Consider the following 115,185-nt stretch of genomic DNA (forward strand, 5'->3'; position numbering starts at 1 on the left):
CAGGCAAGGGGTCGGTGTCTTACTGTAGATGGGCTGGTGTGAGGCCTCACGTGGCTCTAAAATTCTCCCAATACCAAGGGAACCTCCCACCATCGTTCCCATCAGGGAACAGGCCATTCTTGTCCCACTGTGAATGTCCCATCCAAGATGTCTCTCTGTCATTGTGGGTCTTACCACCAGCCAGGATGGGTTTCCACATCCCAGCCTCCCCACTCTACTGGTCAGTCTGGTCTCCTGACTCCTTTCCTTGGTTGCCCAGCCCAAGATGTTTGGGTTTGCTTTTCTCATAGAACTCCAAGAACAAGGGGCTGAGTGGTAGACATGACCCCACACTTTTTGACCGGCACATCGGGAGAGCCGGTCCAAGGTATTTCTACCAAGTGGGCCCCTTCCCCGGAGGAGGGATAAGACATGCCCAAAATGTAGGACGACGCCATTCTCCGGGCTCCCACTCCAGAGGGGGTTGTTTGGGTCTGATGCGGTGGCAGGGAGGGTTGGTAGAAGAGCAGAGGACACCGCTGGGATGGACGTTTCCTGAGCAGAGGAGGACAGCGTGATGCTCGTACTCCCTTCGTGGTGTGACGTGCTCCTGAGCCTGCAGGGCAGCCCCACTGCACCGGGGTTGCTGCAGTACGCTCCCACCTTCACTCCTCCTCGGCTCCACCCAGACCCTAAACCACCCTTAAGGACAGGACCCAGCCAAGAGCAGCTCTTGATTTTCTGCACGCCACGTAGGTGCACGCGCTGGGGAGAGGGAGTCTCCAGAGTCTGTGCTCAGAGGGACCGGACTGGCCGTGCCGCTGCCCCTGCGAGCCATGGGGTGGTGATGACTGGGTGTTATGGTTTGAGGAACCCACAACAATTTATTGTTGTTTAGACAATTATTCTCTCACCCAATGACCCCTCCCCACCCGGGAAGGGGAATTAGGGAGAGAACAAGTAAACCCAAGGGTTGAGATATAAACAGATTTAATAGAATGCTACTAAATAATTAGCCTTAATAATACTAAAGAACCAGTATTGATCCTGATACCAATATAAAATATACAAGAATTATACTCCACCGATTATCTCAGAAGGAAGCTGTGCACCCCCAGCAGTGACAGCAAATGTGGGACACTGTGAGCGCTGCGGCTGCGGGAGGAAGGGAAGGGCTCAGGGCTCTGGCACCGGGCACAAAGTTCTCAGGGTGGCAGCCGTCATGGGAGAGAGAGAACTTTGCAGCAAACTTTCTAACTTAGAGTGAATGTGCTGTTTATGGTATGAAATAATCCTGTTGGCAGTGTGGGTCAAGTGCCCGCGTCCCGCTCCTCCTCATCCCTGCGCCTGGTGATCTTGAAAACACTGAGACCTTGAAACCCCCACACCGTCGCCGGCTAGAAAGGAAATATTTACACAAATTCAGGCACGAGAGTCTTCTAAAAGTGCGGCATTAGAAGAGAAATTAGTCCTGTGTCACTCAAACCAAAACGGGGCAGCATCGGGAAGGGGAGCTCCCGGCTACCCGCGGGCTGCAGCGCTCGGACCCCAGTGCCCAAATGCTGCAGCCCCATTTCGCCGGCCAGTCTCCGTCAGGCAGTGGGGCTTTGGTAGGCGGGATTTGGTGGCTGCGTCTTGTTAAAACTGCTTTTGGACACGGTGGTCATTTTCCGTGACAGTTCCAGGATGCTTATTGTCATTGGGCAGGGGGGTTGGAACTTGATGATCTTCAAGGTCCCTTCCAACCTCAACCATTCTATGATTCTATGATTCTATGATTTTTACCAAATTTTTACCAAAACGTCTCTCTGGAATGGCCAACGCTCTTCACTTACCAAAGCCACACTTGCTTATGGAAAACTGAGCATGATTTTCTCATGGACAGAATGAGATTTTCTTGAGCAGGGAAGTGTTTCACCCCCAGGGCCCTCTTTTCTTCTTTATTCCAAACTATGCAAAAGGGAAACAAACTCCACTTGTTTCACCAAATTGCTTTCAGTCAACTGCCCCCAAAAGCAGACAGCTCTGGGGAAGATCACAGCAGCTCTCCCCATTCCGGAGTAATACAAGGGAAGCTTGAGCAGGACACGTCCAACATGTTGGGCAGCAGGACTGAAATTTCAGGTTAGAGAATTCCCACCAGCCGTGCCCCTGCCCCGGCTCCGTCTCATTGTACATCGACAGTGGATGAGCTCCGGCTTTGTCTGGGCTGGGGAATACATGTTGTAGCCGGTGATGTTAATTAAGCGGTAACTAGACTGATGGAGATTTATTTTCAGGCCGCCTGCTAGAAGGAACTGGTTATACCCATCTGGGAAATTGAAAATTGACCTCCTGCTCATTTCCTGTCTTCTCCAAAGCAACAGTTAATTATTGCCGTAGCCTGCAGAAGCTATGGGGTAGGCTCGCTCCTCCGCACAGCGCTCCCTGGGGGTCGCCCAGACAGGCCTGGCAGGAAGCATCTCTTCAGCCTGGCTGTGGAGCCTGGTCCTCATCACCCTCCATCCCATGCCCTGATGCAGGCCATCAGCCTGAAGCTGGCTGGGGGTGGCCTGGGGTGGTCTCCCAGTGCCCCTTCCTTGCCTTCCTCCCTCTCCCAGCCTGTGCAGCCCCAGGGAGGGGGAGGCTGCTCATGGGTATGGAGATCTTTAAGCCTGGCAAAAGGGGGATGTGGTCAGCACGGGGGTGGGCAGATAGGGCAGCTCTGGGCTCAGCTCAGCGCTCAGGGCATGCAACACTACATCCCTGGAAGGTCTTTCCACGGTGGGGACCACAGGAGATGATAGCACTGACTTCAAAAAAGACCTTCTTTTGAACCTCCAGTTCAGACTGGAAGTCTCTCCCTGTCTCCATGACTGACTGTTCCTATCCTATGCCTCAGTTTCCCCTGAGCGACGGTGATGGTTTGAGTGAGGGGTTTTGCACGTGGTTCATCCTTTTGCTGCAGAAGAGGCCAGCAGCACCCACTCCGGAACCAGTGGCTCCAGTTGGTACAGGATGCTCTGGTTTTCCACCCCTGTGCAACGTGAACTACTCCTTTTCATGTTTGCCTCCATCTGGCTTTGCCGACAGTCTTGCTCTCTGTCCGGGCGTCGCGCAGAAGGCTGGAGCACGGTGCCACTGGAGCCCCGTTTGCCTGCGTGGAGCTGACTGGGATCTGCTGGGCCACCCTGGGGATTGCCCCGTCCCCTGCGCTGGGTGGGCTGGGAGTCCCTGGGCTGGGACCAGCCCCGTGCCCCGCTCCACTCCCTTCTCGCAAGAAGACAGATGATGGCAAAGGGATCCGGGCTTGGGGAGAAGCCGCAGCTGCCCGGAAAAGCACCAAAGGGCTTTACAGCCCGTCTGGCTTAGTGCTGGGGCTACAGGCTCCCTCTGCTCCCCGTCTCAGGGAGGCCTGCGTGGGGACGGGGGAGAACAAGGGGGCACTTCGGGTTTAGGTACTCTTAACCCTTGAGTTTCGGGTGACCTGCACACAAAGCCCACTGCCTACGCACAGTCTCCCGGTTAGCTCCGAAAACCAGCACAGCAGTCGCCCATAATGCTTTTCTAATCTGCTTTCTTTAAGATGACTGTTCCCACAAGAAAGGGAGGGGGAGGCATGATTAATTTTCATTAGCCTGGTAAATAATAAGCTTGTTTCCGCTAGTCTTGCCCTGTAATTAGGGTTCTGGTTCCAGGGCCCTGCAGAAGGAAGCCGAGATTTGCTGATGACTCACGGGAAGCCGGGCCAGCCTGGATATCCCACCCTGGGCCAGGAAAAGGAAAGTGGCCGGGGCCCCCTCGGAGCATCCCCTCACTCCGCTCCGGAAGGGGGAGGGAGCAAGGGACAGCGGTGCTCCGAGGGGAGAGGGAAAAGCCCACCTGAAGGAAGCGTAGGCTGAGGTTTGCATGTCCTTATTATCCAAATGATCATTTTCACGATGAAAAACTTCTGGTTCAGGGCTGGCAGCGTCTGCTACGATAGCTGGATGTTGAATATGGATGGAGGATGGTCTCAGAAGGAGCTCAATGACTTGGAGGTGAGGTGGGGAAGGAGCACCCGGGTATTTGCATCGACTCTGGGGCTGACCTACAGCCACCGGCGCCCAAGCACACGGCTTGTGGTGTCCTCAACACCGTAGAAATAGCCGCTCTCGAGCCACGGAGCGAACAAGCCTCTACAGCCGAGGACACCACTGTGTCTCCGTGAGAGGGACCACACAAGGGTGATGTGCGATCTTTTGGGTAGATATGTGGTTGGGGAGGCTCCAAAGCTCAGGTGAACATGAAGGGAATTCTTGGAGCCTCCGTTTCTATTTCGGTGCCTGCTAAGCAAAAACATTTCTGTTTTTAATCTGAAAATGCCGGTTTGATATCTTTTAAAGAAAGAATGATATTTTACAACAAAAAGATTGAACAGTTTAAAAAACCAAACCCACCCCAAAAAGTATTTTATTATAGATGCCAAAAAAAAAAAAAAAAAGTCATGCTGATACCAAAACATTTATGCCAATTCCTTGGGAAAAACCAAACAAAAATTTAATTGCAGGAAAGCCTAAAAGAAGCAATCCTTTACTAAGTTTAGCCAGAAACTGAAACATTTCTGCGTATGCAGCTCCGCTGCCCTGTCCCTAAGCTGCCTGATCCGTGCCCCTACCCCAGGCACCCGGGGCACGGCAAAGGAGCGTGACCTGGGACACAACGTCCTTTGTCACTCCATCCCGGACTCATCACCTTCTTTTGGACAGGAGGAAGCTTGCCCCCACCCTACTACAAACCCTGTGCCAACCAGTGCTGCCACACTGACCACAAACACTTCTGTTCTCCCCCCCCAGGGAACATATATTTCACTCCCACTCTGATTTTACATTTCCATAGCTTTACCTGGGTGGCATTATACCCTCCCTTGCCGTAGGCTGGATCCTACACCTCCGTGTGCCCCACAATGCCTACTCGCCAGGACATGTTTGGACACAGGGTTTTGGCTTAACCTGAGACGGAAGCGGCAAGTGAACGACTCTCTCGCAGTATTTGGCAGCGAGCGATTCATTCCCTTCGCCCAACATATTGATACTGCTGGGAACCGGACCTGGTGTCTGAGCATCACGTTTCCCAGCTCCCACAGCTCCCCCGGGGGCAGAGGTTACAGGACATTAGGCCAGAGCAGAGGTGACACAGCCACTTTAACAGACGGGTGCAGGGAACTGTGGTTGGAGAATTTAGTGACTTCTAAGGGAGAGGCACTGGTTTTACTGCAAGGGGCTGAGGGACCACCGCTTCCCACCGTGCAGCAGCATTCAGAGAGAGCGTAGGTGGCAGAGGGGGTACCAGTGCCACCAGGAGCGCCACCAGCCGGTCCTGCCCCGCGGTGTGGGACGGTGCACAGCCCGTTGCGCCCAGGGCAGCTGCATGGTGTCAGGAGGCTCGTGGCTGAGCAGCGGCGCTTTGTCCTGGGCCAAAAATTCACATGGGAAGAAACAAAGAAGGACTCATGGGGCTGAGATCGGGAAACAGAGCATGCACCAAAGCAGGGACCTGCTGCTTTGGTTGCTCTTCTCCCTAACAGAAGGACAAAGCATCGCGGAAAGTGAACAAGGTGGGATCCTTTTTCCACAAGCAAAATTCACCTGTGGAACTCGCTGCCGTGAGATATCAGAAGCACAAAGCTAAGGAAGTTTCAAAAGACGAAATAAAAAAAAAAAAAAAGGCTGAAAGGGATGTGGATAAGGAGAATGTCTTTGCCTACAAGAGGGGAAAGACAGTCTTTGGGTCCTCCAGAAAATGCAGTGTCCAGGATACCACCAGCATGGCGCACCTCCAGGAATGCCTCCACGCCAGCAGTATGCACGTAATCCCCCCTTGGGCTTGCAAGGTTCTCCATTACCTCTGCACGCTGCTCAGAGCAGTGGAAGTCATACTGTCCAGCTCAGGGAGCCTCGGAGGTGAACTGCAAAGCCAAGTGGGAACCACTGATGAAGGGCACATCTTCTTCCCCAGTTTCAATGTGCAAGAAGATGCACAGCTTCAGCAAGGCAACAGCCAGCTGGGGCCAAACACTACTGGAGCTGGGAAACCAGTCATCCTGCCTTGGGGTGACCACCTATTTTACAGTCTGAGAGCAGCAAGTGGCTTCTCTGCTGGGTGCGCATCCCTGGTGTGGGCCAGGGACGAGCAGGGCTTATGCCGCGCTCGGCACGTGAGCCCAGTCTACAGCCTCCATGGGAGGAACCTCCTGCCGAAGAACTAAGACACAGCCCCTTCTGGGAACAGCGTTTGCCCAACCTAGCGAGCAGATGCAGCAAAACCCCTTCCTGAAAGAGCTGTTTGCTAAGGAAAAAACGATTGGCACACTAATTAAAAGTGACTGATTAAAGGACTGAAAGGGAATTACTCATCTTGTTAAAAGCAGGCACCTGCAGAGCTCTTCTTGCTATCAGAGCCACAGTATCCTCTGTACCAGAGAGAGGACACGGCTGCTCAGCAGTGGTGGGCGCGCGAAGCAGCGCTGATCGGCATCGCACATCCTCTCACCCAGCACAAACCTGCAGCCACCAGCCCGGCATGTCCCGAGGAGCCGCAGCCAATTGATCCGTCGCGAGGCAGGGCCGGTCGGTGGCTGTCGGGATGACGACAGCACGGCACGGCGCGGCGCCGCGCGCCGCAAAACAGCCAGGCTGGGCAAAGCCCGCCCCGCGACCCGAGCAGCACCGCACGCAGAGGGGTGTATGCGCACACACTCGCCCCCTCTCTTTTTGGCCTGGCTGCTCTCTCCTAGCGCCACTGTGGTCTGCCCTTACTTGGGTTTGCCCCACATGGTTTACTCCACGTGCTTCATCTTCTCCATCCCTTGCAAAGATGCAGCCAGTGGCCACGTCAGAGCAGGGCTCAGGCGAGAAGCGCAGAGCAGGCACCTGCCCCAGGAAGGTCCGAGTGTTTCTGCCCCAGCGGCGCCCAGTTAGGTGATGCAGATGATCCCAGATGTCATGCCAGGAGCTTTGCCAGAGCACTGAATAGGACAGTGAGTCACCAGAGCCACCGAAGGGACAAGGCTAAGGGCTTCCCGGTGGGAGCCATGCAAGCGCAGGGCTTTCTGACACGAGTGGTTGCGTGGCAGACCTGGTTTAGGGATTTTTTGCTGAGATTTTGAGTGGCCGTGTCAGGTTGTGTCCAGCCCTAGAGAGAGATGCTGCTCTTTATCCTTTCTTAGCCTGAGCAGACAAGCGGTGTCAGGGAGGGAGAGCAAGGAGCGGTGGCAAGGACAGGTTGGTCAGGTCTTCTCTGCCACCGGAGGGTAGATCTTCCTCCCATGGGGCTCAGCGAGCGTGGTCAGGATACACAGCAGGAAACCCCTTCAGAGCCCAACCAGGAACAGGGTTCCCGGTTCCCTGGGTGAGGAGAGCAGTGAGAACGGCCACCGCAGAGCCACAGGCTGGCCAGAAGAGGAGGTGGCTCTGAGCCAGCCCCTCTGGCCTTCTCTTTACTCTGTAGCCACATTTCAGCTCTGGCTGGCTATCCCACCTGTGCTATCAAACCCTGTGTCCTCCGGCTTTGCGTGATCGGCCGAAGGTTAAAATAAGAGCCAGCAGAGACAGGGAGCGTGTGCCAGTCCACAGCTGAATGTGAGCGCGGCTGTAGGCACAGGGCAATCTGCTCTTCTTTGGCTTTGGGTCAATGTGCCTCTGTCCTTTTCCACAGTCATGCGTAACCTTCTTGGAAAACCGCTTCCAGGTGCACAGCCACCACGGCAGCCCATGTCCTGCTCCGGCTGTAGCCAACAAGTCTGTGGTGCCCTAAGCCTGCCCCACAGCCCCCAGAAGGGTTCCACCTCACCCTCTCTCCCCTGGCTCAAGCCTGGTCCTGCTGCACGGGTGAGCAGCTGGTGCAGATCCCTTTCTCAGCCCAGTCCATCACCAAGAGGCCAGAGGCAGGTGTTTCTTTGCCTTCCATGCCTGGTGTTACTGCTGGCAGTGTTCACACCTTCCTTCTAGGTCAGTCAGGTGGTAGTTTGGAAGGAACATGGAATTTCTCGGAAGCGGCGACGTCCAGGTGCCAGAGCATCACCAATAATGTCCTCCCATCAGGCCGGAGACTCTCTCCCCTCACCTCAACTCAGGTTTTAGGGGAAGAAAAAACCTGCAGGAAGGGTGGAAACTACCATGGGAAAGCATTCACCACGTGAGAAAGGCTGGGCACCTCCCACGGGCGTTGAGGTGCTGCCTGTAGGGCGGACAGGCCAGCAGGGGTCACCTGGGGCAGTGGCCTGCCTGTGGCCCATGGCAGCTTCTAGGAGAGAGCCAACGGGCTGGGCGAGGGCAGCTCCCTGAGCCCAGCTGTACCTGCAGCCCGGCGTTTCCCAGCCCTTCGCAGACTGTCTCCCGTGCTGCTGGCTGCATCTCAAAGCAGGGAGGCCACTCGGGGACCAAGGAGCAGGACGATCCCAGACCTCCCCACAACATCTCGCTGGAGCACCCCGCTGCCTTACCTGGCCCAACAGAGGGTCTGGCATTTGCCCCCTCCTGCCCATGGGACTGGGTGGTACAGGGATAACCCGTCCATCTGATGCTGTTCCATGTCTGTGGTAGTCCCAGTGCTATTTTTAAGAAAAAAAAAAAAAAAAAAAGCCATAAATCAGGTCTGTCTCCTGGAAGACGTAAGTATGAAATCGGGGACCCTGAATATGTGCAAGTGTTCCATTTATCACAGTGCCCCAAAACGGAAGTAGTCACTTTTGGAAAGGTAGTAGCAACCGAGGAAGAAATCCCTGAGTTTGCTTGTCCTTCAGGTCTCAGAGCTGCGTTTGAACTAAACATCTTGGGAAAACCCTCCCAGGAGACTTGAACTTTTGTGCATGATGGAGAATGCACTGCGACGCTCAAGGGGGCATAGACCTTTTAATGGCCGATTGCTCCTGATTGTTAAAAAGAAAACCTTTCTTTGCTTGTGGTGCAGAGTGAACCATCTTCAGCTGCCTGCCCCTGGCTGCACACGGGGTCCTGGCTGTGGAGCTGAAGAGACCTCTGTTGTCAGCCTGTTAAGGACTGGTGGTCTGCAGTTAAGTTGCTTGTGTTCCTGGTGCCTCCTGGTGTGAGCCATATCACGGAATCATGGAATCACGGAGTTTCAGAGTTGGAAGGGACCTCTAGAGATCATCCAGCCCCACTCCCCTGCTAGAGCAGGATTGCCCAGAGCACATTACCCATGACTGCATCCAGGCGGGTCTTGAAAATCTCCAGAGAAGGGGACTCCACCACCTCCCTGGGCAGCCTGAGCCAGTGCTCTGTCACCCTCACTGTAAAGAAGTGTTTCCGTGTATTTGAACGGAACTTCCTGTGTTCCAACTTGTGCCCATTGCCTCTCGTCCTGTCACTGGGAACCATTGAAAAGAGCCTGGCTCCATCCTCCTTCAACCCACCCTTTAGATACTTCTAAGCCATAATAAGGTCTCCCCTCAGCCTTCTCTTCTCCAGGCTAAAGAGTCCCAGCGCTCTCAGCCTTTCCTCATAAGGGAGATGCTCCAAGCCCTCAATCATCTTTGTTGCCCTTCGCTGGACTCTCTCCAGCAGTTCCCTGTCCCTCTTGAACTGGGGAGCCCAGAACTGGACACAGTATTCCAGTTGTGGCCTCACCAGTGCAGAGTAGAGGGGGAGAATGACCTCCTTCGACCTACTCGCCATATCGTGCAGTCCTTCTGCCTCTTCTCTAAGCCTTCTCCAGTTTTTCAACATCCTCCCAGATATCAAGCTGCCAGAAAAGGACCCTCTTTTCTAGTAAAATACTGCCCGTGCCACAACACAGGCCCTGCTTCTACTGCAGTGTCCTTCACTGATTGAGGCAGTCCCATTTTAATTATCATTTTGTACAGAAGTCTTATGTCCAGCTGTTTAGCCACCATGTCCCTCAAGTCCATCTTGGAATCATACTAGGATACGGTTCTCGGCACAAGTCTCTTCAATTAAGTTCCTCATAACAAGGCAACCTCTTTCCCACGCATATCACAAAGGTGCTTGCCGAGCAGGCTGTCAGGCTCAGCAGGATGAGCTGGTGGGTTGTGGAAGGCCCCATACATTCTCCATCTTCTGCTTCCTCTGCTAGGATGCAGATCTGTAAGCTTTACAGGTAGATGTGACCCAAAAAAACTGACCTTGCCTGCCATGACATTCAACGTCCCTCTTTGCGCCCTCATTCCTCCCTAAAGGTGTTGATTTTAACATTTGCTGATTTTAACACTCCAATTATATGACGCTCCTAGCCAGACTTTGGGAGCACAACTAGGTCGAATTCGTGTCCATCTGTGAGCAGAGTGTATTACCCAGGCTCCCTGGCACCGGTGTGAAGGCAATTAAGGAATTTCTTCTCTTCAAGTCCCTTGCTGTCTGGACCAATTTTATTCTCAACATCGTAATGTCACACTAACGAAGGCTCCTCAGTCCCTCCTACTTACCCTTCTTCTTCACTGTTTCATATCCCGCTGGGTCTGCCCCACACCCTCCTTGCTCCCCACGCCATCAGAGGAAGGTCTTCCACCATGAACATCATCTTGTGGACCACTGCAGCGCACCGGACCCTGTCAGCTCCCACCCTCACGCTGCCAGCGGGGCACTGGCCACTGGAGCCTTCTTCTTGGAGAGGCACACAGCTGCCCCAGCGGAGCCTCCAGCACTCCCTGCCCCACCACTGCCCTCTGCACGCCTGGGAGCTCTTGCCCGTGACGTGCATCCTTAGTGCGGATTAGCGAATCCCTCCTCAGCAATTACAGGCCACCCAGCCTTGTGGACTCCTGGTGTATCTGAGCCCTGGGGAGGGAACATGCCACCCCACTGGTTGGTGGGATCCCTCAGGAAGAGCATCCTAGAGCTTGGCGTCACTGTGGGTGGGATTATCTCACTGCGTGGACCGGAGAGGTTCAGTTCTGCTCCACCCAGCTCCATCTCCCCATCCCTCCACCAGGAACCTCAGAGCTGTTTTCTGCCATTCCCATGCTAAGAATTGCGTCCCCTCCTCTTCTCCCTGGTGCTGCTGGCCTGCCCAAGCGTCAATCTCCAGTCAGGCAGAGCAGACCCTAGTTGTCCGTCTGTTTATTTAGTAAATTAAGGAACCAAAATTTAATGTAAGATCTTCCGGAAGGGAGGGTGGTATTTCTTTCAGATGAAACAGATTTCAGTCACTCCAACTCATTCTCTCTGAAGTCTTTCTCCTTCATGTACTCACAAGCTCCAAGGCTTATGTGCAGGACGTCTTGCCAGGTTCACCTGTGTATAAAACTAAAGAAGAGGAGCGCTGCTGTTGGGTCCCCACCATGTCTCTGAGGTTCCTCTCAATTGACAACGATATGGGTTTTGGATTGGTTTTCTACACCCTCTAGGAGTCAACGGTCAGGATGGGTGAATCTTTTGCCTCAGCCTCTTGCTTACTTCAACTTCCATAAACTTTAGGCAAGGTCAGCGTGCATCGTCTTTGTTCAGGGTACCTTCCTCTTGGGAGGGCAGGAAGAGGAGCAGCACGTGCAATGTGCTGTAACCTTGTTCCCCTCCTCCCGTGACCCAAACAGAACTCTTCTGCTGACAAGTCATCTGTGCGGGGACCTTTGCGGAGCGCCAGCCTTCTGGGCTCGGGGAGAGGAGCACGTTCCTCATGGTTCAGCAGGACTTTGCCATTCTTCCCACCTTCACTAGATTGTTTCCTCTTGTGCTTTCGCACGCGTATTTTTCCATTCATGCCTCCTTCAGAAGAACCTTAATACTGGCTACAAATCTCTTCACTTCTGAACAGCCATATCTCATCTGTGCTCTCCACTCTCTCCACAGCGTCCTTTTTTCCCTTCTTGAATGTGAGGCAGTGATAGCTCTCAAATCAGGCCCCAAGCATCCTTCACATGAAATTTAATTCTTTCTGGGAGACCCAGCGGAGCTAAACGTATTTGTTTTATCCAGAGAAATGGTTATGAGATTAGAGGTACAAGAACACACATATATTTATTTTCATTATTTCTGTTGCTGGATTTGCACAGAGCGATGCTGTGGCCTATTTCATAAAGGAGAGCGGGCCAGAGGTTTGTCATGACTATACCTGAACTTAGAGCCTGTAAATCTAAGTATTCGAAGGCACTCAAGTTGGGGATGATAGCAGCAGGAGGGGAACATTGCACTTGGCAGTGCTTGCCATCACTAGGAGCCTGCATGCCTGGCTGTGCTCTTTACCCGTTTCTTACTGCCCCTGTGCTGGACCTGCTCGTCCCCTCCATCCCTGCGGACATCCCTGCTGCTCCCTGATCTTCGCTGGGGCTCACAGCCTTTTTCCCGTAGCAGAGCTCTGGATCCGACACGGGGCTGGCTGCGAAATAGTGAAGCCCAGGCAGATCGCTTTGCTGGTTCCCTGACACAAGGTCTTTGTTTCTTCTCAGGTTTAACAAGAAGCAGACACGGGCAGTTTGCTGAGGTTCTTTCAAGTTTGGGAGAGAAGCAGAAAGTCCCTGCAGCGGGAGGTGAGGGACCAGCCAGGGAGGGACCTCCCTTTCTCACACAGTCCCAGCCCAAAATGCTGCTTTTTGAGCCTGTAGCATTTCAGGGTATTTTCACTAAAATTAAATCCCAGCACCATGTGCGCCTTCCCAGGAACGCCCACCATGAGAGCTCTGCTTGTCTCGCTCTGCTCAGGTTGTGACCACTACAGTGTGGCCACAGGAGTGGCTGGCTGGAAGGGAAGGACCATCCTGCGCTTCGCGTTGTGCTGCCGTGCGAGCAGGCTGTGCTTTCCACTGCTCAGCCATGACCAAAGCCCTCATCCGCTTCTTCTGAAGGCTCCAGCAGGCAGTAGGATCCTTTACTGAGGGTTAACTCTTTCTGTCACTTAGCTACAGTCATCCCTGCGGTGGCAATACCAGGGATCACAAGTGCCAGATCAGTCTCTTCAAGGTCTTCTCCAGCCACACTTCAAACCCAACAGAACCACATGGGCTACAGAAAGGTAGTCTGTGGCCCTCTTCTAGACCGAGGCTCGGAGGAACAATAATCACGAGCTGATTCTCCAGTGAGGTTTGGCTGCAGAGCATCTGAGGTCCTAGTTCATCAAAAGTGTCTTGAATTATGCAGGGAAGGGACATGAGCTCTTCAGCAGGACATCCCTGAGCATACAGACCACCCTGGAAGGACCCCTGGCTGTTGCCTCCGGCATCCTGTGCCTTCATTGCCTGGAAGCTCAGGGACCACAACTCGTTCTCTGCTCCCCACCATTCCCCTTGGTCTGCAATCCACTTGCCTGAGGTTACACCACCTCTCGTAGCAGCTTCCACATGTCATCTTCAATCCCAGCCCTTCCACACAGCAGCCATGATGTGAGCAAGCTGCTCCTGAGAAAGGGAGAAAGAGGGGGATGACGGAGGTGGATCGCTGGTAGTTAACGTAATGTAATTGTGCTGGTGGCACAATTGTTCATTTGCATTTCCTTGGGGCGTTGATGCTGGTATTAATTAAAGGTAATTATAGCACTGCTTTCTCAGTGCAACAGTAGCATGCAAAGACAAAAGCAGTATTACAGAAAAAAATGTGTTTTTCCACCAGAGCTTCAATGGCATCTTTTATTTTTAGAAATCTGCTGGGTGAGTGGAGGCCTGGATCCCACCCATCAGAGTCACTCTGTGCCGAGGGATGCCAGGATCGGCACCGTTCCTAGATGGGCTCCAGGATACCCTGAGAGCGGTCCCAGGATTGGCACCGTTCTGAGAGGTACTCCAGGATACCTTGAGAGTGCTGGTGAGAGACACAGATGCGATGGATGATGGTGGTACCGAACAGATACTTCCAGCGCAAGTAGCAACTGGTGGTGATACAGGATGCTGGGCACTAGTGTTGGATGCTTGTGCACCCAGGGGGGATGCTGAGAGCATTGCTACCAGATGCTGGTGCCTTTCATGATGGACATTAGTGGCTCTAGTGATACCTAGTCTTATCTTCATAACCGCACTGGTGGCATTAGAGCAGGAGAGCAACAGCTTTGCTGCTGGCACGGATGCTGTGGCTGCCCCATCCCTGGAGGTGTTCAAGGCCAGGTTGGATGGAGATTGGAGCAACCTAGTCTAGTGGGAGGTGTCCCTGCCCAGGGCAGGGGGGTTGGAACGAGATGATCTTCAAGGTCCCTTCCAGCCTAAACCGTTCTATGATTCTATGCTGGTGCTTGGGTGGCTGTAGGTAGCACTAGCCGTGGATACTGGCTGTGCTGATGGCTACTGCAGGCTCTACATGTCTGGATTATTGGCTCAAACCTGACTCAACTCACTAGTAGCTGGAATTCACTTGTCACGTGGAGAGAGCTGTGAAAGGATTGGATGGTGTCAATGCAATCACTGCTGCATGGCCACCAGCCCCATCATACCTGATTTTATCACCTTCACACAGCACTATAGTTAGCGCTGGGAGCAGCGGCCTTTTGGCAGCAACCTGCAACCTCATTGACATCTCTGAGCTCAGGAATGTCTGAGTTTGAGATGTGGAATGATGTCCCTTGTCTTCAAGAGCTGATGCCTCCAAAGCGGAGCAATCCTTGGTTAGGTGGAAGCATGTTTGCAGTACCTCCTGGATAGAGCGTCTGTCTCTGGTTTTCACAGCTGAGTACCCATCAGCAGCAAGAAACTCAAAAAACAAGTGGTTTGGTGTAGAAGAGAGGTGAACTGTGGGGACAGACGTGACTGCCCTGTCTAAACAACAGCTGCCTCCTGCTCGGCTTCCCCAGGGCACGTGCCTTTCCTTTAGCCGTTTCCTCTGCGTTGCTGTTCCAGTGGCACAGAGCTAGTGGGAAGGTGAGGAGGGCTGGTACCGGATTTGGGAGGGTGGTCTTCTGATCTTTCCAGTCTTTCCATTCTTCTGTCTGTTGGGATATCCACTGTGAGAGTCTCTGAATGTCTCTAGAACACCAAGTCCTCTTATTGTCTACCCGCGCTGTATCTGTCCGTATCTGTATCTGGTCTTTGCTTCCTTGGGACAGATTATAAGGAGGGCTGTTGAGTGTGTTTGGAAGGAACCCTCTCATAACCCAGGCATACATCGCACTCGGCATGTCTGTAAAGATCCCCCTCCAGGCATGAGTTAACCTGGTGAGAAAACCCCTCTTGCTGGGTGGTGGCAGGGTGAGAGAGCAGGAGCTCACGGGCACTGCAGCGCCCATCTCTCCTTTCTGGGGACAAAGAGCTGCTGTCTTATCACTGGCACTAGGGCACTGGTTTGGTCGTCTTCTGTTTCACCGGAGAGGGAGTCAAACCCACCACTCAGATTCAGCTTTCCTAGAGAAATTGCCGAGGTTTGTGTCCTTGTTCCAGCCTTCCATATGTCCTCCCAGTCCAGAAACCGGGGTTCACTTATTTTAAAGCCCCCTTTAGCTGTAGGCAGACCCTCTCAAGACCCAGATGACCGCCTCTGTTCAATTAGGAATGAGAAAAAATACCATCATAAGAAGGCTGACTCCCCACTTTGAGTTACCGTGCCATTCCCATCCCTGGCTGCTCAGCAGCGAAAGGCTGAATTCCCCAGATTGTCCCAGCACCGTGCCTGCATCTTCTCGGTGCAGAAGAGAAAGCATGCGTGCATACACACAAGCCTGCCTTGGAAATTAATTGATGTAAACCCCAAATCATATTTAATCTCACCGATAAAATAATTCAGGCTGTGTTCTCTGTTGTGCTGCGTAGGTTTGTTGAGGACGTTAAGAAACACTGGGGGGGGGTCCCCCATATTTATTTACTTTTCATCCAGGGAGCAATTTTTTTCAGTTGTTTGCAGTGTAGCTGATGGTGAACGGCAATGAAGAAAGAAGCACAAAGCTTTAGCTGCGATACGGTAGCACCTAGTGACCAGACGGAAGAGATTTACAGTGCGAGCTTCTCAAACAAAAGTTTAACGAGCAGCACTGGTAGGTGCGAGTAGGACGCAGATTTTGGCAGGTGTGTAGCTTGGACACATCAAAGGTTGCCATCTGCCCCCCCACCCCACCCCAGTCAGTGGGGTTTATCCCCAGGATTGTCCTTCCTGCCTTACCAGACTCTGTTCTCCCACGGCAAAGTGATCAGCCCAGAAGATGAGGCACAGAGGGTTACGGAATCGTCCCTGCTCAGGACAGTAAGCTCTTGGCATGGCCAAAAACTGAAGATACAGCCACAGGCAGCAAGGGGGTTCCTGGCAAAGAAACAAGGGAAGGAAGGTCGAAGAGCACTTTCCGTCAAAGGGGTTTGCCCCAGCCCTGTGCCCCCAGGCGAGGACCCCAGGCATTTTGCACGTTCTCCTCCCCACCTAGCTGATTTCCAGTCCATCCTTTCGGTCCACGTGCAGCACAGAGGGACATGGGACCCAATTCTGTGTCTTCCCCCTCCCGCCATGGGTATTGCCTCTGCCTCTTTACATAGGATGCTTTCTCGCATTTGCTTTGTGCCTTTGTTAGGACTTAATGAAGACAACCTGGGTGTCCATCAGAGTTGTTGTGTCTTTACAGCATCAGGGTTACGGCCTGGGACATATGGCAGGAAGACATCACTCTGCTCTTTGTGACCTGAGGATATTTTTCCTTTTCTCTCTGCCCAGCAGGTCTTCATGAGGGACAGCTCTGGAGCCCAGGAGGACACAAGGCGCACAGGATGCTGAATCTGGCCTAGTGCCCAAGCCTGGCAAGCTGTGAGAGGTACAGTATGGCCCAGGGATGACTTTGGGACTCTTCAGAAACAGCTGGGGGGGGGGGGGGGGGGGGGGGGGGCGGGGATGGACAGACATGGCCGTGAGCTCGTGGTACGAGGGGCAGGTGGGAGAAGGAGGTTGGGAAGGGGAGCTGGAGAGGACGTTTCAATGACAACCCTCCCTCCATCTAGTAGTGAATCTGCAACACGCCCATCACTAAAATAAAGTTATGAAATCTAATACCAATTGCTATAGTAACGTCACGCCTCCGCGCTGACCTAGTTTGAGACAAAGGAAGTGCTCCAGCAGCTTTGAGCACACAGGAGGCTGCAGACGCATCTCGGACTGTTCTCTGGAAAGAATGGCAGAGGGAGCTGCTGGTTTTGCCCCACCTGCTTCCCCTTGCCCCAGGACCCTCAGGCAACATGAGCTGCTTTGTCTCACGCTCTGAGCAAATCCACTGCCAGAGAGTATCTCCATGCTGCATCCCAGATGAAGACAGGGCCCCGCCTGGCTTCATCTGGATCTCCCTAGCTTCATCTAGACCCCTCTACCTTCATCTGGACCCCCTAGCTTCTTCTAGATGCCCCTAGCTTCATCTGGACCCCCTAGCTTCATCTGGACCCCTCAGCTTCATCTGGACCCCTCTACCTTCATCTGGACCACCTAGCTTTTTCTAGACCCCCCTTAGCTTCATCTGGACCCCCTAGCTTCTTCTAGCACCCTGAGCTTCATCTGGATCCACCTAGCTTCATCTGGACCCCGTAGCTTCTTCTAGACCCCCTAGTTTCATCTAGACCACCTAGCTTCATCGGGACCCCTCTACCTTCATCTGGACCCCCTAGCTTCTTCTAGACCCCCTAGCTTCTTCTAGACCTCCCTAGCTTCATCTGGACCACCTAGCTTCTTCTAGACCTCCCCTAGCTTCATCTGTACCCCCTAGCTTCTTCTAGACCTCCCTAGCTTCATCTGGACCCCCTAGCTTCTTCTAGACCCCCCTAGCTTCATCTGGACACCCTAGCTTCATCTAGACCCCTGAGCTGCATCTGGATCCACCTAGCTTCATCTGGACCACCCAGCTTCATCTGAACCCACCTAGCTTCATTTAGACCCCCTAGCTTCATCTGGACGCCCCTAGCTTCATCTGGACCTACCTAGCTTCATCTGGATGTTTAGGCAATGGGAACATCTGCCCTGGAGCAAAGCGACATCCTAGCAAAGCCACAGAGACCTGGTGGTGCTACAGCAACAGCCATCACCATTCGGAGTACCCTGTTACTACTGTGCCACAGACACCTAGGGCCTGTCCCTGCCCTCCCAGCTCTCCTCACCTTCTCCTCCCCATCTGCTCAGTCCTCGGTACCCCCAGTCCTGGGGCTGCACAGCTGAGACAGGAGGATCCGGCTGCTGGTCTGGGGCAGGGTGGTAGCACAGAAGGGGAAGGAGAGTGGCCTTCCACCTTCTGTGTCACCAGTTTTCAGTGCAAGCGTGGACAACCTCCATCCCTGGAAGTCACAGCATAAGCAAGATCAAGGGCAGCCATGTTAAGTGCTTTCCGTCCTCTGCTTGCTCCATGGAGGCTTTGCAAATGCACACGCACCGCTCCGGGCCTCTTGAACAGCACTGACCAGAACACACCAGTTTTGATCCCAAATGGTCTCCATAGCTGCTCTTCCAGATAAGCTGGAGCGTGCAGCATGTTGTCACCAGCATGTGCCGTGAGTGCCCTGTACGAGAGCAGAGGTGGCGGGTAGGTTTTAAAAGACAGTGACCCCCAGTGACCCTGGTCCTTCCACTCCACCTCATCAGCTCTCCTGTTTATTTCCTGAAAACTGTCCCTTTCTTATCTTGCCTTCATTTGTCTCATTTGACCTACTTACTGCTTTGCATCTCCTTCTTCAGAGCAGATCGCATCTTCTGGAGAACTTTGAGAAACTTCTATTTAGGGACAGACAAATAGGTTGTAAAGTTTCCAGGGTTTTGTTCCCTAGAGAGTTGATTATATTACCAGTGATATTTGCATGAAAATAAGTTCTCTGTCTCTTTCAAGAGTTCATCTGCTCCTCCTGCTTAGTCAACACCTGAAGTCAAAAATCTTTGCCATATTGCAGCCATTGATTTTCACAGCATTTGGTTGTGCTGCTACCAAAAAAAAAAAAAAAAAAAAAAAGTAGTATCTAGAACATATAAGTAAGAAAAATTATTCTTTGTCTGTTTTGGGATTGCTCCATTCAGACCCCAACCCTCCCCATCACCCCAGAAGGCGTCAACTGGCAGTCCCGGCAGAGATATCCCTCTGCCCGAAGAACAGGCAGGAGATGCCAAGGCTCCCAGGGCTGCGGGGCACTGTTCAGCTACCTTCAGGCCTCAGGACTCGTATGCAGATTCGTCATTAAAAAGGCATAAACCACATATTGACAGGTGAAGTGAGATGTGAGGACATCCTTTCACCACTGACATGGGACTCAGTGGCGTTGAGAAATCAGTGCTGCCCACTTTCTCAAGCTCATACGCCAATGTAGCCTACGCTGGGATTTGCTTCATCCAACGTTAGCTGCCTGGAAGTTGGATTTGTAGATGAGCTGGGTGAGCCCGTCGGGACACCTTTGGGCAACGGGCAGCCTGGCCCCCATAAAGCAATTCACCCGTCCCCTGAGGAGGTGTCCTGGGTAGATGAGACACATGAGTGCCTCGATTCTCCTGGCGATGCTGTCACACGTCTCAGTGGGAAAGGCCAGGTGACATGAACCCCAAGGGTGTTCCTCGGGAGACCTGGCTTAAGGTCTTCTCAGCAGCCCAGGACGGGCAGCGTTGCCTGCTGCTCGGACCTCGGTACCCGCTCTGCCCCTGGGACGAAGCTCCCCGGCGGCAGTGGGAAACTTCCCGGGGAGAAACGAGAGGCAGAAGGAGGCTGGAGGAAGGTCTGTTGTATAATGAATTGTTCTAAGTAGAAGCCGGCTATTTTTATCCCCTGCGATTAGATTCTGAACTCTTTGAATCATCATTAATGCAACGCCCTGGAAGCCGGCGGCCCCCCTCGCTGAATGCCACATGAAGTGTTCCTGCTAATTCAGGGAACATTTGAATTCATGCGTGTAGGCAGACCGACGTCACCTACACCACAGTGTACAATTTTTTAAGCTTCTTGCGGCAGGGTGAGGGGAGTCATTTTTCTTCTGCAGGTTGCGAATCATTTATTCCTTATCTAGCTAGTTATTAGCATGCTGCTGGGTTTCTATATATAAAAGCCACCCATGTGTTTGCAGCCAGCTTGGATGGCTGGGCTGAGGTTTACGTGGGAGATTATGGCATGTGGAGCCCTGGAAGAGCTGATCAGCAGAGGGCAGGACTAGGCGACTCCAAAGCGTGCCTACAGCCCTGTCAGGATGGGGTTTTCTTCCTTTTGGAGGACTTGTGCCCCGAACAGCCCCATTTTACTGGCTGCTGCTTCTCCTGATGCTTCTACCTGCCTCTCCTGAGCAGTGCCTCAATGGCCTTCTGGCCCTTCGTTGCCAGCCCTACCTCAGTAGTACATGTGCCTCCCGGACCAGACCTGTTCAGGTGTACCCTTGCCCAGGGAGGTGGTTGAGTCACCATCCCTGGATGTGTTTAAGAGATGTTTGGATGTGGTGTTGGGGGATATGGTGTAGGGGAGAACTTTGCAGAGTAGGGTAGATGGTTGGACTCGATCCCAGGGGTCTCTTCCAACCTAGACAATACTATGATTCTATGAAAGTTGTGAGCTCAAGAGATGCCTTCCAACCTAAACAAGCCCATGATTGCTGTACAAACACCACCTTCCCGAAGCCTGGAGAGAGGGTCTCTGGCTTCTTGCTGCCACCAGCTGGACCAAGATCCGGCTGTGTGTCTGGTGCCCGGTGTTTTGCACAGGTGCAGTGATTTTTGCGGTGCGTTATGTTCTTCAGATGGGACGTGACAGAGGTTAGGGGGAGAGAGACGGGCTCTCCCAGGAGGTGGTAGGTTCCCCCCTCCATTTCGCAAGGACGAAGACCCCTGGGCTGGCGTGCAGCGTGGGGGCAGCCGCTTTGGTGTTTCCACAGGGAACAAACTGAGAAGCTGCTGGAAAGCTCTGCTGGTGGGAATGGCAGGAAATCTGTGGCTAAGCTGTGAGGGGGAGGCAGAGAGGAGAAAGAAGCGAGGGAAGGGGGGAATGATGCTTTTGGCTGTGATTTTAGGGAGAAAGAAGAGCTCTTCAAGTGCCTGTTTCTGGATCGAGGCACCGCTCAGTCAGGGCAGCTGTGACTGTGTTTGCAGAGGAGGGGGACCAGGAAGAGGACACAGACTTCTTGCATGGGAGAGGTGTGCCAAGGGCACAGTAGAAGGACCATGGGAGGTGAGATGGCCGTGGGAGGTGAGATGCAGCCACCAGGCCAACGCCTGCAGCTCCCCAGTTTCTCCGGGAGCAGAAGCACCCGCACGTAGACTGCGGTTCCCTCGCGCCGTGGAAGCTGCAGAGGTGGGTCTGACCTCCCTCGTGGCCACCTCCAGCGCCTGGCAGGGCAAGCCTGATCCCCGTACCCACATCTCCGCCACGCACACCACTGGCAACAGCACACGAACACAAACACAACCCACAGCCGCACAGCCGTGTCTTTGCCCTCGCGCTGCAGTCCCAGCACGCAGGCACAAGAGGCAGAAATCCGGGTGAACGTTGGGGTGCTCTCGGAGCAACCTGTGCCCTGCCAGGCTTGGTGAGAAGGAGCCAGCCCTGCCCGGTGACCCCCCCCCAACTCCGGCTGGCTCTGCCGCGCATCGGACTTGTGACCATCAGCTAATTGCAAAGTGAAATCCTGGGGAGGGACCGAAGCAGGAGGCAGCGAGGCGAGGCGAGGCTGGCAGGGTCAGGTACTGCGTTTTCGTCCTCTTGTCCCCTTCTCGCTGAGAGAAGGCAGAGGGTTTGCCCTGTCCTCTGCCCTGTCTTCTCCGTGCCCTCAGTATAAGCTGTTTCAAGGTGGGTTTGCGGCATTTAAGTAGGGAATTTGGCCCGCGGGCACCCAGAGGGTAGTTTGTCCTGGGAACCCACCTCCACCCCAAAAGTTAAAAAAGAGGCATGGTGGGCAGTGGCAGCTGGTTTGCCCATGTCGTATGTCCCAGTGCAGAAGCTGACCAAAGCCGGTGGTCCCTAACATGGTTGGCTTGCAGGAGGTGCTCTGCCCTCTCACAAGCACAGGGGCCTCCCAGGCTTCGTTGTTTTATGTCCTGGGGTTCGAGCCTGTTCAGAAGAGGCAAAGAGCAGCCCCTGTGGAGCAGTGGTCCTCTGGCTACTGCCCTCACCATGTCACAGCAGCAGGGGAGGAATTACTGTGGGGAGATGGGGACAGACCCGTGGCCAGTGTCTCCTGGGCAGCCATCCTCTCAAGGACACAGTGCGTAGCCTGGTGGAGCATCTCCACAGGGACATGGAGCTGGTCTTCAAGGGTGGAGCTGGTCTTCAAGGGTGGAAAGGAGGAAGGAGGTCTGTTCTCCACGCGCGGGGTGGACAGGACAAGACATCGCAGGCTGGAGTTGCCACCAGAGAGATCCTGGATGGACAGTAGAAACTTCAGAGCTTTATAGGATGGCAAAGACAGACAGACATCTCCAGGGCAGCTCATTGGACTTCTGCCCTGGTGCTGCCCTGGGTGACATTTTGACAGACTTCTCACTCATACTTTCTGCCAGGAGTTACAAACCATAATTTCAAGGACTCGCCACACGCTGCCCGGCCGGGCGACTGACTGGGTGGACAGCCATAAGCTGAGCAGGAAGGTGAGAGTGAGGACGGGACAGATAGCTCAGAAATCATTGCTTTGCTAGTATCTGCGCTGCATTGCAGCTGTCTCCTCTTCTCCATCCAGTTCCTTTCGGTTACCTCCTGCTCTGCCCAGAATTCGGGCCAGCCTAATCTCTTTGCTGTTAAAAAGAGTCAGAAAAGCAAATATTTGCAGTCATTGAAGTATCTCTTACAACAATGGAGGCTTTTCAGCTCAAAATGAAGATGTGATTCAGTCTTCCTGAAGTGGAGCGAACCATCTCCCACCAGTTTCGGCAGCCCCCGGTCCGGCCCCATCTCCCACTCACAGTAGACCAGCGCAGCAGCTGTGGGTCCTACAGGAGGGGAACGTTGGCAGCGCTCAGCCCGGGAAGGAGAGGAGTTCCTGCTGAGCAGGAAGCTTCTTCAGGCAAAGCTATCATCTCCTGCATGATTCGGGTTCTCGTACACTTCTCGATGTCTGGCGCTGCAGGCGCGTTTTGCGGGAGGCGCTGCCGTAAGTGAATTCGGTGCGGCTGCTCTGAGCCTGCAAACAGGCAGCTCCAGCGCTGCTGCTGCAAACCGTGTCCGAGAGCTCACTCCTACTGCGGTTCAGCACGGTTTGGGATGCACAAAACTGCCCTAAATCAGGTCAGGTCATCCGCTGCATCTCAGAGACCTCCGAGCATCAGCAAAGCCACGGGGAAGAGGAAGGGCGATCCTGAAAAAACCCAAGCTGAGGGGAAGGAAGGTGGTGGGGCCATGCATGATGACCAGCCCCTTCCCCTGGGCTGAGGGGTGCATCCTCTCCATGCCCCGGCAGCCCCTGCTGGGACCATCTGCTAACCATGGTCTTCTCCTGCCCACCACTCCGGGTGCCCTCCCAGTGGTCAGGGGCTGTCCACCTCCTTGCCGTGGTGCCTGACTCGGGGCAGGGGACACAGCAGGGCACTGGGCAGCTGTCCTGGGTGACAGCCCTCGCCCAGTTTGCAAGCTGCAGGATCACGGATTTGGGAGATTTAATTTCAAGCTTTTTCATCCTTCCAAATTAAAAAAGATGGCGGGGAAGAGGCTTGTTGGGTTTTTCCCTTCCCGTCTCAAGAAAGTGCCAAGGATTGCAGAGAGTAATTGAAATGTAATGAAAACAGTTTAATCCGTCTTAAAGGGAAACCAGCTCACAGAGGATGCAGCAACCATAGCACTGGGGGGCACCAGGGGCTGGGGGAGTCCTGACTGCCCCACCAGTCCGACCCGACACGTGCCCAGCAGCAAGGCTGGCGCCCCACGCTGTGGCTGGCCATCAAGGGAAGGGGTGCCAGGGCAAGCAGGACAGACAGGAGGATCGGGACCTGTTGGCAGCCCTGCAAGAGCTCACAGGAGGAAAAAGGAGCCATAAACTATCTGTCATATAGAAGCAAGAGCACAGCAGCCTGGGAGAGAGGGAGCTCCCTTCCCTCCCCTGCTCCCTGCCTTCCCATCCCTTCTGCTCCTGCCCCTCCAGCCCACCCCAAACTCCACTTTTCCTCCCTTCCCGCTTGTCCCCACAGCCCCTCAGTCACTCCTCCCTGCCCCACTGCTTCTTGAGCAGTCTGGCCCCACTCTTCCCGTGCAAGCCAGGCTTTCATTGCATTTCATTTATTTTCATTTCATTTGTTTAATTTCATTTCGTTTCCGTATTTATTTTGAGTCCTAAGGCAGTTTTACTTTATTCTGAGGCTCAGCGAACACAAAAGCAGTGATGCTGATGTGCTTTATGGCAAAGCCGTCACGGGGCTGAAGTCTCTCTCAGGAGTGCCTGGGAGATTTCCACTTCAAATATTGATTGCCCTTTGTAGGAAAAGACGTATTTACTATCAATATCCAGAGATCCCATTATAATCAAATCAGCGCTGTGTTGTCTCCTTAGGGACTGTCTGACTCCTGTAGCGTAATGTGACGGGAGAAGCAGCACAGTGTCCATCAGAGCTGGGATGTCCTCAGGTGGCTGAGCCCGAGCAAAGGACTATGCTGGGAGTCCAGAGCAGGGGCATGGAAGGAAGGGAGAAAGAGGCCACAGTGGGCAGAGCTGAGCCTGGGAGGATCAGGGTGGTATTCGGGGAGGATGTGGGCTCCCCACTACCTGCAGGGCTTCCCCTCCAAGTCGGGCAGGGCTGAGCTTGCCCGTTCATGGCCATCTGGAATTTAAAGGACCAGATGGATAGCTCAGTCTGGAGCCCGTCCTTCTACACCTCATCCTTCTCCTCTGTCCAGAGAGTTTCCTTTGAGAACATCTCCTGGAGCTTTTTGTCACCGCTCTCTAACTGCACAAAGCAGGAGCAGGGCTGCCGGGCACATCCATTGGTCTCTCTTCTGTGGCACTTCTCCAGTCAGCGCCCGCTGCTGCTCCACCAGCTCACATGGGTGCTGTCCTGTGGGCAAGGGACCTCCAAGAGGCTGGTGCACCTAGCTGCTGAAGAGCACAACGGCAAAAGGATGGCACCCACAGGGACCGTGAGCTGCTGGACTAAGCTGGACTAAGTCAAGGCTAATGTTGCATTGGGTTCTTTGGCAAGAAGGGCAGGTTTGGTTCCCCCAGGAACCACCCCAGTTCAGCCCCGGCTGCTTTTGCTGACCAGACCGCGTGTGGGAGGACGAGCTCCCCAGGGAGACCGGGGTCACATTTGTGCCTGAACAGGGAGAACCCAGGAACCCGCCCTACCCGCTCTGCTTCTCACGGGGACACACCATTATCCTACTTGTTCTCTAGGAATAAGCAAACGATGCTTTTCTTCCTCACAAACTCCCTGGAGGCTCTGAGGGTCCAGGCACTATTTCTCCTTCGGGTGCATGTTGGGGAACATTGGATCATCCTAGTGTTGGAAAATGGCTCGTCTGCCCAGAGCCCTGCCATCCCAGCTCCCAGAGCAGCCCCTTCGTCTTACCAAGGAGCAGCCGTTCAGCTACGTGTACATGTTTTGGGGCCCTGGCTTTTGAAAAAGTAGCCTAGGATCTGATTCTCCAGATTTTTACACCCGTAGGATGCTTCAGTGTTTGCTACGTTGCCTTTAAGCAACATTCAAACTAAACCAAAAAGGAAATAAGAGACTAAACTAAAAGGTAAAAGGAAATAAGAATTAGTTGATACACTACGTGATTTCAAATAGGCTTTACGCATGGAAAATCAACTCTCTGACTGACGGCTCAACTCATCTATACGGTCATTGGTTTTCTTTAAGCAGCCCCCAAAAGTTTGACTTTTTTCCCCGTATAACCCAGTGCAGATGAGGATCCCCCCGAGCCGAGCAGGATGGGGTAAGTGCAGCGGAGATGCCTTCAGCCAGGAGCTCTCCTGCCCCAAGGGGGTCCTCTGTGCCCGGCTGCCCCCCCTCCACTGCCCCGCAGGGCTGTCTCTGCCACGGGTGGCCAACCTCAGCCCCTCGCTGCGGCAGAGGAGGGCCGTAGCAAGGGACAGACGGCCAGGCTCGGAGGGTGACACAGCTCCCCCAGGAGCCATGCAGCGAGGCAGGAAAGATCAACCGAGCAGCAAACAGCTTCTCAGGTCCGGCTCCGAGTGTTCAGAAACACCTCTGCTACTGAAACGATTTCCTCGGGGGTAAAACCTGCCGTAAACCGGGGCGCTTGTTGGAGAGGAGACGTTTGACATCATATCGCATTAGCGCAGCTGCACGCAACACACAGAGCAGGGCTGCCAGCCCCCTTCCAAGATCCCGTAACCACAGAAACACGAAGCATAATGCAGAAGACGGGATGCTCGGCTCCAGACTTCCCTTGGCTCCGGCAAAGCCCGTGTGCAGTGTTTGACAGCAGGTTTTTCTCCAGCCCCTTGAACAAATGGGACAGGAGCAGTGATTTGCTGGCAGCACCCCTGCCAGCCTTTGTTACGCTGGCTGGGGAAGGGACTCTATTAAATAAACATGTGCAGAGACCCGAAAAATAGCAGCAGCGTTATTTAAGCAGCCTGTGGTTGAGCACTGAGACGCACAAGCACTTAAACTGCAGCTAGAAAGAATGAACCCTTGCCCTCCTCCTCCCCTGTACCCTGTTCTCTCCAGCCCCTGGTGTCATGCCCCTTCTCCTCCCCTCCTGCCATGTCATCTCCCTCTCACCCCGCTTCTGTCCTTTGACCCTTAACTTTGGTGGCATTTCCTTTTAGAGCTGGGAGAGCCCCCGCGAGGACGCCCCGGTGAGGAGGGGGCTGCCGAAGGGGTTCTCGACATGCTCTGAGCATCTGTCCTCTTCCTCCAGGTGCAGGGAGGTCTGCGGGGGAGCAGGGTCGGCGCTCCTGCAAGGGCTCTGCCGCACCATCCCTGAGCGATGGTCTAGGAAGCACCGGGACCATGAAGGGCTTAGGAGATAACAGAAGCCGCCACCTCTCCGATAACCTGGACTCCCCTCAAGACTCTCTTTATGCCCCCCAGGACAGGAACCCGTATCTTCTCAGCCCCACCGATTCCTTCACCATGGACCCCCGATTCCCAGCCCAGAATACCCTCCACGGCGACTGTCTCCTTCCACTCAACAACCAGATCTCCAACAGCAGTACTTTCCCCCGCATCCATTACAACTCCCACTTCGAGGTCCCAGATGACAACCCTTTCCCGAGCCATGCCCAAGCCACTAAAATCAACCGCCTGCCTGCAAACCTCCTTGACCAGTTTGAGAAGCAGCTGCCCATCCACAGAGACGGCTTCAGCACCCTCCAGTTTCAGAGGAGCGATGCGAAGCACCGGAGCGAGAGCCCTGGGCGCATCCGGCACCTTGTCCACTCTGTCCAGAAGCTATTCGCCAAGTCCCAGTCTCTGGAGGGCCCCACCAAAGGCAACGTGAACGGCAAGAAGGGGGCGGATGACCCCAAGCAAAACCGGAGGAGCAAGAGCAAAGACAGAGCAAAGACCTCCGAGCCCAAGCGCAGGACCAGATCCAACATATCAGGCTGGTGGAGCTCAGATGACAACTTAGACAGTGATACCTGCAGCTACCGCAACCCAATGGGCCTCATGACACTGGGCCGGCAGCCGGACCACAGCCAGCCGAAGTATTTCATGCACGCTTACAATACCATCAGCGAGCACATGCTGAAATCCTCCAAGAGCAATAACGACCTCAAGGTCACCCCTTGCACCAATATCCCCATCAACAATGACTCCAACTACATTAAGAGGGGCTCCTGGTCCACGCTGACACTCAGCCATGCCCGGGAAGTGTGCCAGAAAGCCTCCGCCACCATCGACAAAGCCTTGCTGAAATCCAAGTCCTGCCATCAAGACTTGGCCTACCACTACCTGCAGGTGGGTGCAGCGGGGGGGTCATGGCTTGCTCCGGGCAGGGAGAGCGCAGGAAGACAGGGGACACCTTCTCGGTAGGCGCCCTATTGCCTGGTAGACCTTATCAAACAGCTCCAGATGGTTCAGCTGCCACCTCAAGTCACATTGCCAGGAGGGGGCTGGGGGGGTGGTGGTGGTGCTTAAATTCACCGAGGCCCTGGGGACAGACCGCCACACCTCCTGCGGGGACACTGGTGCTTATGGGGTCCAACTCTCCCAGCTGCAGCGCTGCCCCAGGACCCCCCAGCCTCTGTGCTGGACCATGGCGGCGTGGGGAGGAGGCGATGCGCCCACACCGCAGCCTCGGCACCCTCTGCTGCGATCCCCACCCCAGCACTGCCCACCCAGACCCTGCAGACACTGTGCTGGGGTGGACTCTTGGGCAACTGGGCACACGTCTGCCCACATGTAGTCGTTCCCACTCAGTACCCCGGCAGCTGGGCATGCCGAGGGGCCGCGGCTCATATCCCACCCGGATACAGCTCCCCGGCCCCCGGCCAAGCACCGCCGCCATCCCACGGTCTGAAGGTCACCGGTGATAACTAATGCTTAACCCCTTATATCCACGCATCGCAAGGATGTGCCGGCGTGCCCAGTAAGCCCCGCTCTACAGAGCTTCCCCGGAGCGCTGGTAGGACCTGCAGCTCTGCGGGGCATGGCTGCCTTTGCTGCTCGCCCGCACGCGGGGCAGGGCTGCGGGGCCCGGAGGGCAGCGCCAGCCGCCCCGCTTGCATGGCAGAAGCCTGCATGGCTAATGCTGGTTTGAACCCCACCACCACCCCGTCACCAAGAGCGCCAGGTCACTGTGGCGGTTTCAAAAAGTGACTCTTGAAGAACATGAACCTGGTTGTGCCCTAGAGAGAGGAATGAAGATAAATAAGCCAGGCCTGGAGGGGGGGGAGGAGGGGACTAGTCTACGTATATAAATCTCCAGCATCCTTTTTAACGCAAAGGTGTCACGGGCTCCCCTGGCTGTGGCCAGCGGGCTTAGAAGCTTTAAAGAGCAATGAATTATTGAAGCACACTCTGCTTCCCATACCTTGCTGGCCACGGCTGCAAATCAAATTTCAGAGGGACTTATTGCATCAGGAACGTCATCAGAAAAACCTGTTCTCGGCCTGGTTTCTTTTTCTTTGCCCCCCTCCTTTCAGTTAAGCCTTAGGAGGTTAAAGAGCTGCAGCCAAACCATCCGCTGGCACTGTTCCCCCTCCGGGTGCGGGCGCAGCCCCCGGGCATCGGGGGCCACCCCAAGAGCCCCTCGCCTCCCGGGGTTTGGCCGCAGCCGGGGGTACGAGTCTGCCCTGCTCGTTATTCCCCAGCCATGTAATGAGCCTCCGTTTCTCGACAGCCTGACGGAGGGCTGTGGGCACAGCTGGGTGGCGTGAGCCCGGCCAGCAGCTGGGCAGCCCCACCGCTCGGCTGGGAGGACACGGGTGCCGCCCCGCTGCAGCCGAGCGAGCCCCCGCGGAGGTGGGACCAGCCCCTCAGCCCTGGGCCGACCGACGCAGGCAGCGGTCAGGTAGGGATCTTGTTTTGAGGGGAAGCTTTTGCCCAGCTGCCTCCCTGCCCTGACCCTCCGGGGACCATCGGACGGGGTCGGCAGCCTGCGCCACCAGACTCGGAGAGGGAGCAGCCGGCAGCCCCCCTCGGCATGGCTGGAGGGGCACTGGGGGACGCCGGGGTGTCACCGGCATCCCGAGCAGCTGGGGCAGCCCCCGCAGCCAGCAGCATCTCACCAGCAAAGTCAAGACCCTGGGCTCCCAGTCCAGAAAACATGCTGTTTGGTGCCCCCACAAGCCGCCAGGTCACGGATGCTCAGGCTGACCTTGTCCCCAGGTGGCCGGGGTGAGCCCCGGAGGGCAGGGCACAGGGCTCGGGGACCTCGGGGTAGGATGGGGTGATTGTATCAGACCCCTCCTCAGCACGGGAAGGGGACTAAGCTGGCGATGGAGAAGCCACCTCTGGAGCCCGGTGTGTGGGAAACATCCTTCTGCAAGGTGCCATGTCCCCTGCCACCCGCTCCTCGCTGGAGCAGGACGAGCCCACTCCCTGCTTGCGCCATGGTGAGGGACCACGTGCATCTGCCTGACCGCAGAGCCCAGTGCTTGGGGAGCACAAAGGCCCTGCCCTGCTACGGACGGGGCTGCTGCAAGGCAGAAATGCCCCATGGGTCCCCAAGGTGGAGAAGTGCCCCTCTGACATGAGGGAGGGCAGGAGCAGCGGGATGGGGATAAACGGAAACCCCCAGCCCCCAGGCTGGGGTAAGGCCCCCAAGGCTATTCACCTCCCCTGCCCCATTTGCAGGCTCTGGGTAGTCTTGCAGCTCATCGGGGACTATTGGGGGTCCATGTGATGTTTCCAGGCCCATCCCCAACCCCAGATGTTGTAGCTGAGAGCGGATGACCACCCAGCTCCAGGTCCAGCCCTGTCCCATCAGGGTGGGGGGTTTCTCGGGAGCAGTCCCCCCTCCAAGGTGACACAGCGCTGTCCTTAGAGCACAGTCCCCTAGGAGGGAGGCTGTGCTCCCTGTCCCGTTCTCCCCTCCCCATGGGCCCCACGTGCGGCTGGCGGGGCAAGGGAAGAGGCTGAGGGGTCAGGGTCCCAATGGCCAAGAAGGACCTTGGAGCGAGAGCTGCCCCAGGCCAGGGGGAACCGGAGCAGGCAGGGCTGAGCAGCGCTTCTGTCCCAAACACAGACTCGGACCCATGTCCATGGATACCGAGACCACATCGAAGGGACGGGCAGCATCGGGGCTCCCAGGGGACAGTCATACCACAGGCACCGTTAGCCCCATGCATCATCCAGATGAGCCTCCTCAACCCCACTTACAGTCAGACAGCACCGAAGCTTCCTTAACGCCCAGTAGCCCCAAAGATAAATCCGTAATCCAGAGTGGATGGCCTGTTCAGTGCCAGCCACTCCGCAGATGCTGGCTGCCCTCACACCAGCCCCACAGAGCTCCCATGGGGCAGGAAACCCAACCCAGGTCCTTCCCAGAGGATGCCCTGCCAAGAGGATGGACGGGGCCCGAAGGCAGCCTGGGCTCCAGCTTGCTTTCTTGAGGGTGTGCCTGAGACCACACGTAGCCCTCGAGACACCACGAGGGATCCGGCCCTGGAGGGAGCAGCGGTGTACCCGCATCGGGCTCGGCCTCGTTGCGTTGGAACCGGGCTGCATGGCACGTGCATCCCCGCACGCTGCGTCCGGCCCCGCGGGCGCCTGGGAGGGTGCGTTCATGTGTGGTGCATGTCTGTGTGTGCTGGGGCTGGGCTGCATGTCAGAGCTGGCACACGTGCGGATGGAAACCCCGTTGGCTCTGCGAGTCTCTCTTCCCCCAGACCTCACCGAAGCGATGGGAGCAGTGCAGCTCTTTCGCAGCACCCAGGATCGGAGTTTTCCCCTTCCCTCCTCTCTCCCCTCTCTTAATGCTCCAGGTGACTGGGGAATGCCCCAGGCAGAATTAAGGTAGGGGGAAACCTCCGTGTGGCCCCTTCTTTCCTTTTCCCTCCATGCTCAGGCTATGACACGGAGAGCAGAAGAGCCCGAAGGCGCTGATTCTTTGCCACGGGCAGTATCGTGGCAGGATGGTGTCAGCGGAGCCCAGCTCCCAGGGACGGACACATGCCTGACTCCCACATGCCTGCGCCGTGGCGCACCCCGCGGACCAAGACCAGGCAGAAAGGAAGATCCTGAAGCCTGGCAGAGCATCTCTGCTGCCCACTCCTCCCCTCCTGTGCAGCCGCAGGGCCCTCTGTGCCAGCAGCCACCTACAAAGGCTCTCCACCAGGGCGTCCTCTTGCTCCCACCCCTTTCACACCAACCAAACCACCATGGGCAGAACCAAGTCCACATCTGGGAGAGCAGCGTGAAGCGCAGCAAGGCTCCTGCAGCCTGTGAGGAGCCTCCTGATCTTCTCCGTGCCAGGCCTAGGTGCAAGACAAGGCAACCCTCATTTCCACTTTGTCCTTTCTGGAATACACGGGCTGTGTTCAGCACCCAGGGTCTCAGCTGCCAGGAAAGCTGCTGCCATCGCGGTGCTGCACTGGCCACCATCGAGGTCTGTCCTTTGATGACAGGAGGCGCTCTGGGCTCTTCAGCCCCATCGCAGAGCTTCAGAGACTGTGGGACAGGCTCCTCAGGCGCCTGACAGTGCAGAGAAGCACCCTGGAGGACCCTGAGCAGCACCTCAAGTACCTGCACTGCTTTCAAAGATCCCCAACCAAGGCACCTACTTGTCTTTTCAGGTGTGGCACTTTTGAAACACTTGTCCTGCGCTCCGTCCCATGGGAGCAAGAGCTGTGGGAGTCCCTGTGGACTCTGTGTGCAGACACGCTCCAAACTGGAGCACCAGATTCAAATGATGTCCTGCCAAGCATCTTCCTTCTCCTTGACGCTGCTAAACTGGAAAGTGGAGCACCTTGAGAGCGGCTTTGCTTCTTGCCGCCTTGCCAAGGTGCAAAGTAGAGGAGAAGCAAGGGAAAGGAGAAATAAGGCAGCTCAGTTAGGGCCAGCGGGCTGTCGCAATGCGACGGGGGAGCTGGTGGAGGCTGGAGAGGGACAGGGTCCGGATGGGGCAGGCGGTGCGGTGGGATGCTTGGCTCAGGCTGCTGTGGGTAAGCTGCACCAGCAGAGACATACTGCAAACCCGGTCTTCGTGTCGCTTTGCCTAGAGTGAGAGTGCCCAAGGCCGGGAGGCAGATGCACAAGCCCGTACGGAGCTGAGCAGAGCCTGCTGATGCGAGAGCATCATGGCAACACTGCCCTCAAGCAGCAGCATCACCGCGGCCACAAGACCCTGAGGTCTTAATGCCCACTCTGTCCTTGGGATCACCGGGATGAGCCCAGAACCTCTCACTGCCCCACGAAATACAGCATTTCCCTCTGCACAGGGAATGGCCGCGTGGCCCCCTGGCCCCTGGCTGGCATGCCTGGCTGTTGGCAAGCTCTCGCCTCCGGAGCCAGGGGCTGCAGACTAGTCTCCAGCCCCACGTGCCCCCTTGCCCCAGCCCCTTGCTGGCCCAAGACCCTGCAACTCACTCTGAGGAGAAGGCAGGCAGCAAAATGCAGTCTCAAGTCAGAGCTGACACCAAGGTGACGGGTATAAAAGTGCTCCTCAGGGGGCTTGCCTCCTTTAGGAAAGGCCAGAGCCAGCCACCCCGGTGACCTGTAGGATCTCTCCCACGACAGGACTCAGCTGGAGCCAGCAGGGTCCCTCCTGACTGGCCACAGGGCCACCCAGTGGGGGCAGCCGGGCTGGGGCAGAGGGATGCCCACACCCGGGAGAGAAAGGGCTCTCTGCTCTTACTTTTGTAGGAACCTGGCGGACATCCCCCAGTAGCTCCGGAGCTGGGCAGTCTCGCATGCAGCCAGCCCAGAAGCCACTTCCAAGCACGGAGCTTGCAGGAGGTGGAGTGGAAAGAACCGGGAAAAACTGCAGTGGCAGCGAGTGGGGCCGGGGGGGGCCCGGCCAGGTTTGTGTCTCACCCATGAAACGCACTCATCAGTCCCCACCTGGATCTCACACACAGGCAACAGGATGCCCCTGGCTCTCTGTTCCTTGTCCCTCAGTAATAGGGGGTCCTGGCTCATGGGCCCACATCGTGGCGGGAGCCCCATCACCCAAGCCGTCCCACAGGCTGTTTGGGTTCTGCTCCACACAACACTGGGATCACCTCTTGTCTTCTCCCGAACACACACAGCAAGCAGGACACGGGCTGAACCCAACGCTCCTTTGGGCAGAAGAAAGCCCTCAGAGTGAGCTAAGCTGTTGCGCGTGGAACGAGCCTGCATCTGGCCCACCCCAGGCCCTCTCAGGAGAATGAGAAGCCACCGCCAGCAGATCTGAAGCTCATCTGAAGGTGTCGCACCCCAGCAGCAGCAGACGGTACCCTCAAGCCATCTCTGGCTCCCTGCTGTGAACAAGGAGGGGAACAGGAACCAGGCAGCGCTTAGCGGCTCTGGCTCATCACCGTTAGCTGCAACATGGCTCTGCGCATCCCCAAGGTGCTATATAAACACCGGCTGATTGATCCCACAGCCCCCCGGGGAGCTGGGCAAATCCAGCAGCTCCATCCAGCAGAGTCAACGTGGATGCTCTCAGCAACACGAGCAGACCCTTTGCTGCTCCCCATGGTGGTCCCCAACCAGCAAACTGGGGGTTCTCGGGCTGTCCCGGTGGTTTGCACGTTGCTGCATTCCTTACATCTTCCCTTGCTTCTCCTTTACCACATCTCAGCTCCAGGGCAGGTCAAAGGCCAGCTTCAAACCAAGTCAGCCACGAAACCAAGGCTTGGCCCTGGCAACTCAGATTGCCCCATCTTTCTCCAGGCCTGGCCCGCAGCGTGTGAGGCTCTTGTCCTGATCAGCCCTGGGCTGGTGTCTGGCTCTGCTGCTGGCCGAGCACCGTGGCCGTGCCTCCGATCACCTACACAAACCCTTTGCAGGAGAGGCAGGCAGTGGTGTTGGTTACTTCAGCCGCTCGGTGCTTCAGGCCTCTAGTGGAAACATCAGCTCACCCATCTCTAATGAGGGAACAAGAGACCACGTCTGCCTTAAATTAATTGCAGAGTTGTCATCTCAGTGAAGTCAGAAGCATTTTTCTTGCACAAGGCACAGAGAGGCCCGCACAAGGTCTATGTGGCCAAGCTGCTCTAGAGGGACTTCTGAGGGTCTGGCTTGGCTTCAGAAATGAATTTCAGCCACTGAGAGTCACATTCAACTCAGAAACCTTAAAGGGTGTTGGACCTGGTGAAGGTCTGGGTTCTGATCCACAGGTCCCGGTCTACAACAGCTCTGGATTGCCTTGGCCTGAACAGTATGTGCACTTTACATTACATGAGCGTGGGCTTTGCATTGACCAACCGTGTGCCACTCCTGTCCCAATGCCCAGCGCAAATCTGGTGAGACTCTTCCCTCCCCGTTATGTGTGGCATTGTGCAGCTTGTATCAACTGTGTAAGCATGGGCCAGCGTGAAGGTGGTCTGCAGCTGTGGTGGGGTGAATGGCTGTGGGTGGATGTGCTAAAACAGAGGCGATCAAACGCAGGGCTGCTTGGCATGAACTGGTAAGGGAGGGTTGGAAAGGAATCGTGTTGCCCATTCCCACTCCACTCCAGCTGAGGGTCCAACAGTTGTCCTTGCCACCAATCCTCCCAAGTCCCCGTGATCCCACTGGTCCCAGAGGTGCTGTCCCTCACATCTGCTCATGCTCCCCTTACTCTTGCAGGTGCCTCAGGGGGAGTGGAACAACACGCTGTCTCGGGACAAAGACAGCGAGATCCCGTGCCGGCGCATGCGGAGCGGGAGTTACATCAAAGCCATGGGGGATGATGACAGTGAAGACTCAGAAACCAGCCCCAAACCATCCCCGAAAACTGCAGCTCGGAGGCAGAGTTACCTCAAGGCCACCCAACAGTCCCTGAGTGAGCAGAGCACCACACAAAGGTAACGCTGGAGCTCCTCCAGGAGCTCTGCACAGGTCCCCAGGGGCCACCCCAGAAGCAGCTCTCGGGGTCTAGCCAGCAGCACCCACTCGTGGGGATCAGAGCCCAGCAGGGCTCCTGCGCACCAGCTCAGACTGCCCACAGGGCAGGCAGACGAGGAGACAAGCAGGACAGGAGAAGACGCAGCAGAGGAATGGAGAACCTTTCCATCCTGGTGACTCCAAATATCCCCGGTGTTAGGAACCCGCTCCAGGTCTCTGTCCCCTCAGTGATGGGGAGGGCACTCCTTTGATGGAGCTGTGTGGATATCCTCCCTAAGCGTCTGCTTCTCCGAGGGAGTGCAGAGATCCCATCCCCATGATGATATTCAGATGTGGAAGATGCTCAGCCGGCATGGCTGAGGCCACTTGGCACACAGCCCGCAGGCTGCTGGGACTGTGCCGTCTGCTTTGCTCCACAGGTGTCCCAGGGATTCTGGGACCAGCCAGAAAGTGCCCCGTTGGCACGCTACGCTGGGTAATACCCTGAGGCCAGGAGAGATGGGCTAAGAGGTCTGGGACCAGGCGTTGAGGGAGGAAGACCCACAGTGGCTTAAGCCAGACAGACAGCAGAGCAAGAGGAACACAGCAAAACCTTGCTGGGCAAGAGGCTGGTCCTTGCAGGATGGGGTCTGTGTGGACCTCCTGACCGGAGGTGATGCTGTGCACCATCTTCACCAGCTGCTCCGCTTCCCGGGACAAGGCACCCGGGGGCTGTAACAGGCCGTTGGCGTTCCACGTGCTGCGGCTCGGGAGGAGGTGAGCAGCACAGAAGGGCAGGAGGAGGCAGGCGGCCGCCGCCGCCGCAGAACTGCTGATGTTCAGCAGACAGAGCCAGAAGGAAGGGAGGGTGCAGCAGGCAGTGTGGAGACCCCTCATGGTGGCTTCAGATTGCAGATCAGACGCTGCTTTCTGCTGAGAGATGGTGACAAAATTAACTGAGGGGAGCCCTGAAAATGCCTGCTCTGAATCCAGCCCTGTTCCCTGCCTTCACTTCGGGGGGAGCAGAGTTGGATCCAGGAGTCTCTGATGCAAAATACCCAAGTCGAGAGACTGAGGTTCTTCCTCTCTTGGGTTCGTTGTCCAGTCAGGTCACGTCCATCAGGGTCTGAGCTCACCTGGGCTGCTGGCGTCCAGCCGGAGCCCACGGACAGGTGGTGTTGAGGATGGGGCTAAGTCAGGGCAGGGTGTTTGAGCCGGAGGGGCAGAGCCGGCCGAGCCGTGGGTGCAGCGACCCGGCAGCGGAGGGCTCCGGGCAGGGCTGGGCTGGACGTGGCCATTGCTGCCAGTGCTTGGTCGCCAGCAGGAGATTTGCTGGAGGGAAGGAGGGGGCTCCGCAGCCCTTGGGACATCACACCCTGGCCTGTCCATCCCTTCTGGCCCAGGCCGGCGAGGGCTTGAGCCAGGCAGAGGCCAGGCGGCAGCGGGCAGCCCAGCCGGAGCCGGAGCATGAGCACGGCTGCCATCTGCCGACCACCCCCTCGCCTCTCCCCCCTCGGACAGGAGATTTTTGGATGCTGTGGCCACTTCAGTTGCTGCAGGGACTCCCTGGGGTGCCCCACCAGCATGGCACAGCCTTGGGACAGCAGTGGAGGCACCGTGAAGGTCGCCAAGGTCAACCAAGGGTCGCCTTGGCCAGAGCTGCTGGGGCCATCTCTGAGCTCCACCCGCCGAGGGGCACCGGACCCATGGTTTGGGACAGGAGGGACCGCAGGGAGGACAGCTTCAGCCTTAGCCAGGACAAGGAGCAGAGGAGTAAGACGCGATCTGTCCCTGTGAGAGGGTCTCTGCCCTCCCAAAGTCTGTTGCCTGCTTTGTGACTCGGTTTCCCCATGGGCAGGCTGCGAGGGAAGGTGAGGGTGAAGCCCAGTGGCATGGGCACAGGGAGGCTGGCAGGGACACTGCCCGCCCCAGGACACAACTGACTCACACCATGGGTGTGCAGTGAGCTCACGGACAAAACCCTCTCAGACCGAGGGAAATGAAGCAATAAATGGATAGCCCAGGGCGCCATGTTACCCTTGGCCACTCACCAATGGGTCCCCTGGGGTCCAGGTGTTTCCTCCATCAGCAGAAGACATTACTCCCCGCTCTCATCACACCCCAGGATGGAGACTCAGGAGGTGCCACAGTCCTTCCTGGAGGTCCACACACCGCACAGGGCTCCTGCCCAGCTGGGACGCACCCTGCCCTCAGCTTCGCTGTCCCCCAGGCTGAAGGACAGACCTCTGCACCCGTGGCCCTGCCGGACACGGGGGAAGCGGCACCCTGAGGGTCCTCTGTAGGGAACATGGGCGATTCAAGAGGCAGAATCCCCACAGCTCCCCCAGGCTGGCGTGGCTAACCGTGTCCTCCACCATGCCCCACCTGGTCTGTGACAAGGACTCCTTCACACGTGGTCTCATGGAACAGAAGAACGGGGGAGCGCCATCATTCCCACATCCTTCCTCTTCCTCTCATGTGTCCCTCCCATCCTTCCGCACTCCCCCTGGCTCCTGTGTGCCCGGGGCTCAGCAGGGCCCATAGCTGCGGTCCTGGCTGGGTCGGGCTCAGTGGCAGCCCCGCTCTCCTGCTGCAGAGGTTGCGCTGAGCCCCGGGCCATGGGGACAGTGCTTCTCCCAGAGCCTGCAGCAAAAGCTGCTCTAGAAATACCCCCCCACCCCTGCTGCTGCTGCAGCACTGTCATTCAGGCTTGGCTCCCCTTGATCTTCTTCCAGATAATCTTTTGGGTTCCTCTACACAAATTAAAAAAAAAAAAAAAAAAAATATCCTGCAGATGTTTCAAATTGGAAAGTCCACAAAATACCATTTAAAAGTCATCTTTCACCCCACTTCCCACACCCCCTTCCCACCAGTCCAGGCAAGGAAGAGCCAGCTTCCCTGACCCCCGTCCCCCAGCATCACCCTGTGCAAGAGCTGGTATGTCACCAGGGCTGTGACTCTGGGGGCTGTCACGGGTCCCACGTGCACCCTGGGGTTCAGCTGGGCTAACCTGGCATCTACAGTGCGTTCCTGGGGGCAGCGGGACCCAAGGTCTTGTCCCCTCTCCTTTCCCTGCACCCCACAAACCTTCTCCCGTGTCCCAGACTCGATAGCTCAAGCCGGAGGCCGGCAAGGAGAGAAGGCGCTTCCTTCTCCTCCAGGAGCTGTAACCGAGGCCAAGTGGTGGACTCGGTACCCAGCGTCATCTCCGTGTGCCTGTGCCTGGCTGAGGGTGCTGCGGGCAGGGGTGGTCTGGCTCTCCTGGCAGGGCAGCAGCTCCAGCACAGCCCCAGCGCTGCCCCCTCCATAGGGACACCCCTCACACCCTCTCTCTCTGCTGGCAGGAGCCTGGACCGCCTGGACTCCGTTGAGATCCTCCTACCTCCGAAGTTCCCAACCTGGGAGGAAGAATACAACCAGATCTCCGACAGCGTCAACGAGTCCAGTTGCATCAACCAGGTGAGACGCTGGAGCGCTGAGCCCCGCTGCACCGGCACACCCCGGTGAGAAAGGAGGCATGCCTGGGGCAGAGAGGAACATCTTTTTTCCTCCCTTCAAAATAAGGCACCGGCTGCGCTCCAGAAATTGCACACACAATTCTCTGGCAGCTTTACCAAAGTATCAAGGCCACGTCCTTAATTCTGATTCCTATCAGACCCCCCCTTCCCCTTTGCCTCCTCTCCGCACTGCTGGTGCAGCTGGAGTCGCTCTGCCATGGCCGCAGGTACGGTAGCCCGGAGCGATGCTTCACAGCCGTGGGCGAAGCTCAGGGCTGCTCTGAGCGCAGAGTCCCACCGTGTCACCACCCAGAAGTCACCTCCAAGGCCGCTTGCTCCTGCTACCAGCTCCTCGCGCCCGCTGGGTGGGTCCAAAGCCGGGGCCAACCTTACCTCTGCACAAGGCGGCGTCCAGCCTGGGACCCTGCAGCGGGTCACCGGGGACAGTAACCCTGCTCAGCTCTGAGGACCTCGTCCCTCGTGCAGCAGACCGGAGCCAGGAAGAAGGTGCCCATAATTCGGGAGACCGTCCTGCCAGCTAGCTGGGGATGTCTCCCTTGGATATTCCTGGTCCCTTGGGAAGGGCAAAGCCAAGGATGCCAGCGAGGAGCTGATGGTGGGCGGCAATCCCCTTGCACCAGGTTGCAGGACCGCTGGGATGCAGTGGGTGCAAACCGGGTTTAGCTCCCTGTCTCCACACTACGCCTCCCCTTGGGATTACTCTGGAGCAGCTCGGGGCTTGGGTGGCTATAAGCCATCTGCTTCACAGGCCAGGAAATAATCCTTGTCAGGATGAGGCCTTTGCAGAGGTCCCGTGTGCTTATCTCAGCCCCGGGACGGGGACCCGTCCTTTTGGTATGGAGATGGAGGTCCCCGGGGCAGCAATGGCTCCACGAGCTTCGCCCAGCCATTTCGCTGTCACCCTGGGCCTCTGTCGTGTCGCGTCTCTGTTCACGCGTGTCTGCATGGAACGCGTGCCCACGCGTGCCCCTTCTGTGCTGCTCCGCTCCATCTGTGCGCGGTGATCGAGGGCGGCAGCACGAGGCAGGGGTTAAACAGCGGGATGGGCATCACGAACCAGAGCGTGGAGGTGGGTGAGCGGCGTGTGCCGACGTTCCCCTCCAGGTTGTGTGAAGGCTCTGAGGCCTCCTCCAGCCCAGCGCGGCCTCTCCAGCCCCATGACTGGTTTCTCCTGCTGTCACAGAGGGGTTGGAGCCCTTGGTGGAGAGCTCTGGGGAAGGGCATGGGGCATCGCTCGTGGGTGTACATGTTCCTTGTGGTCAGTCTCGTTCCTTGTACATCAACAGCAATGTGCTGGGTGTCTCATTGCACAGAGACGGGGTCAGGACCGTCGCATTCTTGTCCTTTGCGTGTAAATCCATGTCTGAAGCCAGGTCTCTGCATGAAGACAACGGGTGGGCTGAGTCTGTGCCCTCTCCCTCTCTAAAGCTGCCGTTTAGCAGCTGGGTGCAGCACCCCCGTGAAGACATCAGAAGGGTCTTGGAGCTGGAGGGTCTGAGCAGCCCACAGTGTGCCAGGAGCTGCCCAGGCAAACGCCCCAGCCCCAGACTGGTGGCGCTGTGAGGCTGGGGGCACTCCGACTGCCACGGCACCCGCTCAAGCGTGGGGCTGCTGTCACTGCGTGCACTCTGCCCGCGTTCCTCCGCAGCAGAGACACTTTAGTTGCAGCTGGGTCGGGATTTAGAGGCCTCCCACGAATTGCACATCTGTTGATCCAGGATGGAGCTGGTACAGCCGCCAGTATGTGCTGGTCTCATCCTCTGGTGGGTCTGACCTGCCCTTTCACCCAGTTCCAGAGGCAGTTCCTCCCCTGCCCTCACTTTTATGTGACCTCCGACACCTTCCTTGTGTGTCCAGCAAGACCCTGGTGTCCTCCCATACAGAAGCATCATCAGCTCTGAAAGACAAGTCTGCTCCACTTGGTTTTGTCCCAACTGATGTCTACCTTGCAAACCTCTGGAAGTCCGGGGTACACCGGGTGTGCATGTCAGCATCCACCTGTCACACCAAGGGGACCAGTGGCCAGAGAGAGCCAGCTGGTGGCCCCCAACACTGCTTATCCACACTTTGAACTGTGCCCTGTGTAGCAGACCCAGCCCCCAGAGCCAAGCCTCTGCCCTCGGGTACATTTTGAACCTGGATCCTTCCCACGATGGGTCATCTTGGGCAGCTCGTGCAGGGCAGAGCTCATAGGGTGGATGTTCTCTGCAGAGCAGAGATGGAGAGGAGGAGAAGGCATTCCTCCTCACAGGCAGCACAGTGTCTGTCGGGTGTCTGTCCTTATGCCAAGTGTGTGCCGTGGCTTTGCTATGGAGAGAAGGCAGTATTGCTTCCGTGTGGCTTCTTCTTGGCGCAGGGACAGAGGAGATAGCAGCGAGGTGGCCAGCCTGACCCCATCAGGGTGAAGGACAGTTTCCCCGATGTGGAGCGCTCAGACTGCCCGTCCACCCCAGCTCTGCAGGTTGCGGAGGCCCATCGCTGCTCCTGGCTGCGTTGCGAGTTCTGGGGGCTTCGCAGAGGTGCTAACTGGGAACCACCCCAGCCCTTGTACAGCCGCCACAGGCAACCCATGTGTGCCAAGGGGTGTCCCAGCACTGTGTGTCCCAACTGTGCCCTGTGTGTATATATAGAGAGATATATGGTGCATACCACAGGCTGAATGCATCAGCAGCTTCTTTCCGTCTGGGAGGCGTCCCGTGGAGCTTTGCCGTGCCGTGTTTGTGCCGCTGTCGGAGGGGCCTGTGCGGCATCTCGCTTGGCATCTTATGAGCTCTGAAGTTTGTACTGAAGTGTCAGCAGTGGTGGCCCCAGGGGACGGGCCGTCCGCTCCCCTCGTCCTCGGTCCCTGTGCAATGGTTGTCTGTGTGAGGAGCTCCCCGTTCTTGGCCTTTAACCTTCTCCAACTCTTTCTTCCAGATCTTTGGACCCCCCTCACTTATCCCTCAGATATTTACCCATGGAGAGCAGGTACCGTCCCACTGGCTTTTCCCTCTTTCTTCCTCACGGAGCTTTCTCGGGTCAGCCTGGACACCCACGGCAGGGTGCGAGGCAGGCTGTGGGGTCAGCCCGCACCTGGGGCCAGTGGCAGGAGGAGGAGGAGAAGGAGGAAGAGGAGAAGGAAAAGGAAAAGGAAGCAGTGCTCTCGATCGGACCCAGGCACTGCAGGGCAGCTGGAGCTCTTGGTTCCCCTGGCCCCAGCAGGGGGTCAGGGACCATCAGTTTTAGGGGGAAAGTAGATGAACTTTTTGAACCAAACTTTGTGGAGCTCAGATGCCAATGCTGGATAGAAATATTGTCCTTGAGGCCAAAGAAAGGGCCAGGAGAGATGGAAGTGGCCGACAGGGCCAATCTCAGCACCTCTCACCTGTATTTCAGAACGCGTTGCTCTGGTTTAACCCGAGTGAGCCTTTCCCCAGTACAAGTTTGACCAGCGGCTGCCACTGGAGAGCAGGGCAGGGCTGGGGGCACGGGTGGGAGGGAGGTGGGGGCAGCAGGAGAAGCAGGGAGCGAATCTGCCCCTGCTCGGCTCACACCTCGCCGCAGCCTGCCGCCGAGCCCTCTCCCGGTCCCCCACCGCGCAAGGGGCTAGGACGGGTTCCCGATGGTGCCACCCAGAACCAGTCCGGGCAGCCTGTCCCTGGTCAAACATGGAGGCTGTCCCCCCCAGCCCACACCTCCCCACCTTCTCTCTCGGCGCTGCACCCCGCGGTAGGGCCAGGCCATCTCCCCGCACTGAGGAGGATGCCTGCCCCGGCAGGGTCTCGCGGCTGAGGCTGGGGTCTCCAGCTGTGCTGGTGGGGCAGGGGGACCTCTCAGAGGCTGGACCGGCATTTTAGCCTCACGTGCTCTCAGCCTCTCCATCAGAGACTGGGGGGCGTTTCACGGGCACTGTGGTGGTAAGTCTCTCCTACTCCACAAGCAGGGACCCTCTCGCCTCCGAGGAGAGTCCCCTCTTCCCCCTCTCTCAGCAGAGAGTCCGGGCATCCTGCACCCCACCAGCTCTGACCCGGTCTCGTCTACCGTAAGCGGGACCACGCAGGAGTGGCAGCAGGGCGGCTGCAGGGAGAGGGGCAGGAGGGGACGGGGACGGGCTGCCAGCAGGCAGGGGGTGACTAGCTCTGCCCCTCTTCCCGTGCAGGCACCAGAGCCGGAGCTGGGGGAGCAGTACGAGGCGGTCTGCGACTCTACCTACAGCGAGGCCGAGTCGGCGGCCGCGGAGGTGCTGGACCTGCCTCTGCCCAGCTACTTCCGCTCGCGGAGCCACAGCTACCTCCGAGCCATCCAGGCGGGCTGCTCTCAGGAGGAGGACACGGGCTCCGTCCGCTCCATCTCCCCTCCGCCGACGGGCAGCCTCAGCGGCAGCAGGACCTTACCCACCAACAGCAGTGAGTGCCGGCGGTGTGCGGTGGGGAGGTGGAGGGGAAGGGGTGCGAGGCCAGTGGGGATGGGGGATACTGCTGCCGCCGACCGCCCGGGAGGTGTCGAGCACACGAGGTGCTCAGCTTAGATACCTGTACATCCAGCCATGGTTATCCAAGACTTCTGTGGGCTTCTGGAGGCTTGCTCTGTGGTGGAGCAGCCGGGCGTGCGGCTAGGATGGCTGGGGCTGGATCTCCACCTGCAGGCACTGGAATGGCAGACAGACTCTGGTTGCTGGGATTTGGCCGGCACGGCTGATGTGACCTGTGGAGGTCTGGGAGAGGTCAAAGTCTTCACTCAGTCAAGCCAAACCCAAGGCTGAGTGTTGCAGCTGGGAGCACCCCGCGGGACGCTCACCTTGCCTGGGAGCACTGGCTGCCCTCTCTGCCTGGAGCCCTGCGGGGCTGCGGGAGCAGTGGGGACCTGCAGCACAGGCAAACAGCCCTGCTGCCCTACACTATCAATAGCTTCCATCTTCCTCCTCCTCCTCTGCACTACGCGTCTCTTATCACCCCAATCCAGCCTACAGTTGACAGGTTTGACCTCTCTCTGAAACGCCCAACAAGAAAAAAGGCCAACAAGGATTCTGCACCGGCTTCCCCAGGGTCAGAACGTATCCTGACGGCTGCACCCCTTCGGCCAGAGGCAGGAATTGGGGCTGACAGGAGGAGGGAGGGCAGAAGGCATCTGTCCCCGTCTCTCAGTGATGGAGGTGTGATGAGGCTTTGGGGTTCACCATGAACTTCTTTGGCGGTTCCCGCCCAGGGCAGGACTCCCAGCAACAGGTCTGGGGGATCGGATCATCAGGAAAATGCGAATGGCACAAATTTGTGCCCCTCCAGATCCACAGGGTTTGTGATTTTGCCCAGCAGAGTCACAGGCAGGTCTGTCCCTGAGCCGTGGCCAGTGAGGGCAGAACCCCGGCCAGCCCAGACCTGAGCAGCGCAGCCCAGGCAGAGGCGTGCCGAACGTGGGGCTCCTGCGCCATCCCGGCACCAGCCCAGCTCCGTGCAGAGGCGGAGCGGTGCTGTGTGTTGGGCTCACGGCGCTCGCACCCCGGTCCCGTCCCCTGCAGGCAGGGCAGAAGAGGTAATGGGCAGACAGCATCGCCCTGGTGCACCCAGCCCTCGGGCAGCCGCCTAGAGACAGGTCTTTCCAAAATCTGACGGGGAGATGCTGGGAGTTCATCCTTTGGCTGGACTGGCTCCAACCGCTTTCTCTCCCACAGACAGAATTGCAGCAGCCACGTAGGTGCCTATTCGCCCCTCTCCATCAGGTGTACATAGACCAGAGACCCCAACACCCCTGGTGTGGGGTAAAAACAGGACTTGCTCTGAGTTTCAAGGCACTGACGCACCTTCCCGAGTCCTGGAGCCCAGCACCCTGCGGCCTCGCTGCACTGAGCCATCGGCAGCGTTATACCCAGCTCCAGACACCGCGCCTGGCGCTGCGTGCGGGCATTATTCATTCCAGACCCTTCTCTTTTGATTAGTAATTACTGTACTGGGCAAGAGCCTGGCCTCTCCCTCCGATGTTAGTCAGGATTGACTCCATGCCCCGGAGCGGGGGTGAGGCTGCAGGCAGCCCCATTTGGCTGGTGTTTTTCACCAGTTGGGCCGTCTCTCCCAGGAGGCAGCTCCCAGCATCGCAGCAGAGCGGGTCTCTTCACCAAACGTCCGGCCGGAGGTGGCTCTCCTGTGTGCCAAGCCCTCCCTTCAACAATGGTCGGAGCACTCAGCACCTCTGGGTTGAGTCGGGGCTGCCCGCGCTCCCGGGCAGGACCGCCGTGCCCACCTATAGTGCTGCCGGAGAGGCTCCCGTGAATGCCCCACACATTCGGCCCCCGGGTGGGAAGCAGGGAAGGCGAGGGCTTTGCCCCAGGAGGTAATTTTGCCAGGATGCTGAGGGCACCGGCTCAAGACAGCAAGGAACGGCGACGAAGGCTGGTCAGACCTCAGAAAGCCCAGAGGGAAAGAGACACAAGGGATGTTTTTCTGTCTCATCCAAAAATGAGCTGATGCTGGCTCCCCACCACAGAGACCAGCACTGCCCCGGCCCGGGGACACGTTGGGTGCAGGCAGGCTCCACCTGGGGCTGCCTTTACCAAAGCAGGATCCGCAGCAGCGCCTACAGTCCCCAGTGGTCCCTGCCTCTCCTGGAAGACACGTGCGAGGGCTGTGGGCGGCAGGGAGGAGCATTGCTCTGGAGATGCGGCTTCTGCAAATGGCTCCTGAAGGCCTGAGCGGAGCTGAGGGGTTCAGCCGCATGAAGCTGCAGTGTGAGGAGCAGCTCTGCTCTCACTGCAGCATTTCAGGCCCCCCCCCCCGGGGTGCCGTGGGGTGGGAGCAAGCTCCGGAGAGATGCTCAGGGAAGCTGGCAGGCTCTAGCCAGAGGAGAAACCTGTTACCTTTCCATGATGCTTGGAGTCACTTGATCCGCATCAATTCTGCATCATTTTCTTCAAGGCAGCCTTGTGTCCTCGGCTCCTGGCCAGCCCCACTGCTCCAGTCCACGCGGGGTCCAGGGAGCTGAGGGGTCCCATCCTGGGAACAGTTTTGGGAACTGGTTAGAAAGTGATGCCTTAGTGCTCCCGGATGTGACAGTGCCTGGACATCATACCGGGCAGATACCAGAGCAGGCGGGAGCAGTCTGGCATCTCACCAGGGCTGTACGGTACATGCCCTGTCACCCACGGAGATGCCAGGGTCAGGTCCAGTGGGGCAGCACCGCTCTTGGCATGAGCTCTGGCACCGAACCACAGAGCTATGGGGGGTTCAGAGCAGCCTCAGCGTATCTGCCATGGGCTGTTGGTGGGAGCCGGGTCAGAGCCCAGCAGCAGGTACAGGGGGAGGTGGAGCAGCTTTGCCCGAGGCTTTCCCACCCAGAGACGTGCCCGTGCCCTCATGTCTCCCCGTCAGTGGTCTGCGCTCCAGGAGGATCACAGTCAGAGTCCACAGGATGAGGCAGGGACTGGAGGAGATCCCCTGGGAGGTGCTTGCTCAGCCCTGTCCTTCCTTCCTACCACCCTCTCTGCCCCGCTTCTGTCCCACGCTCTTCCCACCCCGGCTCACCCCACTCCCCCCACAAGCCCACCCCTGCTCCTCGCTGCCAGTACAGCCAAAGCGGAGCTCAGCGCTGCGGCAAATCCAGGCTAACGCTGGGAAGCAACAGCAGGCGTAGCACAAAGGGGACTTTCAAAATGTCTGGTTGCCACCTCTCTCTGACGTGATCCAGCAGAGATGTGCTGATTTCCAGAACATCCTCCGGCGCTTTGCCTCGGCTGCTGGGGCTTGGGGAGGGAAACGTTCTTGATGGAGGGGGTGGGGAGCGGAGAGGAGCATCTGTGTTCGTGCGTGCGCATGATGGGGAAGGCAGGAGGTGTATCTGGATGGCAGTCACACCTTTAATCAGCCACCCGGGCTCAGTTGCCCATGCAAATGTGCGTCCCTGAGGCTTTAATTGGTTGGTGGTGTATGAGAGGGGCCTCCCAAGCAGCAGATTGGTACCTCTCAGCTTCACAGCGTCAGTCTGGACCAAGAGGGAAGTGAGTGCACCACCATTTGCAAGTCTAATGGTCGCTCACGGCCCCTGATCCGCACAGGGCTCTGGGGTGAAACAACTGAGAGCCCTCACCCGTTCCCCTCCCATGGACACCCTCCTGCTCCAGCACCCGTGCACCAGCCCAGAGGAACTGTGCCCATCACGTACCCGGTCCCTGAGAGGGGCATTATGTTTCTTCTCTGTAGGAACACATCCTAAAGGGGCACCAGCAGCAGCAATGCCGTGGCTGACACAGGTTTCTCATTCTTTGAGGCCAGCATGGGGGCTAAATCGTAGAGGAAAGGGGTTCAGCCACCAGCAGAGAGGGCACGAGGAGGTGCAGCGAGCTCCATTTCACCGAGGGCTGCCAGTCTCGGGGTCTGTGTGGGGAGCACGGCCGGGTGGGAGAGCCCTGACAGCTGTCACACCTCCGACAAGCCAGTTCCTCCCACAAACCCCTATGTCACATTACCAGGCAATTAGCTCCCATTTGACAGCCAGCGAGACAGATGATGAGCTGCCCTTGATCAGCCTTAAACAAAGCTTTGTGCCTTGAAGCCGGAGACTCGAAAGCCCCAGTGAAACCTATTCATCTAATATTCATCTAATTGCCAGGCGTTCAGCCGGCAGCCACAGCCACGCCGGCTCCCCAGCATTACAAAGGGCTCCCCAGCCCCAGCTCCTCCTTATTAGAGGCAGCCCTGGGAATTCCTTGCTTAATAAACTGCTTGCGATACAGAGCCGAGTATTTGATGTCCAAGGGAAATGGGAAAGCAGAGGTGAGCAAAGCACAGCAAAAGGAGGTGAGAATCCCTCCGCCCAACGCACCGGCGACAGCAGGGAAAGCTCACACCAAGCCGGTTCCTGCTGGAGCTCTTCCCAGTTCTCCTTGTGCCGTCTGGTAACGTCCCCCTTTGCTCAGAGCATCCTGCTCTGGCATTCAGCACCCTGTCCCCAGAAAGCCCAGGTGCCCGATTCCTTATCCCGTGCCCAAATCTCTTCCAGGGAGGCCAGGGAATCCAGCTCTGCCTCCCCCAGGACCGGGTTGTCTTACCCATGGTTAAGATGTCCCTGAGGGTGTGAGTTCTGGAGGGCAGCGACCCTCCAGTTCTCCCTTTCTGCTGACGCCGTGATGGCAGCCCTGGCTGCAGGCCCCCAGCCCAGCACGGGAACCCCAGCACCCGCAGCAGAAGGAGCTGGAGAAAGTCTAGCCCTTCAGGCCAGCCCAACCTTGACCCCAAGCAGAGCCAGGCATGAGGCTCGTCCTTGAGAGCCGCCAGCGCTCCCATAAACAACTGCCAGGGCTGCGCACACCTTGTGCCCATCCATATGCCAGAGCTTTGCCAAGCCCGGGCTGGGCATGAGAGCACCACCTGGGAGCGATGCTCCCCAAAGTCATGACAGAATAGCCACCCTTCTGCCTCCAGCCTGCTTTCTGTCTTCTTTGTATTGCCTTTTTTTCTTTTCACCACTAAATTAGAGACATGGCTCCCAGGACCATTGCCATGCTGGGAACCAGTGCCCTGGGAGAAGGCAGATCCCAGTGCCCCGGTGCTGACGCGCTCACAGGGGGAGCACAGTTGTGCTTAGCGGAGGAAAGACAAAGTGCCCGCACACCTCCGTGCCGTGTCACCGCACAAAGCAGCATCGTGCTGACCAAATCCCCAAGGGCTGGCTCACTGTGGGATGAGTTTCCACGGCTTCTGAGAACATCACGTAGCGCTGGCTTGTGAGGGATGGGTACAGACATCCTTCCTCCTCCTCCTCCTTCTCCTCTTCCTCCTCCTCTGTGCGCAGTGATTACCTGGTGTCTGGGTAGGAAGGCAAGTTCTGCTCCCCTCCTCTCTCGGCTGTCATGGCCTTCTCTTCTCTGTGGGGAAAAAGCCATGGTGTGAAGTCAAAGGAAAAACCAAACCAAGCCAGGACATATTGTTTAGCCCCTGCGTGAGCGGCCACGGCTGAGGAGTAAAACACCACCGCGGCCCCTTTGCTAATCGTATCAGCCAGAGCTGACCCCGTACGGCCTTTGAGGAGAGAGACTGTTATCATTCCCTTCAGATTTTCTCCTTCTTTTTGACCTAGATTTCACGTTCCAGAAATAGCTTTCTCTGACATACCAGCAGGAAAGGGATTAGAGAGAGAGAGAGACTGTGTGTGTGTGTGTGTGTGCGCGCGCGCGCGCCAGGGAAAGATTTCTGTTGCATGCTCCATCAGTGTTTGTAAGGGGAAAAAAAAGGGTACCTATAATCATGCCGTGACCTATTCATGTGTCTGTAGGACACAAAGAAATTTATGACAACTGTTTCTTTCCACGCTTACCTGTTCGTTTTTCACTTCTAATTTTTTCCTTGTTATTATGGAAACCCCACTCCCAAGCCCTGTGCCCAGACACCGCTCCCCTTCCCGCGGGAAGCCTGTACCGTGGCTACGACCCCGCTCTCCAACTCCCCCACCAAACCCAAAGCACCCCTATCCTCCTGCCTCAGCCAAGCTGCGCTTGGGGCTCTTTCCTGCCAGGTTTCAGCTCTACTGCAGGCAGCACCCAGTGCAGCCAGCTCTTCTTCTGCCGCTTGCCGCGTGCCCGTGGCTCTCTGGCCCCCAGGAAGGGCTGCGGTGGGTCTGAGCCCACAGAAACATCACTTGCCCAGATCCCCGGGGAGGGGGGGAGCTGCAGCCCACACGTGATGCTGTGCCGGACACAAGCAGACGCAGGGGAGGTGGAAGCGGCTGCCCATAGACTAAATACTGGGAAGTGAGCACGGCTCCAAGGTCCTGGCCAAGCCTGCCTTCCCCCAGCAGGGGCCATCTACAAAGGAGTAGAAAGGAAGGCAGCTGCCAGCATTTTCCTTCGGTAATACAGTCAGAAAGCCAAGTCCTTCTTGTTGCTTGCTTTGATGGCAGCCTTGGTGGTAGGAAAGAGAGACAGCAGCGCTGTCCTCGTGGGAGAGAAGGAGAAAGCGAAGCACCAAGGGGTGCCTCAGCATGCTCAGAGCCTCTGGGAGAGCAGCAGCAGGGAGCCCATGCACGGTGCAGTGCTCTGCCCACGAGGCTGCGCTGGTTGGAGAGCAATGTGACACCTAAGGTCTCTTCTTCGGCTGAGGGGCCTGGTAGCATCCCGGCACGCTGACCCGGCTGCCATCCGTGTGAGCGGAGTGAGCACAGAGCTGCCCTGGCACCAGGCAATCACAGATGCCACTTTGTGTCCCTGCTGTCGGCGGGGCTCAGCGCCTCTCTGCATCTCCCTCTGTGGCCATGGGGCTCATGCCGTCGCTGGAGCAGCCCAGCAGCGACTGGTGATGATGGTCTTAGCTAAGACACACACACCTGCCCGGTCAGCGGGGCTGGATGCAGTTTAGTACGGCCATGCACCCAGGCCTGAGCATTTGCAGGATTTTAGACAGTGCAGGCAAATGAGGATTTCTTTGTGCGTGTTTCTCTTGTTCTGGGTTGCTTTTCCTCTCCTTCCTGCTTTTCCGTTACTTTTTCCTTCTCCTGAGCTATGACGTGGGTATTGCTGAGGATTCAGGAAGAGATCGGCTCAGAGCTTCGCAGAGCCACGCTCAGTGTGGATGAGGAGCTCTCAGTCCGGAGCTGCTCACCACTCCCAAGCATGAAAGCAGTTGAACTGAAAACAAGTTTTCTTGTTTTCCTTGGTAGGCAGCGGAGGGGAGAGGCGCTGGGCTGCAGGTCCCAAATGTCAGGGCTGATGCTCTGGTGAGATCCTCCTTCGGCCCCACTTTGCTGCTCTGTTTCCGAGAGCAGCGGCAGCACATCCCCAGCGACTCCATCGCTGCACGCCAAGGGCGGCGGTGGCTCAGCCCTGCCTGCCGGAGCCGGTATCGCGTGAGCCAAGCGCGGCGTTTCCCCAAGGCGCTTTGATCTCTCCTTGCTGCAGACCAGCCCTTCTCTGCTGAGCACTGTGAACCCAGCGAGTCATAAATAAATCAGAGCACCCAAGGACTGATGGTAACAGCAAGGAGTCAGGGTGGCACATGTGCTCCTGGCGGGAGCCACGCGGCAACGCCACTGCCGGCAAAGCCACAAGCCCTGCCCGAGGCCGAGCACTCTGCGGGCAGCACCCCAAGGCAGCGTCCATGCCACGCTGGGCTTGCGGGCACCCGCTGTCCCTGCCTGGTGTCAGCGTGCCACCCCGCGCGGCACTGGCCTCACAGAGGTCTCCGCTCCACATGTCTCAAGGCGGGATCGGAAGGATGGAAGCTGAATGCTGCTCCATCACGGGTACCAAACCCAGTGTGGCTCTGCCCAGGCAGGCTCTCCCTGCCAACCTTGCTCCTCTCCGCACCTCCTTCCTCCATCGTTCCTGCTCGGGTGGCCTCACAGGGAGGCACAAAACGCAGGCAGCGAGCAGAGCAACAGCACCTGGTGAAGTGAGGCTCAGCTCCCTCCCCCCGTGCCTGTCAGGATGGAGCTCGGCTGGCAAACCTGTGACCAGTGGCAAACACCAGTCCAGGGAAAGATCCACTTTCCCCCTGTTTTCTTTTCCACTTATTTGTCTCCACGCTGAAGACTTCTGTGCCGCTAACACCGCGCTCTGCCTGTGGCAACCCTGCGGCAGGCAGGTGGGATGGGGCCCCGCGGGAACATCACCCGCAGCACCCGCACCCACCGCCCCCTCGGGGTACCGGGGCGCTGGGTGACAGGGGGGTGGGAGCGCGGGGGGGTGGGACGACGGGGAGGGGAGATCTGTCAGCCAAACCCCCTTTTGCGTGGGGGCGTGTGCCGGGGGAAAATGTCACCGTGGCAGCCGCGGCCGTGACAAGGAGACAAAGCTCCCGCGTGGGGGTGGGAGAGGCGCTCGCTTTGTTCAGCAGCGTTGGGCTCCCCCGCTCCTGCCGCGCACGGGGCCGCCACACCATCCCCGTGTCCCCCTCTCCGCTCCTGCGGGGGGGGGGGGGTCCCGGTTACCCCTCGAGACGCGCCCGGTGGCCGTGTCCCCGCTGAGCGAGCGGGGCGCCGGGAGCGCCGAGCGGGAGGGACACGCGTGACCGCGCCCCGCCCGTGGGAGAGCCCGCGGGGGGGGCGGAGCCGCGCCTGCGCGGGGCGGGGCGGGGCGGTGACGTGAGGGGCGGGGCGGGGGTTTAAGGCGCGGCCCCGCCCGCGGCGCGCAGCCGGAGCGGCGGGCGGGCGCGGTGAGTGCGGCGGCGGCCTCCGCGCGTCTCCTCCTTCCTCCCGCCCGCGGCCGCAGGAGCAACCGGCGCGGCCGCAACCCGCGGCCCGTCCTCCTCCTTCTCTTCCTTCTCCCCTCCGCGGGACCCGGGCCCAGCGCCCCCGCCCCGCGGCTTCCCCCTCCCTCCCTCCTCGTTCCCCCCCTCCTCCGTCTCTCCGGTCCCCTCCGCCCCTCCTTTGTGTCTCCCATGGCTTTGTGTCTGGAGCTCCTCAAGCAATGTGAGTGACCGCCCGGGGCGCGGCGGGCGGGCGGGCGGGGAGCCGGGCCGGGCCCTGCATGGCTCCGCGGCGGGGGGGTGCCGCGCCCTGCCTGCCTCCTGCCTGCTGCTGCCGCCGCTTAGCCGGGCCCGCCGCCCCGCCGGGGATCGCAGGTGGCGCTTCCGCTTCCCACGCGTGTCTCGGTCCTCCGTGGGTGGCGGGGGGAGGGAGGGAGGCTGCCCCATCCTCCCACGCATGCCGCCTTCGCTGCGTGGGGGTCTGCGTCCCCCCCGGGGGGAGGTGGCGGAGGGGAGCGCTGACCCCGAGCGGGCTGGAGGGGAGACCGTGTGTGTCCCCCCCCCCGCCCCCTCCCGGCAGCGCTGAGCCCCGCTGTCCCTGTCCCTCCGGGGGTGGTGGCGGGTCAGGCCGGTGCTTAAGGCCCGTAAGGAGTCCCGAGGCGCCGGAGGCAATGAAATCGCGCTTCGCTCGCTGTGTTCTCCCCCAGGGGACGCTGACCCTTTTTATTTTTTAAGGTGGTGTTCGGATTCTTCCTCCCCCTTCGAGAAGAAAAGGGCATTGTCTGGGTGAGGCACAAACGCTGAAGCTTCAGCGCCTGTCGCTGCTGAAAGCTGACATTTCGCAGGGCGGCGAGCTGGCAGCCCCTTGGCCGGAGCGGGCCTTGAAAAAGTCTCTTTTTTAGCCTGGGAGAACAGGTCCTGGTTGAGGCTAACTGGTGTGGCACCGCAGCGATGGGCTGTACTGCCCGAGGGTTTAGGCTGAACACCCCTAAATTCGGCTGCAGGTGTAGGTCAGGTGTCAGTGTGCCGTCTCGGAGGGTTGGCGGTGTTACGGTTGGTTTGGAGCAGGAAGTAAATGTAGCCCTTAATTTTGATTCCCTCTTCATTCAGCGGTTCAAAAAGGAGGATTATTTCCAGGATGCTGTTGATAGGACTAATATTGCTTATTCTGCAATTCTGACCCCAGGTTGTGCAGGGACAGCTCCTGTTTGAGACAGGAATGGAATGAGGATCTCTAACTCACAGGCTGTAAGTTACCATTTGGGGGAGGAAAAGAAGAAAAGAAAAAGGGGGGAAAAAAAAAAACCCAACCCCACAGCATGTGGCATCAGATCCTAAAATAAATTCCAATCATGTGGGATGATAACAAGCCAGATTGCCAACTTACCCGAGTTGGCAGACTTGACTCCAGAGGGTCCAAATTACTTAGCTGGTAATCGCTCCTCCAACAGGAATTTGGTGCTATGAAGTTACACGTTCTTGAAGGTGTGGAGAAAAGCAAGCCTGACCGGTGAGCAAATCTGGCCGGCTCGTCTTTCAGATTGAGATCACTCACATGTGCATACTCCGCGGTGGTACCCCGGTGTTCAGAGAAATCTACAGGATTTGTCTGACGTGTTGCGGTCATGGAAAACCTAAAAGCTCATCTTTAAAGTGCAAGTGCTAAACCGCTATTTTTGCATCTGTAGCTTGGTACTTCTGTATTGGCATTGTGAGAGTTCTTGGTGTAACTGAGGGCCCCGGGATCTGTGCGTTGGCCCTCGAAGTGCTGGGGTGTAACCACCGTGCAGTGTGTCAGTTTTGAAAGGACAAGAAAACCCTGTGGACCCCCTGTCAGATCCTTGTTAGCGAAGGTGATAACGGAAGAACTTGATTTCTGTTATATGTGGATTGACTGTCTGGACAACACTGAGAAGACGATGGGGTCTGGTAAACCACGGAGCACTGCGAGGCCAACAGGTACCTTTGTGGAACTTGATCGGCCGTAGCTGGTGTCCCAGCCCTCTAGCTGACGGGGCAGACGTGGTCAGCTGCTGGGAAGAGCTTGCATTTCCCTTCACAGCTGTGCGTGAGTCAGTAGTTGGACACTCGGTTGCTTAATCTGTGCATGCAGTTTAGATTTGTGGACGCTTCTGACTACTTAGCTCAAGGTTATTCATCTGCTGCTCCAGCCTCATGTGTAATGCATGGGAGACCTGCTGTCCCGTGAGCTCATCCTTAGCTGTGCGTGCTGCCAGAGCAATATAATTTAAAAAGCTTTTAATGGATAACTAATAACTGCCAGGCACTTACAAATAACCGTATGTCAGTTCTTGTCTCCTGTATAGATTTTCCCGTTGTTTGAGTCCAGTCTCAAATAGTTTGGAGTGAACTATTCACTGGACCCTGTAAAAGTCACTCTGTGACACTTAATTTTCCTAATTGTGCACTATGCGCCTGTCTGCAGGAGTAAGGCTGCAAAGCTGTGCTGCAGCAAAGCATGTTTTGGTCTCCTCAGCTGATACTTTTGCTCTGTGTAACCTGTGCAACAGCCTCAAATATTCTGTAATGAATTGAGGAGGCATAATTGGATGCAGTGCGGTGCAAGTTACAGTAACATATGTGAGCTGGAAGGATTAAGGCTGTGCAGGCGGGTGGCCTTGTTCAAGAAAAATCCACTCTAATTTCTGCAGTGAAAAGTTGTCAGTGCGTTTCCTATCCAAGCAGATTTAAAAAGGGAGGGGAGAAATACTAAGTATGATTGCTGTTTGCTTTGAAAGGTGATTAGAGTTCAGGCTGTGGGATAAAGTTCTGTGAAGGCTGTAGTTGGGGCTTGGGGATGAGAACGTTGAGCTTGGGTCCCTCTGGAAGAACTCATGAATGAATGAGTTTATCCTTCCCTCCTTTCCTGGTCTCCGTGCCAGCCTGCCACCCAGAGAGAGGCAGAAGCAGGGGACAGAATGACACCAGGCTGTTTGACATAAGCTGCCTTTAAACAAGTGGAAGTTAAACTATTTGCAGATGGGCTGGTTAATGAGGAGAGTGGGAATTCTGTCCACTTCGATTTGTCTTGCAAAATTAATGAGTCGCTAGGCCTTTGGTGCAGATGGGTACGCTAAGTCAGCCTTCTGTCCCCTGGAGTGGGAAAGGGGAACGACAGCCCCCGGGGCTGAAGCCCTGCCCTGGGCCTTAGCTCTGTGCTTCACTGCTCTGGCTTGTAAATCTTCTCCCATTTCAAAAGTAAACACTGAAATCACCGAAAACAGTGAGGTAACTGCTCAGATACATCTGCCCCTGTGATTCTGATCTCTAATTTTATGGGCAACATAAGGCATGGCAGTACCAGTGTCTGCATACCGCAGTCTGGGCTGCTAGTCTGCTATCGAGGACAGGTGACAAGCAGTCCGGGGGGAAGTAATAATTCCCCAGGAGACTCTGTTTGATTTCTGTAGAGGGAAGGGCTGTGAGTTATGCGCTGCCAGGCCTCTTTCTGAATTTTCTTGCAGTATTTAAATACCGTGAAGGAAGACAGCTGAGTTCTGACTCTCTCCTCCTTCCCCCTTGGAGTTCTTGGTGGTGGCCTTGGTTTTGCGCTGTGAAATTGCCACCAAAGGCACAGAGGGGCACATACGCATACTGGGATGCGAGGAGGCTGCCCCATACCTACGGGAGTACTGGAACCTGCCTCTGCTGCCTCTCTGTCTTAGCAGATGGCGCACACGGGAACTTGGTTATCCTCACTGCTGTACAGGGTCTCTGGGGGTTAAGTTTGTCAGCTCTTCTGGCAACACCAAGAAAATGAGAAGAGTCTCTTTAAAAGGGACTCACCTGAGACAGGCTGTAGCTTGCTGCATCAGACAGCAGTGCTCAAAAGGGGAACAGTGTAAGGACGCGTAAGTTTTTACATCAAGGACATGTTGACTGTCAGTCTTGTGTATCTTATTTAGCGCTCTTCATTAAGACATCCAGGTTTCACTGCAATGATCTGTTCTTCTGAACTGAGTTCTACGAGATCAAAGCTTAAGCTACTGTGTTGCCTCTCCAGTTTGAAGCTGGCTAAGAAACTTGGGTGGTGAATGTTTCAAAGGTAAATTCTTACTTGTGGTGCAAGTCTGTCAGAGCTGGAATTAAAGAAAAGATTAGAAGTTGCATATGCCTTTCTACTGATGCGCTGTCATAGTGCGAGGTGATATTTGATGAAAGCTGAAAGGTATTTAAGAGTTGATAAAAGGGAATTTTTACTGCAAGTTCTTGTTATTAGTCAAACTTCTAAGAATTATTTGTCTTGTTTTTTTAATATTCTGGGAGTGGTTGAGAATCTAACTGAACAGAGCCCCAGTGGGGCATTTGCTGTGCTCAAGAGGGATCCCCAAGCCTAAAACTTCATACCCAGGGTGGGCCTATCTACAGCTGCATTAAATTGAAAGCATGGATATTGCCTCCCTCTTAGGCTTTATACATAGGACAACTACCTGTGTCTGAAGCTGGAGAAGGTGTCCCAAAGGCTACTGTGGAGTTGTCCCCAAGGGGGTTCCTGGACCCTTGTCAGGAGCTGTGCCACTGCCCGCTCGGCTGCCAGGTTAGTCAGTGCTGCTCTTGTGGCAAAGAGCGTGTGTCAGGCAGCTCGTGAGCCAGGACACTGTTGTCCGGCTGGTCTCCCTTGCCTCTTGTAAGGTCACTTGAGTAACTGTTTTGTTGGGAAGAGCCTTCTCTTCCCTTTTTGAACCCGGAGGCTTTTCTCAGTCTCTGTTTGGCCCAAACATGGGGTCCTGAGTCACAACATTTCTGTCCAGGAACTCTTCCAGGTTTTGGTGCGCTCTATTGAACAGCTACCAGTGCTTTCTTGTCTGACCTGTCACTCCAGCAGCAGTCCTGGGCTGGGAATTCTGGCCTTTTAGCACTGCTACTCTGAGCAAAGCAAGCTCTCTGGCAATGCGGAGCTGGTGTAATGCCCAGCCTTGTACAGTGTGGACTGGGACTTTCCAGGGAGAAGGTGGGTTTGGGGAGATGGGTGCTAGTAGAATACAGCTGGAGAACTTTTCCCAGTGCCTGAACAGCTGCTTATTCTGATCCCTTGGAAGAAAAAGGGTGTGGGACGGTGCTTGCACCTCCTGGGCCCTGGTCCTGAACAAAGCAGCTATTTTGATTCAGAAGCATTGAGTTTCAGTGACCCTCAAGTTTGCAGTGTGCTGAGAGCAAGACCTTGAGAGCAGGGAAATCCTGGATGCTGGGAAGCGGAGATCTGCTCACCAGCAGCCTGTTGCCTTGGCCACAGGACTGCTGCTGTTGGCCTTTGCACTTGGCGGCAGGCTCCAATGTCTGCATCTCACTGTCACCCTGCAATCTTCTAGGGCATTCTGGAGGCTGCCGCTGCTAATAGTGGTATTATGCCGCACATTAGCTTTTATCGCTGCCCTGTTAACGTTCTTACTGGAGATGAGTGCTGTGAAATGCTCCGGGTTGCTACGGGGAGGCTGCCAAAGCGGGCTCTTACAGCCCTGCTCTCACAGGAGTCCTCCTTGCTGGAGTCAAATACTGAATCGGGCTGACTGGGGGAAATCGGGTCTTTGGGGGAAGGGAAACAAAAAGCTTGTCCAGATTTCTGTCTTCGGTCATCTTGCCTGTGTGGCGGCTGGTGCAAATGCTGTTCCCTGTCACACAGCTCTGTGTGCCATCGGTGGACCTGCTCGTCTGTGACAGGCCTGTGTTTCACCCAACCCGCCTGGTCGCTGGGCGGCATCCCCGATTTTTGGCCGTTCATCTGTGCGATGCTTTCGTTCCTTTCCGTAGTGCTTCAGGCAGCACGACGTCAATGTGCCACCAGGACCGAAGAAATCTGCAAGCTCAAGAGATCTAAAAAGGGAGGCAGCGCGTGTGGCGTACGCACCGCCCCGGCGCGGTCAGGGGGCCGAGGACAGCCCCGCAGGAGCTGTGGGCTGCGGCTGGGAGATGCCCGGCGCTTGCCTGAACCGCCTCACAAGCGGGTTTCTCCCGACTCCGTAACTCGGAGGCGGATTATCGCGCCCCCGCGACAGCCTCTGGGGTGACTCGGTGGTGGTGCCCGTGATGCTCTGTGTGGTTCCAGCACCGCTGGCTCTGCCCGGGGCGGGGGTGGGGGCGACCCGGCCCGGGCAGTGCGAGGCGGGGGGCCAGGCCCTGCCGCCCCCGCCCCCCCCCCCTTCGCGCCGCGGAGGGCCGGAGCGGGCCGTGCCCGGCGGGGGAGAGACGGCCGCGGCCCCGGCCCGGCTCGCGCCGCTCCCCTCACGCCGCCCGCGCTTTCCGGCCGCCGCTCTTTGCAGCAGGCCGTAGGGCGAGGTAAGCGGCCGGGCGGGGCGGCGGGCCCTGGGCCTGCCGCGGGGTGGCCGGGCCGGGGCCGCCTCCCCCCGGGCGGCGGGGAGCGTTGATCCAAGCACGCTGCGGACGTTTTTGTTTGGTGGTGGTTTTTTGTTTGGTTGGTTTTTTCCCGGTTACCGAACCCCCCTGGGCCGGAGCTTGTGGCAGTGTGAGGAACACCGGCCCGGTGAGTGAGCCGCGCTCACCTGCGGCGGAGGGCAAGGTGTATGCCTCTCCGCTCCCGGCTGGGCCGGGAAGGCAGCGAGAGGGAACTCTCCCTGAGCTGTCATCTTGGGTGTCAGTAACGGCAAGGGTGAAAGGGCCTGTCTGCCTTTTCCCCTCTTCAGAGCTCTGTGCCGGGCCCTGTCCGGCAGCAGAGTGACAGCTGTCCGGCTGTGGGCCCCAGGCACAGAGCAGCGCTCGTTATTTCCCCCGGCACATGTGTGGCGCTGCTCCAGTGGAGCTAGTGAGGTTCCCGTGAGCTTGCTGTGGTGGAGCAGAGCAGAGCTCAGACTAATGAGGCCTCCTTGATTCAAGGGACAGAACTGGGCCAGCCATTTAGGCTGCTGGTGTTGTGACAGCAGGAGACTTTGAAGCACTGTCTGCTTTCTTCTGGCACTGCTATTTGTGCGCTTACCTTTGATTTTTTTTTTTTTTTTTTTTTTAAGGGCTCTGAATATCTTGGGTGCTGGGGGAGGCAGCTCTAAAAATAACTTTAGAGGCTGGTTATTTCCAAAGTCATTATTTCTGCTTCTGTCAGGTTTCTTTCCCTTCTGTAGCTGATGTCTTTTTCTAGTGCTGCAAGGCCTGGTTCATGTTTTCTGCTCTTCTCTAGTTCTTCCTTTGTTAGCAAATGTGCTGTGGGTATGGGTGACGGTAGGTGTTCAGACAGCAGATGGATGCAATTGCAGTTCAGGGTGAACAAGTTCACATACCACGAACACTGAGGCCGGAATGAACAAAGCAATAATGGGCCTTTTTCAAGGGTACAACTCTAGCTTGTGAGAACCAGAGCTGTTCAGGTGCTGCCCTGCAGAAGGAAGCGTGCAGGAAAGTGTGCATCTGCTGTTTGAACCAACTGCGCTCACAGGGGACCGGCTTGAGGAAGTCCCACTGTCCCATTTCTCAGAAGTGTGCCACAGGATAGCTTGGCTTTAATGGCTGGATGAATCTTAGCTGGAACCCTCATCATTGATAATGCCTTAACTCAAGTCCTGCTGTTGTATGTGAAATAACTTGACCAGACAGAGGTAGGAGCTAGTAAAAGTGCTGTGTACAAAGACTCTCATTTGGATGGACTGACTCAGAACTGCTTCTACTGCAGTTGTTGAGGGTACCTGTTAAATCTATTTTATGCTAATTCTTATGGTATGATGCTTTTCAGCATTTTTTTTAAGCTGGCTCAATTAGAATTTTAGCCAGCTGTGCGCCTTGTCACAAAACAGCTGCTAACCCGATTACTGCCCAGCCTCTGCATGCCATGAGCTTGCCTGTACTAGGGACCTGTGTACTCCATTTCCTCTGCCAAGAGCAACATGCCTCTCTTCCATTGAATTGCCGGGGAGGAGCAGAATAGGTCTGCTCCCTGCAGCTCTGCGAAGCAATGTTACCCTTGAAGGTTTAACCACCAGGCATCAGCATGTCCAGTATCGCTGTGCTTGAGCTGCTGCATTGGGTGCAGCTCTCCTCCAGGTGGCCTGACTTCATGCTGTGGCTTACACCTTCGAGGTTGCCTTCTTGGAAAATATACCCTAAGCTCATTCATGGACTGCTGCAGCGTTTAGGCTTGCTTGGGAAAAGAAAAATGCTGTAAATGTATTCCTGCACGTAGCTAGTATTTAATGGGCTGAATCTATTGACAAAGTAGAGGTGCCTAAGGCTTAAAGCCCTGTTGTGGTACACTCTAAACATCTGCTCTGCCCTGGGGCCTTCTGACTAGTGTTGTGTCGTTCCTGGGCACTCTGGAGCAATGCAGCAGTTGCCTTATCTCTGGACTCTGCAGGGAGTGCTTCCTTATTAACATGCACTGTAGGGTGGAGAGTGGAGATCAGCTGGGGGGTCAGATTTGGCTTAACGTGCCCCCAGCAGCACCATAACAATTTAACTTACACTAGCAGAGATTGCTCCTGTATGCTCTTACTGATTTAAAGGTTGAAAACAACACAATGTAGGTACCTAGAGGGTCCAGATCTTGTTCATATCAATTTCAAATCCTGAGTGTGCTTCATCCTTGAAGGTGGAGTCTTTGCTGGTGTGAGTCACTATGGATTGGCAGCCTTGGGTTGGTTTCTTTTGTGTGTTCCCCCCCCCCACGCACATGTGCATGCTAATTGTAGCAAGTTGAAAAGCATTTGGGAGGCTTTGCTTGAGCGTGATGGGCCAAGTCTCCTAAGCATGTGGGAAGGCTACATGGAAAGAACTTGATGTGAGGGAAGAGGAAAAATGATCTCCCTGATCCAGGCTGTGCTGAGTGTTCACTAGAGCTGGGAAGGAAGCTAATGATATCATGGGTTTTTCAGTCTAGAAGGGCTTTTTTATATTTAGCCATGGTTTGGGGGTTTTAGGTTCACCTGGCAAACAAAAAGTACGGTTTTTATTGTTGGAGCGGTGTATTTAACAGCTTCTCTTATTTCTGTTAATTACTATGGTTCCAACCACAAAAGAGCTTTCTTGTTCTAATTGGCCTCCTCCTGTTCAGATTCAGTTGTGTTGCTGTGTCGCCATGGAGACAGTCATGATGTCACAAGCTATGGCATCACTGAAAAGTGGCTGGGAGGCAGTTGTTACTGTTCCCCCTCACCCCATCCACCCCACTAATCAATAGCTGTGAGGAGAAAGCAGAGCAGCTCAATAGGTTTTAGGGAAGATACAGAGCTTTTAAATGAGCCTGAATTACAGCTGCAATTTTAAGGCTGTTGCTTCAGTGGCAGAAGAGATGTAATATAATCACTTTCGCAAAACTGTCTTCGTTGTCGTGTCTCTTGTTGAGCTCAAATAAATAAATGGCAGGAAGCCCAAAATCTCCAACTATTGCTGTGCTGCTTCACTTGAGCCCTGTTAGTGAACATTTGTGACGCTACAAAGCCAAGTACCACTAGGCTGCATTCCAGTCCCAGCCTGACGGGCTTGATGCTTCTTGTGGCTGGGTGACAGGTATACTGAGCTTCTCTAGGTCTGATGGCAGTCAAAAAAGGCTGTTGTATCACCAAGGTGGCAGTTTAAAGAACTTTTTGGAGTCTCTTGCCTTTCCAGCACTTCTGAGACGGCTGTTTCCACTGTGGGAATACTTAAGCAAATAATGGCATAGCTGGGCTGCTGAGAGCTGTGCGATGAGATCATGAAAGCCAACAGGATTTGACTTGTATGCCCTCATGTATGAGCTCAGTGGAGATAGTAACATAGCAGAGAACTGGGCTTCTTTTATGGCTTAATTCTGCTCTTTGCCAAAATGCTGGGAACTTTCTTTTCGCTTCCCAAAATGCCATGACTTGTCACTGCAAAGACCGTGTGTGAAGATGTGTTCTGGTCTGTACAGTCTCTTCCATGCATTTGTCTGCAGCTTCATCCCTTTTCCTGTAAGGGGTCTGAGAGCATGGCACAGTGTATTGGACACTCTGTCTTGAGCTGTAACAGCCGACTCAAATATTAACTAATCTCCTCCTGATTAATGGGAGGCAAGATGGTCTTGAGTGCCTGACCTGGCAAGCAGGGAGCTAATGCTTTCCAATTGTCACTTTTGATAAAGGGGCTTTGTCATAGCTGTCACAGAAGCACATTATCTGTAACTCTTCTGTTTGTATTAGTCTGATATTAGGGAGGGGGCATGCATATTTTCCCCTGTATGTGGGGGTGTGTCTGGAGCTCTGGGGTGAGATGGGGGTGCTCTGGTACTGCTGGGTGCTGGCCCCTGCTGCTCAGCAGGGACCCCATGCACTGCACCTGCACAGTTTGGTTTGGGCTGCTCTGGGTTGTAGTCTGTTGGGGCTTGGCAAGCAGAATAGTACATCTCCCTTGTGCTTTGCTTGTTTTAAGCAGCCTTGTATTCAGACAAAAGGGATAAAATTTCATGTAATATGGAAGCTGAAACAAATTGACTTTTTCAGTGTGAGAGAAATTTCTGGCTGTTTTCCTGAAAGGATCAAAACTGTTTTCCAGCAGTTCTGCTGACAGACTCCTCTTCTTTTTCTAATTTATTTTCTGAATTGCTGGTTTTAAGATGAAAAGCTAGAGCAGCTCATAGCGTGAAGACAAAGTGTTTTTCACCTTGTCTGTTCCCTAGGTACCCTTGATAAGTGTCCTGTTTAGGAGGAAGATGTGATTGGAAGGCCAGTTGCATTTGAATCATGTTCATTTGTAGTGCTGTTGATCTTAAAATAGCTAGCTGTCTGGCCAAAGATGCCAAAAGCTGCTTTTTAAACCAATATTGGTTAAAAACTGTAGAGGGTAGGAAATGTTTTAGTTCTCTCTTGACGTTGGTCGAATCTGTCCTGATTGCTACAAGGGCTGTGGAGCAGCCCATGCCAAGGCTACTTGACTGTAAGACTTCTAGTACTATAGTTATTATAGAGGGGAAAATGAATGCATAAAGGGCTAAGATTGAAATTGTTTGAGACTACAGTTTGGAGACAGAAGTCATTCAGGAAAAGAGTTAAAAGCTCATCTACAAATTATGCATGGTTTGTAAGTTTAGCTATATTTTTAGCATATCTTTCAATTTTCAGTGTGTGTAGAAAACTACCTCATCTATGGGAAGGGGAAGATGAAGTTTCCCTTAATACAGCAAAACAGCTAACTCTGAAGTATTTGGAGATTTCCATTAAAGGTTATGAATAGATTACTTCCTAGAAGGAAACTAGTCCTTCTGTCCTTACTCATGGGCTTGTCTAAACAGAGTTAACCTCAACAAATTCCTTTACTACATGAGCAAGTTGCTGTGAAATGGCTTATTCTTTCAGAATAAGACTCTGCATGGAGTTCCTTATCCCCCAAACTTGTTTGTGCCCTAGGGGGTCAACAGGGGATGATTCTGTGGGTGAGTCTGTGACCTGATATTCTCAGTTGCTCTGTTCTTATGCCAGTGATGACTTTTGGCAGACTTGAATGCCAAGTATACATCAGATAATCTGACCACCATATAATCTCCGCTGCTAGGTTCTGAATAATCCATTATATATAGTGAATTTGTTACAAGATGTTCTGTAGGCTGCTTTTGTACCCTTGTCTTTTAAAAATATGAAGAACCTGACTGAATTAATGGTCCTCTGGGGGGGAGCCTGGAAGCTCTTCTCCTTTCCCCATTGCTTCTAGGAGGTAACTCTTGCTGGTGAGGAATGGGGTCATCCAGCTCTGGAATGGGCTTGAACAGGAGCAGCTCTCCTAAGCAACAAATCTCTGGGTGCTGCCGGCCACCTGCTTGGTTCTGCCATGGCTGCTGTTAAAAGCCAAAGGAAAAACAGGTCAGTGTTCTGCTTTGGGGAGCAAGAGGTCAGCAGGCGAGGCAGAGACCCCCTCCTCTGTCACAGCTATGCAAATGCCAGTGCATCAGGTTTCCCTGCTCCTGGTCTGCAGCCTCTTTCCTGCTTTCACTGACAGGGCTACACTGACCACCTTGGACTTCAGTGCAGATGGTTTAACCTTGCAATTGCATTGTATGATACCCTCTTCCCCCATGCCAAACCCCTTCCCTCAGGACTTGCAGGTTTCTTGAATCCCTCAGACTGGCTTGGCCGGCATCTATAAGAGTTGATGCACTTGCAGGAGGGAAAACTGAGGTGGTGGCCAAGGTAGGCTGAGTACTTGAGGATGGGAACAGAAACAAAACCGAATGTCCTGCAAATTAATGTGTTCTACTGAGTTCTCTGAAATTCAGACATAAGGGCACATACCTGTCATTCAAACAAGTTTTAAAAGATACCTTTGTAGAAGATGGTCAGTCATATCCAAACTTGAAAGGGGAGTGTGCAGAATAACTGGAAAAAAATATCTGAGATATTAAGGGAAATGGCATTCCTGCCTGAAAGATAAGGTAGCGAAAATTGCGACAAGTTTGTCTGGGCACTTTTCCAGCACTGAAGTTTCAGGCATTCTTTCAGCAGCAGTTGGTAGAGGGTTGTGACACCAAGTGCTTGTTCAGATCGTAAGTCAGCAGACTATATGCTGCAAGCCAGGACCTGGAGACGAAAATCAAGTTGTCTTTGTGTGATCTCCAATAAAGACTTCGAAACTAGAGCTGTCTGATCCTGTAGCAGCAGTGTCCGCGTATATGTGTTCAAAGGTAAACAGAGCTCCTGCAAACATCACCCAGAGGTGGAGGTTAACAAGATATAGATTTGTGCTCAAAGCGAACTATTATAGAGAAAAGTAGGTGATGCAGAGCTGTTAGGTGCTCGTAAGTAGATGGCTAAAAGTGAATTTACTGAAGAACATGTGGGAGCTTCAGGTTCCCATCTAGCTAAGCTGCCATGCTTCAGAATGGTAGAACAGAACTTTTCCTGGTGTCTCTTCACCTCTTAGCAACTGCTGGTCAGTGAGTGGCAAGGGATAATAGAGTCCTTCCCTTTGCTTTAAAGAAAAATGCATTTGCTCTTTCTCTTGTCTGTTCTTTTCTAACCCCTCAGCAAAAGGAGAATACCCTAGTGAACCACGGTCTGTGCTTGCCTGGACTCTCATGTTGAGCTCTGCTTACTAATGTGGTGTCATGTGAAGGCAAATACAGTGGACAAGGGTGGCACTTGGTGGCTTTGTCTTACAAATCTCCTTGTCTAGCCAGTAGTGACACACTTCAAGGATGTGAATCACTTCTCTGTCAGTGGTATTTGCATATTTTAGGCAGACTTGCTGCACTGTGGTTTGTGCAACACTGAGAAGCTTTAAAGATAGGAGGGAAGGATAGCTGGGTGATACTGTCAGATGCATTTCTTGATCTGAACTGGTGCTGAAAGCTGAACACTCAGTTTAACTTCAGCAGTGTTAAGACTGGCTGGTGCTTAGTCCTGTTCGCAGGATTGCAAGAAGCTTGGGAAGAGCTAGCCGGTTTGTGGCACACGGAGGCAGTCTAACCTCCTGCAGTAAGTGTCCCCAGAAGCCGCAACTTGTGCTTAAGCCCTTGCCCAGGTTTTCCAAGTCCTTTGAGGCTTTCATGGAGAGTGGTGGGGTGCAGGAGGAAGGTGGGCTGTTCTGGTTTAGGAGATACCTGTGCTCGCTGTGCTGTGACGTGGGCAGACCAATGGTCATATGTTCTGTCTATTCTCTCCATGCTGTTGGCTTCAAGTTACTAACAGCCTTTGTTATTTGAAGGAGCAGTGGATGTTGTTCAATTGGCCTCTTGTACTGAGCTTCTCTGAGCCTGTTCATCCGTATCGCAGCTGATTCATGCCAAACTCAGCACTGCTATTGATTGAGTGTGGCTGCTTACGCTTGCGTTGACTTGGAGTTTGTCTTCTGTAATGCGTTGAGGTCCAGTGAACATGGTTGGTAGGCTGCCAGCGGGGTCTCTCTTGCTGGGAAGCACTGACTGCAGTTCTCAAGCTCTCTGGGCTGGTCCTTTGGTTACTGTTTTCCTGTGTCTCTAAGTAGTGAAGATCAGAGGTAGGGTTTTCACACAGCTACAATTATAAATGTAGGAAGGGAGTAGTCCAGCAGTATCTGCTGAAGGGGGAACTTTCTATGTTCTGCAGTGGAACTTGTGCATATGGGAACTCTGGTCTCTCTGCACAGTCTCTGCATGTTCCAGTATCTAAAAACTAAGCATAAAGAGTTCCTTTTTCCTCTTATGGGTGAGATTTATGAATAACTTTCTTAGCTGGCTTTATGGTGAAATCTCATTGGTAAAACAAGCGAGTGAGTTTCCTTAGTAAGGTGTCTTGAATAGGAGGTCTAACTTCTCTAGTATTGGTAAATACTTCCAGAAAGCAAGATGCTTAATAACACAGCTGAATTGGTACTTGGTAGCCTGTTAGGTATTGGGGTGTGAAAAGCTGGGCCACTGTTATCAAAGATACTGGAAATGACTAGGTTCAGGTGCTGTGATTTCAGCTCTGCACATGCCCCTTAGAGTACAGTCGCTTAAGTGTTTTTGTGTTGAGATTGTGGTTATGTTTCTTGCCAAGTGCTCGTTGCTCACCTTGTTAGGCTGCACAGAGTCGTCTGCAGTGCTCACTTAGCAGTAAGTGGAACAGGGATGGGAAGGGGGACAGCTGGGTTGTCTTAATGTAGGGAAACATGCTTAGTTGTGGGTTTGGGTTTTTTGAAGTGTAATTTCCCTCCAGAGTTTTGGGTTGTGTCTTCTGTTTTGCTCTTGGGTTCAGTTTGTCGTCTTGTTCCCTGGTGCCTTCAGAGAGCCAAGAGGTCCCTCTCTGTTAAGGGGCCAAACATGCAAAATGACAGTGGGACATCGCAGGATGGAGTCTGACTTACCACCTACCACAACCAGACTGAAAGCTTGAAAACTTCAGAAGCAGTTATTCCATGCCATTGCTCTTAGCACTGTATTGCTCTTGCATATACATACCTCATAGAAACTAATGACTGTTCTGATGCTACTGCACAGAGGATATACATTGTATATCTAAAGGAAGTGTCAAGTAACTTAAATGTTTGTTTTGAAGCTTTTTGTATCTTATGTGCAAGAACCAAAGCCTAAGGCAAATTAGCCCTGGCAAGGGTTGCTGAATTAAACCATAAAGCAGTTCTCTTGTTAGATTCCTGAGAGCATTCTCCAATAACACCCAGGACTTGGGTTCCGGTAAGCAAATGATCTTGCAGTTTCCATCTCTAGCTTTCAATGCTGTTGTGCTTTTCTCTGTGTTCAGTGCTACATGTAATAATGAGGAGGGCTACTACCACGATCTGTCTGGACAATGGAAGTACAGAACATCCTAGACTGTAACTTCCTGATGAAAAAAGTAACAATCTGGTTAAGAGAGGCTTCCAGTGATTGTGTGAATTCATACTGTGTTAAAATTCCCCTTAAATTGTGCTCATACTTCAAGATCACTGCAGAAGCAAGCAAAGAGAAAGACCAGGCTGGAATCTTTAAGACAGTAAATTGAAGAGTGGGTTTTAGTTTGGATGGTGGTACTCAGCTTCCCAGTGCATCCTTGACTACTTCCTGAAATTGTGTGCGCATGCACACCAAAGTGTCTGCAGAACGTGGGTGTAGTGATGCTTTTGTGCAATGCACCTGAAATTATTGTATCTAAGCGTTTCCTTCTGCACTGCCATAGCATATGAACTCTCCCCCTTAATTTTGAACAGTCATCCCTTCTAAAACTGTCACTCAGACTGAACAGTCCTGGGGGAGAGACTGTGCTGTCCCAGAGACCTGTGTGTGCTGCTGGACAGCAGTTCAGGAGGGTGTGCTGTATTTCAGTTAGATACGATCCTGGCTCTGGGGAAAGGTGGTACTTAAATTAACAGAATACTAATATTTGTACTGCGAATTGCCACATGCTTGGTTTCCTGACCTAGAGAAACCACAAATTCTGTGGATCTTCTGTCTTCTGCTTCATTAGTTGAACACGTTAATAAGCCTCAGATCCCGCAGCTGTAGCGCTCAGCCTAGCAGCCCCGTGCCTGCTGGGGCAGGGCTGTGCGTGCCCACCTGGCGCATGGCCGTGGGCTGTAAGGGCAGTCGCGGGCTGCTCAGCACCGAGTGCGGCAGGGAAGGATGAACCGCTCTAAGGGGAAGATGGGAGGAAAAGGGCTTTGGCTCTCTGGCCTGCTTCTGTAGCCCTCTTCTTTCTGTTCCCAGCTCTGAGCTCTGTGGCTGTCCCTTGACTCTGCTGTAATGCTCGTGTTGCAGTGGGCAGCGTAAGCACAGGTTGGGATAATACTGTCTATTGTGTACTGTGCTTCTGTATTCTGTGTTTCCTTTCATCTCACAGGTGTTGATCATGGTCTTCTGTTCACAGATCTCATGCACACTAATGCGTGCTGTGTTAACTTGTGCAGAAGACCCTACCTTTAAGGTAGCTCAGATTCCTTGTTTTCATGTCTTGCTTTGTGGTGCCTGAGCGAGCGGTATGCAGCTTTTTAAAGCGCTCCAAGTAATACCTCCCTGGTGTGAAGCCTGCTGGGGTAGGCAGATCATACTGCAATCAGTAGACTGTCCTGGTATAAATTATGTCAAAGTGGTGGCCTGCTGTGTGTGTAAGGTGACTCACTTCTGTTGTTCCACCCTTTCCCTAAGGATAAGGCATCCCTGCTATGGGGAGTAGGAGGCCCGGTTTGCACCAGGCTCTGTAGCAGTTGAGTTAGATCTCTTGTCAATTAATGTAATTAAGTTCGCTGTAGAAATACCTCCTAACTGTCCTCATGGTTGTGTCTGTTAGTGGTGAGAGTAGGAGTGGACAGTCCCATGGTACCCCAGGGAGATGGCACTTCACAGATTCTTCCAGGTGTCTTGCAGCAGGAGCTGCTGATGTTGCAGACTCATGGAAATTTACTGATGGAGATGATGCAAGCTGCTCAAAGCTTGCAGTTAAATAACTCTGCGAGTGCTCTGCTGCTCCCTCTCAGAGCCTACTCATATTAATGTTCCCACGGTTAGATAACTGACTGTGTATCTGTTTACAAAACAGTATCCAAAATAACTTGTTACTGTTTTGTTTCCTCAGCTCTACTGTGCATCTTGGTTACAGTTAGAATAATAGAAGAACTGAATCTGTTCCTGAAAGGGGTTTAGACTTTTTTCCTATCACTGCTTTAATGCAAAGTAGTTTTCACCATCTCAGGACTTTGGCTTGTTGGTATGAAGCTTGTCTGCTGTCATCTGGTAGGCATCCTAGGTCTTCTGGATGTCTGGGACAGTAATAGGAGCAGACAGAGCAGCTTTACATCCCTTGTCTGAAGATTGGATTCATTCTCGGTCTGATGATGGTGCTGAAGACACTAGCCCTAGCAAGTGGGGAATGGTTGCTTGTGTAGGCAGGGTTGTCCTAGCTGCTCTTTACTTGCCTCCCTGGAACTCAGTGAGAGGATGATGCTTGGCCTCCTCCAGCTGGGTGCTCAGATGCTTGTTGGAGCCAGCAGAGCACCAGCCCCACTGCAGCCTGTTGGGGAGCGGGCCCCGAGGCTGCCCTGCTTGGGGCAGCAGCTGTTTGGGACAACCCTATGTGTCTCTGGGAATGTACCAGCCTCCCTGACTGGGGGTTAATGCACAGCCAGAGCTGGAGCAAGCAGGAGAGCTTCCAGGTCTTCACGGGGTTTGTGTGATTGGAAGACAATAGAAACCAGACACTTGAAAATTAAAGGCACTTATTTGGTGTTGTCCCACCTCTTCACTTGCCGCAGGACCATTAATTTAGCTTAAAAAGCACTCATGGTTGGTTTTGGCCTTTGAAAGGCTGTTAGGGGATAAAGGATACTTTTCTCTTGTTGCCGTATAGTTACAGAGCTGAGAACATAGGTGTTTCTTTAGGGATATTGAGGAGGAAAATTAATTTCCGCGGTGTGCACTCTAGGTCTCTGTTAACCTGTGCTGTAATGGGAGCAGTTTCAGCACTTCCTTTTTTTTCAGCTCCTTGACAGCACTTCTGCCTGCTCTATCACTCTCTTGTTGACGGTGAGTTCCCAGTGTTTCTCCTGCCTGGCTGCCAGAAGCCGTACAGAGGAGACCTCTGGTAGAGTCATCCTGCTCCACTGACCTTCATCTAAATCCTGGCAGAGATTTCGGAGCAGCTTTCTTCTCCTGAGGGGTGGACCTTTGTGGTGTTTAGTTGCTTACTATGATTGTGAAGTATCTCTGATCGGTATCTAGTATGTCTGTCTTAACTCTTCTGGCATGGCCTAGATCCAAGAAACTTGACTGGGGTATCTCTTCCTCTGGAAGTGTGGCTCTGGTACATAAACAACCTGTATGCTTTCTTGAAGTTGCTTTCTAGGAAAATATAGAAGAAGGGATTGGATTGGTTTGTTTCCCAGTCTGGTGTCACAGACATCAGGAGTGACCCCAAGGCACTCCAGTGCACTGTCCCCTTACAGGTGGTGCTGGCACCACTGCGGTGCGCATGTGCTGAGGGTCCGTGCCTGGGTGCAGTTCTGCAGTTCAGACTGAAGTGACAAGTGACAGAGCAGTTTCCCCCCGGCTGTGTCCCTCTCTTGGAGGCACTATTTCCTGCTGTATCTTGCCATACTCTTTAACTAATGAAGGGTCTTTCTGGCAAATGGACCCCTGGAGCAGATAGGTGGAGACGTGCTGCTGCGTAAGCTCTCCTTGACCCCAAACTTACTGTGCCCAACAAATTAAACGCTGCTCTAGGTTTGTGTCTACATGATCACAGTTTGGTTATTTTTGTCTGGTGGTTCTTGTTTTGCAAGGCCACTTAAGGTGACAGCACTTGCTGCACTAACCCCTGAGTAGCTGGCATGGCGTCAATCTGTGCTGGGTAGCCAGAGTAGCTGTCTTCTCAGCAATCCCTTTGAGCTAAACACGGCAAAAGCAGAGTTGATGACTGCCCTGGAAAGCACTGCATCGAAAGATTGGCATTCCATTTGGAAGGGTAAGCTGCTGTTAGTATGAATTTCATCCTACAGCTGGTCTTGGTGTTGGACAACTGGCATGACAAGGAGTGGCTGCTTGAATGCAGTGATTCATTCCAAGCCCAAAATTGTTTCCTAGCCAAGTGGAGAAATAACTCCAGCCTTGAAGCAATCTTCAAAGTGTCTGGTTTGGCTGGGATTTGCAGAGAAATGTTGAGGTGGGATTTTTCACTAAGAGCTGGCGAGGGTGCACTCGCCTTGGTGCACGTGTGGGAGCAGGTCAGGCCCCCTCCAGACACTGCTGTGAGGTCACCTCCTTACTCCCAGGAGCTATTTGGAAAGTCCATGCTGGTTCTCTCCAAAACCCTTTTGTCCTTGGTTGTGTGAGGAAGTCTCTGCAAGGAGCAGTTTGTTTAGCTTGTTCTCTCCATCCTGCTCTTGCAGGGAAGAACTTTGTGGCCTGTATGCTTTAGAGTTGTCTTTACCTCTGTGCTCTAACAGCTGCCTGAATGCTGGGACTTTGGGCAGGGGATGGGGGAAAAGAGATGGATAGGGACATGGATAGCAACAGTCCCAATGCCTGCTTGCTGAAACCTCTAATCATGTTCTCCAAATGACTGATAGCACAGCTGTTTGGTAGGATTATGACTCTGAAGACCTTTAGCAAAAAGCCCCATAATTTCCTTTCTGGAACTTGAGACTTGGCGAGTTCTTGATGTGAGAAGCAGGGCCGTTCCCACTGGAGCTGTTACATTAGTTTTGGTACTTGACTGATGTTTTCCATCAAACTAAAAGTCTAGCAAATCTTAAGTTTTTTCCATGGCACCACTGTTGTCCCAAATCTGGGTTCTTTACCCGGTGTGCAAGCCAATAACACACAGAGCAGAGGTATTTCCAAGTTTATTCCATTAATGCGCAGAAATGGGGTGCTCGTCCCAAAACAGGAGTACACCTTAGTTCCAAAAATCTCTACTTCTATACATTACATATTCAAACAATTAATACATATTCATTGTTGTTCTCTTTAATGATTGGTCGAGATTTCTTTGCTTCCCATGTAAATTAGTGTGCAGACTCTGTCATCTTCTTCCATTGTTCTCTTTTGAGTAGGTGGTATCATTTGGGTAGGTGGCCAATGAGTCGGTGGTCGTGATGTCCTCCTGCCAAAATTCCCTTTTACCTACTTCTCCTCTGATCTTGGCAGTTCCGAGTGGTTTCCTCGGTTTGCTGACCAGGCCTACAGTTCATCACTCTCTTGGCAGGAATACCCTGCTTATCAACAATGCTACATTGGCTGGTGATTAGTTCCTTAATTGAATCATAGATAATCATGTGTAGTTACTATTTCTCTATTTTAATATTAGGTAAGTAATTAAATAGGGTAGGGACAGTACTGAGGACGTGAGCAGCAGCAGGTTTCCTTGGTTGCTTCAATTACATTTTACATCTCATTTTCCTAATTTATGTCAATTTTACTACAACACCACTTTAGTTACTGTTCAGTTACTCTATAACTGACAGAAGGCAGCTTCTGTGCTTGTTTGGAGCAGGGGCTTTGCAATCAAAAAAGCCCCCCTGATCTTTGTGCTGCCTGCTATGAGTGCGGATGCCTGAGACAGCCCGTGAAACTCTTGTACGTGGTAGGAGGGAAAGCTGAAGAAGAGCAGGAAAAGGCAGCATTGTGGATAGGCTTCTTTTGAGGCCATTTGCTGTGGCTAAACAAGCCACCGTGGAAAGCCTGCTCATGACACACATTTACAGCTCTTTGGACTAAAGAATAGCTGGGCTGGTGTCTTTCAGCAGTCTCTCCCTGAGGCCCATCCAGGTCTGGGAGATGAAGTGAACACTGTTTTTCAGGAAGGTCAGATAGCTGTGCTTCAGCAAGGAGTGGCTTCTTCTGAAAGCACCTCTGGTAAACTGTCTCTTGCTGGAATAACTTCAAAACAGACTCAAGATCACTCTCATCACCTTCTTTAAGCCACTCTAAATCAGTGGTTGTTACCGCCTTCCCATCCTGTCAGACTAACCTCTTCCACTTAGTGTCATGCAACAGATCAAGAAAAGCGAAAGTGCCAGTGTTGAAAGCTCTGCTTCATCTGCTTGTTGGTATTTAGTGTTCACAGGTGAAGTCTTGGGAGGAAGATTTTTGGAATATCCTGCAGAACAACCCTAGGATTTCTGACTTTGACTGGGACAGTGTTTCTTTTGTAGCTGGAGCCATACAACTGGTAAGTTGAAAGGAGCAAAGGGAGAGGAGATCACTCATTTGGAAAGTAGAATAAATATAAGCAAGGTGGGAAATTAAGCCAAGAACTCTTCTGGCATATAGCTTTCAGGGCAGGAAAATAAAGTAGTTCGTTCTGCAGTTGAGCAGGTTCATGAAAGCAGTAGGGGATGCTCCAGTGACATTTAATACTTTTGCTGGAGACTGAGTTTTACTGTAACCCTCCTTGGAAGGCCAAGGGGCCATCGTGTCAAATATGGAATTCAAGACAGCAGGACAGAAAAGAGTAGGTGCTGAGAGTGCCATGGCAGATAAAATGGCATGAGAACAGCATAATTAAGACAGTGCCTTTAGTTTTGTTGCCTAGAAACTGAATCTATCGAATGGATGTGATCAGGCTCTTCGCTAGCCTCTCCCTTCTGTCCCCTTTTTAGTTAAGTCTTAGATCTTCAAAGTACCTTTATGGCAGGTTTTGCGAGCTGAAGGACCAGATGAACATGGGTGTGGGTGAACAGGTACTGCACGCATGAATCCAGACCTTCTGCTACCCATATTTGTGGCTGAAAAGTGGTGGTCTGGGCTCTCAACTTGAAAGATTACAGGCACTCTTCAGGACTGTGAACCAGGAACTTGGGTGTTTTGGAGCCTCTAGTAAAAGCGGACTGAGCTGTGAAGATGGAAGACTTGTTGGTGGCTTGAAGCTATTTAGGTCACAGATTTAAAAGCCTCAGATGTGCTTGGAGAAGACTGTTTGTGCGGGGTTTGTTGTGCTCTCATTTCAGAGCTGAAGCTTGCACAGTGGCTCCTTTGTCAAATGGCCTGCTTGATTCCTGACATGAAGTATTCCAGAAAGTGCTGTGTTTACTCCGGGTTTACTCCTTCCCTCGGGAGGATGGCAGAAGGGACCATTGTTCTGGAAGTGCTTGTGATATTTGAAATTCTTAAGAAATCAAAGCTGGGGACTCTTGGCCTCTGGGAGAACAGTGTGAGCAGCGTCACTGGGGACGTATGCTGCTGTTTCGCTACGTACCTCTCTGTGCCGAGCTGATGAGAAAGAAGAAAGTCAGCTTGGCTTTGCTGTGTGCATAGGTTAGTTCCTATGGGAGCGTTCAGAAATCCAAGCAATGATAACAGCTATGCTTTCGAAAGCTTTCTGGTACCCTATCCAAAAGGATTAGAAGGTTGGAGTATTTGCTTAATTGTCTGCTCTGACTCGAAGGACTTAACGTGCCTCTTAAGATCAGACAAGAGTTCTGCAGCGTTGCCTGTGCCGGTTGGTGCAACAGCTAACCACTGTCAAATTTAATGCTAATGAAGAAAGGGAGCAACCTGCTACAGCCTTTTCTGTGTTTGTTCATGTGATTATTTTTTTTTTACTCTTATAGCTAATGCCATGTTAAATTGTGAATTAGAATATGGAATAGCTTTCCCTAACATGCAAAGCTTGTCCTGTGCCTCAGTGAACGGAAGTTTCCCAGCAATTTTCACTTTGATTCTTCAGTATTAGCATAATGTTGCCACATCTTGGTTTGTATATACTTAAGGGAGGAAATAGATTCAATTGAAGCTAACTATTAAAACCTCTTGATGATTGTAGCTTTGAAGATGTAAATCTTGGGTGCTGGCTGCCTGACAGCAAATGTCCAAGTGGAAAGACAGCCTTGACTAAGGGTTAGACTTTTTCATAGGCTGGGTAAGCACAGGGAGATGCCTGCTCGGCCCAATGCCTTCCCCATCTCCCTTGCGCAGAGGCTGTGTTGCATTGTTGTCTCCTCATCTGCTGACACATGTGCTTTCCCTGGCCCTGTGGGTACAGGGTGTGGTTTGTTTTTAGCTTACAAAGAATTTCTAGTCATCTGGGTGTGGGGAGGATTTTTCATAATGTTCTGGCAAAACTACCTCTGCTGCTCCTGGTGGCATTACTGAATGCTTGCCCTTGCCTAAAACAGCTGGAATCTCATCCTGTGAGCAAGAGAGAATAGCAGATGCCAGCAATTCCCTGTCTGGATTGGGTAAAATTTGGAATACCGTTACTGAAAATTGGTGAAAATCTCAATGCTGAACAAAGCGATGGAGAAATTAATTCTTCTCTTGCCTTGAGGTTTTTTTCAGCAGCAAGAATGGCAATTTCTAGATCTTCTAGGTAGGCTAGAGAATTGCTGGCTGCTTTTCTTCTTGGGGATGAAGCAATCCCCTAGGAGCCCCGTTTATACTAGGGGGAACTGGTTGTTGCTACCACTAGAGCAGCCCTGCTCCTGTTATCACGGTCTGTGTTGACAAGTTGCTGGCTGCCATCAGGGTTTTCAGCACCCTCTTGGCCAGCTCTTCTGTGAATAGCTTTTAAATGGTACACTTGAAATAATGGTAACCCATCCACACTGCTTCCATGACTGTCTGTTGGTGGGACCATGCCAATACTGCCTCAGCAGCTGTGCGGTCTTTGAAAACCCTTCCCGCTGTTCCCTGAGCACCATGGACCAAACTAGCGTCAGTGGGCTTGGTTGCCCGAAAGCTTGAGGTGCGATTCTGCTATACTGGAGTTCTTCGTGTTTCTGCAACGGTAAAAAGGTCCTGGACAAAAAGTGAGTTGGGTTACTGGTAGGCTTAGAGGGTGGTCACTGAGCTGAAAGGGAGGTCTGTGGGGAAGTACTGCAGAGTAACTGTGCTGTTTGTACCGTGCTGCATGGACAAATTCCCCTTTCCGAGAGGGCAAGCAGTTGGGTTGTGGCACTTACTTTGTGCTCAAGATGCAGCTTATTGCCTGTACGTTGAAAGCTTGCAATGTGTCTCCTTTGACATGTGACCAGATGCTTGGGAATGACTTGATTTTGTGCTTTAGTGGTCAGCATATCCTAAAATAGTAACTTTGAGTTGTTGAGCTTTGACATAAATGAGAACAGACTTGGTTTACCAAGCGGTGCTGCATGGTTTGTAGCCATATGTTTTTTGACTGGGTGTGACTTTGAGGAGGTGTGTTAAGATTCTCAGGACTTCTAGTGTGGCAGAGAAGCAAGTTTAAAAGCATCTGCATATGCCATCCTCCGAGTGATGTGGCATTGCATAAAGTGATGGCAAATGGAAAGGACTGTTTCATGCAGTCCATAATTAGCTGGTGGAACTTAGTTCTGCAGGATATTCTAGAAAGTGCTAGCTTGGAGAAAAACTAATAAGACCTGCCTAATTAAACTAGCTTTCCTGAACACTTTGAAGATTAATGCTAATACCGTCAGTGCACTTAAAAGTGGCTATAGTAGTGGATAAATGGAGGATTCTCAGTCATTCCTTATATTAGTGTCTCCTCTAAAGGCCTAACCCTGGTCCGTGCAGTGTGCCGTGTTGGGCAGCAGCAGGTTAAGGTCCCCTTGCAGGGAAGGGAGAGGGGAAACGGCCTACGACCCAGTGGCACTGACCGATTCATGTCTGGTTCACATTTATACTCTAAATTCACGTGTGCTGCCGTAATCCTAAGCAAAACTTGCAGAAAGAGTGTCATTAAACAGGGAGAGGAGTACAGAGACTGGTCACTGTTGTGTCACAGTAATACTGCAGCAGCCAGTTCAAACCAGTGCTCCCTTCAGTGCCTCTCTGCATGTAATCCATGGTCTTGGATGTCCTGCTCAGTTCTTCTTCTTCACAAAGCCTTTCTAATACAGACGCTCAGGGATGCAGAGCCAAAACTGGCCTGGACGAAAAGCTTCAGTGTGCAGCCAGCAGTAAGAGTCCCCAGCCCCTTAGTGGAGGAATCGTTATTTCGAGACCACTGCAGTATATATTTAAAAGCAAGGAAGAATGGGGCCTGCAATAAGTGCTATACATGAAAAATACTCTCTGGACCGCAGATCTGTAGAAGTCTTCGGTTGCTTTTTCTCTCTCCTGTTCTGCCAGAGATCAGCCTTGTCTCTGATCTTCTGGGCGATGGGGTTAGAGCTACCCTGAGTGCTGTGTGTTCCTGCTGCTGCACTGGCAACCAGTGCATGGCCGAAGTCCAGTAGACAATCCCTTCTGCTGGGACTGCCGCTGCTGCTAGGTGAGCTTTATTTGCCACACCTGGGTGAGACTGCTGCAGGCAGAGTGTTCTGGATAGGGAGGATGAAGTGGATGATGCTTCATTGCATCAACATCGGCAGAAAGGGTTGTTGCTCTCCTGTTGCGGCAGCATCTTTCAGTGCAGCTTATCGCGCTGAGGAGCTTTTGGCTGGTATGTGGTCACAAAGCTGTGGTCCATATACTACCAAAGTGGTCCTCATATCTCTTGGAGCCCTGTGAGCAGTGGTGTGCTGAGCTGCAGACCAGCCCTGCTGCCCTGGCTGTGCTGTGGGTGTGCTCTGCTCTTTCCAGTCTTGCTTTCTCTTATCAGATGTGAGATCTGGCACTGGCCGCGGGGAAGTCTGTGTGGCCTGTCCCCATGGCAGGGTCTGATGGAAATGTCTGCTGTCCAGAAATCCTCTGCCTTTGTGGCATAGATGGTTCAGAGCTCAGCCCCTTCCTGATGACCCTCTGGAGAGGACTAGCTGCTGTGTGGCTCAGATGCATAGGCAGGGTATCGGCAGGGCTTCCCTGCCTTCTCCAGGGGCAGGAAGAGCAGCAGCACAGGTTCCCCGTGACTGTTGCTGTGTGCACAGAAACGCTTCAGACTCCTTCCAGCCAGCCCTGCTCCCGGGGATCCTCACTCTGCTGCAGCCAGGGACTCGCTTCCACCCCCTGGGACCACCATGCCCTGGGTTGGAACCTGTGTGGTGCTGTGTGAATGAAAGGATCCCGAGGCGAGGAGGGGGCTTGGGGGGGCTGTCAGTGCAGCCAGGTGGTAAACAGGCTGCTGGGTGATACAAGGCACCCCGCTGGGTCTGCCGTCGGCCTGGTACGGGGACTCCTTGGCACTGTTGATGTCCCCACTTGGGTTTGCTCGCCTGCTATTTCTGCATCCCCTGGACAAAGGCAAACAGGGAGAAATGGCATGTCTGAGCGTGGCTTTAATGCCAAGCTGGGCTCCTGTCATCGAGAACTTTCCACACCTGTAAAAACCTGCCATGGGACTAGGATTACGCTGGCACTTCTGATAGCCACTGCTGCCTGCTCTGTTTGCTGTTCTGCACTGCTGGGGTTCTGTGTGGCCGGGGATTTGGCTGGGGAATGATTGCACATGGTCATGGGGAGGAGACAGCTCTGTCTTCAAGCGTGCCTGTGTAGGCACAAGGAAGCAGATTTGGCTAGTGTGGTGGCTCTGCAGCCCTGGTTGTGCTGGTGTAGCTGTACCAAAAGACAAGCTGGCAGGATGGGTGCTGGTAGCCCATGTGCTTCTGCCCAGGGGCATGGTGGGGACCCTGCTGTTGCGATGGCTCAATTCCTGGAGCGGGGCCCTGGCCTCAGAGACTGGTCTTGGTGGAAGCTGCAGGAGTGTGGATGATGAGTAGCAACCCCAGGGTTCTGTGGGTTCCCTTTAGCTGTGCTGCTTCACATCTCTTAGTGTTTTAAGCACATTAAGCATTAGCCCTCATTAGTAAGGGTGTTGAGGGGATAAGCACAACCTGGCTCCCAGCATGCTGAAGTGACGGATCGTTCCCTTCACTTCAGCCCCTTTGTGGAAAAACGTGTGCTACGGTGAAACGGGCAGTGAGCTAGCAGGTGAGAGGCAAGGGGTCCTGTCCTGGGATCAGGCACCCCTACCCTGTCAGAGCTGCGGTTCTGCTTCTCCTGGGACCATGCTCATGCCTTTTGTATTCCCAGTGACCTCCTTTGGCAGGATAGTTGGTTTTGGGGATCTGGGTTCTTGTTAATGAATTAACATCTTGGGTGGGGAGAGGAGGGGAATGCTCCCTTAAGCTATTGCCCTGCGCTAGCTGGATTGGACCTGGAGTCCCATGGGACAGAAGGACAGCTTGCTGGATGTGTGGCTGTGGAGCAGGGTGGAGTTGCCTATCGCTGCTCCAACTTGCTTTAAAACTTGTGCTGAAAATTACTTTGGGGAGGGTGGGGAGAAATTACAATGTCTCTTCTAATACAAATAGAAGCCCCAGTAATAGTGGCTGCAGATGGGTTTGGGAGTGTCTGTGGCTGGCGTTCACTGGAGCATCTGTTGTGTCCTTACTGTAAGGCGAACTCTGCTCCAGCAGTCTATGCTGAAAGGGGGAGATGACCAAATCGGTCAGAAGGCCAGCAGTGCAAGATACCGTATTTTTAAACCCTCGCATTCTTGGGTGGTGTCATCTGATGCTTCATGCCTCTCTTAAATTTGTGACCTTCTCCAAGAGGCTTAAAAAAAAAAAAAAAGGCAAGCTGCCTTGCCTTCCCAGTGTCATAGTTTTCAGTGTATAAGTGCTTATTTCTCCGTTCAAACATTGCTACAAATTCCAAATCAGAGCATCTCCAAGAAACTCAAACTTGTGGTACACTGAAAAATCCAAAGGCCCGCACATAAAGAGATCACAACCCTCTTAGCCTTTCCTTCACTGATTAAACATATCTGCTCCCCCCCCCCCCCCCCCCCCCCCCCCAAAGTATAGGGACAAGGTCTCTGATCAGAAGTGGCTGCTAAATCTTGTGCAGTCCCGAGTGGCGGGGTATGGCCACCCTCACCCTCTTGCCTGCCCTGTGTGGTCCCCGGTCCACCCGGCATAGTTACCCAATGCTGTAAACTACAGCCACAGTTCACCCCGAAGGCATCTCAGTCAACGGGTGACCAGAGAACACAAATGGTTGTACAGAGTATTTTGTGGTGTATTTCTGGACAAAAGCTCTAGTGTTAGTCTAAAAACACAGCTGGTATTCAACAAGGGCCCTTTGCCTCCGTATTTTGGGAGGGCTCTCTGGTAACATTTGAGAGATGCTCCCTTGAGTCTGAGGTCCTTTTCCTGCAGATACGTCTGGTTCTTTTGTTTCAGGAATATGCAGGACCTTACTGTGCAGGGCAGTCCCTTTTTTCTTAGTAACATGTAGCAGATTAATACCTAGGTGATAAATACTATCCTGCCAGCATAGCCTTAGAGAGCTGCCAGAGCGCTGTGACCAAGGCGGGCACTGAACCTGAACAGGAACACCCGGTGACAAGTCTTTAACAGCTCTGTGCTTGCTTGACCAGCGCTTGCGAGGGGTTTCCCAGCTGGGAAGCCAAGACCTATTTGCACAGGTCTTTGTTTAATACCATAGCCCTGGGAAATGTGGAAGCGCTTGCTGCTCAGTGGTGAGGAGGAGGCAGCTGTGTTAGCTTCCCTGGCTGGATTGTGGTGGGGATTTAGGGAAGCAGGTGTTTATCTTAAAGCTGAGAAGTTCGTTCTTTTACTCTTTTGGCAACAAAATGTCAGCTAGCTGAAATGTAGTCTAGAAACCTGGTACAGGCTGTACCAACAGAGCTGGAGTATGGGTCAAGCGTGTATGCGTGCTGGATGGTGGGCGCTGCCAGCGGAAGCCAGTGTGCCTGTGTGGGAAGATTGGCCTCCTTAGTAAGGGCACCTCCCCTCTATGTGCTTATCTCGCAGGTGAGTTGATGCTGTTCACTTCAAGTGGAAATAGCCACTTCCCATAGCTGTTTGGGTCAGGAAAAGTGACTTGGGTACAACTCCAAGTGAGGTCTAGTCATCTCGCATAGCTGCTGGTAGGAACAGCTGCAGCTTGGTGGGGTTTCGGCGTATGACCCGAGGCTGCTTCAGTGGGAGAGATGAGCCTGCTGTTCCTCACCTTTCCTTGGTCTCTGCTGCAGACCCACCTTCCCTCAGTGTGGCTTCTTTGATGTGCTCCCTGACATTTCTGTGACACTCTTGCTTCTGGCTGGGAGTCCAGGGGGGTGATGTAAGGGGGTGCCCCATGGCCTGTGGGAAGGGTTGGGAGCAGAGAGCCCAAGGCCTTGTTGTCTGTCCTGGAAACAAGCATGCGTCTACAGTTGGTTTATGGTGGGAGAAGCAACAGTCTACCGGTGGTGGCGTGGCAGTTGGTCCCCTTGTCCCAGATGTCACTCCAGCCATGCCCAAGCAGGCCACAGGGCTTGCTGCTCTACCTACTGAGCTGTGCTGGGGCCCAAAGCTGAGCATGGGTAGGGCAATGAGAAGGGGAATGTAAGCTTGAATTTCTCCACCAGCCATTTTCACAACTGCTTGAGGTGATCTGGATGGTCTGGGGCAGAAGCCAGGCAGGTGTATAGCTGGGTTTAAGCAGAACTGTAATGGTGGTGGTGCTTTTTCCCAGTGCTGCTGCTTGGGAGGAGCACCTGGAGCATGGTGTGTCGTCTGACTTACAGGCACAGCCTGGCTTGTGTATCAGCTCCGTGATAAGGAAACAGCAGGTACAGTAAGCAAAGCTGAGGGCTGTGGTGAGGGGTTAATGATGTTCTTGATTATCTGAGAGCTTCAGAAGGGCTTTGCTGGGCTGGTCACGCTGTGGGTCTCTATGGGCATGTTCAGCCTCCACGGAGGTGACACAGCTTGGACTGTAAGGGGGGGGTGAGCTGCTCGCTCTGAGATGCCGCTGCTGTTGGCGGTTTAGACTGCAGCTCGGTGAGTGAGGACTGTGGCAGCAGAGTCCACAGCCCATCCCCAACTCCCCAGCTTAGTCATGGGCAGCAACATATTTCCCCGTTGGGTGCCTGTTTTCCTCTATGTAGCATTGAGGTGAGATTTTTTTCAAAGATCAGTACTAATAAGATTTATGAAGGGAAAACACTGAGGGAGTAGGTATTTATAGCATTTCCATAAACAGTCTCTTCAAACAAATGCAGACACTTAACTTTGCTTTCCAGGAGTGTGGTTTCTTTTAACCAGTATAAGACTACTTTTAAAATTTCTGCAGTGCTCTAAAGGCAGTCATTCTTTCAGAGCAAGAAATGGCATCTTCACATGGATTCCCCATCTTGTCTAGATGCAAATATTTTCCTGTTGATTAATAAAATTTGGGTAGGTTTCTCATCTGTGCCTCTAACCAATGCAAGTATCTTGACCTTTAATCTGCAGAATACTCAACCAGCTTCTATACAGGCCAAATACAGATTTGGGGAGGCCTGCATGCTGTGGCCATGGCCGTAAAGGCTGAAACATTTTGTTTTAGCAGAAAAATAAGGTCTGAAGCGATTGCTGTGACCCATGAAATCAATAAAGGTCTGTATTGTCTTCAGTAGCAATTGTAGCTGGGAATCGTTTTTACTTGGACTCTCTACAAATAAAACATCCTGCAGTTCATTATAGTTTCAACCTTGAAGTGTTCTGCGAGCTGATGAAAATCAGAGGTCAGGCCGCTTGGAATGCGGCCGTTCCAGTTCCCTTTGCCATTGAAAACTGCCTCTAAATGCAACTCCTTCCATCTGTGAGACCCTGTGGCAAACACAAGCCGAAAGACATGCGACCAAAATCTCTGAGGGGATAATGCAACTGATGGTGCTTCTCATTTGCTGCAAGATTATTGGGTTGTTTCATTTAAAAGACAAATGAGGTCTTGTAGTAAGGAGACATTATTTCAGAGCATGTTGCTTTATGCACGAGGAAATGAGGTCATTTCTTCAGATATTCCCATGGAGAACGGGGGGATGCGTGGAGCAGGACAGTGATAGCAGTCTGAGCCCTGCTGACGTGGTTGAGGGCAGTTGAACTTGCCTTCACAACCGACCGCGGCTTGGAGCCTTTGAGATAATTTAACAAAAATGAGGGTGGCTTGAACAGATCCTTGAAGTCACTGGAATGATGAGAAATATCACCGTGCTGTATTGAATCAGCAATAACAACAAAAATAACTGGGCACCTCATGCTAGAGGCACACTTGAGAGCAATTATGATATTTAAATCTAAAGTGAAATACTGTGGCTATGATCTTGGCAGTGCTGCCAGGTACTGAGCAGGTAAACGCAGCCCGGTGGTGCTTGAAAGGGGCCCTCTTAAGGCAGTGCTGGATTTAATATTCTTTTATGACTCCTATGTTTAGTCTTTCGAGAAGCAAACACCTGGTTCTCTGAAAGGAGAGGGAGAGGATCATAGCGTGCCCAACTGGTTTGGGGGTCAGGAGGGCTTTCCAGGCGAAGGCTCTGAAAACACAGCTCCTCTGCCCAGGGCTATGTCAGTGGGTATTGCCCAACCCCCCGGGAGCAGCAGGTAATGTCACGTGGAAGATGCTAATTTGGAAACATGCTGCTTTCTGAAAATAATTATGCAAGGAAGACCATAAACAGCCATCCCTCCTCCCAAAAATCAATCATCCACAGCACAGTTGTGGATTCTAACAGCTTGCTTAAATAAGCTTTAGAAGATCCTATGAGGAGGGAGAGCGCAGTGCTGCAAAGCTGGAAGCTTAAGCAAAACTTCCACATTTTCTTGTTCTGTACTGTTTTGGAGTGTGGTTGATCTTCACGAGCGAACTTAACTGATGGTGCTGCAGACTTGTGCCAGTGCTCCAGTGCCCCTGTGGATTGTGGTTCTACATTGTAGCACAAGCTGATTTTTAAAATGTAATAGGCTCTGAGCTGCAGCAACTCAAGAGCAGTTTCATACCCTGTTGAGCTGTAGCCCTTGGATAGAAGGAGTAAGTCGGCAAATGGAGCACTCCGAACTGGTGGGATTGACCTCTGAGCCACGAGGGCATGCTGCCTGCAAGGCTGGTCCAGTAACATCCCTCCTACAGAAATATCAGAATGCTCTTGGTTTCCTCAACATCTTGTCTCTTCCCACAGATACAAGAAATGCTAGAACTTAGTTCAGGGTTGTATTGAGGGAGAAAGGCAGACTGTTCTAGATGGGCTTACTCCGACTTTTGCTTTCGAAACCCATTTTAGGTGAGGTGTGGTTTCTGGGTTTGCTGCACAGTCAAAAGTCCCTGTTTTATGGTTGCAGAAAGCTTCAGTGGGGTTAATTTGTAATTGCACTAATCAAAGCATCTGCAGTTCTTCAAGGCTTCTGATCTTTTTGTTTCTTTCTTTTGCAATGTTTCTTCAAGCCATAAACTTGTTCTTATCTCTTTGACCACGTATACAATAACAGGGCAATTTTTGTTGGTACTCTGTGATTTCCTTCTAGTAAAAGCTGTGATGCTCTTCAGCTGAGCCGGGTGGCATGAAGGGATCCCCAGGAACAAGACAAGGGAATGCTACAGTTTCCCCCTGTAAACAGAGCAGAACAGTGTTTATACTGTCTGTTGGTGGGTGGAAGGATGAATCTGAATCTAGCTTATTTGACCCTGAACACCACTGATCTTCCCCAGGACGCTACTGCCTTTCTGTGCTGACGTGCTGCCCTCCCCTTGTTTTGCCCGCTGCAGCGTTCGATATCAGATAGCAATTGATTTACTTTCCCTAATTACATTACAGCCCTGTGGGTGTAAACAGCAGCTGGGAAACTTGAGCTGTGCTCCTGGTAAACACGCCAGCAAAACCACCGCACCCTCCCACAGGTTCGGCTCCACACAGGACGGTGTCACAGGGATCACTGTTGGGTGGTGGGGGACCCCGGGCAGCTGGTGTGCCGGGCTGGGGGGCTCTCCCCGAGGAAGAACTGAGGCCACGTGGAGTGGGGAGACAAGGTATTTAATTGGAGCGCCATGCTGGCAGGCTGTCTCCACTGCCAGTTTGGGTGCTATAGCCCCCGGTACAGTAACACAAGGCAGCACGAGCGTCCTGTGTTTTGTTTGTGTAGCCCCAGCTCATCAAGGGGTACTTCTGCCATTGCTCTGTTCACGCTGCTCCTACACTGCTCTGTTGGGCTGTACAAGATGGGGCATAAGACTCGGCATAGAAATTGCTGTAGCTATTTAAGATGGTGCTCTCTGCTCAGACAGCACTGGCAGAGTGTCTGCGTGGGCACTCCTCACCCATGGGGGGCTCAGTGGCTTCCTTCTTTGCGACTGGCTTGGCTCTGGTTGCCTGCACCTCCAGCAGCATGTACCTGTGCGGCTTCACTCCGGAGGGCAGGGACGAGTGCCTGAGCAGCCAAAGATGTGGGCTGCTCTCATGCTCTCCAGTGTCTAGGGTTGAACTTTGTCCTCCGTCATCTTTTGAGGGTTGAACTGGATGATCTCCAGAGGTCCCTTCCAAGCCTGACCATTCTGTGATTCAGCGGTGGTGTCCTGCCCAACCAGGTGTTGGTGGCACTGTCTTAGCACACTGCCAAGAGGCCGGTCAGCTGTGCAGCCAGGGGAGTATGCTGTGATGGGGCAACGCTCTCATAGGTGTAGTCAAGATTTCTGCTGTAAGGGCAAGAAGCAGGTAAACATCTAACAAGGCAAGTTTTAGCTTGATCAGATCTACAGTACACCTAAGGAGGCTTTTGGGGATGTCCAGCAGAGAACATGGGGAAAGAGAGGGAGCGATTGTGCAGTGCCTGTTGCTTTAGCACCTCCGTACCTCCCACTGTGCTGGCAATTTGTACATTGGCATAATGAACCAGATCCTGTAAAGTAACATCCATGGGCAAAGGTCAGCTCCGGGGTGCACTTCAACCTGTGCTTGGACGAGTGGTGCCGTCTCATCCGGTACCTCTGAAAGAGGCATCCCAGTGGGGAGCTTGACTTGCTTGGAGATACTAAACATCTGAGCTGGTGCTGCTGGAGCATCTGCAGCAGGTCTTGCTGCTGTCCTGAGTGTAGGGGCTTCCACACTGCATGGGAGAGGGTATGAAGTGGGACTGCTGGGTAGGAATGAATGCCAGTGCCCTTCTAGTCATCTGTTAGTGGTGAACTTGCAGTGCAGTTGCACGCTGTTTACATGACCAAATAAGTATTGGCTAAAGGATGTGTGTAGCTGTGTTTTGGCATGTAAATTTGACAAGTTGAAGCACTTGCATCTGACCTTTTAGGAAACTATCATAGGTGGTTTTTAAAGTGCGTAGTAAGTTCCTGTTCTGGCTGGAGACATGGCAGCTGGGGGCTCAGCCTGCCCTAAGTGGTTTACACAGCATGTGCCAGTGCTGGGGACCGATTGAGCTGAAAAATAACCCAGTCCCCAGACATAGTATCCTGTCCCGGTTGTTTTGCAGCTATGTGGTTCCCTACTGCAAGTCCCTCTTGCAGCTGTGCAGGCCACGTGTAGGAAGGTGGTGTAAGGGCTAGGGTGAGTGGTCCAGGTAGGTCCCACTCTCACGGCCATCGGGACACTGCTCAATTTGTGCTGGACTTGGTGTACTGGGGGCCTGGAGGGAACTTGTATGGGCTTTATGCCTTCCTGATCCCCTGTTCAGATTCACACTGGAAGGCTCCATAGTTCTCCTCTAGCAGTAGCACGGTTACAGTGCTTCTTGGCATCTTTGGGCATATAAATGCTTTTGGAAATGTAGATCTCCTTATCTCTAACCCTTTCCTTTAGTCCCTTCTCCAAAGTGGACCTTTAGCTGTTAATATGGTAAATATTGGGATGTGTAAATATAGGCACATGTAAATATTGTCAATAAGGCACATGATGCAGCTGTGTGATTTCCCCGCAGGGAATCCGGCTGGGTTCCCAGGGATGCTCAGGACTGACTCTGACCCCATTGGAAGCTGTGAGGGAGCTGTGACACCCCTCCTGGGTGTCCTGTGAGTGTGGTCAACCTCCACTGCAGAGGGACATGTCTGTGAAGGAAAGGGAGCTACCAGGAGGCTCAAGTCACCCTTTCCCATACCTGTAATCAATTCAGATCAGGTTCATTTGATACTTCTCAGTTGATTGTGCTAAAATTATGCAAGGAACAGAAGGCACCCTGTGATGTGCTGCGCCAGAACTGGTTGTGTCCAATTGCCCTGAAAGACCAAAACATCTGTCAAGTGCCCTGTTGTGAGCTCCAGGGCATGCAGGCAGTGCAGTTTGGGGCTGGAAGGTAATGTTGGGGAACAGCAGATACCTAAGTAGTCAAAGGATTCCTGACAGAGAGGACTGGTCTCTAATCTGGTACTGAATTTGTTAATATGCTGGTGGCTGCTTTGGGGATGGAAATGATAAAGTTTAAAGTCTATCTGTATTGTTTAATGAAAATGGTCTGTATCTACATCTGTGTATATATATATATATCACTGTGCTAGCACATTTTGGGGAGGTTATGTATGGTATGAGGTAGAAGCTTGGAATTTGAGGTGCAAAACTTTGAGATCAGGGAATATGGGTTGGAGCAGGGAATGCAAGGGAATGACAGCCCCTGCAGTTATCAAAGCTGTGCTATGAAAACACTTAAAAACTGGGTTTGGGTTTGTACGGCCCATCTGTATTGTTGGTTGGGTGATCTGGGAGGTGCATGGATCTGTGCTGGTATCTGTCAACACGTGTATGTCAACAGCTAGGGGAAGGGTGTGAGTGGGGTTTCAATTTGAAGGACAGAACCCCTTTGGTGGAGACCAAGGACCATGGGTTGGAGCAGAAACCAAGCAGAGTGACAGCCCTGCCACCACCAGAGCTTCCTACACCGTTGTACTGTAGTGACTTACACAAGGATGCTTGGTTTGTCGTTGGCAATGTGGGAAGGGGCCTGCCCTGTAACCACACTGCGGTAACATGCTAATTCACCGAGTCCAGGAGCAAGGACTCATTTCCTTTAAATACAATTCAGGCAGGCTGACCTGGCCCTCCATGGTCCGGGATGGTGGTGGAGCTGATCTGCTCACAGCCTGGAGCAGCGAACTCTCCACCCAGCCTGCAGGACTGAAGCACAGCTGTGCGCCATCACTGAGACACCAAGGCAAGAGAAGGCTCATCCCTGCAGGCACTGCCTGGGCAGCACAGGGGTGCCCTGATCCTACAGCTCCCTTCCAGGGGCATGGGACCATAGGGCTCAGCATGCCACATCCACACAGATCTGCAAGCCCCTTGGGAGGAACCTGGCAGCAGCACCGAGTCTCCTGTGGCCCTCCCAGGAGGTGAAATGGGTGGCAGAGCAGTGCTGTGCAAGGAGAAAGGATGATGTGAGCCCCTCCAGTTATGCCTTGGATTGGGACAGTGTTATATGTGATAAGCTCCTCTGCACACCCATGAAGGGGCTCAGAGACAAGAGCAGGAGGGGGAGCCCAAATCATACCCTGCTGGGCTACTTCCAGGTTCGTCCCTGGGGCCATCAGCCCATCACAGGCCCATTTGCACAAGCCCAGAGCACAGACAAGCAGGGACACCCAATGTCAGGTGGGACCCCAAGCCAAGGACCCCTGATCACCCTGTCCGGTCCCCTTCTGGGGTTGTCCCAGCAGAGCCTCAGCGTCCAGGCATGACCCCCATCAGCAGGAGCCATGGGGAGTAGCTCTCCAGGTCACCTTTCAGACTAAGGAGGCTGCTGCCAAGGGCTGGGACACGTTACAGGGTGGAGGGGAAAAGCAGTTTGGGATTGCACAGGACTTAGTGGGATATTCAGGGGAGGAACCAAAGGTGGGACAAGAAAGAGGGTTCGGTGATTTGGGAGGAATAAGAGTGGGGAAATACAGGGTAAGGGTGTAAAATGGGTCAGTTGCATGTAGGTAGTCGGCTGGTCAGTGTGCTTATCTGGTCATGCCCTGCCCAGAGCAGTCTGTCCTGTCTGGGGAGCAACTGGAGTAGGACTTCAGCCTGAGGGGCTTGTATGTGGAGGGGCTGGGATCTGGGCAGGCTCAGTGCCTGAGCACAGCCACTGCAGGATCCGCCTTTGTACGTATATTGTCATGAATGGACTTCCATCCTGTCAAGCCGGAGAGAGGAGCAGGATGAGGCCATTGCTGCTGTCTGTGTTTGCGTGGGTGCTCTTCTGTGATCTGTGCGGCCAGCGACATGTGTGTACATACGTGTAGTGGATGTGTGCACTCTGTGTGCATGCTGGGAACACACCTTCAGCCTCACTGCTGGTTGGAGCTGGGGTCGTGGAGCTGCTGCAGCAGCAGCAGCCTCGCCACTCTTGGGCTGTTGCATTCAGATGATGCATTTTCCTCTAATGCGTAGCAGCTAGGTTTTTAAGGTATTTCACAAACGTTCATTCCTACCATCAGCATCTAACAAACTTTATGGCTTCTTTCCGTTTTTGTAGGAAAAAACACCACCCTGGTCCAGACACTGAAACTTGTCAACTGATGGGACAAAGAGCTGAGACACTTGACTGTACTAGGACACTAAAACATAGGGTTTAGCCAAAGAAAATTTCCCCAGCGTGGAGGCTTACACCTGCCAAACCCTGTAGCATTCTTGGGAGGCTTTTCTATACCTCTTCTCCATTTCCAGCCTTTCATGTATCATGGTATTCCTTTTGACTTCTTTTGCAAGCTAGCTCTGGCTCTGCCTTCTGCTTCCCTTTATGCTTTGGTTTGGGTTACCCGGTGTGAGCTGCTGGCTGTAGGCTGTTTCTGCACTTCTGCCTCCAGCTTCTACTTGGAGGCTCCTCTTGGATGTTGTGACTGACCTGCTTTTTCTTTCTCTTTTACTGTATCTCTCTCTCCCCAATCTGTCTCTTGCGTTCTCTGTTCTTCCCACCTCCGTTACTGCAGGTTCATCATGCCTAGTGGCATATAAAAAGACTCCACCTCCTGTCCCACCTCGGACCACATCAAAGCCGTTCATCTCTGTCACTGTGCAGAGCAGCACTGAATCGGCGCAGGACACCTACCTGGACAGCCAGGACCACAAGAGTGAGGTGACCAGCCAGTCAGGACTCAGCAACTCTTCGGACAGCTTGGACAGCACCAGGACACCCAGTGTGACGAGGGGAAGCGTCGTGACTCCAGCAAGAGACACTCCAGAGTTACCCCAGAAAAATGCAACTTTGAAAAGTGATAAAGGGACTCTGACTAGCGAAGAGCCTAAAGTGGAGAATATCCCCAAAAGAAAGCTGTCGTCTATAGGAATACAAGTATGGAATAGTTCGTTCTCCTTTGTCCTAAGGAATGTCCTTAACCCATCCATTTAGCGTGTGCATTTTGTGTGACCAGGTGTGCATCTGAACTCATAGAATAGCAGGAGAAACTAACTGCCTTGTCAAACTAACCTCCTGTGTTCCCAGGGGTGAAATACAGCAGAAGCTTTCCATAACAGACCAGAAAGGACTAAGTTAGTACAAAATTAAAATGTTTCTTAAAGCAGTGGGACCGTGTTAACTGGTGAGTCCCTCTAAAGAGGCCTTTTGCTGCTAGTATGCCTGTGCTGAGCCTGTGCTCTGTACTATGTATTACTTAACGTCAATCTGCTCCTTGTCCATCAGGGTTCTAGAGTCAGCTCTCTTCTGAGAGGTAGGCCCTTCTATTTGATGTCCACGTAGTATGGGCTGCTGCAGTGCCAAATGGTCCCAGGGCTGTAGGCAGGAGGGAGCAGTTCTCACTGTCCACCATTCCCAGCAGGTTGCCGCTTCTCTTGCTGGAAGTGTTTAACTCTGAAAATTGATGGAAACGAGCTGTTGATTATGTAGTCTAATGAGAACCCATTGAGTAGCATAAATCCATGCTTTATTCAGCAAAACTTAAGTAATCTGCAATTGTACACTCTTTTTGTGGACAGGTTGCAGACAATTACAGATGACTGACTGCCACAAGCACTTGTTCTGTCCCACAGTGCTGGTTCGGTGCTGCAGGCTATTGCCTGCAGATAGGAACCTGAGCACTTCGGCAAGTCCAAATGCAGGATCGGGGCTTTGAGCCACCACATGTGTGTGTGCACTGAGTAAGAACTCCATTGGCTTTACAGTAAGGCTAGCTGGCCACATAGGTACCTATGATAGCAAAGGCTTTTCTGCAGGGCTAGTGGGGCAAAACTCATGCTGAAAGGGCAGCAAGGCAAGAGAACTCACACTGGAGAGACTGACTGCCTTCCTCTCCAATTCCTCCTCTGAGCTGGTTCCCAAGCCACCTGCCCCATGGCCTGGATTTCTTTCCTAAAACCTTCTAACCCTCTTATCCAGAGCTATGGAGGGTGTCAATCCCTGGGAGAGAGGAAGCTGGGCTTTGCTGTCAATCTTAATCAGATCGCTGCCCTCTCTTCAATCTCTTGGCCTTTGCTTGTGTCGCATGCCACACATACAGCTGCTCCTTAAAGGGGGACACAGCCCTTCCCCAGCGTGCCACAACCATGCAAACAGCGGTGGATGGCAGCGCTGAGTGCTTTAGAGCAGATACCTGGCAGCAGCCCGGCAGGATACAGTCCTGATGCTCAAGCAGGGGCAGACCTGAGCAGTAGCCTTGCGCCTCTCCTAAGACAACCCTCTAGTTGGCGTGTGGTGTCAGCATGCTGTGTGTGTGTGTGCAGCACTCCTGGTCTACTAATGTGAATTCCAGCAGCAAGTTCTTGTGTCTGTTTTTGTCTGTATTTTTTTTGTTTAATAAGGTTGACTGCCTTCAGCCAGTGGCAAAAGAGGAGCCTCCTCCACCAGCCACCAAATTCCAGTCCATCGGGGTACAGGTAGAGGACGAGTGGCGGTAAGTGAAAGACGCAAGCTTTTGCAGTTTCCTTTCTTTTAAATTGCGCTTCCCCCACTTTTGCTTAGACCTTCTCCCCTTCTTTGTTCCAATATGAGTGGTGGTGAATGGGGGCCCACGGAGAGCTCTTCCTCCACAGCACACACCCACTGCAAAAAAACCCCACTTGTTCTGTAAACAGCCAAATTGATGGGAGTTTGAAATTTAAAAACAAAAAAAAAGTCCAAGATGTAATTATAGATGTGCGTCAGTCCTCTCGTCTGAACGGCCTATTGCAGTAAGCAGGCAACCTTATAATTTTGTCTGTCTGAATGTGTGGTGTGTGTTTGTGTGTGAGGAGGGGCAGGGCGGGCAGGGTGAGGCTCAGCTGCAGGCATAATAAACAAATGCATTTCACTGTCTGTGTGAGGCCAGCCAGGTTGAGTTCTGCTATTTAATTTTTGCTTTTGATCTCTCTAGAAACAGCCACTCTCGCAGCATGTCCTCCAAACAGGACACAGACTCTGACACGCAGGAACCTAATAACTCTAGCTGTAAATCATCTGAGAGAAGCCTTGCTGAGTGCCCCCAACACAACAACTCCGTTGGTGTTGATGCCACTACCAGGCAACCAGCCAAGCCCTCACAGATTAAGAGAAACCTCTCCTATGGAGAAAACAATGACCCAGCCCTGGAGCCTTCCTCTCTCCCTCCTCCTGACCCCTGGCTTGAGACGTCCTCCACCTCGCCATCAGAACCCACGCAGCCAGGAGCCTGCCGGCGGGATGGGTACTGGTTTCTGAAGCTGCTGCAGGCAGAAACAGAGCGGTTAGAAGGCTGGTGCCGCCAGATGGACCAGGAGACCAAAGAGAACAATCTCTCTGAAGAAGGTAGGTGGTGTCAGCCTCTGGACGTGAAACTGGAGCCAGCCTAGCAGCTTCTCCCTCCAGAAAGAGTTGTAACCGAGTATTGGATCAGCTTTCTGCAGTTAAATTGCTGATAACCTACAGAGAGACAGAACAAGGAGAAAAAGTGTTCCTTGTCCCATACTTTTCTTTGGGAAAGGATGAGGTAACTTCCTCTAGCAGATGGGACAAGAAATAATATTGTGATACACCACAGAAGACTTTCAGGGAGGCTGAGGGATCTTTCTCCCTGCCTAAGCCATTGTACTCAAGCGGGCAGGTGAAAGTTGGCAGCGAGGCAGAATGAACATGACTTCTGAGCTTGTTTGATGTGTTGAATCGCTGGACTTGTCCTCACAACAAAGGGGTTTCTTCATATGGGAAAGCTTGACTGAATTTGTGCTAAATACACCTAAAGCACAGGGAACACAAGGCCACTTGATTTTATTGGGTTTGCAATTGGGCTTGTTCCATTATTTTCAAATGAGTCGGCAAACCCTGTGCTTCATGTGGTCATGCCTACGGTGCATACAGAGTGACAGAAGTGGGGGATTAGGCCGCAGAGGGCGGGCTCTCTGTTTTGAGTCTGGTTGATTTTTATGTTTTTTGATACCTGAGAAAGGTGGAAATAATGGTGAGACTCGGTCGTGGCTCACTGTCCCTGCTAGGGCTTGGGGGAGCTAATCTCTAATCCTATTGCGCTAAGATGCTGCACTGGGTGCTGAGCTGGACAGGCAGTGCCAGGGCTCTCCTCATCTCCAGGGATGCCCTTGTTTGGCTTGTGGCAAGAGTGCTTTGGCAAGAAAAGACACCAAGACCAGTGTGGTGTTCTATCTGTGACCTCTAAGAGCAATTTCCTAGTAGGTTCTGTAACAGAGAACTTGGTGGGTACAGACAGTGCCCATCTTACGCTTGTGCCCCCAGCATCTATAAATGTTCCAAACTGATTCAGTAGGTGCAGCAGCAGACCAGGGAGGAGAAGGGGAATCGGTTCATCCCTGTTCATGGTGCAGTTGCGTGCACTGTGGGGCTCTCAACCCTGCCTTTGGAAGGGAAAAGCCCATGCAGTGTTTTTCCATTAATGGGCAGAGGAAAGTTGCCATACCCAGAGGCTTCTTGGAAAACCCACTAAGAGCAGCATAAAGTCCTGGGTATTAAAAGCCTTAGCCTGCCAGTATTTTAATCCCTTCTGGTAAATGGAGGTTGGAAACAGTTCTCCTGCCCTCCTGCCTCCTTCACCTCGTGCATGAGTGGAAGAGCCAGTTGTGATCTGCAAGCAGGTGCCAGCAGATCTGCTCACTGAGACAGTGCTGGTGGCATCTCTGATGGGCTGAGGGCAGTTTAAGGTACTTTCTGCAAGCTCTGATGTAATGTTCTCAGTCTGGCCTGCTTTTGACCCGCTCTAGAAGGCGCAATAATAGATGACAGACATGTGTAAGATTATAGTTTCAATACATCTTCCTTTCCTGAGAGCAGGTACTTTCTTAGGGGTCTTCATTTTCTAATGAATCAAGAGTGTTTCTTTGCTCCAGAAACGCTGGAGTTCATTGCTGCATTTAATAGTCTGTTCAACTGAGGTCTCTTTCTTTTTCCCCCCCACCCTGTAGTCTTAGGAAAAGTCCTGAGTGCAGTGGGCAGTGCACAGTTACTAATGTCACAGAAGTTCCAGCAATTCCACGGCCTCTGTGAACAAAACTTGGTGAGTCTGGCTCTATTTCTCCTGATTTTTTGGGGGCAAGGCGAGGTGTATCTGTTTCAACAGCACTACAGGAACGTGATCAGGTATTAACAGCCTACTGTTGCTGTAAGAGCAAAGCCTATGGAGCAAAGCAGCTGTGCCTATGGCCTGACCACCATGGATGAATGCCGATTTAAAAACGCAGCTGAGCAGTGGGAGGCTGATCGCCTCAACCTCCCTTCTGAATAGGCAGTTCTTGGGCTGTGCTCTGCTCAGGGATGAGTGTTTGCAATTCCTTTTGGTGCTTACGTGAGCACACTTGAACTGTTGAACAGGGCATGCTGAATACACCGAGTCTCTCTGGGTCTGAATGGTCAAGCAGCCTTACTGCTCTGTGTCCTGGAAACTACCTCTTTCTTGTTACTTCTAAAGGGCTTTTTGAGGGGAACAACCAAGGTTTGGCCAAATAGGGGGGAATGTTTGAAAAGTCAACTGTTGTTCTGCAAACATGCTTGCTTTGCACATAGATTATGTGGATGGTAAAACTGTTCCAAGAGGATTGTCCCTCACCGGTCACAAAGCACTGTTTGAATCGGATCCCTTCAGATGTAGTGTAATGGTTTGCACTCGCTGAGAGCTGAACAGAGCTAACGTGGGGATGGGTGGCTATCTGCATTTTGGTTTTCCCCCCAAGCTATTTCATGGTGTGGATTTTGCAGACTTCCTCGAAGGTGAATTCCCCTTTACTTGCGCAAAAAAAAAAAAAAAAAAAACTGAGAGAAAGTCGTGGAGGAGGAGGGAGGGGGTGAAGTGCTGAGCATCTGCTTGCTGATCTCTGGCTGATCATGGCTGAGGGATTAGCAGGAACACCACTGGTTGCCAGGCTCTCCATAGAGCTTTGTGCTGAGGTCTCCCTTTGACACTTTGTGCTGGGTTGCTCAGATCTGATCCCATGCTTTCTTGAGACATTCCAGGCTTATGATGGCAGTTCAGATGTCTCAGAACTGGGAAAATTCTGTTCTTGGGAGAAACTTAAGCTACTTAAAATTTTTCAGCCTAGCCTGAGAAATACTGATACTTTCAGATTGTTTTTGGGGGTGATGTAGCACAGTAATTTTGCTCATGAAAGCTATATTGGCTTCTTTGGATTGCTGTACACTGGCACACAAGTTCTCCAGGTGTCAGAGCTGTGCTTTGCATTGTGTTGTGTCCATTTCCATTATTGCCCACCATGAAATCAGGATCTCTGTGTAAGAAACCAGTGCTCTAGCTCTGAATTGCATGCTGGGGACCTTCAGTTGGAGGTTACTGCTGTGGGATTAGTGCTAGCTGGGGGAGCTTTCTGCTACAGAGAGTGTCTTTTGCAGGATTCTTCTTCAGGCTCCTATAGGAGAAGCACAATCAGGATCTCTGCTTCCTGATCTTCGCAGACATCATTTTGACTGTAAATGATGGTGTGGCCTCTGCATGTTTAGGGCTGGTGTCTCCTGTGGTTCTTGGTGTTTCAGTTGTCAGGCAGGTAGACTTACAAAGGATGAATGTGTAAGCTGTGCAGACTGCTCTGCTTGTCAGGAGGGTATATTCTTTCTGAAAGGTGTTTTTTATGCTTTCCCTTCTAGAACCCTAATGCCAATCCCAGACCCACAGCCCAGGACCTAGCTGGGTTTTGGGATCTCCTGCAGTTGTCCATTGAAGACATCAGCATGAAGTTTGATGAGCTGTACCACCTGAAAGCTAATAGCTGGCAATTGGCAGAGACACCGGAGAGAAAGGTGAGTGTGGGGCAGTTGAGAGCAGCCAGAGCGCCTCACAGACATTTCTGGGTATCTGAGGTCTACTTCTGTCTGCAAACAGAAGATCTCTAGGGCTTTTACTGTCTTGCACTTGTGCAGTGTAATCGTGCAGCCTTGCAATGCACTGAGACCATTCCTCTTGAGTAACAGGGGAAACAATTTTGTACAGGGGGGAAAAAGCGTTACGATGGAGAAAGACCAGAGCGATGAGTGGTGTATGCTTAAAGCAGTGATACAGAGGCCTCTAGCGTTACAAGCACTGTCTGAATAGTTTTTAACTATTCTTGGTGTCTGAGTAGTATAAAAATACACCTACTGGAACCTTTTGAAAGTGCAGCACAGGCTGCGTCCCTGGGCCGGGCTTCCTGACCAGACATGAGGGTAGGAAGGAGGACTATGGCTCTGGGCAGGGTAGCATATTAAAATTTTGCAGTTTCAGATCAAGTTCAGTCTTCGTGCTGCCTGTGCTCTGCTCTGACCTATAGCTGGGCCAGACATAGTCTGCAAACTCTAGTCTACTTCACAGAAGGCCTCTGTACCATGAAAGGCAAAACAGCACACTTCTGGAAATCAGGGAAGCTGATTCTCACGAGTGTCTTGCTCAAGAACTGCTTCTGCTTCTCCCTGACAGTCAATCTCATCGCTGAGTCCCTCATACCATAAGAGTTCCCACCATATCAGAGAGCAAGCTTCTGTATGTGCATTTTTATTTTATGTTTGGGTTTTTCCTTACTGTCTCCCTAAAGGAAGAGAAGAAACCACCCCCTCCAGTGCCAAAGAAGCCAGCCAAGTCCAAATCCCAACTGAACCGGGACAAAGCTTCTGACTCAGACAAGCAGCGCCAGGAAGCTCGTAAGCGTCTTATGGCAGCCAAGCGGGCCGCCTCTGTCCGGCAGAACTCGGCCACGGAGAGCGCAGATAGCATCGAGATCTACGTACCCGAGGCACAGACCCGCCTTTGAGCAAAGGGGCAGAGGAAGGAACCGTGTGGTTTTTATAAGTCATTAAAAAGGAAAAAAAAAAAAAAAAGGTTCTCTCTAAACTAGTGTGATTTATTCAGTCTAGAGACAATGAGCCATCCTTGAAAAGGGCTCCTGAGTTGGCTTTTTTCTCTCAGCTTTAAGTAATGAAGATTTTAAAAAAAGAAAAAAAGAAAAAAATACCCCTCGTTTTCTCACTGGCTGTGGTGTTGCTGAATGGACTGAACAGACTCCTGGAAACTCCAGCCCCTCGACTTGGAACTTCAGTCTTTTTACTTGTTCTATCTAATGAGAATTATTAGCTTGTTTACAAGAAGAGGACAAGAAAACATGAAGCCTCGAGCACTTGCCATGCTGTGTTCTTCTTCCTCCTCAGTTCCGTTCTTCCTTCTCATCCTTTATTTTTTCCTCCTCCGGCTCCCTTTATCCCACCTTTTGCATGGCTTCGTTTACCGTGTTAGAAATAACCTCTCTTCCACAGAGCTCCCGAAGAGAACACCCATTCAGTGTGTACTACTGTTGCACTCTGCTAGCAAGCAGCCTTTCTTGGGTTTTTTTTTTTTTGGTTTTCCTTTTGATGGGGGTATCGGGGTGGGGGGAGGACGGGTGGGCAGGGACAGGACGGTGGGTTTGTATTCCTCTGTTTCATTGAAGTGAGAGGATGACAGGGTCTGTGGAATGTAACGCAGAGTTGTGGAAATGCAGCCCAGAAGCAAATGTGCAATAAGCTGGCAAAGGGGGAAGGGACAGCCCTCGGCTGGCTGATCCCGAGAGAGCAGTACCCTACTCCAGGCACAGGAGGGGAGCTGAAGGACCACAGAGCAACTGCAGGCACGATCCACACATGCTTCACTTTGATTTTTCTCCTCTTCCCTTCACAAAATTATTTTCCTGGAATCGCTTGTTGAGAAAGAAGCTGCTACACTGGGGGAACCTGTTTCAAAGCGGGCTGGGGAAGGGGAGGGCTGGGGAGAGCGTACCGGTGTTTCAGGGTGGGAGGAGTGGGTTTTGTACAAAGAGGAAGGCACAGGTGGCTGGTGGTAGGCTGCCTGCCTGTATGTATGTGTACATATGCACATATACACTTAGTAGTACCTGTACATTTAATTCATACACACGTATACATGCCCATACGCACAGCGCAGATGGTGTACTTAAAAGCACCTTGGTGAGAATGGGCATATGTATAGCATATATTTTTACATGTACTATATCTAGATGTGTGTAAAAGTGTGTGTAAAAATATATACCCTGTGTGTAATCAGATGACTATTTTTTGCTTATCTCCCTGCTCTCTGGGTAGAGGAAGGATTGCTAAATATTTTTTAGCCCATTTTCCCCTTTGTAGGTCTCCTTTTCAGTCTGGCTTCTTGAAGCCAGAACTGCCACCACCAAATTTTTTTGCCACCTCCTCAAAACCAACAAAAAAAAAAAAAACAACAACAAAAAAAAACCACATTTGGCCCCATCCTGAGTGATCTTGTTGAGGATTTTTTTTTTTCTTCACTTGCTTGAAAGAGTTGGGAGATTGTGTGCGACTTTCATGGGGGTGGGGGTAGAATCCCACAGAAGTTTCAGCGAGGGTGTTGGTGATCCAGAAGGCAAAAAATAAACAAAAGTGAAATCCTGAATGATGTCTGAGTGACCATTGTATACTGTCCAGTGTTGTCCATGAATAGGTGACCTTAGAGATTTCTGCCCACCTACTGTAAGCTCTCAAATGTGGAGTTAGATATCCATAATGTAACTCGAATTCAGCATTGGTCTTGATCTTTGTGGGGAGAGACTTAGGTTGCACTGTCAAGTTTTTGGGGAGGATTGTAAAGATGCTGTTTTGGAGATCTCTAGCATTGAAATGAAGAACACCAGGGAATGGTGAAATTTTCTTTAATTTTTTTTTTTTTTTTTTTTATGCTGCTGGGGTGCTGGCTTGGAAAGCTGCTTTCTTCCAGGGCTGGTAGCCTGTGGGCAGCAGCCCAGTTGGCTGAGGTGTCCCGTCATCTTCTTCCTTCCCTTGGCCTGAGATCGCTTCTCCTCCTCACGGGGTCGCACCGGGGCCTGGGGCTGTGCCAGCAGGGAGGAAGCGGGGCGCTGAGGCTGGCCGTGCTGCGGGGCGAGGCCGGGTTGCGTTGGCGAGCGCGTGGGCCTGCCAGAAACTCATTTTGTTTCCTGCCACCTTGGAGGAGAAGAACTTACAGCAGTGAGGACTGCTGGCTGACTTACCGTTAAAAACAAAATGATAATAATAATAAATAAACAATTGCGGTCTGAATTTATAGCTGCCTGCGGTCTCTGTCCCTTGTTGTTCTCGGAGGTGGTGTTGGCCATGCTGCTGGGTGGGGCCCTGTCAAGATGGCTGATGGGGGGGTGGGGCTGTGCAGGGACAGGTGTGTCTGATGGAAGTCCCGCCCCCTCCTGCCATCTCATAGGCTGCTTGCCCACAAAGTTGCACTCTCTTCCTGTCACGTGCTCTGTGGTGATTGGTTGGCAGGACCAGCACCGCCTGCTGGGGTTTACCCAGAAGTACATCAGACCACAGGGCCCTTCCCCTACTTTTTATCTATTTTATGCCTGTGTTGATCTCTGCAGCTTTATAAAGGTACATATATATGTTAAAATACATATGCATGTATACAAATATAGAAGTATACCTCTGAAAAATACGTATTTATACACACCTTTATATAAACAATTCTATTTATACCTACACTGCATGTAAATGTATATATTTTTCTATCTGAGTACTTCAGGGTCTAAAGGAAGGGGCAGCCAATGACGGGGATGCCTGAGAGCACATGGGTATGAGGTTGTCAAGTAATGGCTGTCAGCCAATCACAGGGCTCTATGACGTTTACCAAAATGGCTGCCCCCTGCCATAAAATGGCGGCTGAAACAAAATGGCCGCCCCTGTGTAGCTAGAGGGTGGGCCTTCCGTGTCAAATGTACTTCCGGGTAAGTCTGTAGGCTGGGTGACTGGTCCTGCCAGCCAATCATAACTGAGCGGGTGATTTCAGGGGCAAATGGCTGCTGAGGCTGTTGGGAGGGGGCGGGATGGCTGCCAGTCCCGCCCTCGCAGTCAGTGCCTGGGTGGTGTGAGGGCGGGGTGGCGGTGCCGACCACGGACAGGACGGGATGGGCTCTGCATGCCGCAGGGGACCAGCAGTGCCACCCCATGAGCACAGGGGCACCCTCTGCCCGCTCCGGGCCCAGGGCGGGGGCAGTATGGCGCCCAAGGCCGAGCTCCTCCTCAGCACTGGCCTGCGCTGGGAGGGGCGGGTGCTTTCTGTGAACTCTGAGGACAGCTGCCTGTTCTGTGGCGCTGACTGTCCTGTGAACACCCTGTGTGCCGGCTGACTGCCTGCGGGACTCCCGTGACACCAGCTTAGTGCCCTTTGCTCGAGTCCAGCATCCCAGGCAGCACGGAGACCAAGGCCACCCATGGAGCCAGGCTGGCGCGTGCCCTGCAGAGCAGGGCCTAGCGAGGGGCTCCCTGTGTTATCCTGGTAAGAGGAGCACAGCGGGAAGTGGGGTGGTTTGCACTGCTGCTGACCAACATGGCCCTGTGGGCTTGGAGACCCTTGCGACACCTAACTTTAGCTTCTGGTTTTGCTGTTTTGGGGCACAGTGTGATCCCTGTACTGCCTCCTTGGCCCAGTGATGGGGGATGCAGCTGCCAGGAAGGGTCTCACCCCACCCCCTGCCCCATGAGTAATTTTGGGGCAGTGTTGGCTGTGCCATGAGAAGTATAAAAGCGCCGTGTTAACAAGGCTTTGCTGTCCTTCATGCAACATCTGAGGGTGCCCATAGCAGAGCACATGCCAGAGATGGGGGGGCTGCAGGGCTGGGTCAGGGCTGGTGGCGGTCAGCCAGCTGGACCCTTTCTGGGAGCATGAGTCCCAGCTGCTGCCCTGGGAGGCAACGGTGGGGAGGCAGAGCCATGTCTTCCCCCAGGTAAGGACGCTCAGCGCTGTGTTGGAGGGCGAGGATGCTGGCTGTCCACCCCCCAGCGCCCTCCTTGTGCCTGCGGGACATGTCTGCCTGTCACCCTGTGGCCAGGTGTGTCTGAGCCCTGCTGGGATCCAGTGGCCCCTTCCCCATAGTGGCAAGTGCAGGTCCCTGAGGCTCTGCCCAACCTGCCTGGGGGTTCCTAGGGCCTGGCCAGGGCAAAGGCACTTCTGGAACCCTGAGGTGCTACTTGAGGCCGCAGGAGGGGCAGGCAGAGCTCGAGGGGTGGGGGTGGGGGTGGGGTGTCACTGGCTGTGTTTTATCCAGCCATGACCCCCTGTCGCAGTGCAGACCACCACCCCGCAATGGGCTGGCAGTCTCCTGCCCTGCCTGAGTCCTGGCTTCAACCCCCCCGCCTCCCCCCACCGCCATGGTGTCCCAGCCCACATTCCTCACCACGAGCACAAAACAGGCTGGGGGGACACCCTGTCACTATCCCTGTCACCAGAGCTGACCAGGGGTTTCCCTGGAGCTGCACGAGCCAGGCCTGGCTGGGGGCCGGCGCCTCCACCCTTCCACAGCCCCTTGCCCAGTGCCGGGGCAGGGGTGGGGGGATGCAGAGCCCCTGGGGGTCACCCTACACCACAGGAAGCCAGGGGTGAGAGGGCTGTGAAGGGCTTGAAGCGGTGCCAGCCCCATCTGCAGTGGTAGAGAGCAGGTTCCTTCTCAAGGGAGGCAGGGCATCGAGCTGGCACAGAGACTGCAGCCCTGAGCTGGTGTGTGTGGAAGACACCAACAGATGAAATATTGATGAAATATCGGCACACACACCGCAGCTCTACAAGACCCCTGCCCACCTCACAGGGTTCCTGACCCAGGAAACTGTGTGCAGTGGAGCCCCACTGAGATGGCTTCTTTTTTCCTTTACCAAGGGGCTAACAGTGATACTGTCTCACTTTTCCAGTGCTAGCCAGGAGGAGGGAAGACGCAAATGAATCCACCCGCTGCTGCTGCTGCCAAATGCTTTCTGGCTCCCCAGGCACCGGGATCAAACGCTGTAGGAAGCGAGCACGTTAACAGCTGTCAGACCAAATGATGGTGGGGTAGGTACAGGCCCGTGCCAGGCACTGGCCCCATTTTTTTCCACACCCAGCAATGCTCCTTAGACCTCTTAAGCTGCTTTGGCTGAGTGTCAGGAGGTGGGGGCTGGTAGGGAGGGAGGACCAAGTGAACCACCCATAAATGACAGAGTGCAGTCTCAGGCACAGCTCATATTTAAAAAAAAAAAGAAAAACAAAACTAAAAAACTTTTATTTGACAACAGAAGAACAAATAAAAAGATATTTACAGTAGTTTTTTGCTCCATAAATTTCATTCCAATAATCCCTGCCCTCCCCTCTCTTTCTGGTCCACCCCCAGGGCAGCAGCACTGGTCCAAGGCACAGGCAGAGCTGTAGCACTCCGGCTCCTGCGGGAGGAAACCACTTTGGTTCGACTGGGGCAAAATAAGGGGAGGAGACTAATAAGCCTCTCCCTCCTCTGGGGGAGGGAACAGGACTGCAGGGGGTGACAGAGGGAAAGGCTAACTCAAAATAAGGGAGAGAGTCCTAAAATTCAGGGCTTTCCCCAGAAAGGCGGCAGAGGGAAAAGGCTGGATATAAAGTGGAGCTGGGAGAGATGAGGAAGGGGATGTTCACGGCCACGTGATGAGCATCACCCTGAAGCGGTGCTTTCTGCCCAGCCAAGTAGTGCCAGAGCTGGAGCCATCCCTGCGTTGCAAAGGGACACCCAGCCAAGGCGACACAGTATTGGCAAGCCTTCCTTCAGCCCCCGATAGCACTCAGGAACTCCTCTCCCCTATCACCTCCTCGCTGAAGAAAAGGCAAGGAGGACAACACCACCAGTCCCAAAAAATCAGTGCTTTTCCCTTTCAGGCCCCATCGTCCCACAGTATGCTGCTCCCCCAGCACCAGCAGCTCCAGCCACTGCAGAGCACCAGATCCTGTGGACATTATTATCTCTAGTCATGCAATTTAATAATCAGGCTAATTACCTAGGATTAGTGTTTCTCAGGATAACATAGGTGCATACGTATCGCTATTTAACTTACATTTTACAGTGAAACAGCAATATCTCAGTCCCAGGACCAGCGCAGCGCCCAGGCTCCCGCTTAGTGACACCAAGCGATGCCCGGCCGGGAACCGCCCCGGAACCCCAAAACCTCCCAGCCAGCTCCCAGCAGACACCAGCTTGTCACTAGAGGTCACCAGCACCGCACAGCATCGCTCAGCCCTGGAGAGCGAGAGCAGGAGGGAGGGGACAGGGGAGCAACAGGACTCCATCTCTGCGCGTTCCCAGGGCAGTTCATCAGCACTTGGCTCATGAGACGACTCTGCTTTCCAGGAACTGCGGTCTGCAGGCGGTGAGCGCTGCACTTGCAGAAGAACACACATGCCCATGCCCACAACACGCCTCTTTCCAAATGGTTTAAAAAAAAAAAAATAGAAAATAAAGAAGTTGGATACAAAATTTCACAGTCTGAGCTTCGCGTCCACCCCCAGCAGCAGCCTGCGGTCAGCATCTCACAGGCTCTGCAACGCGCTCTCTGTTCCGGGACACAATGTGCACACATTCAGCAGGAACTCGAGAGAAACATGGGGAAGTTGTGGAAATGCTTATAGAAGAAAAAAAAAATCATATAATAAATCACAATTAAAGGGAAAATGTTTCAGCAAAAAAATTGCTAAACAGCACCATAGAGATTTCTACTGGCAGCATCTGTAACACCCTAAGGCAGAAGAGGAGGGTCCCATGTTTTCCATGCGGAAAAAATGCCACAGACTTCAGGTTTCCAGTTCATCTGTCCTTTGCCCTTCCCTGGGCAAGGCAGGGCTCCTCGCCAACACAATGTACCAGAAAGGCCCTCCACAAACAAAAGGAAACAAAAAAAAAAAAAAAAAAGGGGGGCAGGGGAGGAGATCAGGGATTTGGGAGAAAAAGCTTTTCATCCATAGTCCTTAAAACAGACACCAACTTAAAAAAAAATAAAATAAAATTCTCTCTTTCTCTCCCTGAAGAAACGGTGTTGGCTGGACCCTTGTTTACAGGAGAGAGAAAAAGAAGTCAGCAGGTTTTCCAAGGGGAGCTCCACAGTAACCGTCGGTCGCGGCAGGGAGAGGTCAGTAAAGCTGCAAAGGTCTTTTCACAACAGCCAGATCGCAGCAGCCGCATCCTCCCACGCACCCAGGGCACCATCCTCGGCGGCAGGGGCAGCAGGCGGGGGGCATCTCCCCAGCGAGAGGGTGGCGGGATGGGACAGTCCTTCCTCTCCCCCATCAGCCGACAGAGCCCGGAGCCCCCCGGGAGGCAGGAGTCCACTTCCCAAATGAGCTGGTCGGGGGGGTGGCGGCAGATGGGTGGCACGAAGCTGGGAGGGTCAGGCACCCCCCAAGGAAGTGCACCCTGCGGGACATGGCCCAGGAGGTTATTTGGACATGGAGGCTCCCGGGGGCTCAGTCTGGGGCGAGAGGGGCAGCTGCCCGCCCTGCCGCTGTGACTCCAGCTCGGCTGCCTTCTGCAGTGCCACCTCCACCAACAGCTGGAAGCTGCTGAAGTCGTCACCGAAGAGCTCAGGGGGTGTAGGGGGCGGCGTGTTGAAGAGTCCACTGGTGGGGCTGGCCGCCTCGGCCCGGGCCAGCAAGGCCATGGTGCTGCCGGCAGCACCCAGCGGCGCTTTCGGGGCAGGGTCCGGCTCTGCTCGCTGCGGGCCAGGGGGCTTCTCCCGCTCAGGGCTGTGGGCGCTCACCACCGTCAGGTTGCTGCCCAGCGCCTGGGCAGGGTGGCACAGTACCTGCGGGCACACAGACATTGACAGCACCTTGGAGGCCCCCGCCGCCGTCACGGGGGGTACCACCAGCACCCCAGAGCCGGTAGCAGCTCCCCGCGGCAGGGCCACGTCACCGGTTTTGCCCCCTCGGCGGGAGATGGTGAACTGGTTGGGATCCTTCCCGTCCTTGCGCAGCATGTCGGGGAGCAGCCGCCTCCTGGCGTTGATGAACCAGTTGCAGATCTGGGAGGAGAGAGGGGCGCAGCGCTGTCAGCCCGGGGCTGCCGCGCAGGCACAGCGCCGGCCGGGGGGGCAGCAGCTCAAAGCCAAGGCAGCAGAAGCCCCCCCCCTCCAGGACCCTGCAAGCAGCTCCAGCTACCACAGGGCTCCCCCGCACCCCACACCTCCTTCCCATGGGGCTCGGGAGAGACAGAGCCGTTCCTGGCAGGCACTGCCCAGCCAGCCACGGAAACCCCAACACCGGCTGCATCCTGCCTGCGCCGCCTGCCTGGGGGAGCCCCTTCCTCCCTGCACCCCTGTCAGCCCACCCTGCCGGGGGCTGCGCGTGGCTGCCACCCCCCCATGGCACCCACTTGCCTCGCCAGTGACCAAACAGAGCCTGGGCAGCTTTGGGGCCGAGCTGCCCCACGAGCCAGAGCAAGGCTGCGTGGAGCCAGTGGAGCTCTTGAGCAGAGCTGCCCACTCCCCAGAGCAGGATGGGCTCAGCGCTGTCCCCCAACCGCAGCCCCAAAGTCCCGGCGACTGACTGTGCCCCGCCGCATGCGGGTAAAGCGGGGTGCAGCTCCCAGCACCCTCCCGGGGGCTCCTGCCGTCCCCCCTAGCGGAGGCTGCGGCATTGCACAGAGCCAGCTCAGACCCCAATGGCCTCCAGCAGGTCCCCGGTCTGGGGGGATTTTTCCCTTCTCCAGGTGAGCCACCCCAGAGGTCGGCATGCCCGGACACGCTTCGCACTCTGCCGCCGGTGCCAACACACTGCCGCCCTGGACGGGAGCACTGAGGCTGCCCGGAACAGACAGACAACAGGACAGCAGTATGGATGGAAAACCCCAAAAGCCATCAGCTCGCAGAGCTGCAGCCCCCCCTCCGTCCCCTAATGGGGCGGCAGGGATCGCGGCGGTACATCGACACCTTCCCGTGCCTCCTGCCAACGAGTGAGGTCACGGCTCTTCCAAACACCGGCACACCAAAGAGGCAGAGCTCTGCAGCTACGCCTCGAGAAACCCTTTGGAAACACAGCAGCCATGTATTCAGTCTCGGCCATGTATTGTTTCAGCCTCTTTATATAAAATGCTACACTAAAATAACTGCCTTCTTCCTAGAAAACAATTAGAAGAGAATCAATCAGGAGGAAAAAAATGACTGATCTTTCCCAAATCAACAGCTACGTAAAGTATTTCCCCTGGGGAGAGAGAACTTACCACAACTGCCATCACAGCAAGATCTCAGTTGTCTTTTTTGTCTTTAAGACAATATTTGGCATTTAACACCCTCAAATACACCAGTCTCAGCCTCTTCCCTTCCAAACGCCCTCCCTTGCAAGCCTTAGCCGGGTCCCCTTGACGCGATCTTGCGATCCCACAGACATCAACTGCTCCGAATCCCCAACCAGAGGGCTGGACGCCCAACAAAGAGCCCAACCAACTCCACAGCGCCGAGAAGCCCCCCAAAATCCTGCCGGTCTCCCCTCCACCACGCTCCTTCCAGCATTCAAATCCCTCTGGAGAACACAGCACAGAGACTGAGGGGACACACAACCACCGGTGACACTGCACGGCATCACCCGCCTGGGGAGCTGGGATATGCCTCTGCTTTGAAGCAAACAGCTTATTTTTTTTATTTTTACACACGGCCATTGCTTGGCCCCACCACCAACGCATACTGGACCATCATTTGGGGCCAAGTCCATGTCCCCACCACCATGAGAGCAGCGTCCCCTCTGCAGGGAGGAAAAACCCATCCCCGCAGCAGAGCACGGGCTGGGAGACCTGCTGTTGTCCAGGAATCTTCGCCAGAAGCCGGCACCGCTTTCTCACCTCCCGGCTTTCGGCGAGGGAGACGCATGGCACATGGCTTCCCGCTCTCCCCGGAGACCCGGGGTTGCTGCGCTCCCGCTCCCCAGGCCACCGGATCAGGCAGGGGGATGCACAAATAAACAACCGGGGGGTTTGGCCAGTGGCTGCCAGCGGAGCCCTGCGCTCGAGAGGCTCCTGGAGAGGTCAGATCGGCACCGACGGATCCGCAGCCACTCCAGCCTTGCCGTAGGGTGTCCCACACCTCCACCCCCATAGACTTCTCGTCAGACGGAGCAGTCCCCGCAGAGTCCTGTTGCGTCACCTCAGACTGACAGAAATCTCAGTGACAGCCCTCAGCTGTTCCTGGGAAATGCCATGGGGCTGAGACCCCCTGCCTGGGGGGCAGAGGGGCAGCCTCCTCGCCAGGCACACGCTGGCTGCAGGGGGTCCCACGGGGCAGACAACAGCCAGCGCGGGGCAACGCCACACCTCGACACCAGCCCACGTCCCTGCCAACACCCTCCTCGGTCCCCAAGAGCCCGGGGCATGGAGAGCGGGGCATCTGCTGGTCCCGCTGCCACAAGCCCTTGGGTAAAGCCCCCACATGCCAGGCGCTGTCGGGACAAGCCTGGACTCCCACGGCCCCAAACCCATCGCTGCTCCCCCCCGCCGCTCCGACTCCAGCCCTGCCAGGACCACCAGCCTCCCCCCGGCGCAGCTGCCTGGACACGAATCTGTCGCACAGGCGACATCTAAAGAAATGCATTAAAACGAAAAAGAAAGTTTGCCTCGCCAGCCAGGAAGAGGGAAACCAGACAGCTGCTGCCCACACACCGGTGTCTGGCCCGTGGCCGGGACGGCCGGTCAGGACTGCGCCGAGCCGCAGAGAAAGAGCCAGAGGTGCAGAGTAAGCCCCAAAGGAGAGGAGCTTGGCTGTGAACTCGCCGGCCCTTCCTCCCCTGCACGCAAGAGCCGTGTCCCACCCCACAGTGCCCCCACAACCAGAGCGTAGCCCCCGATCATCGCCCACCCTGCCAGGCTGGGAGAGGACAGACAGGGCCCTGGGCACACGGGGATCCCCCCCGCCCAGGGGCTTTTGGCCTTTGTGTGGATCGAAGGCACAGGCAGGTTGTCCCGGCCACCCCACCAGCAGGCAGGGGGAAAGACAACACTGGCAGGAGAAGCGCTGCTCGCCCCCACCGCTCGCCAGGGCTCCCGGCTGGGCACCCACCACAAGGAGAACATCAGCCCACAGCTAGGAGTGGGGCAGGGGGGCTGCCCTTACGGCAACTGGGGCCAGCTGGGCCAGCCAGAACTTAGCATGGCTAATGGCCCACCTGGGGTGAAAGCCCAGCCCAGGCCCCCTCCCCTCTCCTCGCAGGGTTGTCCCCTGCCCAGCCCTGCCTGCGGGGGGGTGGTAGCTCTGGCCCCTTCACTGGGGGAACAGGATAAAGCAGCACTCCCCTAAAACCCTCCCACCTGCGGCGGCTTTAACTAACAACGGGGCAGTGCTTAGTTTGTCCCCCATCGCAGTCCCTCCATCTTCCGACTGCCCAAAAAGCTCTGCTCCAGCGCTGCCATGAAACTGGTCCCTGGGGCTCAGACTGGTCCCAGACAGGGGCTGCCCACCCCAGGGGGCTTCGCTTCCCTGCCGTTCCCTCCCTGCCCTTCGCAGGCAAGCGGTTCCAGCGTGCCAAGTCCTTTGGGATCTTCGGTGGGGTTCTCCCGGTCCGGGGACCCAACAGCGTCCCCCACGTGTTGGGGGGGGACCGGCTCCTACCTGCAGGACGGAGAGGCTGGTCTGCCCCGAGAGGCTGAGCTTCTCCTGCTCGGAGGGGTAGGCGTTGAAGCGATGCTCGTACAGCCAGTCCCGCAGGATCTTCACCGACTCCTTGGGGAGATTGCCCCTTCTCTTCCTCTTGTTGGACTGCGAGGGGTCCGGGGACGTGGCGCTGTCGTCCTCCCCGAGGTCACTATCCGACATGGTGGAGCTGCCCGCGGACCTCTCCTGGTTAAAGCCTGGCGAGGTGGAAAGGCAAAGAGCGGGCATCAGGCGGCGGTGGCCCGACCAGGGGAGCGCGGGGGGGTGGCACCCACGGACACCCCCATACCACACACACCGCCTCCAACTCCCTCCTCGCCCGGCCCGGGGGGAGGGAGGGGGCGACCCAGAAGCAGGGGCCCCCCGGGGGGGAGGAGAAGCTACAGGCACCGGCGGAGACAACAGCCCCCCCCCCCCCGCATCCCCCCCCGGCCCCGCCGAAACGGAGCCCCCGGGGGCGCTGCGGAGACCGCACAGGGGGGAGCCGGGGGGAACCACTCGGGGCGGGCGAGACGGACTCAAGCACTTTGGGGGGGGGGGGAAGGGAGGAGGGGGGGAATTAAAAATTAGTTAATTAAAAAAAAAAAAAAATCTCAGCAAGGAGGCGGCGGCCGGGACTGGGAAGTCGAAGCGGCTCTTCGGGCAGGAGGAACCACGCGGGGTCATTGTGCGGCGGGGATGGAGGCGGGGGCGACTGTCACGGGCCGGAGGCTCGGCTCGGGGGGTGCGGGCCGCCCCCCCGTGTCCGTGTGTCTCGTGTGTGTGTGTCCCCTCTCCGCCGCTCCCCCCCCCCCCCCCCCGCCGCAACAGGTAGCGCGGGGCCCCCGGGCCGCCGCCGACACAAAGCCGGGGGAAGCGGCGAGCCCCGATCCCCCCCTCCCGCCGCCCACGGGGAGGAGGGGGGGGGGGGGGGGGACGGGACACGAAGGAGAAAGAAAAAGGTGGATAACCCGCCCGCCGCCCCCAACCCCGCAAACGGCACAAACCGGCCCCGAACCCCACAGCGGCCAAAGTTCGAAAAGACGCGGAAAAAGGAACAAAACCCACCCGAGCGCGCCCACCCGCGACTCCCACCAACTTTTCACGCCGCGGGAATTGAGAAGGAGGGGGTGGGGGGGCCGCCCGCCCCCGGCCCGGCCCGGCCCGGCCCGGCCCGCACAAAGGCGGCGGCGGCGGCCGCGCTCCGCTCCGTTCCGCGCCGCCCCGCGCTCCCGGCCCGGCCCGGCCCGCCCGCCCGGGACTCCATGTTGGCCGCCCGCTCTTACCCCCGGGCCGCCGCCGCCGCCGCCGCCTCGGCCCTTGCATGGGCCGCGCCGGGGTCGCCGCTCCGGTGGCGGTGCCGGGGAGGAGTTGGGGCGGGGGGTGGTGGTGGGGGGGGCGGCGGGACCCCGCCGCGGCGGCGGGGCGGGCGGCGGAGGCGCAAGCGAAAAAGTTTTGGGTGGGCGGCGGTGACAGATGCCGAGACAGAGTTCCCTTTGTTCCCGAGGAGGCAGGAACTCGGCCGGGCCCCCCGCCCCCGGCCCCGGCCCGCCCGCCCCCGGCTGTCACCGCCGCCGCACCGGGCAGCGGACACCCCCAGCCCCCGCCCCGCAGAGCCCCCGGTCCGCACCCGCCGCCGGTGGGACCACCGCCCGGAGCGGCCCCGCGGCGGGGATGGGGACACGGTGCCCGGCGGGGGGGGGACGGGACCGCGCTGGGAGGCGGCGGTGATCCCCCCCCTCCCCGCCCCCCCCCCGTGGGGCTGCAGCCCGGCACCCCCACAGGGACACCCATGGAGGGACTCCCACCCAGGGACACCCACTCACTCAGGGGCACCCACTCATGCGCCCTCACACAGGGACACCCCACCCATGCAACCCCACACAGGGACATCCGCACAGGGACACCCACTCATGTACCCCCAAACAGGGACATCCACGCAGGGACACCCACCCATGCACTCCCGCACAGGGACACACATACAGGGACACCCATCCAGGAGTACCCATGTGGGGACACCCAAACAGGGACATCCACCCAGGAGCACCCACTCAGGGACACCCACCCATGCAGGGACATCCACGCAGGGACACCCACCCGTGCAGCCCCACACAGGGACACGCACACACAGGGACACCCACACAGGGGCACCCACTCAGGGATACCCACCCATGCACCCCCCCACAGGAACACCCACACAGGGACTCCCACCCAGGGGCACCCCCCCGAGGCACCGCACAAGCTGCTTCCCCCCGGCCATGTTACGGCTGAATCCTGTAACTGAGCACCCAGCGGTTACCGGTGCCTGTGGGCAGGGAATGGACAGGCACCGGTAGCAGGTCCAGACCTGGGGACAGGAGCAGCTGGGGCGGGTATGGGTGACAGCCCCGGGGACCTCAGACCACCCTGGAGCACCCCCTGTGCTTCCCTTGGTGGCTTTTGGACTTACTGAACGGGAAACCAGAAGCTCAGCACGTCACCGCTCCCACAAAAGTGGAAGGTGTTTCAACGCAAGGGTGGTGATTGAGGTCACCTTCGGAGTTTTGGAGACCAACTCGCTCCCTTTACGCGCAAGCACGCTGCTGGGCCAGGATGTGGCTCCCGCAGGGTTTCCCCAGCACGTGCTCTGTGCCCTTCTGTGACATGGGGCTGGGTCACACCTTCACCTGGTGCTCAGGGCAGGCGGGTGAGCAGCGCCAGTCCCAGAAGGGGACATGTCCATCATGTCCAGCCTGGGGTGGTACCCTTCATTGGTGGGAACCACAGAGAGAAGAGCTGCTCTGAGCAGTGGTGCCGCATCCTGTGGGTCGGGCACCCTCTGCACTGTGTGGACAACAGCAGACTCATCCCTTCCAGCTCCTGCGATGGAGAAGGTGCTGCCATGGGAAGCCGAGATGACCACGTCCAGCTGCCAGCCCAGAGGGATGCCAGCGGAGAGACATCCCCGTCTTGGGATGTCCTCTTTGGGACATCCATCCCCCTCTTGGGGATGCCCACGCTCATCCTTGGCTCGGCACAGCACACGTGTGTGCATCCCCCCAGGGACCTGGGTGCTCGTGGGGCACAGCAGCCCCCAGGGTCACCGTGTCCTGCTCTGTCTTTCTCCATGCAGAGCTTGTTTGCAGTGGGCGTTTGATGGCACCCTGGCGCAGGAGCCGGACCTGGGATGGCTCTCCCCCACCCCAGCTCCACCACCTTTGCAGGGGGTGCTGCAGCTCCCCTCCCTCCCCTCCTTTCTGCTTGCAGGGACAAAGCTGGGTCTCTGTTCGGGTATTGAGAAAGGCTGCAAAAAAACATCTTTTATGGTAGGTTTTCACTCTCTGCAAAGCAGCTTGCGTGGTGTGATAAAGGGTTAAATAGCAAAAAAAATCCCAACAAAATTCCTTAAAGCATTTGTTCAGTTGCTGGTAAATCTTCAATGTGCCGGGTGAAGCTGTACCCCCAAACTGCTATTGCTCCATCAGCACAAACGCAGTATGGGCTGGGGAACCACAGGGCAGCTGTGGGGACAGCCCTGGGTGCAAATCCCGGCTGCTGCGAGGCTGTCGCCACGCCGTGGGGTGCGTCCCCTGCCCCGGCCACCCCTCTCCCCCGCGGTGCCCTCCTGCCCCCCAACCAGGGCCGTCACCGGGCAGTGTGTGTCCGTCCTGCCCAGCCTGGTCCTGGTGGGTGACACCGCAGAGCCCCCCCTTGGCCACCCCACCGGGGTCTGGGTCAGGCGCCGGGCCCAGGCAGGACTGTCCTTCCCAGCGGTCTGCTTTTGCTCCTGTCCTTTGAAAAAAAAAAAGCTGTATCAGTCTTCTGGCTAGTTGAGTCAATGGGGAAATGGCCCCTGGGCTCAAACACCTGCCCAGGGCTGAGCCATGAGCCCTCCCGCACTCCCCGGGCTGCCGATATCGGCGACGTGGAAGCAGCTTTGGGAAAAATCCTACCAGGTGCCTGAGTGTGGCATTTGGGGAGCCTAAATCCCCGGGCAAACCCGGGCTGGGACAGGCGCCGGGCCGATGGAGCCCTGCGGGGCGAGGGGCCCGGGGCAGGGGCTACGGGGGCATCACCCTGGTGGAGCCCTGCGGGACGAGGGGCCGGGGCAGGAGCTACGGGGGCATCACCCTGGTGGAGCCCTGCGGGGCGAGGGGCCGGGGCAGGGGCTACGGGGGCATCACCCTGGTGGAGCCCTGCGGGGCGAGGGGCCGGGGCAGGAGCTACGGGGGCATCACCCTGGTGGAGCCCTGCGGGGCGAGGGGCCGGGGCAGGGGCTACAAGGGCATCACGCTGCCGGCTCGGGCTAAGGGCCTGTCGGGGCTGAGCTCTCAGAGCCAGCCCTGCGCAGCCCAGCCAGACCAGGCCCATTGACATGATAATACTATTAAACTTCAGCAATTTGAAAAACAATAAGCCAGCAAGAGCCCGCAGCCCGCAGGGGGATGCTGGAACCCCCAGGCAGCCTCTGAGGGTGCGCTGACGTGTCCCAAGGCAGGACTCCCCTCCACCCTTTGCCCACCCTCTGGGATTTAAGCTGGATTTTTGGCAAGGAAAACTGGATTTGTGGCCGGCTGGGCCCGCTGTCAGCCGCAGCCCTGCCCTTGGCGCCCGTCTCTGGCTCTCCGGCAGTGAGGGTCCCGCTCCTGGCTCAGGGCCACCGGACTTCCCGCAGGCTGGGATTCCCCCAGTAGGACTGGTCCTGGGAGCGGTGTCAACAGAGCTTTTTTACCGGTGAACAGCCTGCCTTTGCTCTGCAGAAGCCAAAGCTCGATGGCTGCAGTCGTGGTGGCGTTAATTAGGAGGGAAATGACAGCCGGGTTCATCCTTCCCCTGCTCAGGGGCGGAGCGGGAGCCTGGGGCTGGTGTGGTCCTTCACCCACCTCCCGCAGAGCCCCGATGGCAGGTTTGAGGGTTTAAAAGCGATTGCCTCCGGCTGGGTGAGGAGGCTGACGTGAGAGCGCTGGTAAGGGCTGGTGCGGTGCGTGCCGGCTGGCCACCGACTGGGAACAAGCAGTGCCAGGAGAACACCCAGTGTCCGCCTCTTCGTGCCCCAGCCCTGCGGTGGCACCCAGGGCTCAGCCCCATCCAGCTGCAGCCCGCACTGCTTCACCACCTCCAGCGCCACCAGAGCCCCGTGCTTGAGCGCTGCGGTCACTCCACCTCCTCCTGCCCCTTCCCGTGGAGCTGCTCCGCTGATCCCTCTCTCAGCGGGTACCGCCACGTCTTTTGCCTCTCTGATATTCCCGTAGCCCATGTCATTGGGCATGGAAAGAGGAGCCGTGGTGCTCTGGGGGCATCGGGATGGAGCTCACAGCGCTGGAGAGTGTCATTCTTGGGTCAGGGTTTGGAGGAAGCCTCCCTGGGTGGCATAGACAGCTCTTGTTTGGGCTAGGGGAGGGAATAACTCCCGTGGGGAGCGCTGGCACAACAGGAGTTGCCACCCAAGGCTGCTCCCGGACCCCTGGCCGGGTTGCGTGTACAAGCAGGAGTGAGAGCTGGAGAAATGGGCCAACAGGAACCTCCTGAAGTTCAACAAGAAGTGGAAAGTCCTGCCTCTGGGGAGGATGAGCCCCAGGCACCAGGATGTGCCGGGGACAGCTCAGCTGGAAAGCTAAAGCTTGGCAGAAGAGGCCTTGAGCATCCTGGTGGACACCAGGTCGACCATAAGCCAGCAAAGGCAGCAAACGGTGTCCTGGGCTGCCTTAGGAGGAGTGTCACAGCAGGGGGAGGGAGGGGTCCTTCCCCTCTGCTCAGCACCGATGAGGTCACCCCTGGAGTGCTGGGTCCAGTGCTGCGCTCCCCAGTACAGAGAGACAGGGACATACTGGAGAGAGTCCAGCGAAGGGCCATGAAGATGATGAAGGGACTGGAGCATCTCTGCTCTGCTCCAGGCTGAGAGAGCTGGGACGGGTCAGCCTGGAGCAGAGCAGGCTCGGGGGGATCTCATCAATACCTGGAGGGAGGGTGCGGAGAGGACGGAGCCAGGCTCTTCCCAGTGGTGCCCAGGGACAGAACCGGAGAGACAAACTGACACACAGGAGGGTCCCTCTCAACATCAGGAAATGCTTTTCCACTGTGAGCGGCTCTTTTAGATTGACCCAAAAGGATGGTTATTTTCTTAACTTGGTGCCTCCCTGCCCCAAGCAAATTAAATATATAGTTTTATTTTGGTGCAATTTAATACCTTTGAAATGACTGGATCAGGTCAGGTCACCCTGCTGGCCATGCTGCTGGGGATGCAGCCCGGGGTGCCGGTGGCTTTTGGGGCTGCCAGCGCACATCGCCGGCTCACATCCAATTTGTCACCCCCCAGTATCCCCAAGTCCTTCCCCACAGGGCTGCTCTCAACCATCCATCCCCCAGTCTGTGCTGGTACTGGGGGTTGCCCCAGCCCAGGTGCAGGACCTTGCACTTGCCCTGGTTGAACTTCATGAGGTTTACATGAGCCCAAATAGTTTGGGGGTTCGATGATGTTTCTTTCTCCCTCTTTGCATGGAGTGGTTGACCAAAGTGGGTGAAGTGTTTTTGGGGAACGCATAGTTGGCAGCACGGGAGAACTGTCCCACCTGCTTGTGTTGGTGGCACCAGGGGCCTCCCAAGAGCATCAGCTGATGGGCGATGTGAGCCGATGTGATCGGAAGGGCTGCCCTCCGGCCACTGCACCACTGGAAAAGCCAAGAAGCCAATAGCTGAGCAAAACCGGGGGAAGAGGCTTAGTTAGTACCAGGACTGAGGAAAAATAGTGAAGCATAGAAAGGGCTCTGAGCATTGCTGCACACACTGACACGTCTCCCAGGGTCCCGTCTCCCACCGTGGCTAGAAGCAGCTGCTGAAAGAGGGTGAGAACAGAGCCCGTGGGAGAGATGCTCCTGGGCACAGACGCCCTGAGCCGGATGTGGCTCCTGCGTGTCCGGTGATGCCCGTGCGCAGCCCAAGGAGGGGCGGGAAGCAGCACCACCCCCACGCTGCCACCCCACTCCTACGTCTCCTTGCCAGGCCAGGGAGTTCAGCCTGCCCGGGCTCTCCTCGGCTGCAGACTGGGCCATGCTGCCCAACCTCCATGCTGCCCAACCTCCATGCTGCCCAACCTCCAAGCTGCCCTTCTCAGGACACTTCCACTTGGGCATTCTCTCTTTTTTATATTCAAAGTGTGAGTGATAA

At 54.6% G+C, this 115,185-nt stretch overlaps 2 protein-coding genes across 6 annotated transcripts; one reads left to right on the plus strand and one right to left on the minus strand.

Annotated features, from left to right (window-relative positions):
- Nucleotides 1-26,699: 26,699 nt before the first annotated feature.
- Nucleotides 26,700-97,038, plus strand: DLGAP4 (DLG associated protein 4; the record flags this gene model as incomplete). 5 transcript variants are annotated; one of them, XM_082491181.1, is made up of 12 exons in its annotated part: nucleotides 26,700-27,650; nucleotides 28,264-28,317; nucleotides 34,911-35,128; nucleotides 38,492-38,606; nucleotides 41,582-41,632; nucleotides 42,804-43,050; nucleotides 89,186-89,547; nucleotides 91,011-91,102; nucleotides 91,562-91,971; nucleotides 93,594-93,685; nucleotides 95,284-95,436; nucleotides 96,204-97,038. In XM_082491181.1, 12 exons carry the CDS (start codon nucleotides 26,700-26,702, stop codon nucleotides 96,417-96,419), a joined length of 2,961 nt encoding a protein of 986 aa, XP_082347307.1. In that variant the 3' UTR covers nucleotides 96,420-97,038. The 5 variants fall into 5 exon arrangements, with proteins under 5 accessions (XP_082347307.1, XP_082347306.1, XP_082347308.1 ...); XM_082491180.1 differs by lacking the exon at nucleotides 28,264-28,317 and adding an exon at nucleotides 29,035-29,205; XM_082491182.1 differs by lacking the exon at nucleotides 41,582-41,632.
- A 6,828-nt stretch (nucleotides 97,039-103,866) lies between these two features.
- Nucleotides 103,867-109,368, minus strand: TGIF2 (TGFB induced factor homeobox 2; the record flags this gene model as incomplete). The annotated part of the gene is made up of 3 exons (XM_082491319.1): nucleotides 103,867-104,451; nucleotides 108,022-108,260; nucleotides 109,329-109,368. 3 exons carry the CDS (start codon nucleotides 109,366-109,368, stop codon nucleotides 103,867-103,869), a joined length of 864 nt encoding a protein of 287 aa, XP_082347445.1.
- Between the last annotated feature and the right edge of the window lie 5,817 nt (nucleotides 109,369-115,185).

The sequence above is a fragment of the Vanellus vanellus genome (genome assembly GCF_965231255.1).
Source record: "Vanellus vanellus genome assembly, chromosome: 15".
Taxonomy (NCBI): Eukaryota; Metazoa; Chordata; class Aves; order Charadriiformes; family Charadriidae; genus Vanellus; species Vanellus vanellus.